Source organism: Xyrauchen texanus, chromosome 35, assembly GCF_025860055.1.
Source record: "Xyrauchen texanus isolate HMW12.3.18 chromosome 35, RBS_HiC_50CHRs, whole genome shotgun sequence".
Taxonomy (NCBI): Eukaryota; Metazoa; Chordata; class Actinopteri; order Cypriniformes; family Catostomidae; genus Xyrauchen; species Xyrauchen texanus.
Window position 1 is genome coordinate 4,565,033 of NC_068310.1, and position 144,179 is coordinate 4,709,211.

The 144,179-nt window shown below is 41.2% G+C and overlaps 1 protein-coding gene across 2 annotated transcripts; it reads right to left on the reverse strand.

The window, feature by feature from the left end:
• Positions 1-1,167: 1,167 nt before the first annotated feature.
• Positions 1,168-90,219, reverse strand: LOC127628649 (pleckstrin homology domain-containing family G member 1-like). Of its 2 annotated transcripts, none has more exons than XM_052105418.1 (18): positions 90,080-90,219; positions 44,427-44,887; positions 34,870-34,970; positions 30,268-30,337; positions 24,707-24,753; positions 20,398-20,548; positions 20,074-20,205; positions 18,927-19,109; positions 16,895-16,990; positions 14,185-14,271; positions 9,191-9,224; positions 8,993-9,082; positions 8,833-8,871; positions 8,709-8,731; positions 8,146-8,325; positions 7,821-7,940; positions 4,913-6,734; positions 1,168-4,766 (listed from the first exon to the last, which is right to left on the reverse strand). In XM_052105418.1, the coding sequence occupies exons 2-18, from the start codon at positions 44,760-44,762 to the stop codon at positions 3,775-3,777; spliced, it is 4,503 nt and encodes a 1,500-aa protein (XP_051961378.1). In that variant the 5' UTR covers positions 44,763-44,887; positions 90,080-90,219; the 3' UTR covers positions 1,168-3,774. The 2 variants fall into 2 exon arrangements, with proteins under 2 accessions (XP_051961378.1, XP_051961377.1); XM_052105417.1 differs by lacking the exon at positions 90,080-90,219 and adding an exon at positions 69,365-69,594.
• Positions 90,220-144,179: the final 53,960 nt, after the last annotated feature.

Here is a 144,179-nt window from a genome sequence, read left to right on the forward strand (position 1 = left end):
GCAGTGTGGCAAATGAAACAAGGATTCTCCTTCCGGCCCTCCACTGGGGGACGGAGTGGTCTTGGTACCAGCTCCGGAGCGAATGTCTGACTGCCTGGGTCGCCTGTCTCAGGAGCGCTTCAGAGCTTTCCTGGTCTTGGAAGGGGTCCTGAAGACGGGGGGCGTACGCTGCCTGCGAGGTGCTCAATGCTGGGGCTGAGAGCTGGGCCCGGGTTGAGGCGGAGCTACCTGTTGTTTAGCTGCAGGGGGACGCCCTCAGCGAGCACGCTGCCATCTGCTTCTTCACCGCTGAAAACTGCTGTGCGAAGTCGTTGACGGTGTCGCCGAAGAGTGCAAGTTGGGAGACGGGGGCGTTGAGAAAGCGCGTCTTGTCGATGTTGCGCATCTCGACCATGTTCAGCCAGAGGTGATGCACCTGGACCACGAGGGTGGCCATCGCCCGCCCGAGTGCCTTTGCTGTGACCTTCGTGGCTCTGAGAGCATTGCACAGCGCTGTGACACTCTCCGATGCAGCGGCGATATCCAATTCCGAGGGCTTAAGGGAGAATGCCGACTGGCCACGAGGCGAGCCACACTCATCCTGAGCTCAGACGGAAGCAAGCAAGCGTGCCGGGGGGCGGGTGGTTCGTGGTGATATATCCAGCAAAACCGAGCCCGTCGTCATCCCCAAATCGTCTTCAGCACCAGCCAGGTCGTCCTCAATCCCATGGGAAAAAGGAACAACGCGGGGGGCGGCTGAAGTGGCTTTCTCTCGTGAGAAAAGTAAGCCGTGACCGCAATGTTGCCATGGCTATGTTCTCACACTTAGAACATGAACCATTCATAAAACACTGCCTGCATGTTATCGCAGACCAGGCACGCGAGGCAGCTTTTATGACCGTCAGAAGTGGAGAGAAATCAACCGCATCCAGAAACAACACAGGAGCGGAAAGGCATCTTGAAAAAGACGTGTTAAATAAAAAAATTTTCAGGGTTGATATTACCCTTTGAAATGCATGTTTGTATATTGACATTTTATTGTCTCCACTTTGTATAAATAAACCTATAAGCTTAAAATAAGAATTTCTAGAATAAAATGGTGTTTGAAAAATGAATTACTAAGATTTCAGATAAAGACATTAAAAAAAACACACATTTTGTTTTAACTGAAGGTTTATTTGTTCCCTAAAGTATATCTTCAATGATTTACAACTAGGCAGATATAAAAATAAAAACAAAAAAAGCAAAAACTTAACTTAAGTCTCTTATCATGAGAATCAGAGAATGGCAATATTCATGAAAATGTACACCTTTACAGAATATTAAAATTAAAATGAACAATTCCAATATAGGATAACTGACCCACAAGTAAAAAAAACAATTTACAACTAGAGAAAAAAAAAACCTCAACAACATGCAAACATACTTCACTGATAGCTTTGATCCAAATTTAAATTCACCCTATTTACACTGGTATTTATTAGGTCATATAACATTATTTCTTCGAAGTGAAACAGACATCTCAAAATTAGAGCGAAAATAGAAATACCCAGAGGTAAATAAATAGAAGAAAAAAAAAACGAAAAAAAACAAAAAAAAAACAATGAAATGTGCTGAGAAAATCACTAATCGTAAAAAAACCTCTTAAATTTTGGGATGAAAGAAGACAGTATGTGAGCCAGCCAGTATATTGTTTCTATGTAGAGAGAAGGCAGGGACAGGTTTTATATATATATATATATATATATATATATATATATATATATATATATATATATATATATATAAACCCTATACACAATCAAATGACAAGAAAATACATTATATTGAGCCCAAATTTACAACAAATTACAAAACATTTTTGAAACCTCAAACTCCATACTCCATCATGGTCCCCATGAACACAATCAAATGAATCTCAATTTAAAGGGTTAGTTCACAGAGAAATTTAAATTCTCTCATAATTTCCTCACCCTCATGGCATCCCAGATGTGACTTTCTTCTGCAGAACACAAATGAAGATTTTCAGAAGAATATCTCAGTTCTGTAGGTCTATAAAATGCAATTGAATGGTGATCAGGCATAAAATTAATCCATAAGAATCCAGTGGTTAAATTCATAAATATACGATAGGTGTGAGAAACAGATTTTTAAGTCCTTTTTACTATAAATCGTCACATTTGACCAGCCCCAACCAGTAGGTGGCTGAATGTGAAAGTTCTGGTCACATTTCACTTGCATTGTATGGATCTACAGAGCTGAAATATTATTTTAAAAATCTTTGTTTGTGTTCAGCAGAAGAGAGCAAGTCATACACATCTGGGATGGCATGAGGGTGAGAGAATTTTCATTTTTAGGTGAACTATCAATTTAAGACACTACCTGATATTTGTTCAGTTTTTGCCAATTACATTCTCTAATGATTGTTTTGTTGTTATGCAAATCAAAACAAACAAAAATCTAATCTACATCCATATAGCAATTTTTTTCAGCATTATTGACACCGTTAATGTCTGAGCCATGGTTGTTTGTAAACAGCATTTTAGCATGAACAACTTGATCACCTTGTTTTAAATACACCTATGACTTCCCAGTCTGATAAATCTCTACATACCTAATGTACAGTATAATAAAATATATATGAATTATATGCATTCTGGTCTTGAGAAAACATGGCATGCAAATATACCAAATCACACAATGAATGGTCGCTGGTGATATTAGCATACATGTAGTTTTCTGTAGATACCTACTCAACCCTTACTTATGGCATATTTCTACACAATTAAAAGCAATACAAGGTGAGAGAAGTCTCGCACACAATGTCCATAGAAACAATCTGCAGGAATTTATTAAGAGGCCCAAAGTGCAAAGGTGCTCAGTGCAGAAACAAAAAGTTTGCGATTTATTGTACATCATCATCATCAGTGTCCCAGTGTTCTGCACTTTTGCACTTTGTGGCCTCTTAATAAATTCCTGCAGATTTTTTCTATGGAAACTGTTTGCAAGCCTCCTTGGATAATCTACAATTTTTTGATCTTACACACCAAAGCTACTTTGATATATACGTTTTTTCAGTATTTGACACAGACCTTTTTTCAGATTTTTTCAGCTGCTTGTTTACACAATTAAAAGTAAAATATTTGAGTTATTGTCCAATGACAATTCTATCTACGTGTGTACACAGAGATTATGCCAGATAATTTAACATCAGCAGTCATGTGCTTGTTTTATACAGCATATTAAATCTTGTAGGTGACATCTACAGTATATATGGTACATTTACTAGAATATTATAACCAGTAATTCATGAGAATATTGTAAATGTTTAAGGGAGAAATATGTTTGATATTAGAAATAAAGATTTGTGCCTATGATTCAAGTTTTACCGATGTGTCCAATGTCTTTTATTTTCTTTCATGAACTTCACTTCCCTTTAAACCTTGATCAGGTCAGATTGATCATGATCTGACATGTAAGCTGAAAGTTTTGTTTTACAACATAGGTGTTCATATGAAATAGAAATAAAATCATTTGAAAGTTACATCTGTATAGTTTCCTGCTTAGATATGCTACTTTGTGCAACTAAATTCAAGTAGATTTATGCAGAGTAATGCGTAATTCATAATTTACAAAATGTTTTGTTGATGTGTGTATTGAATTTAGTAAATTATTTTACAATGGAAATATTGTATAGTGTATCCTTTGTGTTGTGTCTAAGTAGTGTAACGTTCCATGTGGAAAGTTTTCTTGCATGTGCCAAGTATGTGGCATGTTGTCCAAAGTACATGATTCTTATGCAAAACTGCTAGAGCTGAGACACATTAACTTTTCTCTCATTGACTGGACAATTTTGGGCTGATTTACACCCTGCTGGCTGCAGTCTGGATCATTCCACAGGTATCCTTGTAGAGCCATCTCAGGTGTGGTCTGCTGTCCGTTTCCAAGGGTCTGAATGCTGCTTTGAGGTGGGCTGCAGTACTTAACTGCAGTTCCTGATAAATTGTGCAGCCTGGGCACCTCTTGTTTTTGCTCTTCGCCCTCATCTTCAGAACGTATCTCCACATAATCGTCATCATCATCTCCAGTGTCTTTAAAGTTGGCCAGATAATTTTCAGTGGCACTTTGTGCATTCAGTGGCACTTTTTTGCCCAGCACCACAACTTGCTGCGAGTCCCTTAGTGTGATATTACATGGAATTGAGAGGTCAGAAGTCACCTGGACAGGACATTCAGGGAGGCTTTGCTGCCGACACATGTGCGTCCTTGATTCTTTTCTGTGCACCTCCCACATCTGATTACATAGTCCCCTCCCATTCTCTTTTCCAGTTTGATCTATCAATGAAGATGAGGACTGACAGCGATTGTAAGCGGAAACTTTAGTGTTACGTGGTCCTATTGAAGAGTAAATGTGATCAGAGTCATCTTTGCTTGGTGTCACACAGGCACTCCAACGCTGATTTGGTTGAGTACTATGAGCAGGTGGGAAATTCTTCAAGGCAGGAGTTGAAATTGCAGAAGTCAGTGCTCTCTGTGGTGTTGAAGTGCACACTGACGATTCTGCTGGCCAGGACACAAAATCAGCTAGTTCCCCATTACTGTATGTGGAGTTCAACCAATCAGACACTTGGGTAGAGCTTTCGGATAGGGAAAGGGAGGGGGTTGTGTTCGGGAAAAGTGGATGGGGGCCTGCAAGACTGACAGAGGACTTCAGTATTGGAGGAGTTATAGGAGAACCCTTAAAAACCACCTGCTCATACAACTGGGAGTACTCGGCTATTCTTGCACCTAACCAAATGAAAGTAAAAAAGAAAGAGGTGTTCATATAAACTTCAAATATATAATTTTGTTTAACTTGTTTGTCTCACACTAAGTAACACTTTGTAGAAAATATATAGAATGAACTTAGCAAGGGTCATGCAAGTATGTCTTACCTATAGCAGTGCCACCTTGTTTCTTCTCCTCCAGTATGGATGCCAGGTCTTTCTGTTTACTCAGCCTTAGCTTGGCATAACTGGGTTCATGGTCCATGCTCTTCATCTTCAGTAACTGGTTGGCCTTTTTGATCTTCTGACTGTACTGCCTAGCCATGTGGAACACTCTGTTCTTTCCGCTGTCCCCAAGCTCATGAACCTGATCTCTTGCTTCTCCACCCAGCAGTAGACTAGAGGAGCCAGGCTCTAAACTACTAAACAAGGACTGAAGCTCTGAGTCCTTTGGTGAAGAGATGTCTTCATCATCCATCCGGAAGCTTCCGCTGCTTAATCTAGCTAGTTTGTTGCGGATGCTTTTCACTGTGCCACATTGAGGCTCAGGGGTGGGGGGAAAAGGAAGACAAGGTAAAGTAGGAGAAGAAGACATCTCAAGTTCTTTCTCATCTAACATTGTTTCTGGAATGTTGATGATGGGGAGATGGAGACCTGGAGGTGGTTTGGATGCCGTTGGACTCTGTGATCCAGGTAAAGCAGAAACTATAGGGTCCATTTGTAAGGGTAATTTGCATGGAGAGTCATTTGACTTTTGCCCAGAATTGTCTTTCTTACTTGGAGATTCTTGTGCTTTGCATTGGGAATCATTCACCCTTTGTTGCAACCTGTTGACTTTACATGGGGAGCTGTTTTTTTTACATAGCGAGTCTTGTGCTTTTTGTGGTGAGTCATGTGTTTTACATGAGGAGTCCGTTCCACTTACAGGAAATGCTGCTGGAAGTCTGTCCGGGTTCTTTTCATTGTTCCGGATATAGTTTTCCAGATCACAACAGATCTCATCCACTTGCTCTAACGTGTTATTGGCCGTGAAAATCTGAGAAGTTTCAGTGTCCAAAATGGAAGCAGATGGAATCTGGGGTAGGGGTCGATCAACTTCAGTGTTGTTTCTAGGACAGAGGCTTTTCTCAGAAACCAAGCCCCCTAAAATCTTGCTAGCCATGAGATCTATCTCCGATGTCTGCAGGCTGTCTATTTTTCCCAGATTAGTATGCATTGAATGGACTGGGCGATCCTGGAAAACAATGGTGTCATAGACATTCTCTTCATCCTCAACAATTTCCAGATCACAAGTCTCAAATTGCTCCGTCTCTCGACCACATGAACTTTCACTTTCAGTTGGAGTGATTATGACTTGTGGCGCTATACTAGGTTTGACTTCTGTGACCTCTGCAACTTGGTCCTTGCGAATCAGCCCCATGGCCTGAAGCTCCTCGTAACTAATGTTGTCATAAACATTCTCGATATCATCAATCGTTAACTGCTCGGCAGAAGATGACTCTGAGATTTCAGAGCTTGAAGACTCAGGCTGGGCTTTGGTCTCTTCCTCTTGTAGGGCTCGCTTGGTAGGGGTTTGTCTCACACTCTGTTTTTCTCTAACACTGCTGGTCCTACGAAGTACCCTGCCCCCACTTATGGGAAGTTCTAGCTGCGATCTATGAGTCTGTATATTATGCCAGCTACAGGGTCTCTCTGGATGGTCAGTGGTTTCATGGTCACTCTCTTGATTATGACTGCTTGCATCTCTATCAGTTGGCAGGAACATCTGATAGATGTCTTCATCATCATCAATTTGGACAGACTTTTGGCGAATGGGAAACATAGCCCTCCGGACTTGGTGGTCTGCCCATATGTTGCGGACAGAACGTTCCCTGCCTGTTCCCAGCATGTGAGAGAAGTGTTCTTCGGTCTCTGTTTCAGGAGGACCGGTCACTCGTAGGACAGGGGTATTCATTTTGACAGCCTCATTTTTTAGGGTCTTTTTGGTGGTCTGAAAAAATATAATAAATGATAATACAATTTAATTAAATACAATTTTTTAAAGGTTTTCTTTCACCCAGGTCATTTTAGAATGTCTACAATTTCAGGCAGACTTGAAAAATGTGTTAGTTGTAAGACATTTGGATACTCATCCAAGTGCACCATAATGAACACCATAATGTTGAGACTAGTTAATAGCAACTGATGGAGTCTTTTCAACAAGAAGCAACCAAATGAATTAAATAGAAAAAAAATACTTCTGCATCCATAAGATATTCAAAGAAAAGAAATGTTCCAGAAGCCGTTAAATGTCCAAATGTAATGTGTTGCTCAAAATAGAATCAGATTGATTTAATAAAAAAAATTCACAAGCTTTAGTGCACACAAACTGTGTTCTGTATTCTTTTTATTCTTTTCAAGTTATTGCTATAAATCATGGGCAAAAGTATAAGTTTCAAGGTGTCTCACAACCTGGGTATATCTACTACTAAAAAAAAAAAGTCTGCAACAGCAGTAATCGCCATGGCGAATGAAATCCTTAAAGGAATTTATGATAGAGAAATAGAGCCAAATTTATATTTCTAATGTTGAAGGAATTATATATTATTTTTCTGATTATGATTATAGTTTAATTTAGCAATTATGAAATATTAAAATGTAATATGTAAATTGATTAATTTTGTTTATGTAAAGCTTTTATTTAATTGGATATATGTTGATTTTGTTCTAAGAAGCAATATGGTAGTTATTTAGAACACAGCTTCCTTTGTTGTCAGGTGAGTAGTCACCTCCTACATTTGTCTGTAAACAAGCATGATATGGTAGCTTAGGCAGGCGTGCAGCCATATGGTTTTTCACTGCATTATATGGTTCTATGGATTATTTCATTTGGATTATTGTATCTCGTATCAACATGAATGATGGGATGATGAACAGAACATTTTTGACATTATGTTGCATTAGCAAAGAAACAAATAAATGAAATAGAAAGCGTTTGGATTGTTGGAGTGTTGGATTGTTTGTGAAAACAAGCTTGAGAACACCTCAAACCTTTGGTATGAAATATCATGTATCGCCTACAGTATGTCCTTAGTACCTGGAGATCTGTATGAGTGAGGTTGTGGTTTCTCCACTGGTCAATGCTGTCCACTGACACTTGCTGGTTTAGCCTTTTCCGGCTGCTCTTCCATGGCACCCTAAGCTTGGCCCCAGAACCCTGGTTGTACAAAAGTCATGTGATCAGTCAAAATGAAATCTAGACACAATGATGAAATTTAGACAGTTAAAAAAAAGATTCGGACATTTGAATGGATGGATAGAACCACCTTGTTTATTGCCACTGTATTCCTAAGTAATAAGGATAATACAAAAAGAAATAAATGGCAAGTGATGTCACACATTAAATGTCATCTCACACTCACCAAACCAGTGTCATCTTCATCATCTGCATCATGTGGATGCAGCACTTCATCTACATCACTGTGGTTGCCTTGGTCGCCAGGATCCAGCGACTCCTGTGATTCACTGACAAGGCTACGAGATCGGCCAATCAAACCCAAATGGGCCACAGGTGACAGCAGGGTGACCCCCAAACTAGAACGCTGTGAGAAGCAAATGCACGTTTTTGATATATCTTCTCGAACACTTAGGTCTAACACTTAAGCTATGCCCTCACTACATGATTTTTGGTCAGATTTCCCAATAATTGTTTCTGTCCAATTTTTTCATTTGTTTTTCAGAAAAATCAGAGCACAACTTGGACAGCGAGCTCATCTTGACCCTCCATTTCTGGAAAGATCTTGTGTTAACTCAAAAAACTATTTTGCTGTTGGCCTCGCCTGCGTTCTGTTGTGTAGTATGTGCACTGCTCCGACAAGAAGATGACAGATGGAATGAAACCTTGTTGAAGTCGTAAAGTGAGGGCATGGCTTTATTTAAGTACTTATTTAAGATCTTCTAGATATTCTTTAATGGAGGTTTTTACCTTCTGTGTATCTGGGCTGCATACTACAGCAAAAAAAAGGCAAGAAAGAAATCATTTAAATTACATTTGTAGAATTTGTAGAAAACTTTTTACATGAATCACTTTACAAACTAATGCTACTTACTTGTGTGTTTGGAGTTTTTCAGTAATTTAGCCAATGGCTCTGAGAATAGGAGAGACAGAGGGAGAAAGACATATTAAAAACAGAAACATGGATTCAAAAAAGATTCAGGTAAGAGAAGATTGGAGAAGATGAAATCCATTTGTTGCATCAATGTGTCTACCTGTCCTTCTCTGCACTCTCCTTGGTGAAGGACCCTCTTTAGTGTTGACTTTCTTGTCACCCTCAGAGTTAAAGTTAAAACCTGGATGGTCTAAAGAAAGTTTCAGAATAGAGTCTGAAATCCAGTTATTTTTATATTACACATGAACTTCACCCATGCATGCACTGTAGCTTTTGTGAAGTTAAGAATAATACTTACTTGCCGTATCCATCTCCAGAATGGCCTGCTTAGCCTGTGGAGAGACAGAGGGAACACTTCTTGTAACACCTACGCAACCACTGCATAAATGCATTTTGGGTCAGCTTCTATTTTCTATTTGCATGTAAAGGGGCCATGGCATTACCTTTTTTTATTACTTTCAAATATTTCTTGAGGTTCAGATATAATATTAGTAAAGTCATATTTGTAAACCATGATCATTTTCCACCCTTATTCTAACCCTCTGTCAGAAATACTCGGTTTCAGTGTGGCTACTCCTTTAAGACTTTACAGTAAATGCCCACATTTCTATTATTTCTTAATTTCTATAAAAATTAAGGCATTGATGTGTTGTAGTGTAGGCGGTCAGATGTAAATATCACAATATTTGCACAGTGTGACATCACAATGTGGAGGAAGTAGAAAATGAGTCGAGTCATTTTGGCAGCTTGGTTTCAACAAATGCTCTTTCTGCAGTGAGGAGTAAGTATTGAGTTCTGACACTTATAGTACAGTGACCTTTTCTATGTCAAAAGATCAAGGGAAAATTGTATTGACCCCTTTAAGGTTTAGTGATTTTTAATCTCTTTACTGTTAGGTGAAAGAAAAAAACATTTATATGTATATATTAGGGTAGTATCAAGTAAAAAATGTATTACAGTATGTATTTATTTACTGTAATACTGTTTAAAAAAACTGTACTGTAATAGAATATGTTATTGAATCACCATTGAGAATAATGGGAATAAAAAAATCAGGGTTTCCCAAACTTTTTAGTCTGCTGAACCCCCTTGACCTAAATGATTTACCTGAAGTAACCCCTGATATTTTAAGTAATTATTAACTTCGAAATATAATGTTTTATATCTTTGCACTTCATTTTCTTCTTATTATTATGACGAAACTCTATTGTATCTATTGTGATAAATCTATTATAATATTAACACATTCAGGTGTCCCCATTACTTCTAGGCATATTTCTATTAAATGAAACATTAAACTTATATTTTTACTCAATTATAATTTATATTTGGTTTCAGAAGCCATATAGACACAAGAATGAGAGTGCAGCTGTATAGTCAGAAGGATGGTTAAAAGGAATTTTGATTTATGTTCTTTCTTTCTCTGTTTTAATTGTCAAATGATGGACAATATTTGAAATTATCTATCAAACTCTTTAAAATTTGGAAAATAACAGAAATATTTTGGTACACAACCTCTTCACGACCTTCCAGGAGTTCCTTTACAAACTCCCATTTGGGAAACCCTGCATTATGTAATGAGCATTAAGGAGAAAATGTGCTTAATTGTGTAAAACGTCTCAGTTACTGACGTAACCTCCGTTCCCTGATGGTGGGAACAAGACGTTGTGTCGATGAGTTGACACTAGGGGGTCAACTCTCTGATCTTGAGAAAAGGCCAATGGAAATTGCCGTGTGGAATTTGCATGCCACTCCCCCGGACATACGGGTATAAAAGGAGTGACGCTGCAAACACACATCAGGTATTGCACTGAGGAGCTGAGTCAAAGACCCGGCCATTTCAGCGGTTGGTTCAGTGTTGTGGCAGGAGGGACACAAGGTCTCGTTCACTCCATCAGGAAATGGAGGTTACGTTAGTAACCAAGACTTTCCCTATCTGTCACTCACTCGACTTGTGGATCCAAGTAGATGCGAAGAGCGCGCATCAGACACAGCAACGCCAAGGCTGGGTCTGCCTCCTCCTAGGGCAGCGCTTGCAGATTCACCACCTGATCCCTGAAAGGGGTTGTGGGAACCTTGGGCATGTAGCCCGGTCGGGGTCTCAGAATGATGTGAGAGTAAGCTGGACCGAACTCTAGGCACAGTTCGCTGACAGAGAATGCCTGCAGGTCCCCTACACTCTTGATGGAGGTGAGCGCCGTCAGGAGGGCTGTCTTCAGAGAGAGCGCCTTTAGCTCTGCTGACTCAAGGGGCTCGAAGGGAGCTCCTCGAAGGCCCCGAAGGACCACGGAGAGGTCCCACGTGGGAACGAGGCAAGGCCTGGGGGGGTTTAACCACCTTGCGCCTCTCAGGAACCTGATGATCAAATCGAGCTTCCCTAATACTAACCGTCCACTGCATGATGCGCCGATAAAGCGGCTACATACACTTTCAAGGTGGAGGGGGACTTTTCCTGCAGAAAGGAAAGCACTGACCCTATTGCGCATCTCTGGGGGTCTTCACCTCGGGAAGCACACCACTGAGTGAACAGACGCCACTTCAGGCCATAAGGGTGCCTCGTTGAGGGGACCCTGGCCTGAGTGATCGTGTCTACCACCGCTGGTGGCAAGCCACTTAAGTCTTCCATATCCCATCCAAGGGCCAGACATGGAGATTCCAGAGGTCCGGTCGCGGGTGTCAGATGGTGCCCCGTCCCTGAGAAAGAAGGTCCTTCCTCAGGGGAATTGGTCCTTGTGCTCCTTGTGACCGCTCCCGGAACCGCCTGGGACAGGGAGGAAGATTTCCATCCTCGTAGCCCGTGGAGACCATCACATCAGGGGCGGATTTTTGCCACAGCTAGGCTCGCGGGGGCGGGAGGCCCACCTCCGAGGCGCCATGCCTGCCAGAGAGATAAACAGTGCCCGGTGGTCGTGATAACGATGGCCAGGGACACCGACTGTGAGGCCCAGGAAATGAGAAGACTACTTTTTTCTTAGAATGTGGGTACCGCGGCCTTGGTGCATGTGGTGAGGTAAGAAAAGGAAATAAAGAACCTCCATCTGGCCCTCCACCGGGGGAAGGAGTGGTGCTCTTACCAGCTCCTGTGCAGCAGGTCTCCTACTTCCTGGACTACCCATCTAGGGGAACGCTTTGAAGCCTTTCTTGGGTTCTTGGCGACCGGCCATGAGACAGGTGGCGTCTGGATTCTGCAGGTCGCTCGTCGCCGGGGCCTGCCTACTGGGGCAGGCTGTGGCAGAGCCAGTGTTTCTACCACAGGGGGACGCCCTTGGCGACAAACAGACAGGGGTGCGAGACATTGCGTCGCGCCGGGGCAGGATGTGTTGAATGGTCCCCATCTGCCTTTTAACCACTGAGGATTGCTAGGCGAAATCCTCTACGGTACTGATTCGACCAAGTTGGGCCAAAGGTGGCGCTCCTGGACCACTAAGGTGGACATTGCCTGCCCGAGAGACCACGCCATGACCATCATCGCTCGGAGGGCGAGACCCGTCACTGAGCGCAGCTCCTGCATATATCTCGGGTCAGAACTACCATCGTGCAGTTCTTTGAGCACCACGGCTTGGTGCACTTGCAGGAGAGCCGTGGCGTGCATGGCGGAGGCGGCCTGTCCAGTGGCACTGTAGGTTCAGTCTTGAGTGACGACGTAAACCCATGGGCCCTGGACGGGAGACTCGGATGGCTCCACAAGTGCACCGCGATAGCCTTACCAACCTGGGGAGTCGCCGAGCACCCCCTGGCAGCCCCACCATTGAGGGTAGTGAGAGAGGACGAGCCCGCGAACCGGGTCCGGCAGTAAATATGCCCGCCACGATCAAGTGAGCTCATCATGCACTTCCGGGAGAAAAGGTACGGGGAAGTGGCGCGGCCATAAGCGGTGCTCGGAGCCCCGGGACCGATCACCGGGCCGCAAGGTTTCAGGGGGAGAGGAGGATTCCACTTGGCCCTTGGGGCATGCGGTGAGGTACCGAGAGAAAGCCGCGCGGCAACGTTGACAGAATCATGCCCTCGCAATGAGAGCATGATCCATCAACAAGCGCTGTCCCTGCTTGGGCAGTGCCCAACACGAGAGGCAGCAATAGTGGCCATGGGAAGCAGAGAGGTAATGATCACAACAAGGAAGCATACACAAACGAAAAAGTCATCTTGAAAAAGATGTTTTTCATTTGCGCCACTCTTTTAGAGCCAATTAAACTCTTTTATGTGTTTTATATATATATATATATATATATATATATATGTGTATGTATATGTAGGTATAATATATATATATATATATATATATATATATATATATATATATATATATATATATATATATATATATCAGTTGTTCACTCCTTAGTTTTCTGCTGCTGAAAACTCAGGGGTATTTGCTCAGCAAAACAGTGGTGTGCGAGCTGAAATGTGCTGTAGACCTGGCCTTTTCTCAAGATCAGAGATGTTGGGGCTCCGCAGGAGCTACCCCCTAGTGTCAACTCATCGACACAACGTCGAGTGAGTGACAGATAGGGAAATAAGGTTACAATGCAATAAATACATAAATACATTTCAGTTGAAATTTCTTTCTTTATTTAAATGGGGTAAAACCATCTAATTGAGTACTGTGAACAACTGCAGCTTTTATTCAAAAACCTTTAGGTTGTGTTTCAACTAAATAAGCTCTGGGTGGCACTATGCCCTCATTTCAAGTTCAACAGAAACTTCTGCTCAGAGATTATTTAGCAGAGACGGGCCACTTCTATGAAAATAATTGGGAGAAATTGGATAGCCAACAGCAGCCAACGGTCAATGGATATCGAAAGGAAGTCCCACCTTACTGGTAAAAGAGCCAATAACCTTTTAGATTCAGACATCACCTGTCAATCACCTGGACAACGTGCATCAGCTGAGAAAATTTTATTTTTTAGTGTAATCTGAGGTAAAGAAGCACAAATTTTTTATACCAGTTTTGTCAGATTTTACTCCTGATTTGAACTATGTCCTTTGATAATAATATTGACCAACCATTTTGGAGATTTTGGTGTTCCCTCATTCAAGCAGATAGGAGCTGCACTGGCATGACTGGAAAAATGCCTCCCGAGAGCATTCCACAGATGGCTGACAGTGAAGTGACTTGCTAGAAAGACTTTGTTCTGCTTCACCTTCAGTGTTCTTTCATTCTCTTTGAGATCTGGACTACTTTATTGTGGCACAGTTCAGTGGGAACAACCAGATTTGGCCAAAGCCTCACAATCACTGAGAGTACATTCTATAGAATTATAGTTAAGACATTGTATATATGCATGTTCTAACCTTGGCCGGTATTTTGGCTGGATGGTTTTCAAGGATCAGCCTTTTCAGATGCAGGACCCACATTCTCTTGTCCTGTTGAGACTTCGCCTGAAGGTGGATTAGAGATATATCAGCACAATCTGAAGGTTTACGGCTACTTACTGACACACCTCTATAAAACCACTGTGACCGAGTCACCCAGCATTCAAATAACATCAGCACCAATCATAATAAACACAAACAAACAAACAAACAAACAAACAAGCAAGCAAACAGCAACATCAACTGTGTGGATGTCAGCAAAATTAAGTGACAAACAAACAGATGTGATGGACTGGAACCGTTGCTCAACAGTGACACAATTGTCCTTAGTTCATTTCATAAACAGTTATAATGAAAAGCCTGTGGGAAAATGTGTTATTCAAAATAACAGTGCTCTTACTGCTAACTAACTGTGATGAACCTAAGAACAACATGTAAAAGGATGTTATTCAACATATATACACCATGTCAAAGGATGAAATATAGTCCAGAAACACTTATGTCATCACAACAAAGAGAATCTACAAGTAGATTTTAAAACGATCTGTATTATCAGACAGAGGCAGACGGTTTTTACAAAAATGTGGGTAAATATTAAGAAATGTCTGGGTCAAATTTCACCCCAAAATCAAAGAAATAAAAAAATAAATGCATTTTACATAAAGAAAACTAAGCCTAGTGGAAAGATCATTAAGATATTTTTGCATTGTGTATTTGTATTGAAATTTGATTTTATGAACATTAAGCCTACATTTAGGACAATTGTCAGAACACTTAAGTGGAGATATGCCCAAACAGATACTGGTATTGGAATCCGTTCCGACACTGTGCTCATGTACCTGTACTTATAAATATGCTCAGACACCAAAAAACGATACCATCTGATAGACGAATGCCAATGCATATTGTGGCAGGCCGGGTCATGATTCCGCACACCTGGCCCCTAAACAGGCTAATTAGCCCTCGAGAGGGATAAAAGCCGACCGAAGATGGTAGTGCGACAGAGAGAGAGAGATTTTGTCCATAAATCTCTCTCTGTCACAATGCTGTCTTTGGTCGGCCTTTATCCCTCTCGAGGTGTGCGGAATCAAGACCCGGCCCCACTCTGCCACACATAAACATCCAGTGCACAAATTAAATTTGGGATATGTCCTAGTGTGATTATTAATCTCAAAGGCTGTGATTTATTGCAATTAAATAGACTGTATGCATGTGCATGTGTATCAAAGGGAATGTGCGAAGACGGCCGCTTATCCACAGAAAACACCTCATCATGAGCATCATGCATGCTTTTGCGTGTAGATGATGACAGAGAGTAGAGTGCTCATTGACGTTACAGTGTGCAGCACAAACAGACTAAATGTTTATTTAATTAAACTGCAGCCTTTTGCAGTTTAATATTCACACTGGGTCACGTAGCAACCTGCTTTTCCGGAGGCGATAAGATGTTGACGAAATCTATAGCCCTAAATTTCTGCCAAATCATCAGTCTCACAGTATTGTATTTGAAACTTGAAATATTACAAGAATAAAATAAAAATGCATTTTTATTTAATTAAAAACACTACAAATATAGCTAAACATATTCGTTTTCCAAAAAATGGTAATGGGACATCCCTACACTTAAGCATATTTTACCGCCCAATTCTCATTACTGTAACATATTAGGATGTTTTACTTTTACATCTGAGTACTACTATGATGTGTTGATATACTTTATAATTTAAATAATACCAAATTTTTTTCTTGTAGCGATAATGATAATATAATGGCCATCTTTTTTGCATTGTGGTAATGAGAATTGGGGTGTATAACTGTCATGAAATTATAATGTCACAGTATAAAATATATATATATATATATATATATATATATATATATATATACATACACACATGTATATATATACAGTCCTAGAAATAGGCTTATTTTTTTTCTCATTAAGAGTATGTTTTGTTAAATACACAATTACATTATTGCATATAACAGAAGATCAGTAGTTTAATTAAATTTAGTACAATAAATCTTTTATGATGTACTTTGTAGGAGGTGGGGGTTATGTGTGCTTAATTGTAATGAAAACAAAATGCAAAATATATTAAAGCTCTTAAAATAAGCTTTATTTTCTATATGCAAAATATAAACTCTTGTTTTTTTTTCTGTAGACTTCTGGGAGAGAAATATGACCTAGAAAGGTGCTTGACTGCCCTTGTCTGTTCGCGTTCGCTCGTGTTCTTGTTCTAACCCTAAGAGCTTATGAATTAAGCTAATAAAAATAAAAGGAGAATGAACATGTATTAGCTCCTTAGATAACAGTGTGCCATCCAATCACATTGGAGTGGTGGTGATTCACAGGCGTTCTGTAAATTGTGGCACATACTGCATCACATTTATGACTTCTCGTCTGACGTCCAACACACAGGTCAGATGTAACAGCACTGGCTTTAGGCGAGACTCATTTTTTCATACATACACACAAAGACATTTACAGGTACGTGCATTTAATTCATGCAAGCCAAAGCCTGTAGGTAGAGAGGTGTGGTTTTACTAGGGTAAAGTTCAAGGTGATTAGCCATTTGTCAGAAATCTGGCCTCAGGCTGGACATTCCGGAGTTTGTTTAACACAAACTGCTCATCTCAGGTTGCGTACAGTTTGCATGTGCATGTGTGTGTGAATGTTTGTAGTTACCTGCACAGTATGTTGAAGTTTAGGGTTCTTATAGTGAAACACAGTGAAGCTCAGGGGTTCTTTAGTGATGACCTCCACCAACATCAGGTTACAACACTACAAATAAATAAATACATTAATTAATATGAAATTAAATAAATAACAGTCTATAAACTTTTATACAACTATGACAGCAATTTATGTACATAAAATTACTTCTGAAAGTAGCTGGTTTTACACGGCAAAGTTCTTCTTAGCACTGTGCTAGAAATAGACTCAGTCGGGCAATGGAATTACTTCCTATAGAGTATTTAAATTTCAGATGTGTAACCGACCCTGATCGCCCCACTCCAAACAGGACTTGAACCAGCATCTCCAGCGTGGGAGGTGGGTGTGCTAACAAGGTGGCTACAGCCTTTAGAGTGAGGTTTACATGCTGCACAGCAATCTACCAGCTGGCTCCCATTACATTCACCCCATAAACCTCACTCCCATCCAGGTCACCGCACCATTGTAACAGTCCCTGAACGCCCCGCTCCAAACGGGACTTGAACAGGCATCGCCGGCATGGTAGGCGGGTGCGCTAACAAGGAGGCTAAAGGCTACAGTCTTTAGTGTCAGTCGCTAGTGCATCTCTCGAGGTCAGGAGAGTGAGGTTTACACACTGCACAGCTATCTACCAGCTGGCTCCCATTACAGATGCATGCTGTCCTGTCAAAGGACTACATGTAAAATATTAACCAATGTGACATTCAAATTAGATCTGTGGATTTTGTGTTAATTTTGTGTGATTAATAACATGAAAACATTTAAAAAACACAATTACCAAGGATGTACTGTACATACTATTACAGCAATTCAAGCTTGATGTACCACCTTGATGCAGTAGAGGGGAGTCAGCGCACCAGCTGTTCAGGCAAAGCGCCTATTCAAAACAATGAGCAGGCAACTTACCACATTAAATAGATGGGCTTTTGTGCTGAAAAACAGCTGGACCAAGCTGGGATCTTGAGACATCTTATTCAAAGGCACACTGCCTTAAAAAAACCAGCACTAAGGACTATAGGTGGTCTGGGGTTCCATTCATGTGAACTTTGGTACGGTTCAATTCTGATATGAACAATCCATCCTGAATAGCTGAAGTGAACAGCTATTGATGACGTATAATTAGCATTTTTGCATGCTGACAGTCGCAATTATAATGATATGATGCATTTCTCATACCTTCTTGTCTCCAAATAAGTCAGCTTCTGAGAGCAGATCACATTCTGCACATCTCTTGCAACACATTTTTGGTCCGTGGCAAACAAATGCTAATAATCCTCACATCTTTGCACACCCAATGCCATCGCAGGAGACAAACACAAAAGCCGTTCTGTCAATGGAAAGTTTTTGTGGTAAAAGCAATGAGAAAATACTTCCATAACAGTGAAACTGACATCTTCTTAGCCAAAACCTAGTTAGAGTGGTAACTAGGCTGCCTCTAGTACTCACATTGATGATGCATTAATAACACAGTTGGGACCCAAATAACAAGAATATGATGTGTACAGAGACTAGCAATGGCAGGTGGAGGGGGAGGAATCGAACCAAGCATTTGAACCAAGTGTAAAAGCACCCAACAGCATCAATAGCAGTTCACTTTAATGAGTTAGGCCAGATTGCTTTAATACCAAATGAGAACTGCACCAGAATTCACATGAACTATCCCCTAGACTGCCTTTTTCAAGTGGACTCGGTCCTCTGGTGTACACCTGAGTACAGAAAACCACTTACACAACTACCTAATGAACTGGTCCCATTAAATAGACTTGGGTTTGCACCAAAAGCTCTAGCGTAATGTGCCCTTATGGTCATTAGCTGGTCCAAGCAAGTCTGAGTGGTTCATCAGATGGACAACCAGCTGGAGGACCTGGTAGATCACATTGGCTAAGCTGGTAGTGACCCCAATCAGCTACAAACAATAAACTAGCTAACCTGTTCCAAACGCTAGCTTGATCACATGGTATGAAAAAACGGGTGGAAAAAACCTAGTGGGTTCATGGGCTCTCACCAGGATGTGAGCCTTGTAGGTGTAAGTCTCCTCTCGTTTCTTGGTGATCAGTAGCAGTCTATCAAACAGGAAGAGTGTTCTCTCATTTTTCGCTCTCTGGATTCGGAATGTTCCCTCGAGAACCAGCTCGCCATAGCTAATTAGATCAGTCCCATTCCAGTTAGTCAACAAACTCTGAACCTCCTGAGAGATAGAAAGAGAAAACAGAAGAAAACTGTTACTTCTCACATACATCAGTTCAATCAGCTGACTGACTTTTATGTCTGAAGAACCTCAACCAGAATGTTCTTCTATCTGTTACAAGATCCAGTGTGTTCTCTGCTGGAACAAAACTAGCTTAGGGTGGTAGTTGGTCCAAGTTGGACATATATGGTCATTTTCAGGTCCAAGCTGGAATTGGGGAAAGGTATGTGTGGATCAGCCAAACAGGCTCAATAAAGCGTAATTGTGCCCACTCACTTTTTGAGCCATCTTGGTTCCTAAACCATTTTTACCTTTATGCTTTGTGTGTATTGCTTCATTCACAGTGAGTCATGCGAGCAGGACACTGCAGAGCTCTTTTGGTGTGCTGTGTTAACCACGGTTTTCTGATTATTGATCTTTATCCAGTGGAGCTTGGATAGTGTAGATATTCACCAGTAATAGTGCTATAAAAGTGTGCTAAATTGTTAAACAATGAAGTTGAAATAACAAGGACTGATGGCTTCAAAAGGAGTATATACCATTGATTATCAACCTCGGAGCTCACGCTAGGTCGGTCTTTAAAGTTTCAAATGTATCATTAAAATTAAATCCCCCTGTTGGGAAAATTATGAGATTTTTACTTCTGGAATTAGACTAAGAGGGTATGTTTAGATTTATTGTCTCATTTGGCTGTCAGGCACAAAGTGAGGCATCCTTCTCCAGATGTTTAATTAACAGTACTAGTAACTGGTGACTTGGTTTTGACCTGGTAGCCCACCTTGGAGCTTGTTAGAGCTGGTTGACCACTTTGAACAACCAAAAACCAGTTCCAAAATCCAGCTTAACCAGCTTGACCACCTGTAGCAGCACACCCTCATTTATTCTGGAAAAGTAATTAATGCACTTGTCCATTCGGCACATACTATATGTTTGTATATACAGTATGTGTGTTGGTTACACAAACCTGTAGTCTCACTGCATGTTCATGTTTTCTCTTCATGTCATTGATGTGCCAGGCCACTCTCTGCATGGTGTCTATGGCCTCCTGGATCACGTCGTACATCTCTGATTCCTTCTCTAGATGTGTGGCGATCTCCTGCAAGACACCAGCACATCTTTGATCTCAGTGTGATGACAGTTTTTGTGTACAAGTGTACTATAGTAAACGTTTGTGTAGGTAACGCAACTGAGTGCAAAAGTCATGTGATTTGAACGAATCCATTAGTTAAATAGTCGGTATAGCCTCTACAGTACGTTTTTAAAAGGTTGTGTGTGTGTGAACACTTACATGCAGTAGTAGATGGTACTTGAGGATCCTCTGGACAGGTTTAAGCAAGTATGAGCCGAGAGGAAGGGAATGTTTCAGACTCTCCTGACGTTCGCGCAGAAACTTTGCCACTGTTTTATTCTGCATGCACTCTGTTAAGACAGCGACGGACCTGCAGATGCACACAAACACACTCGTTAATGATACAAACACTTTTATCCTCTCTGTAAAAACACAGATATCTGAAGAAACACAGAACTCATGCAGATATACAAAATCCTTCAAATGCAAATTCAACAACCAAAAATTACATCTATATCTGACAAAAAATGCTGCTAGAACTTAACTTTTCTGAGCCATTTTTTGCAATGACCTTTAATCAACTGGTGTCCTGGTGATTTTTAGTGGAAGTATGAAGGTGTTTGGGGCTCCAAAGAGTGAACCCTAGTGTCACTATAGTGACAGAAGGGGAAAGTCAGTTCCCCTAAAATTCACACAGGTGTCACAGCAGAGTGACCACTACAGTTGTAGTTCAGTACATTAACTATGGATTCAGTGCATTAACATTTTATAACCCAAAAATGTCCAAATTCCTTTAGTTTTGAAAATTTTTCTTTTATCATTTGAACCCTAACAAACTTCTTTTGAGAACTGTTTTGCTTGAAAAATATGCTTCTGCTGTCTTTCTTTAAAATAAATGCCACATGGTTGGATATTCTGTGTAATATCTAATACAATGATTTTCAGACATTTTTATATGAGACTTAAGCATCCAAATTGTTTTTGGGGCCAGTATATGCCTACAGTATATTAAAAAATGCAGGCACGGTTGAGAGAATAAGGTTGAGCCCTTCTGTTAAAACACAGATTTGACAGTTTATTGAGTATGCTGCCACACCTCACAAAGCACTAGGAAAGATAGACATGTGTGTGTGTCTGCACACGCGTGCATTCCAGTGTCCTGCACAAAGACTTCACATTGTCCCAATGGGAAATATGATCAGAGTATCACTGAAATACATCTATCGCTTTCAAGAGTATTACTGTGTGTGTATGATGTGGGTGCGTGCCATGTGACCTTGGTTAGGGTCAACAGCTGTGTGAGGGTGTGGAGGGAGAGTCTTATTGGCCCAAACAAGAATCCGTTCTCTCTCTCTCACACACTCACACACACACACACACACACACACACACAATGCAAAATTACAACTAGAAAAAAATATGCAAATAAATAACATGCTAATATTTATATTTTATTTTTGTTGTTGTCAGATATATCTAACACTAAACAGGTTAAACTGTTAAAAACTGTGTTTCTTTGCAAGATGCCAAAATATCTCTATGTCAAGTAATTCTGGTAGTGAATACTATTTTTCTCAAACACAGAATGTTAATTTAGGGGATTCACTCCCTCATGTAAATGTGGTTGTCATTCTCAAAAATTGCAGCATGTATGAGGCCTTCATTTCTCTCAACATCAAAAATAGGACTCATGTAAATACATGCTGCACCTGTATGTGTCTGTGTGTGTGTTAAATTCTGATAATGAAAAAGAATCAGTGGATTTGTGTAATATTTTGCCAGGGAGGTGTTGTATGTCAGTGCTTTTGATGAGCTTAGCTATGTTTCAGGCAGATGAATTAGCTTCAAATTTCTGTACACATACAATCACCCAAAGGCAAACACATATTTGACACATATATACACATACATCTAATAACCTTTATAAAAGCCATCAATACTGGTCTGCTACAAAAACACTGACATCCTCTTTTTTCATCTTCTCTGACTTTTTATTATGACCTATAAGCTCCATAAAGGACAGGGAGGGAATTAATTTTCTTAAATAGAATTGCAGTCCCTCAAATTAAGATTTGTGTTCCCACGCAATAATTTGAGGATTTCTTACAGTAGGTTGCTGTCCCTCGCAATGCGTTTTCCATTTCCTCGCAAAAGTTTGCATTCCTGCTTCGCAATAAGTTTTGTATTTCCTCCCAATATGTTTTGCTTCCCCTTGCAATATGTTTTTTGCGTCCCCTCGCAATGTGTTTTTTGTGTCCCCTTGCAATATGTTTTTGTGTCCCCTCGCAATATGTTTTTTGCGTGCCCTCGCAATATGTTTTTTGTGTGCCCTTGCAATATGTTTTTGTGTCCCCTCGCAATATGTTTTTTATGCGTGTCCCTCACTAATATGTTTTTTACGTCCCCTCGCAATATGTTTTTTGCGTGCCCTCGCAATATGTTTTTTGTGTGCCCTCGCAATGTTTTTTGTGTGCCCTCGCAATATGTTTTTTGTGTGCCCTCGCAATATGTTTTTTGCGTGCCCTCGCAATATGTTTTTGTGTCCCCTCGCAATATGTTTTTTGTGTGTCCTTGCAATATGTTTTTTGTGTCCCCTTGCAATGTTTTTTGTGTCCCCTTGCAATATGTTTTTGCGTCCCCTCGCAATATGTTTTTTGTGTGTCCTTGCAATATGTTTTTTGTGTCCCCTTGCAATGTTTTTTGTGTCCCCTTGCAATATGTTTTTGTGTCCCCTTGCAATATGTTTTTTGTGTGCCCTTGCAATATGTTTTTTGTGTCCCCTTGCAATATGTTTTTTGTGTCCCCTTGCAATATGTTTTTGTGTCCCCTCGCAATATGTTTTTTGTGTGCCCTTGCAATATGTTTTTTGTGTCCCCTTGCAATGTTTTTTGTGTCCCCTTGCAATATGTTTTTTGTGTGCCCTTGCAATATGTTTTTTGTGTGCCCTTGCAATGTTTTTGTGTCCCCTTGCAATATGTTTTTTGTGTGCCCTTGCAATATGTTTTTTGTGTGCCCTTGCAATATGTTTTTGTGTCCCCTTGCAATATGTTTTTTGTGTGCCCTTGCAATATGTTTTTTGTGTCCCCTTGCAATATGTTTTTGTGTCCCCTTGCAATATGTTTTTTGTGTGCCCTTGCAATATGTTTTTTGCGTCCCCTCGCAATGTGTTTTTTGTGTCCCCTTGCAATGTTTTTTGTGTCCCCTTGCAATATGTTTTTTGTGTCCCCTCGCAATATGCTTTTTGTATCCCCTCGCAAAGTTTTTTTGCGTCCCCTCGCAATGTTTTTTGCGTCCCCTCGCAATATGTTTTTTGTGTGCCCTCGCAATGTTTTTTGCGTCACCTCGCAATGTTTTTTGTATCCCCTCGCAATGTTTTTTGTGTGCCCTCGCAATGTTTTTTGTGTGCCCTCGCAATGTTTTTTGTGTGCCCTCGCAATGTTTTTTGTATCCCCTCGCAATGTTTTTTGCGTCCCCTCGCAATGTTTTTTGTGTGCCCTCGTAATATGTTTTTTGCGTCCCCTCGCAATATGTTTTTTGTGTGCCCTCGCAATGTATTTTTTGTATGCCCTCGCAATGTTTTTTGCATCACCTCGCAATGTTTTTTGTGTGCCCTCGCAATATGTTTTTTGTATCCTCTCGCAATATGTTTTTTGTGTGCCCTCGCAATATGTGTTTTGTGTCCCCTCGCAATATGTGTTTTGTGTCCCCTCGCAATATGTGATTTGTGTCCCCATCGCAATATGTTTTTTGCGTTCCCTCGCAATAGTTTGCCATCCCTTGTAATTCCTTGCAATATATTATTTGTTTGCCCTCACAATAGCTTGCATTCCTTTGCAATACCTTATATGTTCCCTCACAAAATGTTTTGCGTTCCCTCACAATAGTTTGCATTATAGCTTTGCCATAAGTTTTGCATTTCCTTACAATAGATTGTGTTCCCTAGCAATACATCTTGCGTTCCCTTGCAATGCGTTTTGTATTCCATCAAAATAGATTGTGTTCCCTTGCAATACGTCTTGCATTCCGTTGCAATAGTTTGCATTCCCTCTCAATACCAAGGAACATTAAATATGGCACATCATGTCAAAAACTTTTACAACACTTGCTCTAGTTAAACTGTATTAAACAAGTAGGCAGGCAGACAGACAGAGAGAGAGAGAGAGAGAGAGAGAGAGAGAGAGAGACAGTCAGGCAGGGGATTTCCCTTAGGGGGAAGACATATAGGAACAGACTCTTAGACTCCAATGGTTTTAGATACATGCACACACAATGTATAATATGACCATACACTCCTCACATTCCACACACACGCAAGCACACACACACACACACACACACACACACACACACACACACACACACACACACACACACACACACACACACACACACAAGCATGTGAGAAGGCATCTCTAAAAGTCTTTATAAAGCTCTACATTGAGAGACAGATGGTGATACGCTTATACACACAATCACACACACCACAGGAAGTGTACTGCAACCACAAACCACAGGATGTATTTCTTACCTTGGGTAATTTGTGCAGTACTGAGTGTATATGTGGAAGTCTTCACTCTGAAAAGCAATTAGGAAATTGATGTTAGTTACTAAAAAAGTAGATAGTGTGTGTGTGTGTGTGTGTGTGTGTGTGTGTGTGTGTGTGTGTGTGTGTGTGTGTGTGTGTGTGTGTGTGTGTGGGTGTGTGTGTAGGGGGGTTGCTTAAGCATCCTTTGGGCATACAGTGAGGAAAATAAGTATTTGAACACCCTGCTATTTTGCAAGTTCTCCCACTTAGAAATCATGGAGGGGTCTGAAATTGTCATCGTAGGTGCATGTCCACTGTGAGAGACATAATCTAAAAAAAAAAAATCCAGAAATCACAATGTATGATTTTTTAACTATTTATTTGCATGATACAGCTGCAAATAAGTATTTGAACACCTGTCTATCAGCTAGAATTCTGACCCTCAAAGACCTGTTAGTCTGCCTTTAAAATGTCCACCTCCACTCCATTTATTATCCTAAATTAGATGCACCTGTTTGAGGTCGTTAGCTGTATAAAGACACCTGTCCACCCCATACAATCAGTAAGAATCCAACTAGTGACATGGCCAAGACCAAAGAGCTGTCCAAAGACACTAGAGACAAAATTGTACACCTCCACAAGGCTGGAAAGGGCTACGGGAAATTGCCAAGCAGCTTGGTGAAAAAAGGTCCACTGTTGGAGCAATCATTAGAAAATGGAAGAAGCTAAACATGACTGTCAATCTCCCTCGGACTGGGGCTCCATGCAAGATCTCACCTCGTGGGGTCTCAATGATCCTAAGAAAGGTGAGAAATCAGCCCAGAACTACATGGGAGGAGCTGGTCAATGACCTGAAAAGAGCTGGGACCACCGCTTCCAAGGTTACTGTTGGTAATACACTAAGACGCCATGGTTTGAAATCATCCATGGCACGGAAGGTTCCCCTGCTTAAACCAGCACATGTCAAGGCCCGCCTTAAGTTTGCAAATGACCATTTGGATGATCCAGAGGAGTCATGGGAGAAAGTCATGTGGTCAGATGAGACCAAAATAGAACTTTTTGGTCATAATTCCACTAACTGTGTTTAGAGGAAGAAGAATACCATCCCAAGAACACCATCCCTACTGTGAAGCATGGGGGTGGTAGCATCATGCTTTGGGGGTGTTTTTCTGCACATGGGACAGGGCGACTGCACTGTATTAAGGAGAGGATGACCGGGCCATGTATTATGCAGATTTTGGGGAACAACCTCCTTCCCTCAGTTAGAGCATTGAAGATGGGTCGAGGCTGGGTCTTCCAACATGACAATGACCCAAAGCACACAGCCAGGATAACCAAGGAGTGGCTCTGTAAGAAGCATATCAAGGTTCTGGCGTGGCCTAGCCAGTCTCCAGACCTAAACCCAATAGAGAATCTTTGGAGGGAGCTCAAACTCCGTGTTTCTCAGCGACAGCCCAGAAACCTGACTGATCTAAAGAAGATCTGTGTGGAGGAGTGGGCCAAAATCCCTCCTGCAGTGTGTGCAAACCTGGTGAAAAACTACAGGAAACGTTTGACCTCTGTAATTGCAAACAAAGGCTACTGTACCAAATATTAACATTGCTTTTCTCAGGTGTTCAAATACTTATTTGCAGCTGTATCATACAAATAAATAGTTAAAAAATCATACATTGTGATTTCTGGATTTTTTTTAGATTATGTCTCTCACAGTGGACATGCACCTACGATGACAATTTCAGACCCCTCCATGATTTCTAAGTGGGAGAACTTGCAAAATAGCAGGGTGTTCAAATACTTATTTTCCTCACTGTATATATATATTTATACTGTAATAATAATTATCAGTGAATATATACACATATATATATATATATATATTCACTGTCAAATTACAGGTTATTTAAAACAACTCAGAACTCAATAGAACAACAGAAATCAGTATGTCCTGATTTTAGTCAAGTAAACATATGTGTGCATACATTTCCCAGCTTCCTCTGAAAGGTCATGTCAGGATGGTGCATTATTTAAAGTCTGATAGGGCCAACACACACACACACACACACACACACACACACACACACACACACACACACACACACACACACACACACACACACACACCTATAATAAAAGAGTCCTGATGTTGTGTTTACAGTAATGGTAGATCTGAACACGCTCTGATTAAATCTCTCTCCTCCCTCATCTAGAGTCTTTTGCTCTCTCATTCCGCCTATATGAACATCAAAGAGTTTGTAAAAGTACAGAGCACCAGAGTATCAAAGAGCCATTTATCCTCTTCCTCTCGCATCCCCTCTCTCATCTGCCCCCGCTTGCTTTCACATGTGCCCTCTTTCTCTCTCCATACACACACATAAACGCACACAGGTTGGTTTATTAATAAATGTGCCCTGACATAACTACCATGACCCACCACACACACACACACACAAACACACACACACAAACACACACACACACACTGATTGGTTCTCCATGGGAATCGTCAAAATTTAAGAGCTACATTCACTACTGTCTTCAAATGTCCAGAACATGGCTCTTTGTTTATGTGTGTGCGTGTGTGTGTGTGTGTGTGTGTGTGTGTGTGTGTGTGTGTTCATTACTGTTAATGACACTTTCCAGTATGCAATTATTTTATTTTTTTAAAGTACAAATCCCATGTTATTTGAAGTGAGAAATATTGGACATGTTAGATAAACAATTATCTAACATAAAATGAATATAGCATGAAAAGTAGTTCATATTTCTAAATGGGATTTTGGAGGTCATGACCTGTTTTACTGTGTCTCACAGGGACTAAAAACAAAATGTTTTTCATTACAATCAGTTCTGAGCAGAAACAGTATTTTTTCGTTCCAGTTACGGCTGTCCGCTGCCTTTAATAGCCTAAATCTCTCTATCCTGCATACATGCAAACACTGCATGGACACGTTTGTACTAAACTTCACATTCAGAATCATTGTGCATACTTTTCACTCAAAAAGTTCCTCACACAAAACTATCTTATGACATCTAAACAGTCTTTTTAAGAGCATGACTTGAAAGACAATCTATTTTAATGTTTGCATTACATAATCAACTACATTTACAAGAACAACTACATTGTCTGAAAAATTATATTATAGCTGTTACTATGTGTATTTTAGCACAATTGAATGTGGTATTGACCAATCAGCATCCAGCACCAGAACTATTTGTTTTATAAGTACTAATAAGGTTGTGTTATATTTGTCTGTCTGAAGTGAAGAGCTGTTAAAAGCTTATTATAAGAGAATACACTAAGTCAGCAGTAGAGAGAGATATAGTGTGTGTGTAAGAGAGAAGCAGTGTTCTCAGGAAAGCTTTGATATGAATCAGATGTAATAAAAACCCCACACTTTTACTGGAATCACAAGCTCTTTTGTGATGTCTATTTTTTAGTAATGCATTTTAAACACACACACACACACACACACACACACACACACACACACACACACACACACACACACACACACACACACACACACACACACACACACACACACACACACACACACACACACTTCTGGAACTGTGATTGGTTGCTGATGATGACTAACCTCTACCAAGTGGACTGACCAATACACACACACACTTTATACCTTCTAAGCTCTTTCCACTGTAAGATATAATGTCGTTGTTACAGCAAACTACAGTAAACTCAGACAGGGGACCTAGACAAAACGTGCATTTCTGCTTATTACCTGGCTTCTTACAAAAATAAATAAATAAACAAATAAATGGACATGAAGTTTTGATTTGAGATATTATATTACATTGATTTAAAATCATGTGAGAAGAACGAGAGTGTGGAGTGATTTGAGAGACTTGAAACTAGCACAGCTACTTAGGAAATTGGTCAACTATTCAGTTTAGCGCTCATTATACAACAGATTTGATCACAGAATTCTGCAACTGACCAATCAGAATCAAGTATTCCAGAGAGCCATGCAATTCAGTTAAAGTCCTACATAAATGCAGTTGGTTAAAGTTATAGTACATTATCATTTAACTCAGTACACTCAGGAGTGTAATAATCAATGACAAATACTGAACATAAATGAGATGTGTGTATGTGAGCATGTGAAAATTTCTATATACTGTAAACAATGCTTTATCAGGCAACCATAATACCAGTCATTTAACTGGTTGTAGTAAAAGTTATTGTGGTAGCACTATACATTAATGTTCCTTTTGTGGAGTGTTTATTAAGGGCTTCATTAATGAGTTTTAATTAGTTTACAAATACATTATAAATCATCGATATGCAGTTATAACAACATGCATAAAAAGGTTAATGCAATGCCTGCAAAATAGTGAGCTATTTTACCTCACATGTTATAAATGCCTAATAACACTTATTCAACATTATTCTAAATTATTAATATAGTTATTATCTAATAATAATTAATTCATATATTTTTTGTTTTTGATTAATATATGTATGAATAACTGTATTGATTAGGTATGTATAACATTTACCAGTGTTAAAACACATAAGCTATAACTGCATATAAATGATTTGTTAGTCATTATTGAATCCCTTTATAAATCCTTAACATAGGAAACATTGATGTAAAATGTTACCAGTATTGTTTAATATGACTACATCAACCTGACTAGATTGGTTTTAGGGTTTATAGTACTATAGTATAGTATAGTTTGTTATAAGCCACAGTCATTTGCACTTTTTAAATGAGCAGCCCCTGCTACTAGCACATCAGCACAACAATAACTCGAACAAAGCAGACAATTATCACACAAAACCACAGGACCCACTGAAACCAGCATTCCACCAGCTGCTAATTAGAGCTGTAAAACAGCTGGAACACTTACTCAAGTACTTGTTATTACACTGTCAAAAGAGACACGTGAGGTGAGAAACTAATTATAACACAAAATAATGTGCAAGATTGTTAATGTGTGTAACCAAGGACTTTCAAGCTCAGAAAATGACTAAAAAGCACCCTATAAAATAGTACATGTGCTCTTTATTCCAAGACATCAAAAGCCACACACTATCTTGTGAGAAAGACCAAAAGTTCTTATTCACTGAAAATCTTCCTCTCCACAGCAGTTCTCTATATCTAGTTTGCACATGTGCACATTCAAAACTGGTTCTGTTATGAGAAACATGTAATTGATGTCATTGCATATAAATGCACATTGACAACCTATTGCAAAGCATCTTTCAATATGCGCATGCACAAATGAGAATTGTTAGCTACAGTGGAAGGTAAGATCCTGCAAATATTGGGTTCAATTTCAGTCTTTTCCTCACACAAAGCTATCATACTGCTAACTTGGACTTGGAATGTAGCGCATGAGTTGTATGCACTATTTTAATGCCGTTTTTATGGATTTTGTCATTTTTGGAACTTTGCATCCCTATGTTTATCATTTTGCTATACATCTTTAGTGTTGTGCTTGTGACGACATGAGGATGAGTAAATGATGACAAAACCTTTTACAAAACCGTTTGTCTGTGTGACAAAGTTATCTCGAAAAAGAAAAAAGAGAGTTACCTTGGCTACGAAACACTTCGCTATGGCAACTGGGTCAGCGTTACACTTCTGCAGGTCATGAAGCAAATCACTGAAACACATACACACACATTGATTATTTCAGCACTCATTAGCATGCAATAAAACAGCTTATTGTGCTATATTGTGAATATAAGCACAGCTAAAAGGTGTTGTATGACTATATACACAATATAGTATGGCCTCAAGTGTCGTATTGGTTTAATAAAACATTTACTACCTAATATATCTAATAAATACATAAATAGGCAGATATTAATTAAGTTCCATCTTTCCACAAGAAGATACTGTGTAGTCCTTGACAGGAAAAGTAAGGTTAATAGCTGGTCTCTATGGGTGCTGCGCAGTGACTTACAAAGTAGCTGGGTGAACAAGAGTTTTGTGTCAAAACTGTTACTATATTGTGTATTAATCTAGCAGCATTCAGGACCAAAACTATCCATTGTATCATTTTATTATTTCTCACATTCGTGTAAGGGCTGAACCGGTTGTAAAACTATTCAGATTCTCTTTTAGTTATATGCTGTATTGTATGTATTGTAAGAACAGGTCCACTTCCATGAATTGAGCACCATTGTGGAAGTGTGTGTGTGGTCACTTCTGCATTGTAATAGTATGAGGTAACACGGTATGTGTGTGCGGGCTGAAAACACAAGAACGGTCAGGAGCTAGCCTTTGGTGTGAGTCTGGAAATGTGCAGGTGTGTGTGTGTGGTCTGAAGTGAGAGTAACCGATGAACTGGTTGATTTGGAAAAATAAAACAGTCTGTGAACACCCTTTTCAAATTCCAGAAGTGACGTTTGTCACCGAAACAAACAGGAACCAAAATATGTGTATACCTAGGGTTATTTCATTTGTATTTTTATTTATTTTTTTATGTTTAGATGTCAGAAGTTGACAGAACTTAACACTCATTAATCAGTAAATGGTGGAGAAACTTTACTTATACACAGGTTAAAAATACATTCTCTGAAAAGCCTAAATATCTTATACATTTACATTTATGCATTTGGCAGACGCTTTTATCCAAAGTGACTTACAGTGCACTTGTTACAGGGACAATGCCCCGGAGCAACCTGGAGTTAAGTGCCTTACTCAAGGACACAATGATGGTGGAATGCAATGGAGTGTTGTTTTAGAAACAACACTCAATACAGTGTTGTTTCTAAAACAAGATAAATCAAATTGATCTTGTTTTAAGGATTTTTAGGTATTTTTACAGAAAAACAATAAAAAAAATGATTGCACTAATATCAAAGGTTTTACTAGAAAAAAATTAAAATTCTTAATAAAAAAATATGACTGTGCCTGTTAACGTGTGCATGTAAAATGGCTAGAAATAGCATTTTAGTTTAGCGTAAAGCTGACAATTTACACAAGGTTTATTCTGCTCGTATGTATGTAACACATCATAAGAAAATGTTTCACAGCTGTTCAAATGCACTTTGGATAAATGATGCATCATTTATATGTATATATAAAATGAAGGACTAAATATTAAATGAAACAAATGACAATAAAATGCAAAGTAATCTCTTCAGTAATCAAAAATTAATGTAACTGTATTCTAATTACCAATTATTTAAATTGTAACTGAAGTGGAATACAGTTACTTGTATTTTGTATTTTTAAATACGTAATCCCATTACATGTATTCCGTTACTCCCCAACACTGCTTATAAATAACCCCCAGCTGGGACTAATAAAAGTAGTCATTTGCACTATTTGTCAATTGTTGAGCTTTATAATCAAAGCTCATCAATTATGAAATATATGTGAACATGCCAACAATGTAACATTAACTCATTTACTGACAGCGTATGAGTGCTTACACAATGGGTTTGATCTTTAAAAATCACACAGACCAAATTAAAACCATCAAATTAGGTAAAGGGTAACACTTTAAAATAAGGTTATATTTGTTAACATTAATTAACAATTTTAGTTCATGTGAACAAACACTTAACTATAATTTTACACCAATTATTAATCTTAAGTTATTGTTAATGGCAACATATACTAATACATACATTTTAAGTTATGTACTGACATTATTTATTACATTATGAACCAGTATTTACTAACAATGAACAATTATATATATATAATTTTAAAAACATGCATTAACTAATATGAATAAATACTTTAAAAAAAAAGCTTTTGTTAATTGTAAGTTCATAATACCTAATGCATTTGCTAATGTTAACAAATGTAACCTTACATATCGCTACCAGGTAAACTGTGTTAAATTTGATGGGATTAAACATTTCCTTGACATTTATTATAAATACAATAAAATGAGTTTATGAATTACAGAAATTCAACATGAACCTTGAAGGATTCCCCCAAAAAGTTTTTGTATATTGAAATTTTATATTTTTATGTTTTGGCATCAATACATTGAAATTACATATATCTATGGTCCTTTGATCCCAACATACAAGAAAAAAAAAAGTAATTCTGACTTCATATCTCACAATTGTGACATTATTTCTTGCAACTGCAACTTTATTTCTTGGAATTGCGACTCAGTATCTCGCAATTGTAAAATCGGAACGTATAAAAATGTATATGCTGTAGGGTACAATTTGAGCACATTTGATGTTATTTTCTCCCAAAAATCTAAAGAGCAACAAAAACTACCACAGTACTTTCCTAAACACTATGCAAAATTTTCCTGATGTATGAGATCAATGTGTGTGATCTCACTCTGTCCCACATGCAGCTTTAGGATCACTGTCTGGTTCATCTGCTGACCTACAAGTAGAAACTAAAATCAGCTAAGCCTGTAGTAAGGACTATAAAGAAGGAAAACAGGAAAACTCAGACAGCTTTGTCATGCCAAAGATGATGCTCACAAAAATGGGGATAAAATATTGTACAACCAGGCCAGAAACACACTGACTAAGGAAATCAGAGTGGCTAAAAGAAGCTACTCTGAAAAGCTGAAGAAACTGTTTTCAGCCAATGACCCTGCATCTGTGTGGAAAGTTCTGAAAATCATTACAAAGTCTAAGACACCTCCCCTTTGCTCTGTAGAGAATCAACTAATTCACTTCACACACACACACCAATTCCTCCTGGAACACCCCTCCACTCCCTCCTGCACTTATGGTCTGTGAGGAGGATGTGTGCCAGGTCTTCCAGAAACAAAAGACAAGGAAAGCTTCAGACCCAGTCTCACCTGCCTGTCTGAAAGTCAGCACTGACCAACTGACCCCCATCTTCACACAGATCTTCAATAGATCACTGAAGCAGTGTGAAGTTCCCTGCTTCTTCAAATGCTCTACCATCATTCCGGTCCCAAAAACAAAAACAGACCTGTCGCTCTTATGTCTGTGGTCATTAAGTAATTTAAGAGACTGGTTTTGGCCTTCATGAAGGACATCACTGGACCCATGCTAGACCCCCTTCAGTTTGCTAACTGAGAAAACAGGTCTGAGGATGATGCTGTCATCATGCGACTGCATGGTATCCTGCATCACCTCGAAAGACCTGGGACTTATGCAAGGATCCTATTTGTGGATTTCAGTTCAGCCTTCAATACCATCTTGCCTGTTTTTCTCTCAACAAAACTGACACAGCTCTACGTGCCAACTACAATCTATTGGTGGATCAACAGCTTTCTGACACTATTAGCACTGGTGCTCCTCAGGGATGTGTTCTCTCTCCACTGCTCTTCTCCCTGAACATGAATGACTGCACTGCAAAGGAACCCACTGTCAAGCTCCTGAAGTTTGCAGATGACACCACGGTCATTGGCCTCATCCACAATGGTGACGAGTCTGCATACAGATGGGAGGTTGAACAGCTGGCTGTCTGGTGCGGTCACAACAACCTTAAGCTGAACACGCTCAAAACAGTGGTGATGATAGATGACTTTAGGAGAAATCCCCCTGCACATTATAGTCCAATAATGTATAAATATGTTATGTACATATGTAAATTCACTCATATGTTAATTCAATGACTGGACATACCCCTACCTTGCACATATATTACCACTTGCATATGTATAGACGCTATTCTGTTATATGTCTTATTTGTTTATTTATTTATTTATTTTTTGTATATCTGTTTATGCTATGTCTCACTGTAATGTTCTGTGTGAACTTCCTTGTTTCTCCTATCACCAAAAACAATTCCTTGTGTATGTGAGAACACTTGGCAATAAAGCTTATTCAGATTCTGATTAATTTGTTACTAAACAAATTAATGTGCCTAAGTTGACAAATATTGTACTATAACTATTCTTTTATTATTATATATTATTATGTTTACACTATATCACTATAACCCCCCCCACCCCCCCAATGTGTGGGATAAAAGGCTCCCATGCCACTTTTTTATCATTTTAATCAAAACAACATTACATTATTATTTATTTTCACACAAACTATATTCCTCCATCAATATATAATAGAAATACATTTATTATATTATTTTGACACACTTTGTGATGTATTGTCCTAAAAGTGTGCATTTAGCCCTGTGGTATCATATCCTACTACAACACTTAACATACAAACACCTACGAATACTAATGAGAGCATGTTACTGTTTTCTCCGTTAGCAACAAGATACCTGTTAAAACTGTAGATGTCATGGATATTTCCAAATAAAGAATTCCTCTCTTCATCTCCCAGCAGCAGAAAAGATTGATTACTGATGCACTCCAAGTAATCCTGCAGAGATAGAGAGAGACAGAGAGTTACCGGTCATGTGAGACAGTGATCGTGCCTGCATCAAACAGGATGGAGGAAGTCCTACCCTCTGACTGGCTTTATATAGCTTGTAGTTGGGTTTGCTGTATTTGGTCAGAGACCTGCTTTAGTGCTTAAGGTCAGTTCAGTGGCTGCCTCAACACTCACATCTAGATTAAGATTCAACTTTATTGTCATTGTGCAGAGTACAGGTACAGAGCTAATGAAATGCTGTTGTTTTCACATATCCCAACTCAGGGTCTGTCATGAAACAGCGCCCCTGGAGCAGATAGGGTCAAGGGCCTTGCTCAAGGGCCCAACAGTGGTATCTTGGCGGTGCTGGGGCTTGAACCCAGAGCCTTTACCGCTGAGCCACCACTGGCCACTGGATCTGACATGATGAGCTACAGTCAGGTCCATAAATATTGGGACATCAACACAATTCGAATCTTTTTGGCTCTATACACCACCACAATGGATTTTAAATGAAAAACAAGATGTGCTTTAACTGCAGACTTTCAGCTTTAATTTGAGGGTATTTACATTCAAATCAGGTGAACGGTGTAGGAATTACAACAGTTTGTATATGTGCCTCCCACTTTTTAAGGGACCAAAAGTAATGGGACAATTGGCTGCTCAGCTGTTCCATGGCCAGGTGTGTGTTATTCCCTCATTATCCCATTTACATGGAGCAGATAAAAGGTCCAGAGTTCATTTCAAGTGTGCTATTTGCATTTGGAATCTGTTGCTGTCAACTCTCAATATGAGATCCAAAGAGCTGTCACTATCAGTGAAGCAAGCCATCATTAGGCTGAAAAATCAAAACAAACCCATCAGAGAGATAGCAAAAACATTAGGTGTGGCCAAATCAACTGTTTGGAACATTGGTTCTCTTGTATTTATTGATGATTTGACTGCTGACAAAAGCAGCAGGATGAATTCTGAAGTGTTTCGGGCAATATTATCTGCTCATATTCAGCCAAATGCTTCAGAACTCATTAGACGGCGCTTCACAGTACAGATGGACAATGACCCGAAGCATACTGTGAAAGCAACCAAAGAGTTTTTTAAGGGAAAGAAGTGGAATGTTATGCAATGGCCACGTCAATCACCTGACCTGAATCCGATTGAGCATGCATTTCACTTGCTGAAGACAAAACTGAAGGGAAAATCCCCCACGAACATGCAGGAACTGAAGACATTTGGAGTAGAGGCCTGGCAGAGCATCACCAGGGATGAAACCCAGCGTCTGGTGATGTCTATGCATTCCAGACTTCAGGCTGTGATTGACTGCAAAGGATTTGCAACCAAGTATTAAAAAGTTAAAGTTTGATTTATGATCGTTAATCTGTCCCATTACTTTTGGTCCCTTAAAAAGTGGGAGGCACATATACAAACTGTTGTAATTCTGTAACAAACCCCGCTCCTTCGGTACGCCCCGCTCCCTCGAGCTCACACGCTCGTTCTGCTCCCTCGAGCTCACACGCTCGTTCTGCTTCCTCGAGCTCACATGCTCATTCCCAATCTCCCCCTTCGGGCTCACATGCCCGCTCCCAATCGCCAGAGTATTGAATACACCTGCACTCATCTCAATCACCCCTTCATTGTATACACCTGCACTCGTCCCATCACCTAGTTATTCGTTTCACCTGCACCGCTCGTTTGTTCCCCTATATTTATCACGACCCTTTCGTCTCACTCGTGTTGGTTATTGTTTAGTTACCCCTTCGCTTTGCCAGCTCTAGTGTTCCCCTAGCTCCCCTGTTTATTCTACCTGTTAGTATTACTCTCTATTCTGATTCTGATTACCCGGCTTCGACCTTATGCTCCCCTTGACTACTCTTCTTCTGGATTTTCCCTATTGTACTTTTGCCTGCTCTTAATAAAAGCAGTTTTCATCTACATTGTGACTGTCTCTTCTTGTGCGGGTTACAAATTCCTACACCGTTCACCTGATTTGGATGTAAATACCCTCAAATTAAAGCTGAAAATCTGCAGTTAAAGCGCATCTTGTTCGTTTAATTTCAAATCCATTGTGGAGGTGTATAGAGCCAAAAAGATTAGAATTGTGTCGATGTCCCAATATTTATGGACCTGACTGTATGTACACAAGTTGTGTAACACAAATGTCGGTGTGTAAATAATACAATGACTCTCTATGGTGTCATAAAATGACTTTACGCCCAGAATGTCTCACGTACATCTCTGTTCAAGCTAATATTTCTGTGCTTTTCTGAGAAATTCTGGAACTTTGAATCCCGGCACTTCTCATGTTAATGTCTCTCAACGGCAATACATACAATCCCCATGAAGCAAATCTAGACAGGTGGTGCTGAGAAGGAGGGATTCACATAGAAAACTCTAGACAGTAAACAAGTTAATTGGCTAACAGATTACATGTTCAAAGGACCTATCAGATTGCACCATTTAGAGTATCATATCTATGAATCATAAATGTAAATGGGTGTCAACAATTAAAAGGGAAATTCTGTTTTTATTTCTATAAGTTTTTGAGGGTTATTGTTGAGGTTTGTGACACTTAATCCAATATTTTTTTTTTTGGCATCCCTATCAAATGATGCCAAAGGTTTTTGGTTCCACTTTATATTAGGTGTCTTTAACTACTATAAATGTATTGTGTAACTACATATTGTTCTGCAAAATTCTCACGAGATTCACATTCACTGCTACTGAGGTTAAGGTTCATCAAGGAGTAGGAGTAGTGTTAGGGGCAATGCTTAGGGGTAAAGTTAACAGTGTAACTACATATGTAATTAAATTCAGGTACTTTAAAAGTAAGTACAATGCAACATCTAATATGTTCATAATAAGTACATTGCATCAAATACTTAAGTACATAGTAGTTAAAGACACCTAATATAAAGTGGATCGTATTTTTTTATAGAAAAAAAAATAATATTTATGATATACTTGTGATACTATGTATAAATATCTAACAAGGTGATAAATAAGGACAGTACTTATGCTTTGTCAATGTACCGTGCTATACTATTATCAACAAAATGCACTTGAGCGGCCTGTTGTTCCTATGGTTGCGATGGCAAATGCAACTTCCATTCTTGAGTGCTACTTGATGTTTGAAGGTAAAAATGCATTCAAATTATCACACAATTAATAATCTAACTTTTGTGGTGACTGGAAGGTTATTTGAAAATCATGTAAGTTGGAGAAGTAAAACAATTTTGTAATTTTTAAGATCCCTTATATCCTTTTGTTTTGACATTCTTTGGAGGTTTCACAAAACGGGTTTTACAACAACTTAACATGGTTTTTTAGTTTCTCCAGAACCATACAGCCAACTCAAGAACTGTATATAGTAGTTTTATCAGAAAGATATATCGGTATCGGCCTATATGTTTTGCGTTATGTGCAGATAAGAACACTTTTATTTTCAGAACATATAACACAGAAAATGATGTTTGGGGTGATTTAGAATTGGTGTCATAACATAGTTTGTACAGCACAGCTCCATTGTTTACAGAGCTGAGCTGATGGTGGTTCTGCAGACAGTGGTCCTGCAGACAGTCTAGTGTTCATTTGTGCAGAGTTAAGCAGTGTCTTCACAGTAAGTAAGCATCAGACCATCTTTTTGCAGCACAGCAGACAACGTTGCAGTGATGGATTGTGTCTATTTAGTGTTGATTTCATGCTACGTTGCTATTTAGTTGGTGAGACGCAATGCTGGAAAATAAATAAACAACATCCATCTTTTACTCTCCATGATAACAAGCTTATAGCTAACTAGCTTACCATGTAGCTACTTTCATATCTTATCAGCTGTGTGGAAGCTAATGTGTAAACATGTATTCAACGAACTGTTTTGTTCAGGATTCACAGTTTGGTACCCCCTACAACCGAACAATTCCAGTCATGGCATTTTCAAAATGTAATATTTTAAAGGGTGGTTTTCCACCGATGAAAGTTTCCCTGAACTTGTGGAATACGTTTTAACACTGCTGCTGTGTTTATCTCTTGACTCGGCAGGTGTAAATGCTTCTTGTTTTACAACCTGCCCCTAATTGACTGGCAGTATTAAAATCAGTCAATTTCACTGATACTAAACAGCACTACTGATTTATATTTAGCTATTTATTTTATTTATCTTTATTTAAATGGTCAGCAATTGACTGATACTAAACAGTACTGATGTTTATTTAGCTATTTATTTTGAAATGTATTCTTTATTTAAATGGTCAGCCATTAACTGATACTAAACATACAGTATTAGTTTTTGTTTAGCTATAATTTTAATTTATTCTTTATTTAAATGGTCAGCAACTGACTGATACTGATCATACAATACTGATGTTTATTTAGCTATTTATTGTATTTTTATTTATTCTTTATTTGCTCTATGTTCATATCTAGAATTTGTTGACAATGTATAATAATAATGTCAAATATTCTTTAATGAAAATGCAAAAAGGTCTGCACTGTAAAAATGCTTTTAGTTCAAACAGGAGATAAAAATAGTACAAAAGTTTCAGCTGTCTGCCTTCATCAGTGGTTTTTATCTCCTGTTTGAACTTAATAAAAGTATTTTCACAGTGCAGACCTTTTTGCATTTTCATACTGATACATAGGTCTTAGCACCTAATTAGCTGGGAGAGCGCGGTGAGGGCTTTGATTAAATATTCTTTGATAAAATATATGTTTAAGAAAGCAGCCTTCTGAGTACCTTTGCATAGTCATATCGGTGCACAATCCACATAGAAAAGGTCTGTTTTCCACCATATCGGTCTCAAAAATCCAATATCGGTTGGGCTCTATATAGATAAGAAGAGGGTCCTTCGATAACCAAAAGTGCTTCAAATGAGCTTTGAAGAACTCGTAATTAAGAGTGTAAAAGCGGGAGGAACAAACTGTCAGAACTATAGAAGCCTCCACTCTGCATTTGAATGTCTCTCTTTCTGGTTGACAGCTGAGATAAGTGATTCTTTCACTCTTTACCTGAGCACCCTCAGGCAGTGTAAAATAACCATTCTGTGTCTACCCAAAAACACACCCCAAGTCAACACCTCACACATACAAACACACAGACATTGAGGTTGTGTTGTGTGCTAATATTTTTAACACTGAAAGATAAAGTGATGGTAAAAAGATACAGTACACTCTCAGCATTTTTTAATACACAGTCATTGTATTATTGAACACAATTTTTCAGTTATACCAATACATTTTTTTTTAAATAATCTGTCATCAAAATGTAATAACTTACCCCGCCTCTGTGATGACCTGTCATACAGGATCTGTTCCGAAGACTTTGATGGTAGCTTGTTAATAAGCTAATGTTGTGATACTCTAAAGCACAAAGTATACTTCAGTTAGATGTGAATGCTAGGTGTATGCATACAGGACGCATGACGCAGATGTCATCATCAGCAGAGTGCTCGAACACTGAAGATTTTCCTAACCGTGCATACTCTAAACGCACAGTATGTGCATGCGTGAGATAATTTGCAGTAATTAGTGGGTCCACAAGGTGGCAACACTCACAGTTGAGCCATTACTGTCATGAAGAAGTGCTAGAAGATGTAATTGTCGCTAAACAATAGGAGACGAAGGTGGAAACAACAACATTGGATGTGCACGTCAAGAGCGCGTGTTTTACGAGGTCAGTAGAAACCTGCATTTGTGTAACTCAAGTATGAAGGAATATAAATACACTTTTATGGGTCTCAACTCCGGAAAATAAATAGTCCAGTATCTCATAGCAGTGGTAATGTGCATGCATCAACAGCCTGTGTTTGTGTGGAGAGTCAAATGGAGTATCCATTCAAAGGCTGAGCATTTGCATCACAGCCAAAGTATACTTCGGGCTTTAAACGCATACAATTATGTAGCAATCTGACATATTATTGTGATGTGAAATAGTCACGTTTAATTTTTGTTGGATACATTTTCACTATAAATGTATAAAACATATAGTTTTAACCCTGAATTCTGATTGGACAAACCGTGTTTGAAGCCTTTGTAAAATTACTATAAACGCACACCTGGCATAGGGTTCCGCTTCACATTGTGCCTAAAAACGCCCCTTACATGTGGTAAAATCACTGTATAACACAGACTCAAGGGGCTTATTGCTTTATTTTACTCCACTGAGGGTCAGTTTTAAGGGGTAGAGTTACTAAAAAAAGCATTCCTGTTGACTGTGTTACATCATATACAACTAAAAATACAACTCACATATGGCACAACTCTTTGAACGATTCACCTCAACAACCCTTCACCCACAGGGGCAGTAGTTAGAATTTCTGTAAGCATATATTGATTTCAGCAGAAGAACTTTCTACCAACTCTGGCAGAGTGAGTAAGAGACAGACACAGTGGGTGTGGTGCTAGACATTTATTGAAATAATAAAAACATAAAATGTTCCAAAAAGGGGAAATATAGAGTCCATGTGAAAAGGGGGATCTGGCACCTTCACAGTGAATGGAGCTGTGTGAAGAAAGGGAGTGAAGAGAGAAAATGTCCAGGTATAATGGGTGAGGTCCGGCAGCCGTGATACGTTCCCTTCTGGATCAGGGCACGAGAGGTGAAGGCACGCTAGCCCATCAGCTGCGTTGCGTGCTCCAATCCCTTGTGTCGGATCTAATTCGCACTGTTCCTGGACCTGCGAGGATGTCATGGTGTGCACACAAGGCGATAGAAGCCGGCTTCATGAGGAGAGGCGCAATGTTTTTATGGCAGTGGTGATGAGGCTATATTCACATCAGGTGTGCCTCATCATCCGCTACCCAAATGAGGCTTATTAAATCGCACCTTTCCTCTCTCCTACAAACTCTCATTGTGAGCCTAGTTGAAGGACAGCCCTCAGAGGCAGGGCAACGATAAAGAGAGGAAGGTGTGGATCGTTCTGCCACACTACATTCACTCAATTCATAGTGTGATGACTCTGTTGCATTAGTAGCACACCTATGATGTCTTAAAATGCCACCTACACAGGCAGCTCACTAGAGACTACTTCTCACGATCAAATTCATTCCAGATAAATAAAATCAAGTCCCGCCCTACATCTTTTCTTTTTTAATATACTGTTTCACTCAGAAATATGTCACTTTATGGAAGTAATGTTTTTTTGTTTGTTGTCAAAACCAATAAAGAACACTAGTGTCCTTTATTGCAGTAAGCAAGCAAAGTATGGTGACCTATATGGAGCCTCAGTTATAGTGATGTGGCTGATTGATACAACATGACCTCAACAGAGTAAGTGTTAAAGCCCAGATTCTCCACCTTTAGAGTGGCAACAACACCAGTGGACTTTGTAAGGGTTCAAACTCAAGGCAAGTGAGTTAGTCCCTCTGTGTGTGTGTTTATGGCCAATTTAATGCTACTGAAAACCAGGGGAAACTCTAAATCATGGATATGTTAATTGAAGGCCATGACCTTTACTCCCTGCTTATGTCTTCTAATAGATAAGGTGTCTGGCCTGAGGTCAGATGATTGTAGGGTTGACTTCTGCTGTGGTTGTACATCAGACCGCAAGCAACAGTCAGTAACTTTTCATTTAAGAGATGTCTAGACTGGGTGCCATTCAAAATGAAAAAAATGTATATATTAAAATAATTAGGTGTAAACCTATTTTTCAATAAGTGACCCGGTGATCCTAAATCTAAAACCAGCGAGAGACATCACCTAACGGTGCTTAATAGCAGCTTGACAAATTTAACAGTCCTAAATGTGCATGTAACAGAGAGAGAGAGTTTATAAGAGTACACTGCCTCCAGAACTTGACTTTACATACACACATGTATTGTATACAGCAGTCTGTAAGTGTTAGCAGGAAGCCCTGTTGTTTTCCTAACCTACATTCTTCTCCTTTATCTGATCTCTCCATCCATCCTGCCTGTTTTCTTTTCTCCCTTTCAAACCATATATCATCCACTTAGTACCAGGGAACATTTAAATGTAGATGGGACCAAGGGAATTATGACCCCCTAAAAATCCTTGACCCCATATTGTGAGAAAAGTGTGTTTCACCAAATGAAGTTCCAAATGTGAGTTTGGAAGGATCTTGTTCAGCTAGGCATGCCAATCATATCCCAAGGATATAGAAGTGCCTGCTTCCCTCAATCTGGTGACGATTCTTTCAGCATCCCGCCACCACCACCTCCCCATCTGCATCGTTACAATTCATGATGCCTATACCACTTATGAGTGAGCGTTAATATGGAGTTATTTTGACAAATTTAAGGTTTTAATCTTTGATACAAGTATATGTATCCATTCTATAAAATCAGTCGACATTAATTAAAAGTTGGGCAAAATCTTCTGGAATTTTACTTTGGGCTTTTTTAAAACAATATGATCAAATGGGCAGAAACTTTACTGTGCATTGCCAATAGATAATTAGACAATCTACATATATAAAACATACTGAATGCCAAAGTTTAAAATCTTAAAACTATTATTTTCTCTGACTGCCATTCAGTCTCTACAAGTATACCTGACTAGCCTACAGCTTACTGAATGGCCAGGTCCTTCTCAGTCTCTATCGCGCACACGCTGGGTCACTCTTCGGTGGTTTCACTTTTGAAACTGATTCAGATGGCATTTACTGGCGATGTGAAAACATACAAGAGCTTGCTAGTATCTCTCGCATGCATGGTTCACCGTTTGCGGGTGAAGTTTGGATTCTCAGTACAGTAAATCCACTCCCGTATTTATAATGCTTGAGACATGCGGCACGCATAATGTATAAGCATGCATCGCTCCACACAATCAGTTTCTGTGCTGGAATGTGCAGTAGTAATCTTAACAAATATGAAGACTGGAAGGCAGAGTAGCCTGCCAGGAACAACTCAAGACACCTTTATCCCATCCTGGAAAGTTATAAGAAGTCAAATAAAATCAGATACTGCATTAATTGATTTTTTTTAATGCTTTAAATAAAAACTATTAATTAAAGAAATGAACACGCTAAATTTCACAGTCCTAATGGAAACGCTAAATATGTCACAACTATTTTGTTTTGTGACATAGATGCTGTGGAGGTGAATAACAACTTAAATTTTGGTCTGTTTCTCGCACAAAGCTATCGTACGACTTTAGAATAGCACATGAGACATATTGACTAATTTTGTGATACTTTTATTGTGCTTTTATCATTACTGGAGCTTGACATGCACAGTCCCCATTCACTTACTTTATGTGGAAAAGAACAGCCTGAGCTCAATCCACAAAATGTGTTGCATAGTGTTGATTACCACAAAACAATACAATTAAATAATAATAATATTAACTTGTTGCTAGTTAAAATAAAGAAGAACAAATAAAGAAAAAATCACAGTTACAATTCACGGTGCGTAAATGACCATTTAAATTTTTGTGTGGAAATTCCTTTAACCCTGGCTTTTTTGCAATTAGTGTCATTGAATTAGAAATCTGATCATAATAAAGTCTTACATTCTCACCTGAACTATACTGCGAAGGTCCTGGACGTAGGTTTTTTCGGTGTCGAGAATTTCCTGTACCACTCGGTCAACATACTGGAGTTTACGCCCTTCTGGTGACTGAACATCTCCCTCGCTTTGATTGGCCATTGTAGGTGTCTGTCTTACTAAATCTCCCTCCTCTAGCTGACCGGCAGGCATCAGCTCCAATCGGATGGCCCCAGAATCCTGATCCCGCTCAGGGGTGGAGCCTAATACCGGTCGGCCCCCCAGTGAGCAGTGGCTGTCCCGGGAAGAGGCGGAGGAAGAGGTGGAGCCGTAGCTGACCGGTCGGTCGTTGCAGTGCGTGGAGTCCATGCTGCGCGAGGAGCAGTATCTAAGGGCAGAGTTTCGGATCGGACCTCCCACCTGGCTTAGTACTGCCCCTCCAACAGGGACCTCCGGCAGCGGTGGTAAAACATCAGTGGAATATGGATAATCTTCTGAAAGAGAGAAAGAAAGATAAAGAGTGTAAAGTTTGATTTGTATTTTTTAAGTGATCTTCCGACTTTTATACTTAATCAGTAATTCGATTTTTAGTATTGGGTCTACCAATAAATGGCACCAATTTGCAGGTCTCTAGCAGGAAACAATACTGTTCATAGATAAATTTATGTTAATTATTAACAATTGCATTACTTGGGTTACACTTATTTCTAAGTAATATTTTCTATGTATAATACATTTAAAACAAGATTTATGTTCATAAGTATGTTTGCATTTACGTGACAGCTAAAAGGTGCCCATTGCACATTATTTTGAATTTGTTGAGAGAAATGTATAAAGTAATCATTTATTTGATTATGCTTTTTCAATGACGTAATCATTAAAGTCATATAAATAGATAGGTACAGTAATAAGTCATTTCTAATGGATTTTTTTTTTTAATTACCTAACACTAGCTTAAAAGCAATCTAAATGCTGGTTTGGAAAATTTACTTTTAGCCCATATACACATTAAAAACTTTTGGGAAAATGGGTCCATAATTATTGATGACTCATCTGGCCCTACATAATTTATTTTTGTCCAATCAAATGCTCTCTAGAATGAGAATGCCACTTCCCCTAACACCACTTGCAACCAACTAGCAACTACAAAATCATGATTCATGGCTGTGACGTAGAATAAAATCCTAAACTAAATGAACTCTTGTAAAAATAAGGACGAGCCCTTTCAAATATCTTGCCACAACTTCCTGTTTCAATAGGAAGCAATACATTAGCACTGAGAAAAAAAAACTGGACTTAACATTTTAAGCTTAGTTCTTACATTATTTAGGTATATTGTGTGGAAAAGCAGAAATAAAGCCAAAAAAGTCAGTTATGTATGTCGGCTATCTGACACGCAACACTAAGTCAATCTCTATAAAGAGCCCACAGGGATTAGACATTGTTAATTGTAAAAGAACTCTTGATATATTATAATCTAAAAAATCCCACTCTGCTATAATTACACACATAATATTTGACTTCCCCAGACCCACATCTCTTGAGGATACACAACAAAAACATCCTGAGAAACCCACAGCTCTAGCATTCTTCTAACATAAACGCACACACGCAGGCACACACACACACACACACACGCACGCGCACACACACACACACACACACACACACACACACACACACACACACACACACACACGCACACACAGAGAAACGATTTTGGGTTTGTCTTTCAGGCAACAATGCTGGTCACTCTCTCTGTGTTCCTGTCTTTCTCTCACACACAGCTTAGAGGAAAAGTTGAACTTTATCCCACTTTTAGCTTGTGGCAGACCTACATGTAAAAATAAAACGAGCAAAACAACAGTAACATCAACCACATAGAATATTATCAAACTAAATTTTAACATGAAATTTAGATAGATATACCCTGAGGGAGGGAACCTCTGTCATATCTAGAGACGAGAATCTCATATAGACTTGAGGGTGGACTATTTTGACTTTGGTCATTAAGCAACCATCCAGAATATCTAAGCGACTGCAGAGAAACATGCTAAAAACCCACCCAGAACACCTTAGCAACCGTATAGCAAGGCACTAAAAACCACCCAGAATAATTTAGCATCCATCTAACAGTGCAAAAAAACACCTAACACCTTAGGAAATGCATAGCAATATGGTAAGAACCACCCAGAACACCTTAGCAACCATATAGCATCACACTAAATCCACCCAGAACACCCTAAGGCAAGGGTATACACATTTTTCGAGTGCCATTCCATCTCGCACACGGTCGAGCGCTCAGCCGGTCAAAGTATACTCTGTTGACCCACAACACGCAAGCAGCTCGCGCAAGCACCACTCACATTTTGTTGTAAAAATGTACAAAAATAATATACTTTATTTTTTTACTTTTATGAGTAGTGTGTCTGAAGCTCATAATGCAGCAGCCCACCAGTTGACAGTCACTAACCAGATCCTCCAAGCGAATTACCATGAGAACACACAGACATGCTAACAGATACACACACACACACACACACACACACACACACACAAAAGAAAAGGCCAGCACTGAAAGAGAGATGCCTTAATGACCAGATTAACGTATAATGGAGATATTCTACTCTTTGGGTGAAATGGAAGAGAATACTAAATGACAGTGTGTGTGTGTGTGTGTGTGTGTGTGTGTGTGTGTGTGTGTGTGTGTGTGTGTGTGTGTGTCCTTCATAGTTCCCTTCCGAGGGAACTCGCACTGCGTCATTGAAAACGACTCTTTGGGGAACGCTCCTTAGCGTGCGCCTCTGAAGTATGAATGAAACTATTCCAATCTTGATTGGTGTTGCGTCATGACGTAACATGTGACGGCATAACCGGATGCATAAAAGTGATGCCGGCACACACACACATTAGCTTTCGCTCTTCAGCAAGCGCTCTATGTATATTGTTTGTCTTATTTGGTGTTGTTTGTCCTATTTAAAAGAATTATGGCCACCGAACAATTCAAGAAGTGCGTGCACCCCTGCCCTCGTTTTATTACGGGTAGGGACACGCACGATTTGTGTGTGAACTGTTTGGGAGCGCAGCACGCACAGGCAGCTCTCGAGGGATCTGCCTGTGAAAGCTGTGAAGCACTACCCCTGAGAGTGCTGCGCTCCTGGTTGGCGTGCTTTGATGAGCACGGTCAGGCTCGCGTTCCCCACGGTTCTGGTCCCGCGTCTGTTGAGGCAGCGCAGCGATTGAGATCGTGGGGTTCGCAGCAGGATCTTGCAGATGAGAATGAGACTGCTCCGGCACTTTCTCATTCTTCGTTTGAGGATCCTGAGCCTACTGTGAGTGGTGCAGAAGCCCGCGTCGTGGCTTCTTCTGCCCACGATCAGGTCCCAATGCTCGAGCTTTCTGCTTCCGAGGAAGTGGAAATGCTCAGCATTGATGTGGACGACCGTGAGCCAAGCACGCCGGGTTTCGGCCAGGCTTATGAGGAGCTGGTTCAGGTTGTGACGCGTGCTGTGGCCAGACTTAACATTAGCTGGCCACAAAATGAGCAGGGAACGCACGTCGGAAGCAAATTAGACGAGCGCTTCCTGCAGCACACGCCACAACCCCAGCGCGGGTTTGCTGCTTTTCCCGATCTCCACAAAGAGATCTCGAGATCGTGGGATAAACCACATTAGTCCCGTGTCTCCACCCCCAGTGTGGTCGATTACAGCTATGTTTTAGGGGCACGGGATATGGGCTATGGGAAGATGCCTGGTGTGGAGGAGGCTTTAGCCGGTTACCTCTCTCCTGAGTCGGCATCTTCCCTTAAAACCCCGGCGCTGCCTAGTAAGCCCTGCAGAGATACATCTGCATTAATAAGCAGGGCTTACATGGCGGCAGGTTGGGCTGGTTCATGCCTGCACTCAATGGCGATTTTGCAGGCGTACCAGGCCGATCTCCTGAAAGATTTAGACGAGGGGGAGGGGCCAACTCCCGAAGATATTGCGGAGTTGCGCAGAGCCGCAGATCTGTCTCTCCGGGCCACTAAAGAGACGGCCCGTGCTATTGGCCGCTCTATGGCAGCTATGGTGACCACGGAGAGGCATCTGTGGCTAAATTTGTCGGGAATAAAAGAAAAAGACAGAGCTTTTTTGCTTGATGCCCCGCTCTCGCCCTCTGGCCTCGACAGGTTTCAGGAGGCGAGGAAACAATCTGCGGTGTTCAAGCAGTTTCTCCCCGTAAATCCAAGTCTAAATCAAGTAGGGTGGGGCAAACAGATCAGCCCCAGCCTTCAGTCAGCTCCTCGCACCGCGCAGAGCAAAAGGAGAGCGTTTCCTCTAGAGCCCCTCCTCCAGGAGCTTGGCAACAGAGGAAACGCTCCCAGCGGAAGCCCTCCAGCCAGGGGGCCGACCTGAGGGACATCCTTAAGGCTAGGAGGGCTTCGGGGAAGAGGTCCTAACCGGGGTGGTAGAACCTCGCAGGTTCGCAGGGCTGCCCCCCCCTCCCGCTGCAGAGCAACCGAGGTTGTTCTCGCAGCGGAGCCCTCAGGAAATCGGTGTCGGTTTCCCGCCGTCTCTGACACTTCGGGCCACACCAATTTCCAGCGAACGCACACCGTGCCGTTCGCATCAAAAGATAAAAAACACACATCAATTGTGGTCACAAGAACTGTGTTGACCAAATTCTGCCGGTATCCCGCTTCAGGAGGTCGAGAACAGTGCGCGAAAAACACCCGACACCAGCCTCGAGAGGCTGGTTCCCTTAGTAGATTTTGTAGAGGCATGGAATCATCTTCCCAACATATCTGCATGGGTCCTGCATATAATAAAATCAGGGTACAGACTGCAGTTCGGGCACCGCCCCCCCAAATTCTCTGGGGTGGTGCAGACTACAGTGGTTCCGGGGCAGGCTCAGGTGATGGAACAAGAAGTGCAATCTCTGCTGCTGAAGGAGGCCATAGAACGTGTTCCTCATTCAGACAGGGAGTCCGGTTTTACAGCCGGTACATTATAGTTCCAAAAAGGATGGGGGTTGAGGCCGATTTTAGATCTCAGAGTTTTGAACCGGTCTCTGAGGAGGTTCAGGTTCAAAATGCTTACTATGCCTGTCATCGTGAGTCAGATCAGATCCGAGGACTGGTTTGTCACGATAGATCTAAAGGACGCTCTATTTTCATGTATCCATCCTTCCATGTCACAGGAGGTTCCTGAGGTTCGCTCGGGGCTAAGCTTACCAATATCGGGTTCTTCCATTCGGCCTAGCACTATCTCTCCAGCACATTCACCAAATGTATGGATGCAGCTCTTGCTCCACTGAGACTTCAGGGCATCCGTGATACTGAATTATATCGACGACTGGCTCATTCTGGCCCAGTCTCGAGAAATGGCGGTTCGGCATCGAGATGTCGTTCTTGGCCACATTCGAAGTTTGGGGTTGAGACTCAACACAAAAAGAGTGCGTTACAACCATCCCAGTGCACAACGTTTCTGGGCATTGTGTGGAACTTCGGTTACGATGCAGGCACGCATGTCTCCTGCACGTATCGAGTCCCTTATGGCGATGGTGCCCGGTTAAAGCTAGGCCAGGCCATCACTGTAAAGCAATTTCAAAGACTGCTGGGCCTCATGGCAGCGGCATCCAACATTGTACCTTTGGGCCTTCTACACATGAGGCCCCTCCAGTGGTGGCTGAAAACCAAGGGGTTTTCCCCAAGGGGAATCCATTTCAGTATAATCAGAGTAACGCCGCAGGTGCCTTCGTTCTCTGCTAATATGGAAGAAACCTTGGTTTCTGTCCCAAGGGCCAGTGTTGGGAGCGCCATGTCGCCGAAAACCGCTTCGACAGACGCCTCCCTCACTGGCTGGGGCACGGTCATGGATGGCCGCTTGCCAGGGGTCTGTGGCAGGACCATCATCATTCTTGGCACATAAACTGTCTAGAGATGTTGGCTGTGTTCAGGGCTCTGAGGAGCTTCCTTCCAGACATCAAAGGTTACCATGTCCTAGTACGCTCGGAAAATACATCAGTGGTAGCTTATCTGAACCGACAAGGAGGACTCAGATCGCGCCCTCTGTGCAGACTGGCGCATCAGATAATTCTTTGGTCCCAAGGGAAAATACTGTCTATAAGAGCAATATATATTCCGGGGTTCAGAATCAGGGAGCAGACATCCTGTCGAGGCAGGGGCTGAGGCCCGGGAATGGAGACTTCATCCAGAGGTGGTGAAGTTGATGTGGGACAAATTTGGACCATCGGAAGTGGATCTATTCGCGTCTCGAGAGACGCCCCACTGTCCACTTTGGTTCTCCCTCTCACATCCAGCCCCACTGGGGTTGGACGCCATGGTACAGGCTTGGCCGAGGCTTCAGCCTGTATGCATTTCCCCAATCGCTCTGCTCCCGGAGTCCTGGAAAGGGTCCGCCAAGAGGGCATCAGTCTTCTTCTGGTTGCCCCAATGTGGCCGGCCCAGTATGGTTCTCAGACATAATTTCACTCCTGATAGCTCAGCCATGGCAGATTCCTCTGAGGAGGGATCTGTTGTCTCAGGCAGGGGGCACAGTCTTCCACCCTCGTCCAGAGCTGTGGAAACTGTGGGTCTGGCCCCTGAGGGGGTTCAGTACCTAAATGCTGGTCTATCAGCGGGGGTGGTTGAAACCATACTTAGCTCTAGGGCTCCGTCTACTAGGAGATTATATGGCCTCAAGTGGAATGTGTTCTCCACTTGGTGTAGAGAACATGAATTAGATCCAGTTAACTGCCCGGTGGCTTCAGTTCTGGAGTTTCTTCAAGATCGCTTTCTCGTGGTCTCTCCCTTCCACACTTAAGGTGTACGTGGCTGCCATTTCGGCATTCCATGCACCACTGAGTGATGGGCCTCTGGGGAGGCACCAGCTGGTCATTCGTTTTCTCTGTGGTACATGGAGGATGAGACCGGCAACCAGGTCCAGGGTTCCTGCCTGGGACCTGGCGGTGGTTCTCGAAGGGTTATCCCTTCGCCCAAGGACCTAACGTTCAAGATGGCTTTTCTCTTAGCTATTACTTCTCTAAAGAGGGTGGGTGATCTTCAAGCCCTGGCAGTGACGCCAGCTTGCTTGGAGTTTGCCCCTGGCGGATTTAAAGCCATTTTGCACCCGAGACCTGGCTATGTGCCTAAGGTGCCATCTAACACGGCACGGTCTACGGTCCTGCAGGCATTTCATCCTCCACCTCATGTGTCGGCAGAAGAAGAGAGGCTCCATTTGCTCTGCCCTGTCAGAGCTTTGAGCGTTTACCTCGAGAGGTCCTCTTCCTGGAGGAGGTCGGACCAACTGTTAGTGTGTTTTGGGTCACCTAGGAAGGGGCTCCCTGCCTCGAAACAAACCATTAGTAATTGGATTGTTCAGGCTATTATCTCAGCCTACAAGATGCTAATTTGCCTTCACCTTTGGCCGTAAGGGCTCATTCAACTAGAGGCATGGCGTCCTCTAGGGCTCTCTTATCGGGAGTACCCCTCCAGGAGATCTGTGAGGCAGCCGGTTGGGCTACCCCGCACACTTTCATCAGGTTTTATAGTCTGCACCTCCCTAGTACGCCTGGCGACGTGTGCTCTCGCCCTAGCTGAGTGCCTGAGTTCAGTTTCACCCTAGGGCAGGCCTTTTTTCGGTGCGTGGCCTAGTGGGCATTCGTTCCCCAAAGAGTCGTTTTCAACGACGCAGTGCGAGTTCCCTCAGAAGGGAACGTCTCGGGTTATGACTATAACCCTTGTTCCCTGAGAAGGGAAAGAGACACTGCGTCGTCCTGCCATGCCCCTCAAGGCCTGAGAGCGGCTTGCTTCATCGCTAGGCTAATGTGTGTGTGTGCTGGCGTCACTTTTATGCATCCGGTTATGCCGTCACATGTTATGTCATGACGCAACACCAATCAAGATTGGAATAGTTTCATTCATACTTCAGAGGCGCACGCTAAGGAGCGTTCCCCAAAGAGTCGTTTTCAACGACGCAGTGTCTCGTTCCCTTCTCAGGGAACAAGGGTTATAGTCATAACCCGAGACGTTTTATTTTAGTCTCACTAACACAATATTGTAAAAATATCCATTTAGATGCACCCTCTCCACAAACACTCGCAAAGGTGTGCACATACAATCAACTCACTGTAACATGGAGATTGTTCCTCTCCATTGACACAATGGGTCGGTTACCTCTGTGGAGAAGTGATATTCACTTCCATTGAAAAATTTAGACACACCTACTTATTATTTATTATTAATATTTTTCACATTTTATAATAATAGTATACTTGTAAAACCTATGAAGTAACACAAATGTAAGCATGGGAATTATGAAGTGATTCTTTTTCAAACTTCTCAAAATAAAATAAAAGGCTTTTTTTGTAAATAAATATATTTAGGACTGAATTTAGATTGGTCCGCAAAACTACTTTAAGCATACGTCTTTATATCAGAGGGTTTTAAGATCATGAGAAACATGAAGTGTGTCTGAAGTTTTGACTGCTAAATGGGAAAGGAGGGACAGACAGATAAAGCAAAGTCTTGGATTACAATATATCGGCAATTTGCACCAAATGGAAGATACTCAATTTGCACTCTGAAAACAAAACCATATAAACAAATTCCAGGGAATTGTTGACTTTCATTTTGTCTTTCAGTCAACCGCATGTCCTGTTCTCAGTTGCCAGTTTTAATTATTCACCGTCATTATTCACTCTACACACAGATGTCTACATTATTCAGGGATCCAGAGGGAAGCCACATGATTGGCTTTTGCCTGTCTGAGCCAGACTGTGATTGGCTTTATCCTGTGCATGCCAAATTCACACACTGACCCACTTTCACTACACAAACAAACTCAACATGAGATGCTGCCTTCTACAACCACACAAGCAAAAACATATGCACATATTGAACTATTGAACATGTAAGCTATTCATGTGTATAGATATCACTTTATATTAATGTTCCCTTTGTTAAAGGCATAGTTCACCCCAAAATGAAAATTCAGTGATTGTTTACTCACCCCTGTGTTGTTATAACCCCACATGACTTTCTTTCTTTTTCTTAACATAAAGGGAGAATTTGTAAAAAACAAATGTGCTCTGTGATGTCACACAATAGCAGTTTATGGTGACCACATCTTCAAGCTCCAAAAGGATGCAAAAGTATTATTCAGAAGTCTAATAAATGATTTTATGAGACTCATGATTATTATGAAAGCATACAATGAGCTTTGGTGATAAACAAACCAAAATCTAATGTTTTATTTAGTAAATTTGTTGACCGACCGTTAAAGATAAGACTGAATGAGAGAAACAATTCACACAGCCCCCCCTGGGCATGGGGAGTTCAAGAGAAAACACGTTTTGTTAATCTAAAAACAGGTCCACCACAGCGATAGAAACAACAGAACACAACACAGCTGCACCCAAACCAGAGAACTAAATGTACTAAATATGTCTGAACAGTTTGTAGTCAAAGAATAGATGCTTCCTATGCCCAGCCTTATTTGTTTGAAACAGATTCAAACTGAGAGAAATAGACAGATGAGGCTGTAGACAGCTACTGTCACAACATGTCCAAACCTTAAAGAAAACGACACATGATAAAAGGTATATTATCTGTGTTAATCAGAGTTTGGCCCTAACCTGCGACAGTACATTCGGTGAATCGCTTGCTATCTGTTTTCTGCATCGTGCGATTCACGCCGTGCACCCCACCTGCTGTGAACTGGCACCGGTCCCAAATCGTTCTAATTACAGTTTACTGAATCCTGCATCTCACTAGCCGGTTAGTTCTGGAGTGGTGGTGGTGTAGTGGTCTAAGATTTTAATGGTAATCTGGTAATCAGAAGGTTGCTGGTTCGAGCCCCACAGCCACTTATCGCACCACCATTGTGTCCTTGAGCAAGGCACTTAACTCCAGGTTGCTCCAGGGGGATTGTCCCTGTAATAAGGGCTCTGTAAGTCACTTTGGATAAAAGCGTCTGCCAAATGCATAAATGTAAATGTAAATGGTTAAAAACTACTTGATTTTGGCTAAGAATGTTACACCTAACGAATGTTCTCACTGAAGTATCCATCTCTTCAGTCGGAGGTCTGTCACAAATACTCACCAACATTCCCACGTCCTCTATCTCTCTGTTTGATTGAGTACTCTGTTTCAAACAAATAAGGCTGGGCATAGAAATGCATCTATTCTCCTCTGACTACTCATCATCTTTCATATTTCCGATCTTTCATATTTAGAAAGTTTGTGTGCAGCTGTGTGTTCTGTTGTTTCTATAACTGTGGCAGTCCTGTTTTTAGATAAACAAAACACCTTTTCCCTTGAACGCTCCATGTCACGAGGGGGCTGCGATTTCCGTTTGTTTCTCACCAAAGCTCATTGTATGCTTTCATAACAATCATGAGTCTCATAGAATCATTTATTAGACTTCTGAATAATACTTTTGCATCCTTTTGGAGCTTGAAGATGTGGTCACCATAAACTGGAATAATTTATTAGACTTTTTTTAATATAATAATAATAATAATGATTAATTATATTGTAATTAATTTGCATGCTTTTGAAGCTTGAAGAGGTGGTCACCCTAAACTGCCATTGCATGACATCACTACAAACAAATATTTTTTCACAATTTCTCCCTTTGTGTTAAGAAAAAGAAAGAAAGTTGTATGAGGTTTTAACAACACAGGGATGAGTAAACAATTATTGAATTTCCTTTTTTGGGTGAACTATCCCTTAAGAGGAGTATAAAGAAGTGCATTAATTACATTAATAAGGTATTCACATTTATTATTCAACATTATTACATATTACAAATTATGCATACATATATTAATAACATAAAAACATAAAATACCCTAATTAATGATTTATGTCAACTATCAAAAATCAACTATTATAGTGAGATTAACATGTAGTGTTTATATTCATTACTGTAATGTCTTGATTCACTTGTGTTGTCACATTGATGTCAAAAGAATGATGCTACTCCAAGTGATGTCCCAACTTATCTAGTCCAAGTTACCTAAAGTCCTCTACTCTTTCACAATAAATATCACATAATAAAGCCTAATGACCATTAAAACATACTGAACTTTATGCACATATGTTTTTAATTCCTTATTAAATGCTTCACAGGGGTCCACTTTACATTTATAACATGTAAGGTAAAATAGCTCACTTTTTGACAATTATTGCATGTAATGTGCTATATATATAGATATATATATATATATATATATATGTAAAATTATCGGTATGTTACAGAAGTTTAATGCACCATGCTCAACCTTAATTTTGTGTTTCAGCAGCATGATAGTAGCTCAGCTGCTTGCAAAACAGTAGTTTTTCCAATAACAAGCTATGTTTCCAGTGACTACATTGCTGTTTTTATGTCACATTGTATTGTTTTTCAGCTTTACAGTAGAGTGGGCTGAAATAATAATAATCAAAAGTGCTTTAAAGCTCTCTCTCTCTCTCTCTCTCTCTCTCTCTCTCTCTCTCTCTCTCAAGTAGCATTGTGAAGTCCAATGCCAACAACATCCAAAGTGAGCATAACATTAAAGTTGACCCTATTTACATTCGTAATGCATATTCCTGGTTTTATTTTTAACCAATCATCAGTGTATATTTTTCCAACGTGATCTCATAAGTATTTAGAGGCATTCTTACGCAAAGTGTGTTTCTAGCACATGCACATTTGCTCACATTTGCATAAACATCGTATAAAAAACTTTAGAGACATATTTACAAATAATTTTTTTAATTCATGGATATTGAATTAATGGAATTTATTGGTTAAATTTCATTGCATTTATAATCAATGATATAAATTAAATGTGCAGGGCTATCACATTTTCTGTATTTAGCACAGCAGACACGTTTACCTAATTTGACATTATAATTTGACATTTATCAGCCTATTACATTTTTTATATCTTTGAAAAGTAGTTATGTTTAGGGTATGGTGGGGTTAAGGGGTTAATGACTTCTGCTCCACCAATGTCACAAGACCCTCTTTTCAACCCCTGCTCTCCAATCACTTTCCATTCCTGTATGTAATGCCCACTTTTCAAGATACAATCAATTGCAGATTGATGAAATCAAGTGTTGTGCTGCATTTTGTTTCCTTTGAATGTTCTGTTTAACTCTCAAATATGTCACAATATGTAAGTTAAATGGGTTATCTTGATCTTGTGGTGATTTTATAGTTTATAGTTCTCCTCTGGGTACGGTTACCAGAGTTTTGCCAACAACACCACAACATTTTGTTTATCTTTGTAGCATTTCACAAGAAGCAAAAATGGCCTAATGTGCCAGTAGTGCAGATAAAATATGTAAGGGATAATCCAAAGGTGTGCGTTAAATGATTTTAATGCACAACGTGGTGACAGATATCCACCCAAAGTGAAGTGCATTCAAATTGTTTAATGCACACCTAGCTGTGGATTATCCTGCTTATACCATGGTCACTTCATCATTGATAAGTTAAAGCTGTAAATTTGTAGAACAAATTTGAAAGAATAAAAGAAAGGTTAACTTTATCAATGGGTCATTAGATCTAGAGTTCTGCCGGTTCTATATAAAGTGTGAACACACCCTTTTTATAAACTGAAATTAAATGCACTATAAAGAAATAATAATAACCAAATAATGTAGAAGGGTTAGAACTCCTAAGAACATGTCCTAATTAATTTCTATTCTTTGTCATTTTGACATTAATCAGGAAAAACCAGCATTGGGGACGTGACGTATCTATAACAGCCGTGACAGTATAAAAGAGGCACATACATTATGAGGGAAAACCATCAAAAACACTTTAAAACCTGCAGTCTTTGACCTCTGAGATATTCATATGGTATCTATTAAGATTGCACAATTGATTAAATTAAGACTGAAATCATTATTTGGTCTTGCATGAACACTAAACAACAAAAGGAAGATTTTTATTAAACAAATTCAGCGCTTTAGTCAGCGATGCGTGATCAAACTGACTGGAACTACCTGTGCAGTAAACTGTTTTAATGCACGCATTCCAGCCAATCAGAATCAAGTATTCAAATAGACCATGGAATACATTATTTTATACTCCTTACACACTTACAAACACAGTTTTATCTCATATACTGATTACTGTAGCAGAGAGTATGTGTGTTTGTATAGAGAGTGTTTCCTGTTCCAAATAATCTCAAACTGTCACATGACTGGAACTATATTTTATTTGTTTATTAATGATACCTTACACCCACCCACACACACACACACACACACACACACACACACACACACTGGTGATAGAGACACACCCTGTGAAGACAGCTGAGTCTGACTCTGATATACAAACGTATGCACGTGTAGATGCGTACATGCCTGTATACACACACAGACATGCATCAAACACGAGACATTATCAAAAGTTAAAGAGAGCTCTTTCAGAAGCTACGAGGTAACTGTAAACCAAGCAATCCTGTAAAGAGAAAATAAAGAGGGTGTGTATGTGTGTGTGTAGTAAATGTAAAGACATTTGTATAAGATCATGTTCTCTTTGATCACAACAACAAAAGCCATTAGAGCACTAAGCCTTTGGTTTATTTAGTAGAGCTTTCCGTGTGTTTTTTACCATCTTAAATTACATCTAAATCTGATACCCAGTTTTCATGTGTTATATTTACTCTTTGATCTGTGGACGTAGTTATCTATAAAAAAAGCTGCAACCTGGTCTCATAGAATCATGTTACTATACCAACATTTTTGCTAAATTATTTTTATGGGGATTGTTGTAGGTATCGTGGCAGTTTCCTAGTGAAATGAACACAAGAGTAGGCCTGGGCGATATGGGCAAAAATATTATCACGATATTCTTTTTCAGATCGTGCAATATTGATATTTATCACAAAATAGATAAACATTTATCATTCCACATTTTTTAAAAAATTCCAAGTTTGCAGAAGAAAAAAAAAACAGCAAAAGCATTGTAGTCTGAGGGATCTTCTACCAAAACATTAATATACTTTGTTTCTCAATCAAGTGCAGTTGGATATGAATGTTAAAAGACAATCTGTTCATTTTGAAGCTTAATAATAAACTTTTGATAACTTTTTACATTTTGATACACAAATATAGAAGCCCTTGTGACTGAGGAATGATACTGTAGGGGGTTCAGAGTTATCCACTGAGAGAAAATTTAGAAGTCTGAAATGCCCATTGTGTTATTTTCATTAAAGTGAGAAAGACTAGGCTCCCAACTAATAATTTTATTGTCTTTCCTTGCCAGAGGTGATGAAATCTGTTTAATTTTCACAAAATTAGAACACAAATCAGTTTGTTTATAATTAAACGCTCGAAACATACTGATTAATTTATAAATAAAAAAAGTTATGTTCTAAAGGCATTTCGGAACCACGTTAATGTATGCAGCGCCTCATGGTTACTCGCATGCGGGGAAAAGAGGCAACGCGTGCAGAGCGGGACAGAGCATAAATGAGGTATTTGGTGCTGGAGAAAAATATTCAAGAATTCATCGCAGAAATATCAGATCTGGTGTTCACTGCACTGCTGTTTTGTCGTGCTGCTCACTAGTGAAGATGAGAGGGTGCAACTGTCGTCATGATGTCTTGCGGATCACTCCGGGTTCAGGACTGTGGTGACAGGCGTAGCCTAATCAATAGCAAGGCAGCTTTTGTATTTACAGTCTGAGAAAGCCAAACTGATTGCGTTTTTCTGTGACTCACACCTGATTGTAGAGCACAGGCTAAATATCGCAAATAACTCAAAACCTTATCATCGATATCGTGGATATTTTTATCACAATAAATATCGAGATATAATTTTATCACCCAGCCGTACACAAGAGGCACTGCGACAACAATGAAGTTTATTCACCTTCACTCAAATCATGAGCAAAACGTTAAACTATCAGTTCAGAAACACTTAATTTTCATTCCTTTGTTCTTGTTCCCCACACAATGCTATCTTTTGACATCTAAACACTTAGATGTCCCTTTCAAGATAAGTCAGTCTAATTTTGGTCGATGAAGTGTTCCACAGCGAAACTAAACAGCCTCTTTCCATTCTTCAACAACTAGTATTAGTTCCAAGTAGTCTATTAAAGATCTGAGTAAATCTGAGTAATCTTGGCAAGCACTAGATTAATTAAACTCACAGTCAAAGTTAGGATAGTGTTGTTGATGATTGCCAGGGCATTGCTATGTGGTTGCTAAAGTGTTTTGAGTGGTTGCTAGGGCATTGTTAGGTGGTTGCAAGGGTGTTTTGGGTGGTTCCGTGGTGGTTGCTTACTGGCCAAGTCTAAAGACCTTAAATCTCTATGATATTCTGGTCCTTAGATATGTCTCTCCTTCATTGGAAGTCTATTTTATTGTCTGCCATATGACAATTGTAAGTCTGATTGCTTAGAAAAAGTAACAGTACACCTCTCCTCAATAATTAGCATGATTTAGGTTTCATTCATGTCTGTAGGTCAAACAAATGAAATCCGTATTTCAAAACTTACGGTTGAGTCAAGTAAGTTTTGTTTATTTTCACAATTGTTGTGAAAAAGCAGCTTTGTAGAAAACTATGCTGTAATGTCTGTAACATTTTTAAAATCCCTAACCTTAACTATGAGCAATAGTACTTGTTATGCTTGCCTTATCAAACACCACTAATTACTGAAAAATGTTGACAGTTGAAATTTGACAGTGTACACTTGAATGTGCCTTATGAATCTTTATGTAGGTCTTACAAAGCTTCTATGAACCTGTTTACACTTGGTATTTTGATCATCTCGGGTGATCCAGTCATATGTGATCAGGCGTGACATATAGCTGTTTACACCTGGTCACTTAAATAGTCTCCTGTGGCCACTTGTGTTGGGATTTTCGAGGGGAGGGTCTCTGATTTATTAACAACAGAAATCAATCACTCTGTCAGTGTGTTACTGCATGATAACAAAGCACATCAAAGTCAGAAAAGACAAAGAAAGCGATACAATTTTTTATGATTTTCCCCCCCAGATGCATTTGTTGAGGGTGCTCATCTGTGTCCCTGAATGATGATTTCAGATACATTGGAGAAGATCTGTGAAGTTTTCGTGCTTGTATATTGTGGCAGGGCGGAGGGCGGGGCCGGGTCGTGATCCTACACACACTGTTCCCGTATTAGGCTAATTAAGCCTCTGTGAGGGTTAAAGGTCGACTCAGAGGATCGTGCGGGAGAGAGAGATCGTTTACGGACATGTCCGTCATGTGTGTGTTTGTGTCTTCTTTTAAGTTTATCATTAAAATATTATTTATTTTATCAAGCCGGTTCTCGCCTCCTCCTTTCCATTGATTATGTTACATATTCACTTTATCAAATTTTCCATTTGGATGGTTATTTCCTTTTAAAGCAGCTTTGCCAGCAAAGTTTAAAACTTTTGTTTTAGTGCAGGGGTTGATTGCCTCCAAATGTGATTTTTGTGATCGATCACCCTTTTAGACCTGTATTTTGCGCTGACCTCTAGTCATCAGACCACCCGAAACACATCTAAATACCAGGTGTAAATGGGGTCTCTGTGGGTCTTAAGGTCTCCATCCTGGCTTACACACACACACACACACAAACAAACACAAACACACACATGCATCCACCCTCACCATGCACACTAGATAGCGAATGAAGAAAGGGGGTAAGAGTTATGGGGCGGGCGGTGTAAAATGCAGATTATGTCCCCTGTCTCTCCTCCCACCCCACCCCCACCTAGAGCTCTACTGGTGAAAGACTCAAACATGACATAATTCAGTGTAGACTAAAGACAAAGGCCCCTCTCTCTCTCTCTCTCTCTCTCTCTCTCTCACACACACACACACACACACACACTCACACATATAGACAGTTGAAGCAGTTTGGGCCAGGTGCCCTCTGAGCGCCAGGCTTTTAGCGTTGAGTCTTAAACCTGAAGTCATCTGTGTACAGTATGTATTTATAGCTAGATGTCAATAAATGTTTAAAATAAACTTTGTGCGGAAGTTGATACAGCTGTGAGGTAAGCAATATATTTAACGGTGCCTGTGGCCAGTTTGGAATGGTTAAACTGAAATTTTCTCAATGCAACACACCACTGGCATGGGGTTTACATTGGATTGTGGACAATATACACTAATGTAAATTTATACTACTGTTTGTTCCGTTCCTCTAATCTGATTGGCCAATATGCTGATCATTAGATTAACAGCACTGGGACACATCAAAGTTTGTATCACTCTTCTAGTCTGTGATCATGGTGTTACAGACAGGTTGTCAGTCTGTGTTTTGCTTTGTAATGAATACAATTTAAATAATTAAATTTATACGAGATCTGTGCGGTTGCTAGGGCTTTGCTTAACACTTATACATATATATATATATATATATATATATATACATGAACAGTATTATATGGCTATTGAAATTTGGGTGTACTACTGAAATTCTGTAATTCTATTTAGACAAAAAAAAGAAAGGAAATTCATATGTGTAGCTGATGTGGTGTGTTTGACAGCCAGCTGTGTATCATGAAATTTCAGTGTGGATGTAATGAATACCATTCCCATTCTCATTCATATCTGTAGCATAAATGGTGTGTAATTAATTTATTTATTTAATGTTATGCAGTAAAGTTGAATTTACTTTAGTTTTTAAAGGGGTTTACTTAAAAAGTATGAGCAGTAATTTAAATACAAAAAGTAATATTACAAGTCATGATTGCCTTAGCAACACCACTTATTATAACAGCCATACAAACATGTAATCCCAAAGGTCATGCATAACTGCACCGAGATAAGTGAACACTGAAATAGTCTGCAGTGTGTGTGACCTGCAGTGTGCGGTCTGTCAGTCATATAACTGTACACTGTGTGTAAACTTCCGCCCATACATTATGCATAATAAGCAGTCCTTACCACAAGCACTGTACAGTGAGGATACATAATCATTCCCAAACATACACTCATAAATATGTCAAACACTTATACGTGGGTGTGAATGGCTCATGCTCTTGCATAACCTCTCAATAGTCACTTATTGGACATGAATGATCAAACGTGTTTGTAAAGTGTGCAAATGTTTTCATTTACGCAGTGACCTAGTGTGAAGTGTACAAAGGATCAAACGGTAACTAATGTTACAACACACATGTCTACCTGCAGAGAATGTGAACTCTTGAGGTGTGTGTTACTTCTTCAAGGCTGGGCAGTTAACTGCTGCTCTACTGCTAGAGGAATCTAAAATTGCAGGAACCAAAATTTGTACTTTGTGAGAATGCTAAAGTCAATATACAGTTTAATGCCGTTGGCTTTTTCTGTAACCTGACATTCAATGTAGTAGTAATTATTTTAGTGGGCGTAACATACCAAAATGGAGCCAGGTAATTAAAGGGGTTAAATCAATACCTTTTTTAAATGTTTTAGTGTACTTAGAATAAGGGACAATCCACAGCTAGTTTAGACAATTTTAATTAATGACTCAGAGGTAAAGAAAACACCCAATGCAAAGTGGAGTGTAACACCGATGCATAGCTAAATCCACACCTAGCCATGGATTATCCATGTGTATACCATGGTTACTTCTCAGCATTGATTAGTTACAGCTGTCATTTAATAGAATAATAGATATTATAACAGAATAATAATAACAGTTACATTTATCTACAGGTCGTTTGATCTAGAGTTATGCGCCTTCTAAATCACACACAAATATAAAGTAGAGAAATAATTGTAGATTTATTTGAATAAATAAAATAATAAAAAAAAAGGACGAATAACTGTAAAAATGGAAATGATGTTGCAAGCTCAGGTTTCTAGGAGGCAGGGAAGACCAGCCGGCGACGGAAAGGCTGAAGAGGCAACTCCTCCCCTCTAGGAAGGAGGGGAGGGGGTAGGTCAGGCCGGTTGATTCCCCAGCCTGAATCGGGTGTTGGGGGTATGTAACGAGGAGGAGAGCATAGTCGGGCAGTGAGGAAGCACACCCTCCTCCTAGTCACATCCAGGTTTTGGTAACAATAAATCATGTTCTTAACATGGAAATGAGGAAGCGGGGACCCGGTGAACAATCCACGTCAGACATTTAATGAACACTTTTCAGTGTGAAACAAAAGCTTGTTTTTCAACATACACGTTCAACATAAAGACACACACAGAGAGACAGCTTTGTGTGTCTCACTACTCTCTCTCTCTCTCTCTCTCTCTCTCTCTGGTGTCCCCGGTCCTCCTTTTTTCTATCTCCCACTGATTGGGGCAACTCAGTGCCAGGCGTGCATCCTCACAGACTAGCCACGCCCACCTCCTCGTCACAGTGTGATACTAATAATTAGGCCTACAATTAAGGTCAATATATTTTTAAATGATTATAGTGTGCTCTTCATTTTTAAGTTGTAAACAAAGTATATCCAACTTTAAACTTTAAATATATTTCCAGTGCATTATACCTTGTTTTACAAAATAACATCCTTAGCATTACTTAGGTGCAACTAAAGTGAGTCAAAAAAGCACTTAAAAGTTTAATTTGATGCATTTAACAAATGTAAACACTAACTAAATATCATTTAAATACATTGAAGATGCAATAAATTGTTCAAAAATCATTAAGTTCACACTGATGTTTGTACTTTGAAAGTATATTATTTTCATAATTAGTACTTTTCTTAAAAGCATGCTTAGGTGTGCTTCTTTTCACAAGGGCAGGAATTAAATAGTAAATAGTTAAATAAATTAAGAAAGTAAATAGTGGCAATTATTATTTCATGTTGATTTTAAAAGTTAATTAAATTATTATGAGTGTTTTGAGTTTTTTTTTTGCTGTCGACATATGTGATTTTTGGTACCAACATGAATTGTGGAATTTGGTACCAACATGAACAGCTGACAGTAACTCATATAATATTCATAAGATGCATCTGCTCTGTACAGATAACAAAAAAACTTTAACAAGGCTTTAAAAAGATTAGTGTGTCTGTGTGCAAATAATTGTCATGAATAAGTGAAAGATTTACTTACACATATTATATAAATTTCCTTTTATCTCCTCTGCAATGCTTTCCATTTCCAACTTTTCTGCAACAATTGCACATATTCATTATAAATGAAGTCTAAAACACATGCAAACTAACTGATGATATATCACATTTACTTTGAGGCTTCCAAGACTCAACAACAATGAAAAGAACATAAAAGAATACACAAAATCACACAAAGCTCTCATGGTCTTGATATCTCCATGACGATGTGTGTTTTGATGTGAAGAGCTCCGTGTCCATAACCAATGAGATTAATTCTCTCAAGCCTGTCTGCACGAGACTGACTGCACACACATTCGCACAAGGAACACAAGTTCTATTCTGGTCGCTGAAACATGTTGGAACGCCACCACGACTTCAACAGAGCTGGAATGCCTGTAATGGATTCATAACATGCCGAAAACATTCACAAAGCAACTGAAAATGTCTTCCTCACTCTGCTGCTGAAGATCCTGTGAAATAAAGTTCTTGCTTTCTTATCTCTCTATCAAACATCTCCTTAATGACTCATAGTAACCACATCTATATAAAAAGCTCCTCACTGCCCATTTCCTGTAATTAAACTGGCCCATTAACTCTTATTCTCAGTCATCAATCCAACCGAACGTACGGAGAGTCTGATTCTAGAATGTTCTAGATGTATGACTGATTGATTGTAGAATGCAAATATGGTGGAAAATAGAGCAAAAGACAATACAGCAAGCAGAAAACTAACTGCCACAATGAGAGTGGTCACCAGTTTAACACTATGGGGAGGAAAGGAAGCTTTGTGTTTTTTGAGCTTTGCTATGTAGTTGCTAGGGTGTTCTACACCCAAGTCTCTAAAATGCAGGTTTGTATACATGATTTGGGACCCTCTTTTAATGCAAGTTTATTGAATTGTTTCAGCCATTTATTGTCTGCCAGGCAAATAAAATCACTTAAAATAGCATTTACACACTTCTACTCAACAAGCTTCATGATTTAGGGTATTATTCATGCCCATAGTATAAACGTTGCAGGACAAATTAAGCACCAAAGTAAAATACTCCACGTATGAGTAAAAGTAATAGTGATGTCTGTATGAGTTATTACATACTTTTTCCAAACTGTTTTCTTATATGTGCTATAACAGATCAAACAAATAAAAAAGACTGGACCATTTGCTGACTCCGACTGCAGTCCAAGGAAAAACTTAAATAACAATTAATCAACCACAAGAACTCTTCCATACAGGACAAAGACAGGCCCACACACAAAAACCACACTCTTGATGGATGACTGATCATAGATCAGAGTTTCTCTAATGATTTATGCAGTCATCTGCAAAGCGGTGCTGTCCGGTAAGACATCTGAACTATGGTTGCCCTGTCTAGAGGTACAATTCTCTTATTTGCCTGTTTCTGTTCCCAGACAACAGTGGTGTGATGCTATTAACATGTTAGTTTTACTTTTCTCACTCCCTTGTATAATATAACATATTTTTAGTTTATTACACACCTATAACATAGTGCACATTGAAAGACAATGTGTGAATTACACATCTATAACAACCAATTTTAGACCGGCTGGTAGAAGAGCCATTAGAGAACTAAAGGCAATGACTGTGACATGACAAAGGGAGATATGATGCATGAATGCACACACTAATACACACAAGCATGCACACATACTAGGGTGAGGGTCCGCTTGTGACCCAGTGCTGCCCACCGATTAGATTTCACTAAGACAGAATTGGTTCAGAGAAACATAAATCTGACCTTTATACACCGCCCACATTTATCACCCAAGCACATGCACATGCACATGGGTAGCTGATGTCCATGCACTCCTTTTTTATCACCATCAACATTTTAGCTTAAAATTTATATTAATGTATTATGTTTCTAGTTGATTTCAAGGGTGTTTTGGGTTTATCTAGGGTGGTCTAGTGGGTCGCTAGGGTGTTCTGACTAGCTGCTATGTAATGCTATGGTGTTCTAGTTAGTTAGGTAGTTAGTTAGTTCAAAATCCTGCAGATCATTGATTAGTCAGGGAGAATCTTCACTACCAGCGTCACTGGATTTTTGACACCCAACTTCAACCCACTAGTTTTAAAGTTAGCAACAGCAATAACAGTATCATTTGTTCAAGTGACTTTCGAATTGTGAAAAAATAAATGGCTGTGCTCAAAACCACGCTGTAGTCAATAAACAAGGTGCAGATGGTCCACTCGTTAGCGATGAGTGAAAGGAAAAAGTCTCAGGAAGTGTATCAGCTGATGGCCGCACACGGCTACCACCGGACCTACAAACAGTGTAGGGGAAAGTAAAAAAAAAATAAGTAAAAGTGACTACAGAACCATCAAGGAAATGTGGAAGTGGTTCGACCAAATGGACGCTATCTAAACCAGCGAGCAATGGGAGGGAGAGTGCCCTGGACTGGTGTTGATCCGTGATGGAGGATGATGTGTTTTGTTATGTTAACTCTATACTGTGCTTGAAAGCTTCACTTTATTTAGTTGACCAGCTACTGGAAGATTGCTTCTAAAACAACCAGGCCAATTTAACTATTACACTTGTGTAAAATCACCATACAACAACTGCTTTATGCAGCACAATGAGCTAGTAGCTAACAGCTAGTGGTCATGTTATTGTTTTGGTCAGTTTGTGTCATGTTTAAGATGATGTCATGGCAGTAGAGGTGGCGCAACTATGACGATCAGCCTATAATACCACCCATGTTTAGGTGGCACTAAACTGAAGTGGAAATGCAAGCTCAGAAAAGTAAAGCGAGTCGAGTTGAGGCAATTCGAACTGTAATGTGCAGTGGAAAAGTGCCATAAGTTAGTTAGTTAATTAGTTAGTCAGTCAGATAGTCAGTCACATAGTTTGTAAATTAATTCTGACAGATGGAGTTCAAAAATAATCCATTACAGTGTATTGGTCTGTTTGAACATTCCCCCAATGCAAGTCTATGGGATTTTCAATTGTCCATTATGGAAAAACTGTAAGTCTAATTAGTTATAAAAGACAAAGAAACCAAAGTCAGAACAGTCTAGGAGTTTCAATTGCTAATTTGGTCTTGATTTAGGAATTTTTGAAAAATCCTAAATCAAGTTTGTAGAAAAACAGTATGTTGGCTTTGTCAAGCCAACATAATAAGAGTTCAGTAATGTAATACAAAAAAATAAACATCTCAAAACCCAATTTCTTAGTGGATTTTTTTTTTAAGCTGTGTGGCAGGTTGGTAAAATCTTGATGGATTTGCTCTTTTTGAACTCTTGAAACCAGTAATTGTTGTCTGCAAATCTGTTCTGACAGGTTCCTACTGAACTCATCTATCCATCTTTCAAACACACGCTTCAAACTGAGTCTTTCTCGCTCTCTCCAGCTGGGTTTTATCCCGGGGGGTGTATTGCTTTAGGGACAGATGTCCTGAGGGGGTGCTGGTATTGTCTAAAGCAGACTCTAAACTGTTATTATCCCCCCAAAACCCTCTAACCATGGGGGACTAATTTAGGTTATGGGTTGGGGAGAGACAGAGAGAGAGAAAGAGTGAGAGAGAGAGAGAGAGAGAGGTTTCCTCACCACAGCAATATAATCTAAACATACACTAACTTAATACAATACACTGATCTAGAACCACATTTCTATACATATATTTTTGCAAAAAAAGAAAATTCTAAGCACATCTTTGAATGTATTGCAGCAATTTCCTGGTGAAATTGTATTCCCTTTCAAAGAAATTGTGTATAATGGCAGACAAATAGTTCATAAACACTTACTTTTTCACCCTGTTCCTCACACAATGCTATGACATCTAAACACTTTTACTATAGTGCATCATGACTTGTAAGGCGATACATTTTAATGTTTGTCTAAAAAAACAACTCAATTTACAAGCTTGTTCAAGTGTGATCAAATTGTGTGATAGCTCAACTGATAGAGCATTGCACTTGTGATGTAAAGGACTGTAGTAATAGTCCTGAAGAGCATGTGAGTGGATACCTGAGCAAAAGTGTCATTTTTGGTGTGAAAAAAAAAATTGCATAGTTGCTTCAGCAAATGTGTTTCTCATCTCACAGTTGCTTTTTTGACACTGTTAGGTTTAAGGTTTAGGGTAGGGAGGTAGGTAGGTTTTGTTGATATAAAACTCGATCTGTTTGGTGGATCATTTAACTCACTTTTAGCGACACACATTGGACATTTCACATCGGAACTGCCGTGATAAATGTAATGAACCACGTAATATAATTTTGCTGAAACGTTGTGAGATGAATTTTGTGGATTTTTCTGAGATATGGCTGCACATTTACCTCGCTATTTAAATAAAAACAAAATTCAATAACCTCTATTATTTTTATATAAAGCAAATTATATTGATTTCAGACTAATCCAAGCACTACCATACAAATTAGGGTAGACTTAAGACTAACCCAAACCCTTTAACTCAAACGTTAAATAATTTTTCTATAAAATAATAAACACACACACACACACTGTCAAACATTGTAGTCAGTTGAGGTTGTAAATAGGACACAAACTTCTGATTGGCAAATACTTTGATTAAGCACTCACCAGCATTTCAGAAACCAGATAAACACTCTCTTTTTCCAACATCCCAAAACACACAAACACATACACACATATATACAGACATACCAATATGCCTAGTTAAACACAGAGTGCCCTAACGGCAGCGCTGAGGCAATTTAAACATCCCGGCTCTAACATCAATCAGAGATGTGCTTGAATGTAGGCACTCACGCACGCGCACACACACACACACACATGCACAGGAAGCTTTGAACTAGTTTTCAAGAGCTGCTATTACACTAGAAGCCATAAAGACACATATTCATACAAATTCTGCACATACAACACATAACCAACTAGTCTAAAGACATCAAATGCATGCATAACTATTGCAAAACACAGTGAAATAACAACAAAACCCTTCTAAAGGCTTCCGAATACTGTGATGTTTCATGCGAGACTCTTCTCTTACCCATAGGCATTGCAGCAAATTCCAGATTTGATCACATATCCACTTAGTATTCCAGACAAGTGCCACACACACAACACACTCCTCTAATCCTTCAATTCAATTTACATTCTAACAGAGACCAGCAGGATGATTCCGTCTGTGTCAGTGAGAATATCTGCACACACAAACACTCATTCAGTAAATCCACGGTTGGTGCACACATAAGCCACGCTACAATGTTCCTTTCTCTCTCCTTGTCAGTGACAGACTGAGTAGTCCTGGATTTCTCCCTCTCTGTACTTCCCAAATATCCCTCCCTGTTGCTCCTCCCTCTCCATCTGTAACAAATTAGAAGCTCAGACTTCCACAGAACTTCTTTCTCCCTGGAAAATTTCTTCATGTTGTTCATCAATTATACTCAGCACTGGTAGATTTTTTCACTTATTTTGACTATAAAAACTCTGCCAGTGCAGTAAGACAAAATACATTCTCTGAAAAACCTAAATATCTTATACAGTGTTGTTTCTAAAACATAATATATCAAATTGATCTTGTTTAAATGATTTTTAGATATTTTTACAGGAAAACAATACACAATTTATAATCAAGAATATGATTTTTGTCCTAATATCAAAGGTCTTACTAGAAAAAAAGAAATTATGATCCATCATGAATTATCTTGATAATAAAATATGACCATGCCTGGTAATGTGCATGTAAAATGGCATAAAGCTGACAATTTGCACAAGGTTTATTCTGCTCGTATGTATGTAACACATCATAAGAAAGTGTTTCACCGCTGTTCAAATGCACTCTGGATCGCATCATTTATATGTAGAAATGTTTTCCATCTGAAAGGACTAAATATTAAATGAAACAAATGACAATAAAATACAAAGTAATCTCTTCAGTAATCAAAATATTTTTTTAATGTAACTGTATTCTAAATACCAGTGTTATAAATTGTAACTGTAGTGGACTACAGTTACTTGTATTTTGTATTTTAAATATGTATTCCCATTACATGTATTTCGTTACTCCCCAACCCTGCTTATACAATATATATATATTTTAGGGCTGTCAATCGATTACATTTTTTAATCAAATTAATTACGTTTTCCCGATTAATTAATCGCGATTAATCGCATATACAAATATTTGCTGAGAAAGCCCCTCATATAACAATAATTCAATATATAATGATGAAATAATTATACATAGTTGTATACTTGTGGCAGAAGAGTTAATCATTGATAACTGGCTTTAGAATACAATGTATTGTTTACTACCATATTATTGATCATAAGTCAATCATTGGCATACAGTTCACAGCAATACATTTCACAAGTGAATTTGTCAATCAGTTGGAGAATTATTATGAGGGCTTGTTTAAGAGCCCGTCAATCTACACCTGAATCAGAATTTTTTTTTTTTTAGAAACAAGCCAGGGGTATACATAGTACACAATACTACAGATATATTTTACAATAATGCCAAGACATTATTATTATTATTATATTCATTACATAGTGCAGTGCTTTTCAATGCTTTGGCATTGTTGGAGGCACAAAGTGTATTTAAATAATATTTCAAAAAGTGCAAATAGGGGCTTTATAGACATAAATTTACACTTATGTATAAAAAACTTGGCAAGAAAAATAAACAGATTAATCAGAAAATATTAACTTAAGTTATCAAATTTGTGAAAACCAAATAAAATGTCTTTATAAAGCAAAGAAAAACTAGTTAAAATAATACAGCGTGGACACATTCCCAAAAAAGGTGAGGGGCAGATTCATCTACAGCATTACAGAAGGAGCAAAGTGGATCTATTTCAGGGAGCATGTTTCTTAAATAAAGATTGACTGGGTAAATATGGTGTAACAGTTTAAAGGACACCTCCTTAACCTTGTTGGTAATTCAATATTTGTGAGGTAAAGAACATACGACCTGCATCAGACATGCTTGTGTCACGTCTCTGGTGTGTTGTGTCATAAAAATAAAATGTTTAGGTCACTGTATCAAGTTAAATATAGTTTAATACTCAATCTTTAAACACATCTTGAGATCCCTTAGTTTGCATTTGCGCTCATTCAAGTGTTTTGAACGCAAGAACGTAACGCATGTGTATGTTGTGTGTCCGCTGAAGGGTTGTTAATGTTTTGTTCACTGTATAAACTGCGCGTTGCTCACACAGCTGAAGTTTCACTTACTGACCACTGGAGTAAACAGGTGGTACTACAAGCTTGCATTTCTCAGGAATTTCTCAGGAAAGTATTGCGATTAAATGCTTTAATTTTTTAACGCGTTATTTTTTGTAAAATGAATCGCAAGTTATTAACGCGTTAAATCGACAGCCCTAATTAATTTACTTGCTTTTTCATTTTCTTTATCTTTTCATGTGCCTTTCTAAACCAACAGCCAATCTAACAACTAATGGTAAACAAAGGAACGAATAAGTCTAAGGACCAACAAATAAATACACATAAGTTGGGTTCCCATCTAACTATTTTTATGCGCATTTTGAAATTGCACATAAGAAATCCTGAATGGAAACGCTTGATATGCAAATAAATGTTCTAAATTCAGAATTAAAATTGATTGCTCTAGAAGGGGGTGGATTTTCTAGAGTTTCACATTATATTTAAAATGCGATTTAAAGTGATGAAAATTTTTTATTTGCTAAACGCGTTTTGACCATTCGTGCATGTGTTACAAGAGTCTGCAATGAGTGTGCAATAGCTTGATGTGACTAGCCCACAGAAATGTCCAACCTTGGCACACAAATTTTGAACATAGTGCTTGTCTTTCGGAAGTGTTTAACCCACAGCTTGTCGATAAAGTGAGTCCTCACAATCCGCCTGAACAGTTTTGAGAGTGGGTGCTCCCAGGTATGCGGAGACTGATGGTGTGTGGGCATCGCAGCTATTCTGGCCCATATTATATCAGATATTAAACTAATTCTGTGGTGTCTCGTGGATGCATTTAATAAAATGAGATACTTGCTCCATTCTTGCAAATAAAACTGTCCCCAAAGAAAGTAGAGGTCATTCAGCTGCTCCATCATGAAGAGTTTTGCATTACTATGCTCATGATAATTCATGTTACGTAGTGGATGTGCGCAACAATTTGTGTTTTCTTAAGTCTAATTTTTAGAAATGCGCTTAAAAAATGCTAAACATTTTGGATGGGAAACACAGCAATTGGTATCCCATCATTGCCTGTACTCATCTCATATGCATCCTACAGTTGGTGTTGTCACCCACTGTGAACGATTAATCAAGGATTGAGTAACATTCAGCCTTTCATAGGTAATAAGTACATGTGAAGTAAGCAGCTTTGTTGTTGTTTCAGAGTTGAACAGAAAGACTGAGAGCAACTTCAGTAGGACATGAGAGAGGTTAATGCTATTACAAGTGTAGTATCTAAGTGAGACCATAAAGACAAACACATTCACACCCTGAAAACACACTTACAACACACTAAGATCAGCAACTTTGGAAGTTATAATACATTTTAACAAGCATTTGTTTAACACACACACATATAATCCTCAATGGGCGGGGCAATTCATACCCACATACCCAAATTAAACATAACCCACACTTCCAGCATGTAGCCTGTCTCACACGCGCGCGCACACACACACACACACACACACACACACACACACACACACACACACACACACACACACACACACACACACGTTGTGTGTTGTTGGTCTACCTATCATTATGAGGACTTTCCATAGACATAATTATTTTTATACTGTACAAACAATAGATTTTATTCCCTAAATCTAACTCTCATTCTAACCCAATTTAAAAAATTTAATTGTCAATAAAACATTGTTTAATATGTTTTTTAAGCTAAAAAATTTTCCTTGTAAACCACATAAACATGCACACACACACACACACAAACACACACACACACACACAAACTTGTTTTTATATAACTGTGGGGACTCTCCATAGACTTCCATGCATTTTATGGATTTTATACAGATCTAATGATAATTTCTATCCCCTAACCACACCCCTACCCCTAGCTTTACCCCTAAACCCAACCTGCAAAGAAAACTTTTAGCATTTTTACATTTTCAAAAAAACATTGTTTAGTATGTTTAAAAAGCCATTTCCCTATAGGGGACCACTTGCTGGGCCCCACAAGGTAGGTGATCTCAGGTTTTACTATCCTTGTGGGGACATTTGGTCCCCATAATGTAGTATAAACATGTACACACACACACACACACACACACACACACACACACACACACACACACACACTCCTGAAAGTGTCAATAAAATTTGATGGATTAAAGTCACACACGTATATACACACAAATCCAGCCCAAATCACAGTGTCAGAGTTTGAAAGTTTGGTCTAATCCAATTAGAGATTTCACAAAACACACATAAACACTTACACACACCCAATTACCCTGATATCCATACATGTCAAAATGAAAAATCAAATCTAAGTTTAGCTATGTAAATCAGGACATTCCATAGACTTGTATTGTTTTTATATAAAGCTAAATATAATGCCTACAGATTACTGTTGCAGTATCATGGAACACAAACCTCAAAACAGAAGCAGTGTCACATTATAATTCAAATGTATTGTAGATCTAGTATTGTGAATACAGTCATGAAGAAAGGTGTTTGTTAGGTATGACGCAGAGTGATGCAATGTAAATAGCATTGCTTTTATTGCCATAGGACATTTCTAAAATTGTTAATACATAAAATGTTACATTTGAATTAAAACATAATTTTATTACAGTAAGCAAATTCATTAAATGCCATCCTTTCACTAAAAGATATAGTCTCTGACATGTGATTTTAGGTCAATAGTTGCTCTCTATGGGTATTGCACCGTGATTTTCACTGTATCAGTGAAGTATTTCAAGTATTTCTGTAACTATTTTAGCACAGCTGCAATGCTGTATTAACTAATCACCCTCTAGGACTATCCATTTTATAATCCGTTATTTTACAAGAATGATAAATTGTTCTTCATGAACAATGAAACTTACTAACTAATTAGCATGTGAACCATCCATCCACCCACGAAACAAACAAATAAGCTACTTAATAAATGACAAACAAACAAATAAACCAACAAATGAACTAATTGATGAATCAATGTATGAACAAAGGAATTAATAATTCACCAAGCTAACTAACCAACCAACCAACTATCTAACAAAGGAACCAAGCTAATGACCAAACAATCAAATATACCAACCAACTAACTAAATAGATGTCTGGGTGATGTAGGGCCTACTTGTGTTATCAGGAATGCTAATCCATTTTTAGAATATTAAAAAAAACAAGTATTATACATATATAATATATATATTAGGGCTGTCGATTTAATGCGTTAATTCAGTGCGATTAATTTTATAAAAATGTTTACGTAATTAATCGCAATGCCCCCGGATTGTAATAAGGAAGATTCCTGAGAAATTCAAGCTTGTAGTGCCACCTGTTTAGTCCAGAGGGCAGTAATTGAAATTTCAGCTGTGTGGCAATGCGCAGTTTATACGGTGAAGACCACAACTAGATAGACATTGTTATGTTCTTGCATAATCCTTATATATCGAATTATTGTTATATGAGGGGCTTTCTCAGCAAATATTTGTATATGCGATTAAATGTGATTAACTGAGACATCATGTAATTAATTTGATAAAAAATGTAATCAATTGACATCCCTAATATATATATATACTGTGTGTATATATATATATATATATATATATATATATATATATATATATATATATATATATATATATATACACAGTATATATATATTCTGCAGGTTGCCAGGAAAACAGCTGTTGTTATGACAACATGTCAGTGGCAGCCCCTGCAGTGGCCCACACAAATGAACATCCTTGATAAACCAGTTCTGTACATTCACACTCTTTCTCAAACTTCTCAAAGAAAGAGAGAGAGAGAGTGTAAATACACTGATGATTCCTTTAAGACACACACAGACACATGGACGCACACACTTTTTTTCTCAATTGTGTATTTTAGCATACACATGTGTATGTGTATGTTTATGTGTGTATGTGTGTGTGTGTGTGTGTGTGTGTTTTGGGAAGTGGTGTGTTATTCCAGCTGTGCAGTTAACCCCAAGAGGTGGTTACCTGAAGGGTAGGGTCAGTGTGTGTGTGTATGTCAGTGTTAATGTTTGAGGTAGTTTTGTGATAAATAAAAGCCATCATGTACGTGACCCCGAAACCCTAAAACACAATCATACACCGATCAGCCACAACATTAAAACCACCTGCCTAATACTGTGTAGGTCCCCCTTATACCACCACATCTCAAAATAGCATTCTGAGATGCTATTCTTCTCACCACAATTGAACAGAGTGGTTATCTGAGTTACCGGAGACTTTGTCAGTTCGAACCAGTCTGGCCATTCTCTGTTGACCTCTCTCATCAATAAGGCATTTTTGTCCACAGAACTGCCACTCACTGGTTGTTTTTTGTGTTTGGCACCATTCTGAGTAAATTGTAGAGACTGTTGTGTGTGAAAATCCCAGGAGATCAGCAGTTACAGAAATACTCAAACAAGCCCATCTGGCACCAACAATCATCCATACGATTATCTAATCAGCTAATCGTGTGGCAGCAGTGCATAAAATCATGCAGATATGGATAAAGAGCTTCAGTTAATTGTTACATCATCCATCCGAATGGTTGATATAATGTGATCTCCGTTATTTGTACCGTGGCATGATTGCTGGTGCCAGATGGGCTGATTTGAGTGTTGTGGAAATGGCATGAGCGTAAAAACTGTAAGATCCTTGCACAAGTCCCAGGTCTGTCAAGGTGTTGCAGGATATAATGCAGTCTCATGTTGACAGCATCATATACAGACCTGTTTGCTAGGTATGCAAAATGAAGGGGGTCTAGCAGGGGTCCAGTTATGTCACTTCAGGTAGGCCAAAACCAGTTTCTCAAATGATTTCATGACCACAGACATGAGAGCAACAGGTCTGTAGTCATAAAGTCCTGTGATTTTGTTTTTTTGGGGGGACTGGAAAGATTGTGGAGCATTTGAAGCTGCAGGGAACTTCACACTGCTCCAGAGATCTATTAAAGTTCTGTGTGAAGATGCTGGCCAGTTGGTTGCAGATTTTCAGACAGGTAGGCGAAACACCATCTGGGTCTGAAGCTTTCCTAGTCTTTTGTTCAGGAAGACCCAGCACACATCACCTCACAGACCATAAGTGCAGATGAGTATTGGGGGAGGGGGGTTCCAGGAGTTGCTGGTGTGTGTGAAGTGAAGATTGGATTGGGGGATGGGTGTGAGACTGGGCTTTTCAAACCTGCAGTAGAACACATTTAGTTTATCAGCCATTTGTTGATTATTTGGAGGTTTAGGGGGAGGTGTCATATAGTTGGTAGTGCTTTCCAGGCCTTTCCACACAGATGCAGGATCGTTGGCTGGGTTTTCAGATTTTCAGAGTAGCTTCTTTTAGCCACTCTTATTCCTTAGTCAGTGTGTTTCTAGCCTGGTTGTAGAATATTTTATCCCCACTTCTGTAAGTATCCTCTTTGCCATGACAAAGCTTTCTGAGTTTTCCTGTAAACCATTGTAGAGCGGTCTCAGACCCAGCCTCCTCCACATTACAACCATGGTGAATGATAAAAATGTCCTGGTAGGAATGCACATATCCTCACATAAACTGATATATAATGTCACAGTACCTGAGAACTCATCCAGGTCTGTGGCTGCAGCTTCAAAAACACTCCAATCAGTGCAGTCAAAGCAAGCTTGTAGTTCCAGCTCTGGTTCATTAGTCCAACTCTTTACAGTCCTTACTAGCTGATTTTAGTTGGGAGAAGATGAACTAGACAGTGATCAGAGAGTACTAAAGCTGCATGTGGGACAGAGCAATATGCATCCTTTACAGTGGTGTAGCAGTGGTCCAGTATATTTCTTTCTTTGGTGGGGCATGTGATGTGTTGTTTGTATTTTGGTAGTTCATGGGTGTGGTTAGCTTTATTATAATCTCCCAGAATAATGATAAGAGTGTCTAGGTGTTGTCTGTGTCTGTGATGTAATCAGCCACTGTGTTCATGCATGCTTGTGGTGGGATTTAAACACTCACCTGAATAAATTAGGAAAACTCTTGAGGCAAGTGGAAAGGCTTAAAGTTGATAAAGAGTGCTTCTAAATTAGGACACCACATCTTCTTCAGCACTGTTACATCTGTGCACCAACTTTCAGTGATGTAAAAGCATGTTCCACCACCTCTCGTTTTCCCCAATGATTACGCAACGCGATCCATTCTGAACAGCCGGAAGCCCGGTAGATGTAGCGCGCTATCTGGTATGGCCTCATTCAGCCAGGTTTCCGTGAAACACAGAGCAGCTGAGTTAGATAAGTCCTTATTTGTTTGCATGAGCAGAAGAAGTTAGTCCGTTTGGTTGGTGAGGGAGCAGACTTTCGCCAGATGAATACTTGGCAGAAGAGTCCTTAAGCCACGTTGACGAAGCTTCAAAAGTGCACCAGAGTGCTTCCATCTTTTGGGTCTTTTGGGGCACTTGCAGAACACCGCTGTATCTCCAACTAAGATGTCTAATAAAACGTCCAAATAATCAAAAACCAGCAGAGTTTCCACTTTGTTCCATAAGTTTCCACTGTTATGCTGATGATTCCCAACTTTGTATTTCTTCAAAACCTGATGAGATTTCACAATTCTACAAATTAGCAGAGTGTATCAATGAAATAAAAGATTGGATGGCCAGAAATTTCCTTCTACTAAATTCCGATAAAACCAAAAACCTAAAAAAAAAAGGTACTAAAATATAATTTTACTCTCGATGGATGTACTGTTACATCTTCTTCAACAGTGAAGAACAGGTGTTATATTTGATACCAATCTGTCCTTTGAAAATGAAATTACCAATGTTTGTAGAACAGCATTCTTCCACCTAAGAAATATTGCTAAATTACGACACATACTCTCTGTTGCTTATGCCGAAAAACAAATTCATGCATTCATGACCTCAAGACTAGGTCATGCATTATTGGGAGGATGTCCAGCAAGAGATCTCCAGCATAGATTTCAATTGGTTCAAAATGCAGCAGCCAGAGTGCTGATGAGAACCAAGAAATATGACCATATTATCCCCATTTTATCATCGTTACATTGGCTACCTGTTAAATTTCATTTTAATTTTTAAATTCTGTTAACTACTGTGGCAGTTGGGGCATGGTCAAGCGCCCGTCCGGGAGAGAAAAGCGGTAAGGGCGCTTACACCTGAGCTTAATTATGTCTAACACCTGTCTCTAATTTCAGTGAGCACGGGGAGAGCGGCATAAAAGGGCAGCCAGAGGGCCTCCAGGGGGAGAGAGATGACAAGCTAACCCAGTGCGCTTGTATTATATTGTGTATTATTATAAAGTATTGTAAAGACAACGGGCATTAAAGGCTTACCTTGCGGTGAAGACTTGTTTCCTGTCCTCCTTCCAGTGAGGGGTGTTACACTGGTGCCGAAACCCGGGAATTTAAAGAAAACAACATTTTGATCATGGAAAGTGGTCGCCCCATAGAGTCCTCCCAGCTGGCAGAAGTCCTCCAATCCCTCGCGACGCTGCATCAAGGCCACCAGCAATCCCTGCTTGAGCTCCGGCAGGACCAAGATCGCTGGTTTTTCAAAATCATGCGGGCTCAGGCAGAGGACCGGCTCGCCATCCGGAGCCTCCTCAGCCAGGAGGCCGCGTCGGCCACAACCGCAACCCCGGACACCCGCGCTACGCTGCCCCCCCATGCTACAGAAGATGGGGGCAGCAGATGATCCTGAGGCCTTCCTCGATTTGTTTGAGCGCTCAGCAGAAATCTGGGGCTGGCCGAGGGAGTGGGAAGGACCCTTTCAGGTCACACGACGAGTTGGGGATCTCGATTATGAGGTTAAACGTACTGATAGAGGGGGCGCGCGGCAAATATATCACCTCAACCTCCTGAAATTGTGGAGGGAAGAGGCGGCCTCTGTGACGTTGGCCACGGTAGTTCCGGAGAGGGCGGAGCTCAGACCGAAGGTAAACAAAGCCCACAGTCGCAACACTCCGGTTACTTGTGGAGACCACCTCTCACCGCGTCAACTCACAGAGGTTTCCGATTTACAAAAGGAATTTGCAGATGTGTTTTCCCCTCTACCGGGCCGTACAAACACCATACAGCACCACATCGAGACCGAATCGGGCGTGGTGGTACGTTGCCGCCCCTATCGCTTACCTGAACATAAAAAGAAAATAGTTCGGGAGGAATTAGATGCGATGCTTGATATGGGGGTAATAGAGGAATCCCACAGTGATTGGTCCAGCCCGGTTGTTCTTGTTCCCAAGAGCGATGGGTCTGTTCGATTCTGTGTGAATTACAGAAAAGTCAACGCAGTATCTAAATTTGACGCATACCCAATGGTTGATGAACTGCTCGATCGGTTAGGTACTGCTCGTTTTTATTCGACCTTGGATTTAACGAAGGGTTATTGGTAGATCCCCTTGACACCAATGTCCCGTGAGAAAACTGCCTTCACTACGCCGTTTGGATTACACCAATTTGTGACACTTCCTTTCGGTTTGTTTGGGGCACCAGCCACGTTTCAGCGTCTTATGGATAGGATCCTCAGACCTCACACCGCTTACGCCGCTGCCTATTTAGATGATATCATCATTTATAGCAATGACTGGCAGCGGCACATGCAACATCTGAGGGCCGTCCTGAGATCGCTGCGGCGGGCGGGGCTCACAGCAAATCCTAAGAAGTGCTTGCGATTGGGCGTGTGGAGGTACGGTATCTGGGGTTCCACTTGGGTCATGGCCAGGTGCGTCCCCAAATTGACAAAACCGCGGCGATTGCGACTTGCCCTAGACCCAAGACCAAAAAGGGGGTGAGGAAGATCCTGGGGCTGGCTGGCTATTATAGGAGGTTTGTGCCTAATTATTCGGATGTCACCAGCCCGCTGACTGACCTCACTAAAAAGGGGGCTCCAGATCCGGTCCAGAGGTCGGAGCAGTGCCAACAGGAGTTTATTCAGATTAAAGCCGCACTTTGTGGGGGGCCGCTTCTTCATGCACCTGACTTCTCTCTCCCTTTTGTATTGCAGACGGACGCTTCAGACAGAGGGCTGGGGGCCGTACTCTCACAGGAGGTGGAGGGGGAGGAGCGCCCGGTGCTGTACATTAGCCGTAAGCTCTCCTCAAGGGAGACTAAGTACAGCACCGTGGAGAAGGAGTGTTTGGCCATCAAGTGGGCGGTCCTCACCCTCCGACACCCCTGCCTGAGTCGGGCAGTGGGGGTATGTGGCAGCGGGGGCGTGGTCAAGGCGACCGTCTGGGAGAAAAAAGCGGTAAGGGCGCTTACACCTGAGCTAAATTATGTCTATCACCTGTCTCTAATTTCAGTGAGCACGGGGAGAGCGGCATAAAAGGGCAGCCAGAGGGCCTCCAGGGGGAGAGAGATGACAAGCTAACCCAGTGCGCTTGTATTATATTGTGTATTATTATAAAGTATTGTAAAGACAACGGGCATTAAAGGCTTACCTTGCGGTGAAGACTTGTTTCCTGTCCTCCTTCCTGTGAGGGGTGTTACAACTACATACAAAGCTTTGAACGGTCTAGCTCTACAGTACTTAAGTTCTACCACGCTATATTCAATCACGTTCATTACGATCGCAATATTCTGGCCTAGAATAATATATAATAATATATATAATATAGAATAATAGTTCCTAGAATATCAAAATCCACTAAAGGAGGTAGATACTTTTCATATTTGGCTCCTAAACAATGGAATAGTCTCCCTAACACTGTTCGAGATGTAGACACACTGCCTCAGTTTAAGTCTAAACTAAAGACTCATCTATTTAGCCAGGCATACACCTAATTTATATTCAACTCACAATTATGCTGCTTTAGTTAGGTCTGCCGGAACCAGAAACAGTGATCATGATCTATAACTCTGCATTAAATTGATTGGCATCTGAGATGGCCCACGAGACAGCCATACATCAATGAGCGGTAATGTTACACACGCGCACATACATACCACACACGCACAAATACATACCACACACACGCGCACATACACATGTACATGCATATGCTTTCTTTAATTTGTCCGACACATTGTTTGAGTGTATTTTCATTCTCTTAATGGTCTCTGTATTCATATCGTAGGTATAAGGTTATAATATTTACGTATTTAAGTTCTGGTGCATCAGTGACTAGTTGGAGTGCACACATTCTAGTTTATGGTGTACGGCATATACTTTTATTAATATTGCATTTTCTGAGTTTAAATTACCGTTGTGGTGCTGAGGAGTGGATTGCTGGAGCTTTTGGCTGGAAATAGTGGTCGGCGAGTTTCCGGATTAGTGGTGTGAGTGTTTTAAGGACAGGCATGGCGCTTCGACCGCTGCTTTAGTTCCGCTTGCCGCTACCAACCAGCAGATTGACTGTGGGGAAATGGGATGTTTGTGTTGTGGATTTTCTTTTCTAATTTGTTGGTTTTCTTAATTGTTATTTGTTTATTTCTTCAAGATATGCATTTAATTTAATTCTAATTCTTTGACTGGCCTTGTTATGAATTTTGTAATTGTATTTGAAGTTTGTGTTTTCTGTTTTCCCCTTGTGTGTTAATGTGGACTAGTCCGTTTGTATAAATGTGTCCCATTGTTTAATTTAGGAGGTCAGTACAGTTCTCTCATATTCCATTATTGGAGTTTAGTTTTGTTCTGCTGACCTCTTTTATTGGCCTGAACATGGATTTGGGTTATTTGGACTTTATTTTGGTTTCTATTTGAATTATTTTGGTCTGATTAATTAAAAGACTATTTTGGGAAACTGTTTTTGTCACAGCCCTCATTCCTTGACTGTGATGTCCCTCACAGCATCTATGCTAATATAATTTTATTTATTTCCCTATCTCAACCTCGGGACTCCAGGGACCAGAACTGGCAGGTCCATTCCTGCTTCATGTTGGACTCCACTGCTACGTGTCGCTGTGTGATGATGATGAATAGAAGCCGGTGCCAGCCAAACATCACATCAGTCTATTACGATGGACTTCAGAGGATGAACCGATGCCAACTACAATCATAAGACATGGGATACTTCATATGCCATTGCCTGAACCTTGGACTTAGGATAGACCTCACCAAAATTACCGGCCAGGTTGAACTGCGATGCACCTCACTAATCTCTGCCTGCATCACCTCGGTCTAATGATGGACTAGACTCTTGAGATGGAATACATCGATTATCAATTAATAGCCAACAAAACCCATCATCAGCCAATTAACAAGGACAACTGCATCTAAGTGAACTTCTGCAGATAATACAGGATGGACATCAAAGACATTAGTCTTACAGTTCATACAAAGTCTTTGTCCCTTAACACTTACTTAGTTAAATAATTTTAAACCATGACTTGCACTATACATAAGTAATATTGGCATTATATTCATGATGTTAGTCAGAGGGGAACTGGCCCGCACAGTGAGTATGGTTTCTCCCAAGGATATTTTTCTCCATTAACCAACATTTTATGGAGTTTTGTGTTCCTTGCCACAGTCTCCTTCGGCTTGCCCAGGGAACAAGACATTTGCTCCGGAGCTGGTAAACAGACCACTCCGTCCCCTGGTGGAGAGCCAGAGAGAAGAATCCTTGTTTACAAACCTTATTTCCTTTGCTGCACCCCCTTCGGGCTGCAGAACCCACATTCTCAATAAAAGAGCGATTTCCACATTCCCTGGGTCATCTGGCCCGCAAATGCCATACTCACGGCAACCCAGTGTCACACTCCGGCAGTCCCGGCTCCCCAGCCAGCCAGTTCTGACGAGTCTAGAGGATGCCTACACGGGACATCCTCCTCAGTCACTAACCCGGCCCCTGGCAGGCCAGGACCATCTGACTCGGCTACACGATCCAGTTCGCCAGGCCCCCGCCCCCTTTTTCCGGCGTCCACTTTACCTGGAAGTAGACATAGGGTGTTGGCGTCTTCGCCATGCACGGCGAAGACGCCAACACCCTATGTCTACTTCCACGTCTCTATCTTCCCTCGACACCGACCCTTCCTACGGTTTGCGTTCAATGGCCAGGCATATCAGTACAAGGTCCTCCCCTTCGGCATGTCCTTGTCTCCTTGCATCTTCACAAAGGTCTCAAAGGCAGCCCTTGACCCGCTAAGGGAAGTGGGCATCCGCATACTCAATTACCTCGATGACTGGCTCAACCTAGCCCTCTCTCGAAAGTCACTGTGCACCCACATGGACCAGGTGCTCAGGGGACTGGACTGGGAAAATATTAAGCTCGCCCCGGTTCAGAGCATCTCTTTTCTCTGCATAAAGTAAGACTCAGTCTCAATGATCAAGCGTGCGCAGTCGCTGCTGAAATGCCTCACCTTATTGAAGCCAGGCACAGCGGTTTCTCTAAAACAGTTCCAGAGGCTCCTGGTGTATATGGCATGGGGTTGATGCATATGAGACCACTTCAGCACTGGCTTCAGACTCGAGTCCCGAGATGTGCATTGCGCCACGGCACATACTATGTGTTCATCACCCCTGCATGCACCCAGACTTTCAACCCCTGGACAGACCTCTGTTTTCTGCGGACACAAGTCTCCCTACAGCAGGTGTCCCGACGCACCACCACAATAGTGTACATAAATTGCCAAGGCAGCATGCACTCTCGTCACATGTCGCAACTTGCCCGCCATCTCCTCTTTTGGAGCCAGCAGCCACTCATATCCCGGGCAATCTCAACACGGCCGCGGATGCGCTGTCGCGACAGGTCACGCTCAGCGGAGAGTGGAGGCTCCACCCTCAGGCAGTCCAGCTGATTTGGGAGTGGTTCGGCAAAGCACAGGTAGACCTGTTTGCTTCTAAGTGACCTCCCACTGCCCACTCTGGTACTCCCTAGCGGAGGCTCCCCTCGGGATAGATGCACACATCTGGCCATGAGGGCTGTGCACGTATGCATTTCCCCCAGTGAGCCTACTTGCACGGGTGCTGTGCAAGGTCAGGGAGGATGAGGAATAAGTCACTCTAGTTGCCCCCTATTGGCCCACATGGACTTGGTTCTCGGATCTCACGCTCCTCGCAACAGCCTCTCCCTGGCGAATTCCCCTGAGGTAGGACCTTCTTTCTCAGGGATGGGATACCTTCTGGCATTCACGCCCAGACCACTGGAACCTCCACGTCTGGCCCCTGGACGGGATGCGGAAGATCGACGTGGCCTTCCACCTGCTGTCATAGACACAATCAACCAAGCCAGATCTCCCTCTACCAGGCAGCTTTAAGCCCTGAATTTGCGCTTGTTTGCGAATTGGTGTTCTTCTCGATCTGAAGACCTGCAGAGATGCGCAGTCGGGTCAGTGCTCTCATTTCTGCAGGAGAGGCTGGAGGGGAGGCTGTCCCCCTCCATCTTGAAGGTTTATGTAGCCCCAAATTGGCTCGCAGTATACTGTAAGTCCCTAGGGAATTTGCGATCTGATCATCAGGTTCCTTAGAGGTGCCCGGAGGCTGAACCCTCCCAGGCCATGCCTGTTCCCCTCATGAGACCCCCCTTTGAGCCACTAGAATCAGTCAAGCTCAGAGTCCTCTCCTTGAAGATGGCCCTCCTGATCGCACTCGCCTCCATCACTAGGGTTGGGGACTTGCAAGCGACACACATGTCGTCCTAATACCGTGACCGGGCTACATGCCCAAGGTTCCCACGACCTCACTGCAAAAAATGATTTTCTTGACAAGTATTTTTGTCTTGTATTCCTGTCAAATTATCTAAACTTTCTTAAAACACGATTTATTTACTTGTCAAGCAAAATGGGATAAGATATTAAGTCTTGTTTTAAGATAAATCTGACTAAATTTAGTGAACTTTAGACTCAAAACAAGAAAAAAAATCTGCCAATGTGGTAAGCAAAATAAACTTAATTTAAAAGGAAAACAAGTTTATTTTGCTTATCCCATTGGCAGATTTTTTTTCTTGTTTTGAGTCTAAAGTTCACTAAATTTAGTTAGATTTATCTTAAAACAAGACTTAATATCTTATCCCATTTTGCTTGACAAGTAAATAAATCGTGTTTTAAGAAAGTTTAGATAATTTGACAGGAATACAAGACAAAAATACTTGTCTAGAAAATCATTTTTTGCAGTGCTCCTTCAGGGACTAGGTACTGAACATGCTAGCGCTGCCCTGAGAGGAGGCAGACTCAGCCTTTTCATTGCTGTTTCCGGCTTTGCATACCTATTTGGACTGTACGTAGAACTTTAGATGCTCTGAGCAGCTCTTTTTCTGCTTTGGTGGACAGCGGAAAGGGACTGGGTCGTTGACACCATCGCTTTAGCCTATCACACCCAGGCCACTCAACGAGAAGTGTGGCATCCTCGTGGGCACTGGCCATCGGCACCTCCCTAGCAGACATCTGCAGAGCAGTGTGCTGGGCAACACCCAATACCTTTATGAGATTTTACAATCTCAGGGTTGAGTCGGTCTCGTCCCGTGTTCTCTCAGGTCCGAGCACGTAGAACTCGGGAATACGGAACGTCTCACCAGGTGTTCCGCTTGCACATAGTGCCTTTCCCCTCCTCTGAGGTGATCACGTTCACTCTTTCCCCCAGGAGAGTCCACTAAACTCGCGCTCCCTGGATGTCCTTCCTCCCTAGCCCTCTCGTCCGCGAACTCAGCAGAGGAAATCCCCGAACCAGACCCACAACGGGTACTAATTACTCTGTACTGGAATTGGTGCTCCACAGGATGGGCCTTCATGGATTAATCCCCCTGTGTGTATTTTCCGCGGTACGGACCCCCTACTGGCGGACCCGTGTCTCCCTTTGGCAATCCCCGCTGCCCCCGGTTGCCATGTTTGTAGCAACTCCTCCCACGCAGCATGTAGGATCTACCACCGCACCATTTCCAAATGTGGCCTGAAAACCCATGTGACGTATTTTGCCACACTTTACCTCCCCCCAACCGTGGCAGGTGGTGGTCTCAGTGGGGCCTTTTTCCCCTGAAAGAATCGGAGTTGGATAAGAACGCCTTCCCCATTGTGTGTTATAACGTTAAAATGGCCCCAGCCACTTTAAAGCTAGGTGAGAAACAGAGAGAGAAAAGGCGCCGCTGGCGCGGCCTGCTCCCATGCTTGGCACGTCGCTTTGTTCCCTTCCTTCGGGATGCTGGGAACCTAAAAAGTTTATGAATTTTTTTATGAGGGGTTGGGGAAGGGTACGTGCAGTCTTACACAGCCTGTTGCTTTGACACGCAATTGCATCAACAGCTCACATACAAGGTTCAGCGCATTCAGCGCGTGATTGAATAGGGAACCCTAGTGCCGCTTCATTCGACACAATGTTGAGTGAGCGACAGACAGAGAACGTCTAGGTTACTGTTGTAACCTCCGCTCCCTGATGGAGGGAACAAAACTTTGTGTCCCCCCCGGCCAGGACGCTGAACCGAGCAACTTTAACGGCCGAAACTTATTCTCGATTTCTCAATGCAAAACCTGAATGAACAGATGCACGATTCCCTCCTTTTATACCTTTATGTGCAGGGGAGGGACATGCAAATTCTGTCTGCAAAATTCTCATTGGCCTTTTCTCAAGTTCAGAGGTAACCAAGGCCTACAAGAAAGTCCCCTAGTGTCGCTTCATTTGACACAATGTCTCGTTCCCTTCATCAGGGTAACCTAGACATTTTATCTTCTGTTAATGTCTGAACTTCTGTAAAGCTGCTTTATGTGTGTTCTGAAAGTCACTATAAAAATAAAAATGACGACTTGACTTGACCAGCAAAAAATTATCATATATTCAGCAGTTCATCCCTGGTGAAACATATCAGGAAAGAGTGACAAAAAACATGACAAACATACAAAAGTAACAAAAATGCTAGAGAGCTCTACACCAAAGCAGCTATCTGTGGCACCATCTTGCGCTTATTTATATACACCCTAATATAGATATATATATATATATATATATATATATATATATATATATATATATATGACCAATGACCAGCTGACTGAACACTAACATTTACATCAATAGCAACATATTAAAATTTGTTGTCTGTATAGGTCTGTATAGGGGAGACTGGGGATAGTTGTAACAATGGCTAAATCTCAGTAACAATGAGATTTGGAGTCAAAAGTCCAATCACACAAATGAGTGGTTTTGGATGTTGGTTACAATACTGTTCAAAAATCCTCTTATATTAGAATATTTCTTGAAAATTCTGCACTTCCAAAGTAAACGTTCACACCATCGAATTTATATTATAGCTCTTGGGTAAACAAGAAAACACAATCAAATTAAACGGGCATACATTCATGTTGGGACATGCTGTCACATTTTATCATACAATTTATCAATTACAATATTTGTTGGCCAAGACATTGTTTTGATATGTTGTAATGTAACCTTTTTTTTTCTTTTTTTTTTATGAATCGGTTTGAAACCCTTATAATTATACTTTTGCTGAAAAGTTTATAATAGGCTGTTTAATGCAGTTGCAGTTTTAAGGAGAGGCACAGATTTTGTCTTTGGTGGTTGTGATGGTGTGGACATATTCCCTCAGCACCCCTGAACGTGCACACAAAACTGGAACATCATTGGAATAAAGGCAGGTACCATTGTGACAACCTGCCCCATACAGTGCGACAATATGCCCTGCTATTGAGTTCTGTGAACTGTATATTTTTCCCAGGCATTAGTGATGAAAATGTTTCAAACATTTCTGGGTTTTTTTTTTCAACTAAGACTTCAAGGTATGTCGCTATGCAGAAATTGTCTTTCAAAAGTAAACCCACACTGAGAAATATTCACAGTGGCACAAAGAGTGACAACTAGTCCAAATCACCCCTACATATGAATGTGTGATTTCAGCACATGAATGTGTGTGTGTGTGTGTGTGTGTGTGTGTGTGTGTGTGTGTGTGAGAGCGTGTATTTATCACTTTGTGGAGACCAAATGTCCCCATAAGGATAGTAAAACCCGAAATTTTTGACCTTGTGGGGACATTTTGTCGGTCCTCATGAGGAAAACAGCTTATAAATCATACTAAATTATGTTTTTTGAAAATGTAAAAATGCAGAAAGTTTTCTGTGAGGGTTAGGTTTAGGGGTAGGGTTAGGTTTAGGGGATAGAATATAAAGTTTGTACAGTATAAAACCATTATGTCTATGGAAAGTCCCCATAAAACATGGAAACACAACTGTGTGTGTGTGTGTGTGTATGTGTGTGCCCATGTCACCATATGTGTGTGCAAGTGTCGGCATCAATGTGTGTGTGTGGTAGGAAGTGCTGTTTGGACTCAGATTATCATGCTGGGTGAGCAGACAGCAGGAAATGGAAATGCTCTTCCTCTGACCAATACATAGCAACATGGATCTGAGTGTGGGGGAATATGAGTTTGAATTTGAAACTTTTTTTCTTATCCACAGCACGAGGAAGCTGATCGCCTTAAAACATTCACACTCATTAAATTACAGTTTGTTTAGTATCTTGGCACAGTAATATACAAATGTTCTCACACACACACACACACACACACACACACACACACACACACACACACACACACACACACACACACAATTGCATTTCAATGTTTTATGGGGACTTTCCATAGACATAATGGTTTTTATACTGTACAAACTTTATATTCTATCCCCTAAACCTAACCCTACCCCTAAACCTAACCCTCACTGAAAACATTCTGCATTTTTACATTTTCAAAAAACATAATTTAGTATGATTTATAAGCTGTTTTCCTCATGGGGACCGACAAAATGTCCCCACAAGGTCAAAAATTTCGGGTTTTACTATCCTTATGGGGACATTTGGTCCCCACAAAGTGATAAATACACGCTCACACACACACACACACACACACACACACACACACACACACACACACACACACACACACACAAAAACCAGTTCCACACTAAAAACATTATACCCATAAAAACCCATATACCCACAAAAACACACAGAACATAAGTTTGACAGTACAAATATCTAAGAATCCTTAAAACAACACACTTTGACAGATATTAAGACTCGTTTTGAATAAATAGATGTGCATTTTTGATGGCAGATGTCTTTACATGTTTAAAGCATAAACGTCACTAAATGTAGTGTATGCATACGTGTTGTATGCAGGTCCATGTTCATAAAAATTGTGTCGGTTTGAATTCAACAATCTTTGGTATGTAACAAAGTATTTCTCAATATGCTTTATTTGATCACATATTTTCAATAAAATTCTCAGTATAACCATTTGAAGTTGAATGCAAAAAAATATATGTGAAATTCAGAATTTCAGATGTATTTGTAATCATTTTTATATGTTATATTAGATAATTTGATTTGTGACCTATATAGAGTGCAGGAATTTCTTCTTTGTTTTATGTCATAATGTTTCTTTGTTTCCTTACACTTTCTGTTTTACTTTCATGTTTATATTACATTTTGAATCCCAGATTTGAATGGGTACTCAGACTTTTGGATCCCACTGCATCTCTCTAAATGCTCTAAGTACATTTACGTTAAAAACATTTTAAATTAATATTTGCTACTTATTATATGCTCATTAAGATCAGAATATCATAATTCAGAGTCTTCACTTTACCTTGTTTACTGATAAACTTCTTTCCCAATGTGAATAAATAAATAATGGAAATACACTCACCTTTCAAGCAGCTTTGCTGCTGTTTCCTGCCCTCTGAATTGATCCAAAGAGTATTCTTGAAAGTAAAATCCTTTGTATGTTTAATTCCATGTCCACAGGTTCAGGCGGTCTCACTCACCATCTGACACACACAAGCAAACACACAAACAGATCAAGTTTGACTCTCAGGCTGAGCGTCCACACCTATGAAATCAGAGAGAGAGAGAGAGAGAGAGAGAGAGAGAGAGAGTACATCTTGATGTTTCTAATGTTCCTTCACATCACATAGAGTCACACTCTCGTTTGTGGACGCAATAAGTGGATCATGGCCAGTGCTGCAGGCAACACATCCTTTAGATATTACAAAAGAACAAAAGAAAAAGCATGGGAGGAAGAACGTTAGAGTGAAATAAAGGGGTTAAGTAAGCGAGACAGAGACAAAAACTAACTGATGTCCCTACACACACACACAATTGGGTCACTTTAAAGAGGTTACGCACACAGAAATAGACCTGGAAACGATCTGAGAGAAGTAGAGATGGGATTTCTGCTAGAATGCAAAAGCTTTGAAAACACACGCACGCACGCATGCACGCACACACACACACTTGTGCTTGAGGAAAGTCCCCTCAGTAGAGAAATTCCTACAACCCCAATTCTGAAAAAGTTGTGACAGTATGGAAAATTGTAATAAAAACAAAAATGATTGATTTGTAAATTATTCACATTATAGTCACCACTTTCTAAATTGAAAGCACTACAGCTAAACATTATATAGATGTATTACCCTGTAAATTACATTTTTATTTTTATTTTTTATGTACAGTTATTTCAAATCAGATGATTGCAACACACTCCAAAAAAGTTTTCCACTGTGAAACATCACCATTACTTCTAACAACACTTATTAAGCATTTAGGCACTGAAGACACAAGTTAAGTTTAAAAAGTGGAATTTTCCCCCATTCATCCATTATGCAGGTCTTCAGCTGCACAATTGTACAGGGTCTTTGTTTCCATATTATGCACTTCATAATGCACCACACATTCTTATATGGAGATGGTCAGGACTGCAGGCAGGCCAGTCTAGCACCTGCACTCTGCTTATTTGGTCAGCATGTGGTTTGAAATTCCGGAATGTCCCTAGAAAAGACGGAGCTGGATGGCAGCATGGGCACCTGCAGGATTTAATCTAAATCTGCCGTAAGGTCTGTGAAACCCTTTCCTAATCAAGTCCAATCAGTATAATCAAACACAGCTGGACTCAATTGAAGGTGTAGAACCATCTCAAGGATGATCAGAAGAAATGGACAGCACCTGAGTTAAATATATGAGTGTCACAGCAAAGGGTCTGAATACTTAGGACCATGTGATATTTCAGTTTTTCTTTTTTAATAAATGTGCAAAAATGTCAACAATTCTGTGTTTTTCTGTCAATATGGGGTGCTGTGTGTACAATAATGAGGAAAAAAAATGAACAAATGATTTTAGCAAATGGCTGCAATTTAAGAGGGGTCTGAATACTTTCCGTACCCACTGTACATCTAGCAAATATTTACAAAGAAAACAATTAAAAAACAAAGCAAGCGGACACAAAAACATGTTCAGTTTAACCAGCCCCTTGTTCACATGACACAGCACTAGCTGAAGTTTCTCAAAGTTACCTCTCAGAAAGACAGCCTTTTGTTTCTAGTTCTTTTTAACAGCCAACAGAAATACGGGGCACATTTCATGATTGGTGAAATATCCAGAGAGTAAATATTTCTCACGTCAGTCAGAGCACTCATGGTTTGCACAGTTCACGCATGACCACGGCAATGGTGCACTTGCGGCTTTCTTTCCTCAGAGGGAAAGCCACTCCAGCCACTCCCCGCCCTGGTTCTTCTGTCCATGGGCACAAGACAACAACAGTTAGCGCTGGGGCAGATTTGGGGACTCAATGGAAGTAACTCCACCAGGTGAATCTCCACGGACCTCCCATTCTCCAACATGCTTTTGCGTCCCAGTTGAGGATCAGTGCACCAGTACAAGGTCCTTCACTTTGGTCGGTCCCTGATGCCTCGCATCTTCACGGAAGTCGTAGAGGCAGCTCTTGCACTACTATGGGAAGTGGGAGCCTTTTGTTCAGCCCTTGGACGGGCCTTGCATTCTTGTGGGCAGAAGTCCCCTTAGTGCAAGTGCCCCAAGCACATTGTGGTTACGACAGACACCTCTGAGCGTGGGTGGGGTGCCGTGTGCAACGGGCGCGCAGCCGCGGGCTCATGGACAGGGCTAGAACTGCGTTGGCATATCAACTGCATCAACTTGCTGGCAGTGTTGCTCGCCCTGTGGGCTCTTCGGCCGTTGATCCAGTGCAAGCATGTGTTGGTCCAGACAGGTGGTCCAGTTAGTCCACCAAGGCAGCTTGCACTCACGTTGCATGTCGCAACATTGATATATTAAACTTATTTTAAACTTCACAACTAAGAAAAACAGTTTATTAGTATATAGTAAATGTAACAAAAACACCTCTGTTGCCTTTCATTTATATATTTAATGATTAGTATCCTGCTGAACAAACTTCAAAATGGTTTCAGAATGAAATCATATGCTTTAGGTGTATGAAGAGAAAACTGTCCTTCAACACAATTTTCATTGTGTTCTGTTGACATTTAAATTATTTGTTTATTTTCCCCATCCACTCAAACATCCACTAAAGAAACTGAAAGCTACATTAGTCATTACAACTAGAGTTATTATTTTGAATTTTTGTTTTGTTTTTATTTCTGCTACATTTTCAATTTGTCAATTAAGTTTAAATTAGTTTTGAATTGATCCCTATCTAAAGAAATTCTAGTCTATACTGAGATTCTTTCTGAATCTTTTTTCACTATCTGCTGACTAATTTGGGAAAATACAGCATACACAAATGAGTCAACAGTAGTAATTAGCAATCACTGAGAAGTTACGTCTGTAGCAAATGCTACATCCAAAAGCACTGGAAGCCCACTGATAATATTAGAATATAAAGGTTATACAGGTATAAAGGGAAGTGGCGTGTGTCTGTCAGTCAGGTTTTTGCACTGAGGAGCCTTGGCATGGCCATTTACAGTGGTAGGTCTAGTGCCGTGGCAGGAGGGATACAACATCTCGTTCCCTCCCTCAAGGAATGATCCTTAGGTTCCCAGCACCCCTGAGGGGGGAACAGGTGCTACCTGACTAGCATGGGAGCAAGCCCAGCAGCCGCGGCCTTTTCTCTCTCTATGTCTCTTGCATAGAGTGTGAAGCGGCTGGGGCTATCTTAGCGCTATGAAATGCGTCGGGGAAGGTGGTGTTTCCCAGTCCTATTCTTTTAGGGGGAAAAGACCCAGCAGAGGCCACATCCTGCCCAGACTAGGGGGAGGTAACATGTGGCAAATACACCATGAGGCTTGTGAAGGGGGAGCTCTACAAGTACTGCAACCAGGGGTAGTGGGACTGCCCAAGGGAGACGCATGTCTGCCAACAGGGGGACCTTACTGCGGAAAATACATCACGGGGAGTTGCCTGAAGAGGGAACTAAGCCCATGGAACCCTACCCCAGTACAGAGCACCTGATGCTCGTAGTGGGTCTGGACATGAAATGCTCCACTGAATTTGCAGGCCAGAAGGCTAGGAAGGAGAACTTGGTGAAGGGCGCTGTGTGCAAGTAGAACACCCGGTCGGCTGTGCTACATTACCGAGTTCTACCGGCTCAGACCTGACAAAACACGGGACGAGACCGACTCAACCCTAAGATTGTAAAATCTCGCAAAGGTATTGGGTGTTGCCCAACCCGCTGCTCTGCAGATGTCTGCTAGGGAGGTGCCGTTGGCCAGTGCCCTCGAGGATGCCACACTTCTTGTCGAGTGTGATTGAACCCGCAAGGGGGCGGGCACGGCCTGGGTCTGGTAAGACAGTGAGATGGCGTCAATGACCCAGTGAGCTAACCTCTGTTTGGAGACGGTGTTCCCTTTCCGCTGTCCCCCAAAGCAGACAAAGAGCTGCTCAGAACATCTAAAGCTCTGTGTGCGGTCCAAATAGATAAGCAAAGCATGTAGCAGACACAGCAACGAAAGGGCTGGGTATACCTCCTCCTGGGACAGCGCTTGCAGGTTCATGATCTGGTCCCTGAAGGGGGTCATAGGATAATGTGAGTATGTGCTGGACCAAACTCCAGGCAGGTATCGCTGACAGACAATGTGTGCATGTCCCCAACCCTTTTTATTGGAGGCTAATGCTATGAGGAGGGCTATCTTCAGAGAAAGGGCCTTGAGCTCAACTGAATCAAACAGCTCGAAGGCCTGTGAGGACCACTGAGAGATCCCAGGAGGGGAACAGGCTTGGCCGGGGAGGGTTCAGTCTCCGGGAGCCACTAAGGTACCTGATAATCAACCGCTGTGCCGTGTTGTGCTCTAAGAGAGCGAGGCACCTGAGCACTGACTGCACGCGCTCGTTGGTGAGGCACGCTGTCATTGAGACTGAGTCTAACTCCATGCCGAGAAAAGAGATGCTCTGAACCGGGGCGAGCTTGCTCTTTTCCCAGTTGACCTGAAGCCCTAGATGGCTGAGGTGCCTGAGCACCTGGTCCCTGTGAGTACATAGTAACTCTCGAGAGTGAGCCAGAATGAGCCAGTTGTCGAGGTAATTGAGTATGCTGATGCCCACTTCCCATAGCGGGGCAAGGGTTGCCTCTGCAACCTTCATGAAGACGCAAGGGGACAGGGACATGACGTACGTCATGCTCGAACGCAAACCGTCGGTGTTGAGGCAAGATGGAGACGTGGAAGTACACGTCCTCCAGGTCTACCGCCGTGAACCAATCTAGCTGTTGAACAATGGTAAGAATCTCTTTCTGCATTAGCATTTTGAACAGGAGTTTGTGCAAGGCCCAGTTGAGAACTCACAGGTCCAAGATTGGTCGCAACAAACCACCTGTAGAAATCATTCTTCATCTCGGCTGGAGGGACAGGCTCTATTATGTCCTTGAAAAGCAGAGTTGTGATCTCTGCCTGTAAAGCGCTGGCTTTCTCGCCACATACAGAGGTGGAGCGAATACCACCAAAACAAGGCGGGAGCTGGGCGAACTGAATCACGTAGCCGAGTTGGATGGTCCTGGGCAGCGAAAGCCACATGTCCAAACTCTGCGCGATTGGCACTAACGGGACGATCGATTTTGACATACCGGAAGCTGGAAGCTGCATCCGGGGAGCCGGGACTGTACAGTTTTGGGCCGGGGTGCCGTGAGAACAGCACACACTGGCTGGATGACCCAGGGAGTGAGGAAATGACTCTTTTATTTTGAATGTGGAACCGCAGCCCGAAGGCGGTGCGGCAAATGAAAATAACGTAAACAAGGATTTTCCTCTCAACCCTCCGGGGGATGGAGTGGTCTTGGTACCAGCTCCAGAGTGGAAGTCTGACTGCCTGGGTCGCCTGTCTCAGGAGTGCTTCAGACCTTTCATTATTCTGGAAGGGGTCCTGGAGACGGGGGGCGTACGCCGCCTGCAAGGTGCTTGACGCTGGTGCTTAGAGCTGGGCCCGGGTTAAGGCAGAGCTACATGTTGTTTAGCAGCAGGGGGACGCCCTTGGCAAGCAGGCGGGGTGCGCTGGTTTGGTGATGGCGTGGCATGATGTGGGATATCGCCTCCGTCTGCTTCTTCACCACGGAAAACTGCTTGGAGAAGTCGTCGACGGTGTCACCGAAGAGGCCAAACTGGGAGACGGGGGCGTTGAGAAAGCGTGCCTTGTCAACGTCGTGCATCTCGACAATGTTCAGCCAGAGGTGATGCTCCTGGACCACGAGGGTGGCCATCACCCATCCAATTGCCTTCGCTGTGACCTTCGTGGCTCTGAGAGCAAGGTCGGTGGCAGAGCGCAGTTCCTGCAGCACGTTGGGGTCAAGACTACCCAGGTGCAGATCTTTGAGTGCCTTGGTTTGGTGGAACTGCAGGGCGGAGGCGGCCTGTCCGGTGGCAATGTAGGCTTTCAAGGTCAGTGATGACGTCATGCTACAGGCTCTGGAGGGGAGTACCGGGTGGTCCCGCCAGGTGGCGTCATTCTCGGGACACAGGTGGATCACAACCGCCCTGTCCACCTGGGGTCCTCCATCTACCTGTGGGCCGCCCCGCCATCCAGGGTAGTGAGAGCGGACGAGCAGAGGCTCTTACTGCGTAAGCTCGTGATCCACTTCCGAGAACAATGGTACCAGGGGGGGCGTGGCTGGGAGCGGCACTCGGAGCAGAGGTACCATTCGTCAAGCAGCAAAGCTGTGGGAAGGACAGAGGGTTCCAGTCCAAGCGCACGCTCATGGCAGCCCGGGAAGCATATCAGCCATTTGCGCGTCAGCCTCAGACGGGTCGGGCTGGTCCAAAGGCGGCAGCCCAGTCGAGTCCTCCATGTCAGACGCCTGGACGCTCTCTGATGCAGCGGTGATGTCATCATCCAATTCCGAGGGCTCAAGGGAGAATGCCGTCTGGCCGTGAGGAGAGCCGCAACCATCCCGAGCTCGGACGGAAGCGAGCAAGCGTGTCAGGGGGCGGGTGGTTCGTGGGGATTTACCACGCGAAACTGAGCCCGTCGTCATCCCCAAATTGCACAACCGCTCATACATTTTACAGAATTGTCCTTCAAAAGTGTCATAGATGTGCAACTGAGAATTACTGCAAACTCTTCATTGGCTACATTCACACCACAGCTGAATGTGACCCAAATCAGATTTTCTGATCAAATCAGATTTTTTTATAAGGTTGTTCACATGACATTTTAAATATATCCCATATCAGACACTGGTCGAAACAGCCGAAGCTTGTTAACTGACCCGTATGCGTACAACACTCCCTGAGCATGCGTATCAAACTCTGCCATGTTCAATATCATAATATGAATAATCTATTAAATTGCATTAAAAAAAATTATTAGCTGGGTTATTTTTAAGCATATTTTTAGATAGGACACAATGAATTGACAATGTAATCTAATAATACCTCAGCAAGAGATGGCAAAAGACCATTTTGATGGATAATATATTTGTAAATAAAATAATTTGTTTTCGTATGGTGAAACAAACCATAAAATCGAAGGACAGCAAGAAAAAAAGCATAACATATACAGGTATATAAGGTAAGAAGAGTTGTTTTCTATAATTATTTCAAATTTCCATTGACTTGCCTGCATTCACGTATTCAAGTATGCAGTTTGAGGAATAAAGAAACTGTGTTTCTTGTAAAATGTAAACATTTAACACTTCTATTGCCATAGCAGTTATTGAGGTAGCAGCCAGGTATAAGTCACAATGACTTAAAGTGCAAATCTGGGCATGTGCAAAAGTTGGATGGTGTACAGGTGTGTGTGTGTGTGTGTCAGTCCAGTCTCGGAGTATTGAGGAGTCTCATGGCTTGGGGGAAGAAGCTGTTACACAGTCTGGCCGTGAGGGCCCGAATGCTTTGGTTCCTCTTGCCAGATGGCAGGAGGGAGAAGAGTTTGTGTGAGGGGTGTGTGGGGTCATCCACAATGCTGTTTGCTTTGCAGATGCAGTGTTTTTTTGTAAATGTCTTTGATGGAGGGAACAGAGACCCTGATGATCTTCTCAGATGTCCTCACTATCCTCTGCAGGGCTTTGCGGTCCGAAACGGTGCAAGTCCCAAACCAGGCAGTGATGCAGCTGCTCAGGATGCTCTCAATAGTCCCTCTATAGAATGTAGTGAGGATGGGGGGTGGGAGATATGCTTTCCTCAGCCTTCGAAGAAATTAGAGACGCTGCTGGGCTTTCTTGGTAATAGAGCTGGTGTTGAGGGACCAGGTGAGGTTCTCCGCCAGGTGAACACCAAACAATTTGGTAATCTTGACGATCTCCACAACAGAGCAGTCGATTTTCAGAGGAGAGTGTTCACTCTGTGCTCTCCTAAAGTCAACAACCATCTCTTTTGTTTTGTCCACATTCAGAGACAGGTTGTTGGCTCTACACCAGTCTGTTAGCCGCTGCTCCTCCTCCCTGTAGGCTGACTCATCGTTCTTGCTAAATAAGACCCATTACAAAAATTAAGCAAACTTCGCCTCGGATAATTTTCACATGTGCTTCAATGAGCTTTGTTGCCAAAGGCTTGCTGCAGGTTCACCACTAGTTGAGTTCACACTAAGAGTTGCAAATTTCTAGCATACATTTTTGGTGAATCACAAGCTCATTTGCATGTGAAAATAATTATATTTTAGATTTGTTTTGTAAAGGAATTTATATATACAATTATATACACAATTATATATACAACTCTTGACAGTTAATATTTATAATAAATATATGCATTACAGTAAGGTTAAGTCGCCTAATTATTGTTCATGAGCAAAGCTGGTAAGGTTTATAATGTGTTCCCCCACTTTTCAGATCGTTCCTATGACTCTGGTCATTTGTAAACTGATTGTCATCCATGTTTAATTTCATTGCCGACTATTATAGCTAATTAAACAAATGGCACACATCACAGATACAATTATTTGCAGAAAATGCATCATACAGAGATATCAACTTTAATTTGTCATTCAAATAATTGGCAAAGGTGGGAGGGGCATTTAATTTATCTTGATTTCCTGACTGGTTTATGAGTCATTGAGTGACTCATTGATAACCCATCTGAAAGACTTCTGAGAGCCAATCAGAATTGATCACGAGTGCTCAGTTCACAGGTCAGGTGACCACCACAAAAGCACGTTCGCCAAAGCAACAGGAAACTCCTGACTTCCTGCTCCAGATGTTTGGAGATTGGGAGGCAAACAGGATGTGACATCATCAAGTGAAGACCTCAGCCAAATGTGATAAGACATCAAAACTATTTATAGTGACTTATCAACACCAGCCTCTGACAAATACACCGCTGCACGTTATGATTATGATGAAAGTGAACACACACAGAATGAGAGAAGCCCACAAAGTTGACCAAAGTACATTTCAGGCAAAAAGGCAGAAATACACACTGTTATGTGTATATGTGTGTGTGCACTGTAATGTACCACTCAAACTAGTGATAGGATTTGATTCACTCAAAAATGAAAATTCTCTAATCATTTATCCACCGTCATGCCATTCCAAATGTGGATGACTTTTATTCTTCTACATGCAATATTTCATGCCTGAAGGTCCATACAATGCAAGTGAGTGTGATAAGAAGGCCCTAAAAGGACAGAAAGGCAGCATAAAAGTAATCCATACAACTCCTTTTTTACAATAAATCTCCACTTTCACTTCCAAAGTCTTATTCTTTTGTTTTCTTTTTGCATTCTTTATGCATATCATCATCTACTTGTAGAGTCTTGTCATTTGTGTAGATTTATAGTAAAAAAGGACTTCACCAAAAAACAAGGTGCATGGATAGAGCAAATTACAAATGAATTGTAAAAATCCAGCAACTTTTGTTAAAGGAACAATGTTTATTTAAATAAAACACAGTTAACTGCCCTGTAAATGTTTTCTTTTAACCCAGATGAAGGCCTGTGTGCCAAAATGTGCCGGTTTTAAATAAACTTTATCCCTTTAAAAAGAGTTGCTGGATTTTTCTACTTCAGTTAACATATACTGTATATAAACCTATAGTTCATTTATTTGGGCATATATGTAGGCAACATAGCCTATTCATATTAGTTTATAATAAAATAAGAATTAGGATTATTTTTTTACATGAAAACAAAAGTATTTTGAAATATATGTTGTTGCATATATGTTTAAGGATGTGACTTTTAGGGGGCCTGGGTTGCTCAGTGAGTATTGATGCTGACTACCACCCTTGAGTCGCGAGTTCGAATACAGGGTGTGCTGAGTGACTACATCCAGGCCTCCTAAGCAACCAAATTGGCCCGGTTGCTAGGGAGGGTAGAGTCACATGGGTTAACCTCCTCGTGGTCACGATTAGTGCTTCTTGCCCTCAATGGGGCATATGGTAATTTGTGTGTAGATCGCGGAGAGTAGCATGAGCCTCCACATGATGTGAGTCTCCACGGTGTTATGTACAGTGAGCCACATGATAAGATGAGACTTGTCCTCCGCCACCCAGATAAAGGTGAGAAATCGCGCCACCACAAGGATCTACTAAGTAGTGGGAATTCGTCATTCCAAATTAGGGAGAAAAGGGGATTAAAAAAAAAGGATGTGACTTTTATATAAAATTTTATATCATCTGTTGTGATATCAGATTTCAGATTTGTAAGGGTTTAATCTGAAAGCTATGTAAATATCAAACTGAACCAAAACATGAATTTATATTAGACATAAAAAAAATAAAATAAAAAAAACAACAACCCTGAGATATCACTCTGCCTCCTCATTTCAAAAGTCACCACACACCACTGCCATCAGTGGAGTAAACTGTAATGTTAGATGGGAAAATGCAACCTCATGCTCGTCACTGATTTTGCGAACGTGATTACTTCCTGGTTTCAACACAGAATGCGAACACGGTTCTCTCACACTGCTGTGGCCACACGCTTCTGGTTGCGCCACAAGTAAAGGTAATCACATTGGAGCCAATGCAAAAATGTCTGATAGCGTTTCTGTGAGTTGGCATAATGTGGCCGATCCAAGGGTACCAGATCTCTCGGAAACAACATGCTGACTTCCCATGTGATCATGTTGTGTTTGACCAATTGATTATAAAGAACCAAAAGAGTCAAATGAGTGATTCATTGGCATTACTGGTTCTGATTGTAAAAAGCTGACAGAGTACAGGAAACAATTCAATATATCTATATAATAGCTTTACTACCGAACAGCTACAGTATATGAATTTAAAACTAGTGATGCTACAACTAGCTACTGAGGAATGCAGTTAATAGCTTTCTTAAAATGATGTGCACTGTTGATTCTAGAAAATAATACTGTTCTTTGTTTGGGGCTCAGATCATTCAGATAACATATTTTGTAAATGAAAATCTATGATATTTAACGACACACACAAGTCTCTCCCTGTCTCAACAAATTTGCAATAAGGAAACATGAAGAGAGAAAGATAGCTCTGTTATTCATTTGGGCTTGGTTTACTGCTTTCATTATTGGCTGGACAGCCAAAACCATTAAACAGGAAAGCACATGTCTAACTAATGAAGGGTTATCTGTGTTGAAACACATATACACAAACACACACACACACACACACACACACACACACACATACAAAAACACACAGGAAGCAGTAACAGGGCACAGATTATGTACGTATGAATATGTCAGAATGCTAGGAATGTCCTGAAAAAGCAAACTGTAACTTTACTACAAACTGACTGAAGATGAACCAGAGATTTCATTCTCAGCATCTACCAAGGCTTTCTAGATTTATTTCTAATTCACATCTTGACCTCAGGGGAAGGGGAAGGCACTATGCTCAAGCAATACCCCCGGCCAGCTGTACTATATTACCAAATTCTATGTGTTCGGAACTGTCAAAATGCAGGACGAGACCAGCTCATCCCAGAGATTGTAAAATCTCATGAAGGTATTGGGTGTTGCCAAGACAGTGTTCACTTTCCACTGTCCACCAAAGCAGACAAAGAGCTGCTCAGAGTGTCTAAAGCTCTGCGTGCGATCCAAATAGGTGCGCAACGTATACACCGGACACAGCAACGCTAAGGCTGGGTCTGCCTCCTCCAGCGGCTGCACTTGCGGGTTCACTACCTGGACCCTGAAAGGGGTCATAGGAACCTTGGGCACGTAGACCGGTCGGGGTCTCAGGATGATGCGAGAGTCTGCCGAACTAAACTCCAGGCAAGTGTCACTGAGTGAGAACACATGCAGGTCCCCAACCCTCTTGATGTAGGTGAGCGCGATCAGGAGGGCCGTCTTCAAAGAGAGGGGCTTTAGTTTGACTGATACTAGCGGCTCAAAAAGGGCTCCCTGAAGGCCCGAGAGGACAATAGAGAGATCCCATGAGGGGAACAGGCTGGCCCTAGAGGGTTCAGCCTCTGGGCGCCTCTAAGGAACCTGATGATCAGGTCGTGCATCCCAAATTACTTACATCCACTGCATCGTCGTGAGCCGCTATGGCGTCTACATAAACCTTCAAGGTGGAGGGGGATAGCCACCCCTCCAGCCTCTACTGCAGGAAAGAGAGGACAGGAGGATGTTCGTGAGATAGGGAGAGTCCAGCTCCTGCTGGGACCTCTACGCTGGGGCTGAGAGCTGGGCCCGGGCTGGGGCAGAGCTGCCTGTTGTTTCACCGCCACAGGGGGATGCCCTCGGCGAGCAGACGGGGAACGGAATCTTGAGCCGTGTCGGGGCAAGATATGTTGGATGGCCTCCGTCTGCTTCTTCACTGTTGAGAACTGTTGGGCAAAGTCTTCTACGGTGTCACCAAATAGGTCGATCTGGGAGATGGCGAGCCTTTTCGAGGTTCGACCAGATTCAGCCACAGATGGTGTTCCTGGACCACAAGGGCAGCCATCACCTGTCTGAGTGCACGTGGTGTGACCTTCGTGGCCTAGAGGGCGAGGTCAGTCGCAGAGTGCAGTTCCTGCAGCGCATCAAGATCAGGACTACCCAAACTGATCTGTGTGTACTTGCAGGAGGGCCATGGTGTGCGGGGCAGAGGCGGCCTGTCCAGCGGTGCTTTAGGCCTTGGTTGCCAGAGACGACATCAACCTACAGGCCTTGGAGGGGAGTGAGAGTCAATACCGCCAGGTGGAGGTGCTTTGCGGGCATAGGTGCACAGCAACAGCCTTATCCACCTGAGGCAGTTCTGTGTACCCATGGACAGAGGTGGGTAGTAAAATGTTACATTTACTTGAGTAACATTTTGGGGAAAAATGTATTTTTAGATTAGCTTTAAAAGTGGGTACTTTTTACTCAAGAACATCCATGAGGTGAGTGGGTACTGGACTCCCTGACCGCCTGGAGCGATGAAGCCGCTGCCAGTGGCGGAGGAGTGCCCTGCCATCCCCCAGAAATGCGGAGGGGGAGCGACTGCCGTCCGCCTGAGAGGATGGTGGAGGGATCGAGGACCACGCGAGGCATCTGAGAACTGGCTTGACGATATAAATAATAGTTTTAATAATAAAACGAACCAAAAAACACAAACATAAACACAGCTGACTGTAATTCTCACTTTCTCGAACCGTCGTCCCACACGCCTTTATCCCTTGCGTGCCCCCATCAGGCTGATTGGGGACCAGATGTGTGTTGTTACAGCCTGGCCCCACCCTCCTCCGCTCTACAATTATATATAATGGCCTTGTGGGACATTTTCATGTTTTCACTGTATTAATTACTAGAAATGTTTGCAAACAAAACTGCAAATCTCCTGGTTAAAAGGGGCCATAGAACGTGTTCCCCTTCCAGAGAGAGAGTCAGGTTATTACACCATATACTTTCTGGTTCCCGTGGAGGGTGAGGGGTTGCGTCTGGCATTAGATTTTAAATCCTGAACTACCCAGTCCGGGTGTTCAAGTCCAAGATGCTGCCTATCAAGACGAACGTGTCACAAGCGTAGGGGGTCCAGACAACCACAGTGCGGCGGCCTGGGTATTCTCGTTCCCAAAGCGCTCTTCAGCGCAGCATCCTAGTGTAACTTTTTGTAAAGGGATACGTATGTAACCCTTGTTCCCTGAAAAAAGCGGAACGAGATGCTGCGCTTTTCTGCCACACTGGGATGCCCCAGGACTGCTCTTGAGATGAAATATCTGATGATGCACCGGTGACGCATCTATTTATAGCCACTGCGCCAGGTGCGCCCAATGATTCCATCGGCAGAGGCTATAAATTCCAGTCAATGTTCATTGACGTGTTGCATACATATTCACAGCTGGTCACAACTGAGACGTGTTCCCAAAGCGCTCTTCAGCGCAGCATCTCGTTCCGCTTTTTTCAGGGAACAAGGGTTACATACATAACCCGAGACGTTTTCAGTATCAATATTTGCCAACATGTTCTTGTGAGATTCTGCTCATTTGTTCCTGCAGGTTGAGAGCAATAGATATCCTGAACTGTGTCCTGTAATACACAGATCAACACAGTGAACTGCTACAGGCGGATCTGCTGTAACACTGCATGCTGTGCAGACATGCAGCGACGAGTGTGTGTGTGTGTGTTGACAGATGGTGAACCTGTGAGTCATCCTGTTCTGCACGTAACAAAGTCTTATCATTTATATTCTGATCTCATTTTTGTGAATTTCGTTACATTTAGGGGATGTTGTTTCATAAAGTATGAAATCCACCATATGGGAAACAAAAATCAAATATTTAATATCTCAGTTGTTTTTTCTGTCAAGATTTATTACTGAAGTCTCAGATTCTCAGACACCACAAAATACATTTATTTATAAAGAAATACATTTGTACATTTAAAAAGATTGAATAAACAATCATCTTCCTATTTCATAAAATCTCAATGTATGCTTTAAGACTAACTTTGAATTTATGAAATAACAGCATCTTTCCACCCTAGAGTTTGATTATTCAAGAACCACTGTTTTAGATATTACTGAGGTAATAGCTTTACATACATAAGTTTTATTGGACCAAAATCAATTGAGCTGATGGCAATATGTTAAGTAATTAATGTTAATTAAGTGACATTAATTTACCTTGGAGCTCCTTGGATGTAGATGTTCACACAGCTAGTTCCTTTGCCTGTTTAATAAGCACCCTACTTTAATAGCAGACATGCTTTGAAAGTATCAATTTCTTATTGACATATAGTAGCAATATTAAGTAAACAAACAAATAACAATGTTACATTTTAATGATTTAAGTTCATTCTTGAAGGCAGTGGGAGAATGGTGATGGAGTGTGGCCTGTCAAGTGTTTCCACTGGGGGCCCTGCATTAAATCCGAGCTATAACACTGAATCTCAACAATGTTCAGATTTACAAAAGATACCATCATGTGCAAATACACTCAAACATTTCTTATCAGCTTCTTCCAAGATCAAATTATCAGAATTTTGCACTCCACCTACATTTTGTTGCTCCAAACTCCTCCATTAATTTCGTCTGGCTCAGGAATTCACTGTGGCATCACTGAAAACAAAAAAGTGAACGACTAATAACATTAGCATTGAATCACAAACATGATACTGTTAACTAACACCACTAAAACCAATGTACTGTAAACATACCACAGGAGAAAGTGTCTGACAACCATAACTAACCAAGTTCATGACCTAGGCTGTCCCGGCATCACCCTGAGACTTTACTTTTATGGGTGCAACCATCAAACCAGAAGGCATGCAGATTCGTTTCTGAATACATGTAGTGCTTGAAGTGAGCCGGTACTTGGTACCTGCAACGACAACAAAATTTTGTCACAATCCTTGCGTACCGCCAGCTTTTGTGTGATGGTGGTGCTGTTGCCCGGATGGAGAAACTGAGTTTAGTATAACATATATTCTATTGTGGCTGGGCGGTGGGCTGCTAATTATGCTGATGAAGCCCGAGAGGGATAAAGGCGACCGAAGACTGCAGTGTGACAGAGAGAGAGAGAGCGAGAGAGAGAGAGAGAGAGAGAGAGAGAGTTAAAGGCAGCTGTCTGACACCTGTATGTATTTGTCTTTTTGGTTAGGTTTATAATTAAACTATAATTAATTTTGTCAAGCCAGTTCTCAGCCCCTCCTTTCCATTGAACAATGTTACACCTATATACTGTATACTATGCATCTTTCTGTGAAATCTGTCAACTCTGTCTAGCCGTCGACTTGCACCAACTCAAATAAGAATTTTGTGGAACAGCTGAAGTGTGTAAATTTGATAGTGTAAAAATACTTTCTCCTTTCCAAGATTAAAATGCAGGGACAAGAATAAGTAAGCAATTCGTAGGTTAATATTCTGGAAAACTGTAAACACAGTGTCTCTATGGTGCTATAGATGTTCCTGTTTGTTTAAGTGACCCCTCCAGCCTGAAAGAAACTACATTGAAATAACAGTTGGGGGCTGGACTATCTATTGTTCGATCAAGAGAAGACAGAGGGTGTATTCAAAAAACTGGAGAAATTACAAACTTCAGCTTTAAAGTTATGTCATGCAACCCATCAAGTAGGCACACATGTGAGTGCATCAGAGTCAGAAATTACCTTTTTGTTTTATAATTTTCCCCCCTGAATTTTGCATTTTCCATTTTGGGGCATTTTTGTCACTTTCAGTGGCATCTTTTGTTCAGATTTACCCTGGTGTGTATACCAAAATAAATAAATTAATTAATTAAGCACATGAGGCATATTCAAAACTGTGTGGGAAAAACAACTATAAATATCTTAAATCGGGGCTAAACTCTAAATGACTGGACTGCGTTCCAACTGAAATCCCCCACATGTCCAATAACTTAATATTTTAGTATTTCTTAGTGTTTGACACGTCTCCCTTTTGTTTTAATGACAGCGTGCACTTGAGCTGGCCACAGGTTGTGCAAAGCTGATGATTTTACCATGTGAATTTCATTTTTTTTCTTTTTTTAAATGTACAATAATTTCAAATCAGATGATTGCAAAATTTAAGACTAATAACAATTTGAAGAGCAGAAATAGCAAGGTGATGTGAAAAAGGAGATGTTAAACAGGTGATGCAATTGCAAGGATCATTTGAGACTTGTCAGTTTGCCAACATATGCCTCAGCAAATAATCCAGCACTTTGAGAACAATGTTCCCCAAAAACAAATTGGAAGGATTTTGGGCATTTCACCCACTACAGTGTCAAATCTCAGAGCATGGGATTACTTTAGTAAGCCTTTGTTACTCAACACAACTCGCTGCTGCATCCACAGATGCCAGTTAAGACTTTACTATGCAAAGCAGAAGTCATGCATCAGCACTGTCCAGAAGTGCTGCCGACTTCTCTGGGCTCAGTCTAATCTTAGATGGAAAGTAGAACAGTGAAAATGTGCTTTTTGGTCCAATGAGTCCACATTTCAAACAGTTTTTGAGAAATACAGCCGCCGTGTTCTCCGGGCCAAAGAGGAAAATGGCTGTTATTATTAGCATCAGTTCAAAAAACCAGGGGTGTGTCAGTGCCCATGACATGGGTTACTCGCACATCTCTGAGGACACCATTAATGCAGACAGATATGTAAACATTTTGGAGCAGCATATACTGCCATTTAGCACCGTCTTTTCCGGGGATGTCCCAGCATTTTAAGCAGGACAACTTCAAACCACATACTGGCCGAATAAGCAGATGGTGCGGGTGCTAGATTTGCCTGCCTGCAGTCCTGACCATCTCCAACTGAGAATGCATTGTGCATATGAAGTGCACAATACGGCAATGAAGAACCCATATAATTGTGCAGCTGAAGACCTGCATAATGAATGAATGAATGAATGGATTATTGTGGGAATTTCCAGTCCCTACATGCTTAATAAGTGTAATCAGAAGAAATGTTGATGTTTCACAGTGGAAAACACTCGACTCTTACACCTTTTTTTGGAGCATGTTGCAGTCATCTGATTTGAAATTACAGTACATTTAAAAAATCAATAAAATAAATTATCAAGGTAAAACATCATATAATGTGTAGTTGTAATGCTTTCAATATAGCAAATGGTGAAAATAATTTACAAATCAACCCTTTTTGTTTTTATTAGCATTTTCATACTGTCCCAACATTTTTGGAATTGGAGTTGAGCATAATTACTTGACTTTTTTAAAACTTATTTGTTTATTTCCAAGTACAAATAAAAAAAACAATTTAATGTGTTCTCAGATATTTGGACCCCTTTAGTATTTTTATTTCTATGTTTTATTGACTGTATAAAAAGAAACATCCACTAAGAGAGGGTCTACTAAAATGTCATAAATGTCTATGTTCAAGCATGAAACTAGTTGGCGCAAGGTGATTCATTTTTTCTTTAACTTGTTACCTGTTAGCCATGCTCAGATATCATGTTGGCTTGCATGGTCCTCAGACTTGTAATCTGTTAGCCAATCAACTTGAGTTCTCTATCTTTGTCTAACATTTAAATTACATTAAGTTTAGTTGATAAGCCGATTTCACAAAAGTTTTTTTTTCCTAAAATATTTTTTACCATCCTCCTCCTCAGCCTCACAGGTCTAGATCTACATGGGGATTGTATTCATGCCTAATTGTGCACCAATTAGACATGAATTATGAAAAATATTACAATTGTAGGACATTTAGCATACACATTTTATGTCTGGTAAATTAATAATATATTTGCCAAGTAACTTTAAGCTTAATAGGTACAGTTCAGCTGGCTAGATATGTCAGAGTAATTCTTTACAGGCTCTAAAAGTGACCCTATACATTAGATCACTCCCATTATATGAATGAAGCTGTGCTAGTTATGCATTAGCAGTGTTAACAGCTTCATTGATATTCATGGCAGCGAATAACTATTTAAAAGCATCTGAACTACAATACGCTTCCATCACCACTCTTATGTAGAATGTCAGCAAGATAATAGCACACTTCCGGAAAAGTCACTTCAGATAAACATTTGATGTCCTTTGAGGAAAGTTGTTGCCTCAAAGTCTCATTTAAAAGATCCGGTAATGACACCTAATTTTTTAAATTTCAGTTTTATTTGTTCTTTTTTAACTACATTTAAAAAGTATGCACTGATCATATTGTTCTGACAGTTCTGGGTTATAAAAATGGCACTACAGAAAATGCTTCCGGATCAGATATGTGGAGTACCATTATAATTCCTTTCGTATTGTTTATGTCATAAAAAGATTGTCTGTTCAGCTTGAGATAGAATTGCTTTGTGAAGAATGGAAGCATGAACACTGCTCGGGTCAGCCAAAGGGTTACTGGCCAATAACAAGTTTTGCTCAGCAAGAATAAAATTTGTTGGGAACACTGTTGGTCAATCACAATTTAATAGTTTGAAATCATGAGAACTACCAGACAGAAAGGAAACCTTGCTGGAATCTTAAGATCCTACTAAGTGTTTGGATCTTGTCAGGATTTCTCCTTTCAGTTGCTAAAGGTCATGATTACATACCCTGAGGCTAAACTAAACATGGCCACGCCCAAGAGAGAATGGTACATATTTTAAATAGGGTCTCAGTAACACTCCTCCCTTTGAAACCAAATCTCAACCTGAAACAACTGTAATGTTCACACTTACACACAAAACGCACAAAACACACACACACACACACACACACACACACATGTTTGGTTTCCATGTTTTATGGGGACTTTCCATAGACATAATGGTTTTTATACTGTACAAACTTTATATTCTATTCCCTAAACCTAACCCAACCCCTAAACCTAACCCTCACTGAAAACTTTCTGCATTTTTACATTTTCAAAAAACATAATTTAGTATGATTTATAAGCTGTTTTCCTCATGGGGACCAACAAAATGTCCCCACAAGGTCAAACATTTCGGGTTTTACTATCCTTATGGGGACATTTGGTCCCCACAAAGTGATAAATACACGCTCACACATACACACACACACACACACACACACACACACACACACACACACACACACACACACACACCTGTTGAGACTGACACAGACTGGTCTGTTTGTTTCAACTCCCCATCACACACACAAACACACACACTAGTGCTGCAACTAACTATAACTAATATTTGATAATCGACTAATCTTATGAATATTAGAAAGATTATTCGACTATTCGGGTGATTATTGCAATGATTAATCATTAGCTCTTGACTGATTATTCAGTTTAAAAGGTTTTATGAAATGTGCTTACTAACAATAAATAGGACAAAGTCATCTTTTAAAAATACCTCTAAATTACATTCACTGAATTAAAGGAAAATAAATAGACTTTTATTAAGAAAAAAAAAACCTCTTGTTATCAAGTCTTTTTGTCTTGTTTTTCAATTTAAAAATATCTACACATCCTTAAAACAAGATGCATTTACTTGAGAAACAACATTTATGATATTTAGATATAATATAATTCTCTGAAAGCAAGTCTAAATATCTTATGTTGCTTCTGAGGTAAATGTGGTCTTGTTTTAAGGATTTTTTGATATTTTAAAATATTAAAATATGTAATATTATATTCAACATACACAGATGACAAAATTTGCTTCTGCAGTATAGCTCCTATAGTAAATGGACATTGTGTTACACTCTCTCTTCTTAATAGAGCTGTGTTTCACCAATTTTCTTCATGATAAAATACACACCGCAACATATATATATTTTGATTCAATATGTCATGAGCCACACGTGCGAGGGATGAGCGTCTCCACACCAGAGTGTGTATCAGCCAAGGGGAGTTTTAATCTCTCCCCCTTGGATTGGGTCACTTAATGCTACTCGCAGACGAGGCACTGACCGCACAGAGAAAGGCCAGTTTTGGAGTTTGTAATTAATTATACAACCTGCTTCCTTAATATTTGAACTTTAATAAACAATGCATTAAAGATATAACATCTGGGTTTTTCATTTAAAGATGCTCTGACATGCAAGTTTTGCCTAAGTGGAACGGCAGCTCCGGCTCTGCTTTATTTCACAATGAGAGTGCTTCTGTATGCACTTGTTTAGTATTTTTGTAAATTCCTCATTCTTTGCAATCAATATCACCTTAAGCTGTTTGGAAAGCGTCTGTGAGCTGTGTGTTCTTCCTATCCTTAATCAGGTGCAATCTGCGGTGCTCCTCTCATGCACCATCATTAGAGTTTCATTGTTACGTTAAATAAGACAAATGACTAATCGACAACGAACATTTTTGTCATACATTTTTTTTGTTGATGTTATACTGTAAATAACATTGACTAATTGTTTCAGCCCTAACACACACACACACACACACACACACACACACACACACACACACACACACACACACACACACACACACACACACACACACACACACACGTTGTGTTTCCATGTTTTATGGGGACTTTCCATAGACATAATGGTTTTTATACTGTACAAACTTTATATTCTATCCCCTAAACCTAACCCTACCCCTAAACCTAACCCTCACAGAAAACTTTCTGCATTTTTACATTTTCAAAAAACATAATTTAGTATGATTTATAAGCTGTTTTCCTCATGGGGACCGACAAAATGTCCCCACAAGGTCAAACATTTCGGGTTTTACTATCCTTATGGGGACATTTGGTCCCCACACAGTGATAAATACACGCTCACACACACACACACACACACACACACACACACACACACACACACACACACACACACACACACACACACACACACACACACACACTTCTCTGATCATCAGATTTACTTTTGGTCTCTTCTTTCAACCCAAGTGTGTCACTGATATAGGACAGCTTAACCTTTAGCGACTATACAACCTCTATCTACACCCTCCTTCTCAGAATAACTCCCCAAGGTGCTGTCACAGAATACAGGAAACTAGGACGAAAGTCAGTGAAAAAGAGAGAGAGTAAATTCTAGAGCCAGACTGAGAGTGCTCTCCTTCCAAATAACGCAAACTAAACCATACATTCAAAACACACAATCAGTCAATATACCTCTCCAAATGACTTCAACCTGTGCTGCTTATGCTACTCTTAGCTTCAGACGGCACACCCACAGACTGCCCACAGTTCATTCAGTGACTGTCAGATGCAGCCAGAAAATTACAATGAAATGATCTTCCAAACAGATGTGGTTTTAAAATATAATTTTCTTTTGTCACTTAAATCAACAAAACATTCCACCCTACCCTAAATCTTTAACCGAAACATAACTGATAATGTCATAAAAGCAAATGTGAGATAAATAATGCAACAGCTGAACCAACCACATCATTTTGTGGTGCTTTCTTCTTTGGCAATACTATCAATGTGTGTACAGCATGAGGAAGTCTTATCAAGCTTTAATCATGATCATGCCAAGACTGCAGATATCAAGATTTGTGAAAAAGGAGTTATAATTGTGTCTCTTTCTTACCCAAAGCCTATCAAATCGCTTTAGAAAACATGGATTAATCCTTTGGAGCTTGAAAGTGTTGGACCCCATTTACTTGCACTGTACTGATATATTCATATCATATTTCCAACAAAATATCTTAATTTGTATTCCACAAAAGACAGGAAGTCATACAAGTTTGAGGTGGCAGAAGGGTAAGCAAAAGATAAGAGAATTATAATTTTTGGGTGAAATATTCCTTTAAGGCACTTACTAGCCAATACACTGACACAACTGTTTATTCTGCATTGTTTTCTGAGTTACATCAGGTAAATGATCAGTACTTATTACACAACTCTTTGGAATACTCGATTCTGATTGGTCAATGGTGCCACGTAGCAGTCAGATTTTTCTCTTTAACAACCAAACATCCACACATCAGACCGCTTGTCTGGGTATTGCAAGTCATCTGTCCTGCTTCTCAGATCACTGTGCGATCTCCACAAGTTAAAATAATTTAAACTCAAATCAATGTTTCATTTGCATTTATTAGTTTATTTGACAAGTAGTCTTGAAATAAGATGGATAATGAGGAGTCAGACATTCATTAATTACAAAATAAACACCAATAGGCCTCCGACACAAACCAGAGATGGATTTAAGCTGTTCAGCAATTACTTTCTTCTCACATAATTACATAATTTCAACACAAATTTATGTGGCAAGTAATCTTTTAATAAGCTGAATAATACAGCCATCTACACATAATAAAAACTAACCGAACACTAATTTTGCAATAACAACTGGCTGATTGTACATAATCCCTTACTAATTATTTTGATCACAAAAATGTATCACAAAGTCTATACACATCTTCTGCTAATTTGTCTAGTGTCAAACATCTGTTTACTGAGACTTCTCTGCCTTGATTTGAAATAATTATTGCATAGTTGCACATTGGTCTATGTGACGAGGAGGAGGGCGGGCCGGGCCATGACTATGCACTCCCGGCCTCCAATCGGGCTAATCAGCCGAGGAGGGGGATAAGTGCAGTGGAATGCAGCAGTTTCGGGAGAGAGAGACAAGAAGATGCTAAAAATTGGGATAAGTGGTTTGAACCCCTGTTTGCCTCCACAGGGTTTTCCCCATCTGAGTTACTCTATGGGCATCGAAGCACGCCGTGCTTCGTCAAGTGGGAAGCTTGGGAGAAAGGACCTTCGAATAACAAAAAGACACATAACACAAATGTACACACTGCAGCTGCATGTGGCTCTCTCTCTCTCCCGAACTGCCGCATTCTGCTGCACTTAGCCCTCTCCTTGGCTGATTAGCCCGATTGGGGGCCAGGCGTGCATAGTCATGGCCCCGCCCGCCCTCCACCTCATCACTGGTATTGCTGATTCCAGGTTTACCCACCTCATGTAAAAACACAGCTGTGTTAGCTGGCGGTCAAATGGTCAATTTACGTCAGCCAGACAGTCTCTTCCTATCTGTATAGGCAGTTCTTTACCAGAATCAGCTTTAAAGTAGAATAGACTTCATGCCAATAGTCAAAAGTCAGACAGCAACTTTCTCTCTTTATTTTCCTTTTGGCTCTTATCTTTAATTTCCTGAATGGTGTAAGAGGTCATCTTTTCAGAAGCAGTTAAGCATTGTGTTTTATCAGTGCTGACGTTATCAGCGGCTGATAGCATTATTATCTCTCTCTCTCTCTCTGTGTGTGTGTGTGTGTGTGTGTGTGTGTGTGTGTGTGTGTGTGTGTGTGTGTGTGTGTGTGTGTGTGTGTGTGTGTGTGTGTGTGTGTGTGTGTGTGTGTGTGTGTGTGTGTGTGTGTGGTGAGTGTGGGTGTGGTTTAAGGAGAGATGTCAGAACACTGTAATTGAGAGACATTTATTTCTGGGTCTCTTATCTGAGCTGTATTTAAATCTGGATTCAATCCTGTCTCCCAACACAGATCTTAACATGTACCCTTACACACCCTCACACACACAAACTTGTTTTTATATCATTGTGGGGACTCTCCGTAGAATTTCATGCATTTTATGGATTTTATACAGATTAGATGATCATTTCTATCCCCTAACCCTACTCTAACCCTCACAGAAAACCTTTAGCATTTTTACATAAAAAAAAAAAAAAAAATATTGTGTAGTATGTTGTGTAGTATGTTGTGTAGTAGCCATTTCCCTCATATGGACCGCTGTCTGGGCCCAACAATGTAGGTGATCTCAGGTTTTATTATCCTTGTGGGGACATTTGGTCAGCACATTGTAGGATAAACATGTACACTCACACACACACACACAAGCACACACACCAGAGTATGTGAGTGGAGTGGAGCAGCAACAATTTCCTCTGCGCTCAAAGCATTCTTTAATCACTCCGCTCCAGCTCCACTCCGGATTGTCCATTTCCGGCTCCTTGCTCACTCGACGCTCCTGGATAAGAGAAACCCCGTTCTGTGTTCACTCCATGGCAAAATTAGCACCTATCTACCTCTTCACTGTAAAGATATTTCAGAACGCTTTTTAATATCACAACCTTCCATGCAGAACTAGTATTAAATGAAAAATATATGCACAATACTATAAGAAAAGCTACAATGTGCTTTATTAGAACACTAACATTAGCACAAGGCTAAATTAAATACTTTTTATAGCTTACTTTTGAAACATTCTCGGGGTTTGATCAATTAAATAAATTGCTAGATGCAATGACCAGAACAACAACAAAACTCTCATGGTTAATGTTGCAACCTCCGTTCCCCGATTGAAGGAACGAGACGTTGTGTCGATTGTAGTGACACAAGGGGTCTCATCTGAGAGCCTCGCATACCTCTGAACTTGAGAAAAGGCCAATGTCAAGTTGGAAGACAGAATTTGCATGCCCCGCCCCCAGACATACGGGTATAAAGGGATGTGGGGGAGCGAATGTCAGACAGATTTTCACTGTCGCATTACAGTGGTAGGGATAGTGACGTGGCAAGGGGAACACAATGTCTCGTTCCTTCCATCGGGGAAAGGAGTTTACGACTGTAACCATGACGTTCCCCTTCTGTCACTCACTCGACATTGTGTCGATTGTAGTGACACAAGGGGCCCCACTTCAAAACGCCATGCACTACCCGTGTTACGTGACTGCCGAGCCAGATGCGAGCAGGCTGCTGCGTGCTAGAAGCAGCTGGTTCGGCTGCACGTAACCCTCCTCAATGCCCCCACTAAAAGGTGTCATATACCGCTCTTAGGTTCCCAGTACCCGTACGGGAACAGGTGATACGACTTGTATGGGAGCCAGCTGGCCAGCCGCGGCCTTTTCTCTCTCTATGTTTCTTGTCATAGTGTTAAAAAGCGGCTGGTGCTATCTTAACGCTATAGATGTGCCAGGGAAGGCGTCCTTTCCCATTCCTATTCTTTCAGGGGGAAAAGGCTTGTGGCCAATACACATGGGTGTTCTCAAGCCACCCGTGGACATGGTGCGGTGGTAGATCCTGCCTGACAAGGGAGGAGTTGTTACAGACACGGCGACTGGGGCGCAGCGGAGACTGCTCAAAGGAGGAGCAGGTCCTGCCAGCAGGGGTAACGTACCACTGAAAATACATCACAGGGAGTTGCCTGAGCCGGGAACTATGCCTGTGGAGCCCAAGCCCAACACGGAGCCCTCAAATTGTGGTGGGTCTGGTGGCGAATTCCTCCGCTGAATCCACAGCCGGAGGGCTAGGGAGGAAGAGCATCCAGGAAGCAGAAGAGAGAAGGTGCACTGGATCAGCTTGGTGAAGGGCGCAAGGTGCAAGCGGAACACCTGGTCAGCTGTTCCATATTACCGCGTTCTACCGTATTACCAATCATTTGGCACTTGTTAATTATTTCAAATCACCAGCCTAAAAGGAGCTTCAGTCTCCCAAAAGGAGACTCCCCAAGGAGAGTGTGATCTTTCTAACAGTTATTTTGTTTAGGGATGGGATGCAGGATGTAACTGGGGCTACCCAGACTTTCACCACCAAATGTATACATTAATAGTTGTATGGCCTAGAAAGGCCCTAAGGTAATTCTTCCAGAAGGTTCTGCTTATCGCTTTGTGCATCCTTTGGAATCTTTTGTGATTGATGGATTGAATAAATCATTGAGTGCTGTAGAAACAGGCAGGAGGGACAATATCTCAATGATTGTCCAAACTACTGGTGTAGGGTATTGAGTTAATCAGGTTTGACCTATTTATTTCCATGTTTGTGGCTTTGTTTCCTTTTCTTTATTGTTTATTTTAATTGCCCTTAATTATCATCTCTGGGTCGACGCATCAGTACAGGGGTGATTCCAATAAGGTTGGGTGAGTTGTTGGTCTCTGCATCATTCCTCTCCTGACCCCGTCTGAACACCTGTTAGAAAGTTGCCTTGCATTTTCTTTATGATTCATGATTCTTGCTCCTGTTAACCCTCTTGCAGAGGAGGAAATCAATAGTGTGTGTGAGGAACATAGCCCACAGCAGTTGAGACACAGAGCATGGACAAAGACAATGGAGCTGTATATATTAGGGAATCGAGATATTGCCGACAAGACCACATTGATTGGGGTTATGTCGATTAATTGAGTTCTAGGGTGAAGGAATGTTGTTTAAAGAAAAGGGATGTGGAGGTGATGCAAAGCCAAATCATCAATGTGGAGGACTGCGTCCTTATGGACATTGATCCACATTGTTTGGTTGGGAAACGTGATGCGGATAGCTGTATCATTTTGGACATAGTTTAGCATTGCCACTCATGCTGGAGTGTTTACTAGCCATTGGTTTCTGATGATCTTGGCTTGGGTGGTTAAAATTTGGGTACAAGGTTTGCCTCGGTAGGACAGCGGGCATTGGTCCTCATGGGCTGTACGCCACAGAGCCTGTCTGTATTGTTATGGATGAAGGGCTTGCTGGAGCACATGTAGTGTATATCTTTGGTAAGTAAGGGTACACATTTGCAAATTTGGTACGAGGTACAGTTGTTTGTTGCCATCATGATAGACTACTATAGGCAGTGTTTGTGTATTTTAACATGGGTGTATCCCTTCAAAATCCAACATTAACAACATCATTAAGCCGTTAAATTTTGTTGGTTCCTATGATGGGTAAGTTAAGAAGAAACAGCAGCTCACACCTTTCAGGGTCTACAAATAATGGGATCGAGCTACCCAGAAAGTACATGAGATTGGCCTGAATGTGGAAGCTATTATGTTTTGGGTTAGGCTAAGGGGTACAAGGTATAGCGGAATCCTCACAACCAGCAGTCTGGGAGAGAGCCTGGGTCCAGAGAGTTTATTATTATGAAGCTGAAAAGTTTATTATTTTGAAGCTGAAAAAATTATTATGTGACGCTGTGAGTGCTGAAGTGTGGACAGTTAAACCTGTGAGTGGAGCAACAATTCTCTCACTGGTGCTGAAACCCGGGAACCAAAGCTGGAAGTACGCCCCATGGAGCCCTCCACCCAGTTGGCCTCCAGTACTTTGCTGGCCTAGATCAAACTCACCAACAAACCCTGCTTGAGCTGCACCAAGAACAAAACTGCCAATTCTTTGAGATTCTGCGAGCTCAAGCAGATGACCGGCACGCATTCTGGAGCCTCCTCAGCCAGGAGAGAGCCCCAGCCACGACCCCGGAGAGCTACAGCCCCCTGCCCCAACCCACAAGCTTAAAGATGGGGCGGAAGATGACCCAGAGGCCTTCCTCAATCTTTTTGAGTGAACCGCTGCTGGAGGCGACTCGCAACATCAAGGGAGTGGTCGACCGAGTGATTCTGGAACAGCTGATCCATCGAAGTGGGCGGAGTGGGCCAGTGCCACCGCGCGGCATCGCTGGAGGAAGCAGTCTGATTTTAGATAGCATTACCATATGGTGGCATATTCAAGGGCGGAAGAGCCCTCTTCTCTCTCTCTCTCTCTCTCTCTCTCTCTCTCACTCTCTCTCTCTCTCCCTCGTGCCACTTTTGTGTTCCACCCTCCCTCTCACATTGCTCTCTCCCCAGAGCCTGTTACTCACTCGTGGAGGCGAGGAGCTCCGCCACCAAGTGTCCACTGATGCAGGAGCAGGCCTGGCATCTGGGCCGGCATGCTGGAGTTGCAGGCTCTGGTACACCTCCGGGATCAATGCCCCGTGATGGAACTGGGGACGGTGGTCCAGATCCCCGACACCCCACAGGCTGCCCCCGACTGAGCCGGAACATACAGGATACCGGTTAGAATCAAGGGGGGTACTCACTAAGCTTTGGTGGACACAGGTTGTAATCAAACCACTATCCACCAATGCATGGTTCAACACGGGGCATTGGGCACAGCTAAAACTGTGAGGGTGAAATGTGTTCATGGTGATATTCACAAATTCCCTGTAGTGACCCTTGCAATTAAATTTCGGGGAACAAAATATAGAGTTGAGGCCAAGGTTAGTTCCCGCCTCACCTATCTGCTGATTCTGGGGACTAATTGGCCTGAATTTCGGGATGTATTAAAGGGAATACGTGCGGATGGGTCCTGCATAAACGCAGTGAGATTTGATTTGTGTGATTCTCTGGCAGGGGCCATCTTTGTCGGCTCCACGTCAAGATGACTTGAGGGTGGGTGAGGCTACAGCCCCTCCTATCCTCAGAGGATTTCCCGAAGGGGATTTCCCTCTTGAGCAGTCGTGAGATGAAACCCTCAAGCACACCTTCTACCAAGTGAGAGTGATTGATGGTCAACAACTCCAACCGAGCATCGCATTTCATATCCCTATTTTTCGATTATAAATGAGCGGTTGTATAGAGTGACGCAGTGATGCTCAAACAAAAGAATATACAACCCAGCTCTTAATACTGCCCGGGAAATGGTGTTCCAGGTGGCTCACTATACGATGGCAGGTCACCTAGGGGAAAGAAAGTCTCTGAATCGCTTACTAGCCCATTTTTGGCCGGGCATTAGAGGTGATGTCCGCAGGCGGTGTACGGCATGCCGTGCATGTCACCTGGTGAATCCAGCAGCCACTCAAAAGCGCTGATGTGCCCCCTTCCACTGATGTAGGTCCCCTTCGAGAGAATTGGCAAGGACTTCGTCGGGCCATTAGAGCGGACAGCACACGGACATCGCTTTGTAGTAGTCCTAATGGATTATACAACGCGATATCCAGAAGTGGTGCCTTTGCGCAACATCGCAACATGCAGTGCTGTGGAGGCACTCTTCAAAATAATCTCCCAGGTGAGGATTCCGAAAGAAATCCTTACCGATCAGGGCACAACTTTTATGGCTATGGTAGTTCTGGAGAGGGCGGTGCTCGGGACGGAGGTGAATAAAAAACCTTATCATAACACTCTGGTCACTTGCGAAGATCACCTCTCACCATACCAGCTTGCAGGGGTTGCCAAGTTGCAATAAGAATTTTCATATGTGTTCTACCCTCTACCGGGTTTTACAAACCTCATCCAGCATCACATCGAGACTGAACCATGAGTGGTGGTATGTAGTCATCCCTATCGCTTGCCCAAACACAAAAAGAAAATAGTTCAGGAGGAACTGGATGTGATGTTCGATATGGGGGTAATAGAGGAATCCCACAGCGATTTGTCCAGCTCAGTTGTTCTAGTTCCTAAGAGCGATGGGTCTGTACATTTCTGTGTGGATTATAGAAAAGTCAATGCGTTGTCTACATTTTATGCGTACCCGATGCACCGTGTTGACAAGTTGCTTGATCCGTTAGGTACTGCTAAATTTTTTTGGGGATTTGACAAATTGTTATTGGCAGATCCCCTTGCCACCAATTTAAAACAGTCTTATCCACGCCGTTTGGATTGCACCAATTTGTGACGCTACGTTTCAGCGTCTTATGGACTACATCCTCTGGCTGCATTCCGCTTATGCCGCTGCCTATCTAGATAACATCATCATCTATAGCAATGATTGGCAGCAGCATCTGAGGGCGGTTCTGACATTGGGCGGGGCTCCCGGCATTTTGCATGCACCTAATTTCTCTCTCCCTTTTGTATTGCAGACTGACGCTTCAGACAGAGGACTGGGGGTCGTACTCTCACGGGTGGTGGGGGAGGTGTGCCTGGTGCTGTACATCAGCCGTATGCTCTCCTTAAGGCAGACAAAGTACAGCACAGTGGAGAAGGAGTGTCTGGTAATCAAGTTTGCGGTCCTCACTCTCCGGTACTACCTGCTGGGGCAGGCCTTCACCCTATGCTCAAATTACGCCCCACTCCAATGGCTTCACCGCATGAAAGATACCAACACGCGGATCACCCAGTGGTATCTGGCTCTCCAGCCTTTTAAGTTCAATATGATTCACAGACCGGGTGCGCAGATGGCTTTCGCTGACTTCCTTTCCAGAAATGGGGGGTCAGGCCGGATGGTCCCCGGCCTGAGTCATGCGGTGGGGGTATGTGGCAGTGGCGGCGTGGTCAAGCGCCCGTCTGGAGAGAGAGAAAGAAACACCTGTTTCTAACTCCAGTGAGCATGGGGGGAGCGGCATAAAAGCAGCCACACAACCAGCAGTCCGGGGAGATAGCCTGGGTCCAGAGAGTTTATTATTGTGAAGAGGAAAATTTTATTATTGTGAAGCTGAAGAGTTCATTATTGTGAAGCTGAAAAGATTATTGTGTGACGCTGTGAGCGCTGAAGCGTGGACATAAAAATCCTTACCTGTGAGTGGAGCAACCGGCCTCCTGTGTCCTCCTTATCGATAACTCTCACAGGATTTCATTGTTTGGTTCAAAACAATGCCGTGAGTATTGAGGATAACCACGGTGCCCCTTACTGACTTGCCAATTGTTTTTAATGCTTGGCTCTAGCCTGCGAGTTATTCTCTTAGCTGGGGAATTTTGGCCTGAATTTCAACAATGTGTTGCCTTATGGTAGCCAAACTTTGACTGTGGTTACCCCAATGTTGAAGAGGGTTCCCACTGCTGCGGCGGCCTCCAATAGGGCACTTAAGAATCTTTCTGATTACCGATGGTACCACTTAAATCAGCTTGGGTGACCGTCATCTTTTGCTGTTGACTCAACGTCTTTTACGTCTACAAGGTTGTGGATGAGAGAGCCAGAAAACAATGTGATTTTTCTACAATTTAAATATTCTTTCCTTTTGAAAGAAAATACTTTCCAATCAAAGAGCAATACATTTATTTACTCTTTTTTTTTTTTTACCAAATTACCAGGATTGACACCATACACCAATCATGTGGCACAGGTGGACCTTTACCACAGGCGATTTTAGGCAGAGCACTGAAAAAACGATACTTGACAAATCACCTATGATTTTATTTGACCCATGAATGGGTAGGATGCTGTGATCCTGCGTTGGTGGAAGCAAGGAGAGGGACTATTGGACTGGGAATAGATGAGGTAAAACACATGTAATGGTTTAATCAATTACTTAATTTTCAACGCAGTTCTTATTGGTGTAATGTTATTCAGGATTGATTGATGGTTTGACACCAGGTTCAGCCTCTGACTTTACAAGGAATAAGGAGGGAGAAGACAGAGGGAGAGGAGAGAAAGACAGGGCAAGGTAGAATAGGTGAAGTAATTAAGGTAGTGAAATTCCACTATTTGTGTGCTGCTCAATAGTGCTATTTGGGTTATAATGTAGATGTATTGTGGGTAATTGCTGGGAGCGAATGCATCTTATCCCTCAAAAGATTCAAAAGTAAAATTGGAAAAATTGTTTGAAACCAATTACAATGAGCGGGAGGTGATTTCCATTTCACTTTGGAAAACCAGCAATGGCAAAGAGAGCCTCAAGGAGAAATTGCTTTCACTCAAATGGAATCCAACAAGCAAGGCTATCTCACCTGGCTGCTCCCGAACACACAGCTAAGAGGGCTTGGACCAATATTCACTGTTCCTCAGCAATGACACCATAGAATCTTTTAACACAAAAGGACAACACTCAAAATGGAGCAGTCAGCCCCATCCTTATGGCATGTTGATTTGGCATATTGGAGTGTCCAGTTGCTGATGTCTGTCTATGAAGTGGGAATGCTGTGTGCCAGTAGGGGCACCACAGGGACTTTTAGCACAAAGGGACAATACTCAAAATAGAGCAGTCAGGGGCCACCCGGGTGGTATAAAGACTCAGAAAATTGGAGTGTCCAGTAGCTGATGTCTACCTATGGGTTTAGACTGCCGGACCTGTGCCAGTGGTATGCAAGGCACCTACGAGCAGGCGTCTGGGGAGAGTAAGAGTCAGATGAGCCAGGTTGCCAGAAATTCACAAGGGTGAAAACAATCATCTCAATGCAACGGCAACACAGACAAAACAGAAAAAGTGCATAAACAAAAGAAAAATAATGGAAAGCGGGGAAAAAACGCAGTCAATCAGGATTAAATCCTACAAAAATGGTAAATAACTGAGATAACAAACCGAAACTGAGGGATAATAACGGATCATAGAATAATAATAATCGGATAGTAACAGTAATAACAAGCAGTAATAAGTCTTTCTGCTTAAAATGCTTCACATCTTATTATTGTCTGATATAATTAAACTTCAAAGAAGAAATAAAGTAGTCATTAATCTACAAAATTAGAAATAGAATGATTTTTATTTTTATTTTAAATGATTTTATTTATTAACTCATGTATTTATTCAATTTAATAAATAAATTATTTGTAGATTGTATCTAATAGAATGAAAGCAAAGCAATGGAAAGAACAATGGTTGAAATACAGTATAGAGAATAGACCAAGAAGAGCTTATTGAAATGCATAGAAAAGCTTTAATGTTCACACATTGCCACACACAAGCTGTATTCAAATGCTACAGACATAGGATGCTAACTGCTAACCTTCAAGGCTAATGGCTTTAGGTTAGAAATCAAACAACACTGCTACTTCGAGTTAACTTAGCTACACAGATGTTTGTTTACAATATGGCATTGACGGGTTGTGCATGTGCAGTTGGGAAGTTGTCCCGGAAGAAATGAGGAGCAGCTCTCAAATCTGTCCTAAACTCCTTAAATTTACTTATATGGTCAAAGTATAGTACATGCATAGCATACTCACGGGGCAGAGTATGTACAGTCTCTATGCCTTGTCCGATTCAAACAGAGGAGGAGAGAAAGCTTACAAGTTACCACCTGAGCTCTAAAGGGAGTGGCCAAAACTTTGGGCACATAACCCTCCCTAGGCTTGACTATAGCTTTTGACAAGCCAGGTCTGAAATCTAAGCAAGAATTATGAACCGACTGGGCCTAAAGATCCAGAACACATTTGATTGAAGCCAAAGCAAATAAAAGTGCGGTCTTCAAAGTGAGTACACACGAGCTTACGCCAATAAAGTGAATCCGAAAGCGCATTCAGTACAAACGGTAAGTCCTAGACTGGGACAATGATGGGGCAAGAGGGTTGCAGCTATCTCGCTCTCTGGAAGAATATACAGTATGATCAATGGGTGTTTGCCCACAGACAAACACAACAGTCTTTAGAATTTACTCATAATGGTGCCAAAAACAAAAAACATCCAGCGAGCAGCAGTTCTTTGGATGGAAATGCCTTGTTGATGAGAGAGATCAACAGATTGATCAGACTGGTTTGAACTGACAAAGTCTATGGTAACACAATTGTGGTGAGAAGAATTGCATCTCTGAATGCTTTTCTGAGATGCGGGTTGGCGCTGTTTTGGCAGCACTAAACAATATTAGGCAGGTAGTTTTAATGTTTTGGTTGATCAGTGTATATATAGTTGTATGTGTATTATGACATATTTGCTTTCTTTTAAACTGTTTTGACAGACATAATGTTTAGAGGAGCACAGTGGAATTAAATAGCTCTGGGCATGTGACATTTTGTACCACTCGTGCAAAAAAAAAAAAAGTCTGCACTGTCATTTACAATTGACAACTCTGTGTAAAATACATCAACAACACCTTTTAGACCCCTTTCACCCTGTTCGGTAGGATTAAATATGCTAATGACGGTGTAGATTACGGTGTAGATTATCTTCTACTGTTCTACAGTGGCTAGTCCACTACCAAATGCACTATTATGCAGAGACACTGTGACCGAACCTTGGCGACTGTGTGCAGCAGGGTAAGCTGGAAATGTCCTACTTATTAAAAATGTGTTTGTACTGCACAGCCACGGAGGACTTTCTTGACAGTTTGTTGAGTTCAAAAGCAGCCTGCATTATTCCCATCTCGCGTGCCATTTTAACACGCTTGCATCAGTTGATTAACAGGTTAGTAAATCCCAAAATTCATGCACAAACTCAACGGGAGAGTTAACTCATAATAACATGAAAACAAACAACATAAAAGAACAGCTCGCACCCGTTTGTGGTGATTCAATCATAAGTGGACAAGCGAGACACATCATCATTATAACGAGTTTAGATTTCGCATGAGAGACTCTGGTATTATGACGCATTAATCATTAGGCCTATGGCCAAAAAATAAAAGAAGAAAAAGAAAGCTCACCGTTTCTCTTAATTATACTTGCATTTAATCTTAGCACAAACATGATATTATGAGCAGGATTAGAAGTAATTTAGTGTAAAACCTGAATTAACAGAGCTTCAAATGTGATGCTTAGAGATGAGATGAGCGTTTTTTTCCCATTTATCCTGCTAACTTTATCATTCCTGGACCCGTTGGCCAGCACTAATACTCTGGTGCGCAGTGCAAGGCAGGAGTTCAAACAGCCGATGCAATCATGTTACGAGCACTATCTAACTGTGTTTTTTGTGTGCTAACTTCATTCTAAATGTTCCCGTGCTTTGCTATATTGATAAAATGTTTGGCACGGGTATCAGCATAATGTCTCCCACCATCTGCTTTCACGATGGTCAATGCATGGTTTATTAAATGGGTCACATAAGGACGTGCATTACCGGCGTTAAAAGAATATTCCGTTAACAGCTCTAGTATGTGTGTGTATGTATAAATATATATATTCATAAAATATTTCAGTATTAAACAGGGACGTAACTCTGTAACAGTAGCTTAACCACACACACACACACTCACGCACACACACACACACACACACACACACACACACACACACACACACACACACACACACACACACACACACACAGACATGCAGACATACAAATTTTTTGAGGTCAAAATCAGACATTAAGTAGGGCTCTTGGACATTCCTAAACACTAGGGGTAGAGCAGTTCAAATTTCTCACGGTTCATTTTGTATCATGGTTTTAGGGTCACGGTTTTGGTATTTGCTATGTTCCAGGAAAAAAATATTACTTCCAAATCCAAAGTAAGAATACTGTATGTGGTAACAATCACTTCAACAGGTTTGCCCTTAATAAAAATCATGGTTTTACGATAGTAGCCATATTTAGTGGTGCTTGCAAAGCATCACTATTGTAATCTCACATACTTATTATTTTTATTTTTATTTTTATTTTTATATCTCTTAACAAAACTTCGGCTCCAAACTCGTCCCAAGACCGCTTAGCGTAGACCCACGAATGAGGTGTCAAATCAAACGGCCTATTGAGGACACGTGTGCTATGACTTTTATAAGCTGATCGGGTACGGTATTTGCCCCAGGGGCAAAAAAGCGGCCGAAAAATCACATAGACTTAACATTGAGACAAACTTTGACGCGTCACAGCTCCAAGCGAGGATTTCGTGAGAAACGTGTGATTTGCCACATTTGAAGAGGCTGGCAGGCTCTGTAAGAGCATACCTCAATATGGGGTAAAAGTTGCACCCCTGGGGGCAGGAGCTGCCCAAAAATGCCCCAATTGACTTATAATGGTGTAGGACTGCCCATGAAATGAAAAGGCATAGGGATTTGTATTGAACATAGCTCTGGATCACAGTGTCATAGAGACGAGGGGTGGGCTCATTTTACTCAGACGACCAATCAGTCTCTCAGGATCATTGTGAAGCTATCAAGCCACGCCCTAGCAACCATTAAGAGCACCTTAGCAACAAGTCCCATAGACTTCTATTGAAACATATCAAAGGGATATCTCCGGATAGAAGTGTCATAGAAACACAAGGGTGGTCTCGTTTGACTCGGGACAGCAAACAGCCAATCATGCATCAAATCAACACTTCCTAGCCCCTCCCTAGCAACCATTGTCGAAGCACCTTAACAACCAAAATCCATAGAGGGATATCTTCCATTCTGAATGTCACAGAGGCATGGGAGTTGGTTTATATCATTCATACTGACAAGCAGCCTTTGGAGATTCATGATTGGCAGCTGCCAAGCCACTCCCTAGCAACTAAACAGAGTACCCTAGCAACCGCTTAGCAGTAACTATATCTCTGCACCAGAAAATCAGAGAGACTTCTGGGTTGATTTATTTCAATCAGGATGGCAAGGAGACTTGATTAGTATCACTATGGTAACTGCCTAGCAACCAGATGGGGTTACCCTAGCAACCGAGTAACAAATCACATATCTCTGCATCAGAAAACGTAGAGACTTCGGGTTGACTTATTTCAATCAGGATGGAAAGGACACTTCATTAGTATCACTATGGTAACTGCCTAGCAACCAGATGGGCTTACCCTAGCAACCGAGTAACAAATCACATATCTCTGCATCACAAAAACATAGACACTTCCGGGTTGACTTATTTCAATCAGGCTGGCAAGGACACTTGATTAGTATCACTATGGTAACTGCCTAGCAACCAGATGGGGTTACCCTAGCAACCGAGTAACAAATCACATATCTCTGCACCACAAAATAGTACAGACCTCTGGGTTGATTTATTTCATTCAGGATGGCAAGGACACTTTATTACTATCACTATGGTAACTGCCTAGCAACCAGATGGGGTTACCCTAGCAACCAAGTAACAAATCACATATCTCTGCACCAGAAAATATCACAGACCTCTGGGTTGATTTATTTCACTCAGGATGGCAAGGACACTTGATTACTATCACTATGGTAACTGCCTAGCAACCAGATGGGGTTACCCTAGCAACCGAGTAACAAATCACATATCTCTGCACTAGAAAACAGTAGAGACTTCCGGGTTGACTTATTTTACTCAGGATGGCAAGGAGACTTCATTAGTATCACTATGGTAACTGCCTAGCAACCATATGGGGTTACCCTAGCAACCAAGTAACAAATCACATATCTCTGCATCAGAAAAACGTAGATACTTCTGGGTTGGTTTATTTCAATCAGGATGGCAAAGACACTTGATTATGATCACTATGGTAACTGCCTAGCAACAAGGAGGGGTTACCCTAGCAACCGAGTAACAAATCACATATCTCTGCACCAGAAAATTGAAGAGAATTCTGGGTTGATTTATTTTAATCAGGATGGCCAGGAGACTTGATTAGTATCACTATGGTAACTGCCTAGAAACCAGATGGGGTTAACCTAGCAACCGAGTAACAAATCACATATCTTTCCACCAGAAATTTGTAGAGATTTCGGGTTGACTTATTTCACTCAGGATGGCAAGGAGACTTCATTACTATCACTATGGTAACTGCCTAGCAACCATATGGGGTTACCCTAGCAACCAAGTAACAAATCACATATCTCTGCATCAGAAAAACGTACAGACTTCTGGGTTGGTTTATTTCACTCAGGATGGCAAGGAGACCTGATTACTATCACTATGGTAACTGCCTAGCAACCAGATGGGGTTACCCTAGCAACCGAGTAACAAATCACATATCTCTGCACTACAAAACAGTAGACACTTCCGGGTTGACTTATTTTACTCAGGATGGCAAGGACACTTCATTAGTATCACTATGGTAACTGCCTAGCAACCATATGGGGTTACCCTAGCAACCAAGTAACAAATCACATATCTCTGCATCAGAAAAACGTAGATACTTCTGGGTTGGTTTATTTCAATCAGGATGGCAAAGACACTTGATTATGATCACTATGGTAACTGCCTAGCAACAAGGAGGGGTTACCCTAGCAACCGAGTAACAAATCACATATCTCTGCACCAGAAAATTGAAGAGAATTCTGGGTTGATTTATTTTAATCAGGATGGCCAGGAGACTTGATTAGTATCACTATGGTAACTGCCTAGCAACCAGATGGGCTTACCCTAGCAACCGAGTAACAAATCACATATCTCTGCATCACAAAAACATACAGACTTCGGGTTGACTTATTTCAATCAGGATGGCAAGGACACTTGATTAGTATCACTATGGTAACTGCCTAGCAACCAGATGGGGTTACCCTAGCAACCGAGTAACAAATCACATATCTCTGCATCACAAAAACATAGAGACTTCCGGGTTGACTTATTTCAATCAGGATGACAAGGAGACTTCATTAGTATCACTATGGTAACTTCCTAGCAACCACATGGGCATACCCTAGCAACCGAAGTAACAAATCACATATCTCTGCATCAGAAAAACGTAGAGACTTCCGGGTTGACTTATTTCACTCAGGATGGCAAGCACACTTGATTAGTATCACTATGGTAACTGCCTAGAAACCAGATGGGGTTACCTTAGCAACCGAGTAACAAATCACATATCTCTGCACCAGAAAATAGTACAGACCTCTGGGTTGATTTATTTCACTCAGGATGGCAAGGACACTTGATTACTATCACTATGGTAACTGCCTAGCAAACAGATGGTGTTACCCTAGCAACCGAGTAACAAATCACATATCTCTGCACCACAAAATAGTACAGACCTCTGGGTTGATTTATTTCATTCAGGATGGCAAGGACACTTTATTACTATCACTATGGTAACTGCCTAGCAACCAGATGGGGTTACCCTAGCAACCAAGTAACAAATCACATATCTCTGCACCAGAAAATATCACAGACCTCTGGGTTGATTTATTTCACTCAGGATGGCAAGGACACTTGATTACTATCACTATGGTAACTGCCTAGCAACCAGATGGGGTTACCCTAGCAACCGAGTAACAAATCACATATCTCTGCACTAGAAAACAGTAGAGACTTCCGGGTTGACTTATTTTACTCAGGATGGCAAGGAGACTTCATTAGTATCACTATGGTAACTGCCTAGCAACCATATGGGGTTACCCTAGCAACCAAGTAACAAATCACATATCTCTGCATCAGAAAAACGTAGATACTTCTGGGTTGGTTTATTTCAATCAGGATGGCAAAGACACTTGATTATGATCACTATGGTAACTGCCTAGCAACAAGGAGGGGTTACCCTAGCAACCGAGTAACAAATCACATATCTCTGCACCAGAAAATTGAAGAGAATTCTGGGTTGATTTATTTTAATCAGGATGGCCAGGAGACTTGATTAGTATCACTATGGTAACTGCCTAGAAACCAGATGGGGTTAACCTAGCAACCGAGTAACAAATCACATATCTTTCCACCAGAAATTTGTAGAGATTTCGGGTTGACTTATTTCACTCAGGATGGCAAGGAGACTTCATTACTATCACTATGGTAACTGCCTAGCAACCATATGGGGTTACCCTAGCAACCAAGTAACAAATCACATATCTCTGCATCAGAACATTATACAGACTTCTGGGTTGATTTATTTATGACCACAATTTCTGTTCTTTTCAAGCAGGCTATTTGACGAGTTTTGCCACGGCAAGCACCACTCACATTTTCTTCAGGAAATGTACCTATCTAGTTTAATCATGTTATTTGTAGTCAAATCAAATTAACTACAATTAGTTATGGTTATAATATTGTAAAATTATGGTTACTATATGGAAACTACAGTATTTCTGTTGTGAATTGTATTAAAACCATGATTTCTGCTAAGAAAACCCTGGTGACAGCAGTCATGGTTACTTCAGTCATGATTACTACAATATTACTATAGTAAAACCATGGTTAATTTACTTTAGGGACCAGCACTATGAAATTATTTTTTAATCTAATTACTAAATCAATATTTTAACTTAATACCTGCATTATTACACTACATGCATCAACATACAGTGCACTTCAAACTCAACTCAACATATATTCAATATACGGAAGCTGTGCATCACTATAAAAGGGACCTTGCTATTAATATGGATACGAGAAGGGTCCAGGATGCCACACCTGCCATTTTCAACTACACACAATGTGTACAGAACAGTGATGAAAAGAAAAGTTGACCCATGTGATGACCCATGTGAAACACAGGCAGAGCGTATCCATCGACAGATTCATTCAGGTGCATTAGCTGAGGTTGTAACTGTGTGTGTCTATTTGATGTTTTTTTTTCTATGGCAAACATTGTGCTCCAAATGCGTAATTAAACTTGAGGTGCCCAAGGCTTACCGAACTGTTGGTGGCGAACAGTACATTTCGTTGTTTTTAAAGAGAACTGTTAGAACCCTACTAAACACACAGCTCTGAAAAACATAAACAAACACACACTCAGATTACAGAAAGCTGGTGCTGTTGCTGGGCTCTTCTGAGGGAGGTCTTACCATTTAAGTTTTTTTGGGACATTTTTACTACCCAGACAGGAAATGTTCATTTGTCATTGCCTCAAATAAGAGTGTTTACTTCCTGTTACCATCAGAGAAGTTGTGTTTTCTTTAAGGAGGACAATTTGAGATAAATGAGCTCAAGAGGTGTAAAGCAGTTCAATGGAAAGGAGGAGGCGAGAACCGGCTTGGCAAGGTTAATAATATTTTAATGAGTAACTTAAACAAAACACAAAAACACACACAGGACGGACATGCCCGTAAATTATCTCTCTCTCCCGCACCATCCTCCGCAGTCAGCCTTTATCCCTCTCGGAGGCTTAATTAGCCTGATAAGGGACCAGGTGTGTAGAATCATGACCCGGCCCCGCCCTCCACCCTGCCACAAGAGAAAAGAAAAACTGGAAATCACATGTTCTGTAAGGAAAAAAAAAAACTTTTAATATATGTATAGTAACCATTACAAGGGTTTCACTGCAAGAGTTCCATTTTTCATGTCTGCCGTGCAAAAAATTTTTTTTGTCAGAAAGTATCTGAGAGTTATTTTGCACTACTTTCCAATAGACAATCTTTGATTTTTAATGTGAATGAAAACGAGGCTGTGAGGGATAGACTTACCATCTCGTCAATCGCACACACGGTATAAAACAGTATAAAGCTCCTAGAACCCATCTGATTTTCTACAAATCCAAATGTTCCCTACAAATGTTGTCTGGAGTTTTTTGTCTGCTGGATGTTCTTGGAAAGATATTTGTTCAATGTTTGGTCCACGGAACACTTAAAACTGCAGTACAGCCCATTGAAGAGACTGTACGTCTATCTTTCACAGCCTTGTTGTCATTCCCGTCAAAAATCAAAGATGGAGCTGATGTGAATAAGGTCTATATGGTCGTTTCCAAGTGTAGTAGATTTTGGTAATGGAGGAATTTTGTGTGTGCAACACAACATCCCAGGACGATGGCTGATCTGGACCTGCACATGGCTGCTAAATCTTGACTGGTTGTCAGCTACACATATAGCTAGTTGGGAATCTAAAACATGTCTATGTCCTCCCATTAAGAGTATTTCCCATAACTTTGTGGGCTTAAATGTTTATAATTTTTATGCTTATAGTTTTCATGTACCCTTCAATATCTAAAATAAGACTTTTATGTTTTCTTGACTAGAAAGAAATGCAGAAATGATAGTTGCCATTAAAATGGCTGGGTTGCCATGGGAACATGCTTGTCAGGAATAGTAATACTTCAACATTTTGACTTTATTTAATAACTAGATTAACACACCCATTCAGATGCCACAAACTGAATATGACCCTCAAATTTAAAAAGCTCAAAACTCCTTTTGCAGCAAAAAAGGCAAAATATCTGGTTATGAATGCTGAAATAAATGTGTTAGGTTCTCAAAAATGTGTTACATTTTACAATTCATACGCCGGCTTCAGCTGAATTTGTGTACTATCAAAGTATGTACTGCATTTGATGAAGAACATGTTTCTCTGCCATTAATTAAATATGTTTTTTAGGTATGCAGTTGAGCAATATGAATATTTTCCCTGAAATACTTCATCTGGGAACGTGGGAATTGTCCCATGACCCGATAGTATGACATTGTAACAACAACCATGAAAATTACTTATTCAGGTTTAAGCAAGTCAATTTGTCCACAAGTAACATCTTCCTTAATATGTATATAGCACTTGCAGTTGAAAGAGATTTTTTTTTAAAATTCTGCATTTTGAATGTGACTTGAGCCCTCATCTCCTCAGCCCGTGGCATTATGGGACAGTACAATGTCCAGTGTTTGCACGCTTCAGAATCTCAGGTATTGTTTGTTGACTCTTTTTGCTGCAGTTTCTCAGTGAAATGTCCAATAGGGGGCGCCAAAAGCAAGTGAAATGATGGTGAATAGTAGATGGAAGTTTTAAGTAGGAAAACCTTACTAAAAACCTTAACATCAAACTAACCAATAGTGTTCTAATTTCTTTTTGTTGTTCAAATTATGCATTAGAGTAAATGTTTTTCGATATCATAACATAGTAGTGTGTGATTAATAGTGCGAAAAATAAGTGTTTATAAACTCATAATTAGCCATTGAAGTTGTGATTTGTGTGAAAGTTAAGAATCATACAGCTGTTGTAGCGCCTCTAGTGTTGATTTCACCAGGAAACTGCGGCTAAATGTAGAACGCTGCACGTAAAAGCCAGTTTGAACAAATTTTGTTATTGTAACTTTCATTCTATAAGACTAGGTTGCTTTTATGAATACTAAGAAGGCAGACATATACTACTCAGTTGTCAAACAGCTTTTGGCGAACTATATAGTAGAGAAGTATGCATATGCAGATGCTGGGGTTGTCAATCACATACATCACCATTTCCAGGTGAGACAAATCTACAGTGACTAAAAACCCCATTGTCTATTAGGCAATCAGCTGCATATTCAATGCAAATAGTGCTCACAACACCCCTGTAGACTTCCAGAGAAGCACAGTGTCCGGTTGGATCCAACATGACATGTTTAGAGCCTCTTTTCCGATAAACATTTATAGTTTGCACCTTTGATTGAATGGTACAGGTATCAGCCATAGACTCCCATTGCAACATTACTTAAAAGAATAGTTCACCCAAAAATGAACATTTGTTGATAATTTACTCACCCTCAGGCCATCCTGTATGTGAGTTTCTTTCTTCATCAAAACAGAATTTAAGATTTTTAGTATTATATTTCAGGCCTCCTCCTTTAAACAATGTGAATGCAATCTATTTTTTTTGACGGTCCATAATGCATATTTAGGGTGCATCAAAATAATCCCACTATGGGCAGCAGGGTAAGCACTAAACATATATCTATGAAGATCAAAAGCATATACAGACAGGTAAATAAAAACTGCATGAGAGTGGTCAAACTAGAGTCCTTTGTTTGAAATTTGACAGTTAAGTGGTGTGAAGGTGAGTTATTTATGCAGGCAGTGATGAGCGAGTGAAATGAGTGCAGGTGCGGTGGGAGGTGCAGAGCCCGAGGGAGGTGTGACAATGACAACGTTTTCACACATACCTGAGTTCGCTGTAAAAACAGCATGGGCACAGCATATGAATTCAGATATCGACCATTTGTTTCTTTTGATGGTCTAAGATCCTCAGGGGTAAAATGTTCACCCTCATATTAGAGAGAATGTAGGGTTGTACTGATATACAGGTTCAGTGCGATAAGCCAGGGCTTCAATCGCTCATGATCATGTATAGGCAATCAATGAAAAGTTCATATTTTTCCCGCCGTGCATTTTCTTTGGGGATTCTGAAGGTTGAAGCATCCAGCATACACACACCAAACGACCATTTTGAACAATTCACTAATACAAATCTACAGCAAAGGCCATTCAACATTGGTACAGTGCTCCTTCTCTTGTAAACAATGACGCGCTTCCTGCCTCCTCCTCTACGTGACACATGACCTTACCAATGAGCTTACATCATTCCTCTCATGAGCTCGCGTCACAGAGATGTACAGAAGTGAACATTTGTAGTTAAAAAGTATATAAGCATTGTTTTGTTTCTAAAAATAATCAATCGTTTGGGTTCAGAAGAACTTTATTTGTCGACTGGTGCCATGTGGATTATTTTGATGCACCCTAAATATGCATTTTGGACCGTCAAAAAATGGAGTACATTCACTTGCATTGTTAAAGGAGGAGGCCTGAAATAAAATTCTTAAATTCTGTTTTGATGAAGAAAGAAAGTCAGATACATCTTGGATAGCCTAGAGAGTAAATTGTCAGCAAATATTTGGGTGAACTATTCCAAATTAATTTAGAAAAAAATGGAAAAAGATGGCAGATTGGATTACTTGAATGTTCAATGTGAAAGTGATGTAAAATAATTGACACTTTTTCGCTGAAATGTTAAAATACATATATTAAACATGACATTTCCGCATTTCATATGATATTTTGGCAGAAGCAATCCCATGTAGTCTTTAAGCAATCATCACTGAAGGAGTGTCATGACAGAATTTTCAGTTTAAAGTGCATTATTCCTTCAGTGAGCCTACCAGCTGAAACCAGGACGTATGTGCATATTTTAGTGGATTATCAGGACAATTGGACACCCCTTCCCATTAAAACTGGGACTGTCATGAGTAACCCAGGATGTCTGCTCACCCTACTGTGAAATCAAATGGTAGAAATGTCTGAAGCTGACAGCATGTGTACACGGGCACTTCAGCGCCCTCTACCATTATCCCTGAACTTTGACCTTTGATGTTGTGACATCATATCCCTACCTCTTCCCTGGGCAGACCCCTTACATGACTGACCCACATAGACATGACCTCTGACCTCTCCGAATTAGTAAGTACTTCACTTATGTGAGCTCTGACCTCTCAACCCTGACCTCACAGATAACAGACAGGTACATTTCTGAACAACGCACTGACACACATCATTAAATGTCACTGATGTCGCTAATGACTTTGCAGGAAAAAATGCAGTGACTGACTGTAAACATCTACTTTAAGAGGACTGTGTATATACTTATAATTTACATTAGCTTATTTATTTATTTGTTTGTGTTTAATTTTTTTCCACAGTGCTGTACCTTAGTTGAAAGATATTTTTTTTTAAATTCTGCATTTTGAATGTGACTTGAGCCCTCATCTCCTCAGCCCGTGGCATTATGGGACAGTACAGTGTCCAGTGTTCATCAGTTGTCACTGATGGCACACGTTTGTTCAACTTATATTCACTTTTGCACATTGTTCTGTGTTATTAGTAGTGTGTTATTATTAAACTTTTTATACACATACTTACGAACAGTGTGAATATTTTTTAATCTTTAAGTATTTTTTTAATGTTATGTACAATTTTTACACAAGTGGGGCCCATTTTAATCTGGCCAGGGCTTGACAAACCCTGCACAACAACAACAACCGCCATTCGCCACTAAGTGGCGGTGACGTCACCATGGCGCTTGTGTCAGGCTATGTGCACGTTAAGGCCACGTGAAGTGTCGAACGCCCGCTGGCAGGAGGTCACGGGACAGATCCAACAGGTGACACGGATCGACTGACTGAGATGACTGGCTGATGCACCACCTGTGCCCCCTACTGTGCCAACTTGCTGTGCTTTAGCCACCCAGCGCTCTGCTCATTGTTGTGAGTGTCGCTCCTCTGCGCTCCGTTGTTGTTGGAGGACGACTGCCTCCAACTGGCCAGTAGCATCCTTCACAAGCCTCCTCCAAAGAGGCCGATCTTGACACAGTAGAGATGGAGTGATGTGGTACAGGAGGATGTGGAGCTGAGTGGACTTGCCGATGACCAGTCATCGGCAAGTCCACTCAGCTCCACATCCTCCTGTACCACATCACTCCATCTCTTCTCCAGCCCGCTTAGCCCCCTCTATCCGGCCGAACAATAGCTGTTTAGGCATGTGGTGGCCGGGCATGCGGGCTACATGACCCAGCCAACGCAACCTTGCCTGCCGGAGGAGCTCACCGATGGGACTTTGTCCACATCTTTCAAAGATTTGTGAGCTCCTCACACAATCCAGCCTGGTTAAACCCAGGATGAATCTTAGGCAGGCCAGCCTAAATGTTTCTAACCGGCGAAGATGTTCCATTAGGGGGTCCACGTTTCGCAAGCATAGAGAAGAAAAGGGAATGACCATGGCCGAGAATACCTGAAGCTTTGTGCGGAGCGACAAACCAGAGCTTGTCATAAGCACACTTCCCAGGTATGGAAAACACTACACTCTCTCCAAAACTGCCCCATAACCAATTGGGAGCTGTGGGGATGGAGTGTCCAATGGTACATAATATCCAGGCAGGTGCTTAGTTTTGGTTGGACTGATGGTAAGGCCCCATCTCTTAGTGGCAAGCTCCAGGTTCATCAGCAGCGCCTCCAACTCCTCCTCTGAGTGAGCAGCAATCACCAGATCATCAGCATACATAATGTGGTTGACCAATAGGGAGCCATCCCTTGACCGCACCCGGGCATCGATCAACCTCCCATTATATCTGTATCAGATGGAAATTCCTCAGGTACAGCCATCGAAGGCTTCACGAACCACGTGGTCAAAATAGATATTAAATAATGTGGGAGCCAGAGGACAACCCTGTCGCACTCCAAGGTGAACAGGGAATGGCTCTGACTCCAGACCACGTAGTTTTACTCGGGCCCACTCGCCATCATGAAGGTCCTTATTGATCGCGAGCAGCGGGTCTGGGACTCCGAAAGCACAAAAAATAACCCAGAGCCCAGGCCTACTGATGGTATCATAGGCCTTGACCAGGTCAATAAACCAGAGATGTAGGTCTTGCTGGAATTCCCTACACCTCTGCTGTAGCAGACGGACAGAGAATATGGCATCTGTGCAAGACCGCCACTTCCTGAAACCACACTGGGGCTCTGCAAGTCTCTCCTCAGCGTGCCTGGCAAGGTGATGTTGAATAATCCTTGCCAGGACCTTTCCCGGCACACTGAGGAGTGAGATGCCCCTATAGTTGTTACAATCTAAAAAATTCTTTTTTAAAGAAAGGGACCACCAGGGCATCCTTCCAATCCTGCGGAACCCGCCCAGTGGTCCAGACAGTTGTTATGATGTCATGTAGGGCAGTCTGTCCACAAACACCACCCTCCCTCAGTATTTCGCTGGGGAGATCATCTCTGCCTGGTGCCTTTCCTGGTCTCAGGCTCTGGATCGCCTTCAGTACTTCCTCCAAAGATGGCACCTCAGCCAGCCACCAACAGGGAGTGACTTCTTCCTCCAATATTTGTGGCACCACAGCCCCAGCATGGTCATCCCCACTTTGTCCCACACCCTGCACACACACATACACACACACACGCACGCACGCACACACGGTGCTGCTATCCTTATAAGGAATCTCTGTAGACATAATGATTTTTATACTGTATGAACTATAGATTCTATCTCCTAACCCTAAACATGTCCCTCACAAGAAACATTCTACATTTTTACAGTTTCAAAAATAACATAGTTTAGTATGTTTTTTTAAGCTATTTGAATTATGGGGATGCTAGAAATGTCCTCATAAACCACATTTATAGCATAATATCCTTGTAATTACTAGTTTGTAACCTAAATAATTGTCTTCGTAAACCACCCAAAAATAATAAATTATAAATGCTACTGAAAACATTACTAAACATAAATCAACCACTAGACCCAAACATTGTTGACCATATTTAGCTCTGGGCACACCATTGTTATTATATATACAATGTATAATGTATAATGTATATATTATATAAATAGTGAACCTCAACTACACACTTTCACTGTGAAAACACACAACTGGGGGCAGTGGTGGCTCAGTGGTAGAGGCTCAGGGTTACTGACCAGAAGGTCGGGGGTTCAAGCCCCAGCACCACCAAGATGCCACTGTTGGGCCCTTGAGCAAGGCACTTAACTCCAGGTTTCTCTGGGGGGATTGTCCCTGTAATAAGTGCACTGTAAGTCGCTTTGGATAAAAGCGTCTGCCAAATGCATAAATGTAAATGTAAATGTAACAGGATGAAAATGTAGAAGAGTGGATGAAAGCTTATCTTACACAAGGACACACACACACACACACACACACACACACACAAAGGAATCCAGATGGCAAAATATAACATGTGAGCAGATTCTGGACCATGGCACTGGCATACAGCCATGAGACACAAAGTGTTTAGCTCATTAAACAAATACACATACAGACTTTCACAGATGAATCAGGTGTGTTTCCCCCCTAAATTAAAGTTAATATGAATAACTTTTGTGGGCTTAAACATTAGTTGGGTATCATCAACAAACAATAAACAATATTCCCCTTCTGTCACTCACTCGATGTTGTGTCGAAATAAGTGACACAAGGAGTCTTCCTTGGATGGGGAATCGTACCTCTGAACCAGAGAAAAGGCCAATGTCAAGTTGGCAGACAGAATTTGCATGCCCCGCCCCGTACATACAGGTATAAAGGGAAGTGGGGCAGCGATGCCAGTAAGAATTTTTCTTCGGAGCCAAATGGTTGTGTAGCAAGCAGCTGAGTTTCACTCCTGTTCCACTCACCTCTACCAGCGAGAAACATTGCTGTTGGATCCGCACAGCGCATTTCCAGCTGGCGACTCTCTCTCTGCATGCTGTCCAGTTCTTACCCCTAGGCACTTCGACAGCGCTTTCTTTCTGTTTCTCACTGCGAGAACATGACCATGGCAACATTGCGGTCGCGGCTCTCCTTCCTGAAGGTGAATGCCATTTCAGCCGCCCCCCGCTTCGCTTCTTCTCACGGGATTGTGGATGACCCGGCTGGCGATGAAGGCGATATGGTGATGATGACGGGCTCGGTTTCGCCGGGTAAATCCCCACGAACCACCCGACACTGACACACTCATGTGCTTCCATCTGGGCTCGGGATGAGTGCGACACGCCTTGCGGCCAGCCGGTATTTGGATGATGACATCACCGCTGCATCGGAGAGCATCCAGGCATCTGATGGGGAAGACTCGACTGGGCTGCCGCCTTCGAGTCCCGAGATGGGCATGGCGTCACGGCACACACCATGTGACAATCACCCCTTCCTGCCATCAGATTTTCAACCCTCGGACAGACCTCTGCTTTCTGCAGACCGGAGTCCCCCTGCAGAAGGTGACCAGACGTGCCGTGGTAACCACAGACGCCTCTCGACAGGGTTGGGCACCCTCTGGCATCTGCACCCAGACCTCTGGAACCTCCTCGTCTGGCCCCTGGACGGGATGTGGAAGATCAAGTGTATCTACCTCCTGTTGTCGTAGACAAGATCAACCAAGCCAGAGCTCCCTCCACCAGGCAACTCTATGCCCTAAAGTGGCACTTGTTCATGAATTGGTGTTCTTCCCGTGCCGAAGACCCACAGAGATGCGCAGTTCAGTCAGTGCTTCTATTCCTGCAGGAGAGGCTGGAGGGGAGGCTGTCCCCCTCCACCTTGAATGTGTATGTAACTACTATCGCAGCCCACCACTAAGCAGTAGATGGCAAGACCCTTGGTAAGCACAACTTTTTATCAGGTTCCTAAAAGGCACCCGGAGCCTGAATCCTCCCAGGCCTAGCCTGTTCCCCTCTTGGGATCTCTCAGTGGTCCTCTCGGGTCTTCAGAGACCCCCCTTCGAGCCGCTTGATTCAGTCGAGCTCAAGGCACTCTCCCTGAAGACAGCCCTCCTGATCACGTTAGCCTCCATCAAGAGGGTTGGAGACCTGCAAGCTTTCTCTGTCAGCGACACCTGTCTGGATTTCGGTCCTGCACTTTCTCAAGTTATCCTGAGACCCCAACCGGGTTACTTGCCCAAGGTTTCTACGACTCCTTTCAGGGACCAGGTCGTGAACCTGCAAGTGCTGCCTTGGGAGGAGGCAAACCCAGCCCTTTCGTTGCTGTGTCCAGTGCGTGCTTTGCGTACCTATTTGTACTGCATGCAGAGCTTTAGATGTTCTGAGCAGCTCTTTGTCTTTGTTGGGAACTCTGTCTCCAAACAGAGGTTAGCCCACTGGGTCGTTGATGCTAACACCCAGGCCATACCAACCTCCTTGCGGGTTCGAGCACACTCTGCTAGAAGTGTGACATCCTCGTGGGCACTGAGCCATGGCACCTCCCTAGCAGACATCTGCAGAGCAGCGGGCTGGGCAACACCCAATACCTTTGCCAGGTTTTACAATCTGAGGGTTGAGTCAGTCTCGTCCCGTGTTTTGTCAGGTCCGAGCCTGTAGAACTCGTAACATGGCACAACCGACCAGGTGTTCCGCTTGCAGCTTGCGCCCTTCACCAAGTTGATCCAGTGCTTTTCTGTCCCAGGTCAGGCTAACTCCCCGTGATGCATTTTCCACAGTACGGTCCCCCTTATCAGCGGACCCGCGTTTCCCCCAGGCAGCCCCGCTGCTCCGGCCAGCATGCTTGTAGAGTCCCCCCTCATTAGGCTGGACCTACCACCACGTCATATCCCACGTCTGGCTTCACAACCCTCACGGTGTATTTGCCATGCAGCACCTCCCCCTAAAACTGGGCAGGGCATGGCCTCCGCAGGGTCTTTCTCTCCTGAAAGAATAGGAAATTTGCAGACCGGATAGCTACCTTGCCTCCGGCCTCGCCTACAGCCCTGGTGTGCCAACGCTAACGAGTTCTGAAGACGCCCTTAGGTCTCTTCCTCAGTCTCTATTCTGCCCCCTGCCGGGTGCTCAGAGCAGTGTAAGGGCTTTGAGTCTTCTCTCAGAACCCTAGCCTCGGGACATCCTCCTGCTCCTGACATGCTATCTCCTGCTCCCCCCCTGGGGAAAGACCGCCTTCCCCAACTTAAGATAGGCCCCAGCCACTTTACGTCCTATGTGAGAGACATAGTGAGAGAGAAGGCTGTGGCTGCTGGGCTTGCTCCCATGCTAGGCATGTAACACCTTTTTACCCCCTCTGGGGTTTGTATGCAAAAAAAAAGAGTTGGGGGCGTTGGGGAGGGCTACATGCAGCCGGCACATGCGCCTCTAGCACGCAATAGCCTGCTGTGCACCTGTTTCGACAGTCACATAACACAGTCAGTGCGTGGCACTTTTTTATGGACCCATTGTGTCACTTCATTCAAAACACTGTCGAGTGAGTGACAGAAAAGGAAACGTCATGATTACTGTTGTAACCTCCTTTCCCCGAGGGAGGGAACAAGACATTGTGTCCCTCCTGTCACAGCACTAGACCTAGCACTGTAAATGGCCGTACTTCATTTTCGGCTCCTCAGTGCAAAATCCTGACTGGCATTCGCTGTCCCGCTTCCCTTTATTCCCGTATGTCCGGGGCGAGGCATGCAAATTCTGTCTGCCAACTTGACATTGGCCTTTTCTCAGATTCAGAGGTACGATACCCCTTGTGTCACTTCATTTGACACAATGTCTCGTTCCCTCCCTCGGGGAATGGAGGTTACGACAGTAACCATGACGTTTTTTTAAACATTTTAATGCATGTAGTAAAGGCGAAGAACCACCCGATACGAGGCCTCGGCACAGTGCATTCAAAAATGCACATCTAGGCATGGATTATCCTGCTTTTACCATGGCCACTTGCCAGTATTGATTTTACAGTGCACATTTTGACTGGAAGAATAACAATACTGTAACTTTGATTTACTCTAGATCTAGAGTTCTGTCCATTCTAAATCAGACACAGTGATAAAATACTGCGATAATATTGATACTGCAAGAGATTTTTGGAGACCAAACACTATTTAAAAAAATTTAATTTAAATAATCAGTCCAGAAATAATACTAGCCACTTAATGTAGAATGGTTTGCACTCCTCAGAACATGTAATATTTAATTCCTATTCAAGTCAAGTCAATTTTATTTGTATAGCACCTTTCACAACACATATCGTTTCAAAGCAGCTTTACAGAAGATCAGCATTAACAGACGATACAACTGTAATGTCTATAAAGTGTAATTAGATCAAATACGACTCTTAGTTGTGTTTAAAAATAATTAAATAATAATTGTATTAATAACCCCATCATCATTCAGCGACATGTAGCAGTGGAGTCCAACAAGAAGCAGGAATGGAGCTGGATCCAGCCAGTTCTGGTGACCTCAGGATAGGAGTCCCGAGGTTGAGACATGAAAACAGATAAACTAATATTAGCATAGATGCCATTAAATTCATTGCAGAGTTAGAGATCATGCTCAATGTTTCTGGTTTCTGGTTCTGGCAGACCCAACTAAAGCAGCCTAATAAAACTCATCAGGTTTTGAAGAATTATAAAGTTGTGTATCGTCGGCATAGCAGTGGAAACTTATTCCACGATTCCCGATAATATCTCCCAGGGGAAGCATATACATGGAGAAAAGCAGAGGCCGTAAAACTGATCCTTGTGGCACTCCATATTTTACTTTTGTTTGGTTTGACAATTCCTCATTTACATAGACAAAGTGGTAGCGGTCTGCTAAATATGACCTAAACCATGCTAATACAACTCCACAAATTCCAACATAATTCTCCAGCCTATACAAGAGAATGTCGTGATCTATCGTGTCGAATGCAGCAGTAAGATCTAAAAGCACTAGAAGAGAAATGCAGCCGCGATCAGATGATAAGAGCAAGTCATTTGTAACTCTGATAAGTGCAGTCTCTGCACTGTGATGAGGCCTAAATCCTGATTGAAATTCTTCAAATATACTATTTCTCTATAGAAATGAACATATTTGGGAGGATACTACCTTTTCTAGTATTTTTGACATAAACTGGAGATTTGAAATCGGTCTATAATTAGCAAGTTCTCCAGGATCAAGTTGTGGCTTCTTAATAAGTGGTTTGATAATTGCCATTTTAAAGTTTCTTGGGACATGTCCTAAGCATAGCGAGGAGTTAATGATATTAAGAAGAGGTTCTGAGATTACAGGAGATAACCACTTTTAAGAGCTTATTTGGTATAGGATCTTACAAACAAGTTGTGGCTTTTGATGTTTCGATAAGTTTTGTTAGCTCTTCATGACCTATGACAGAGAAAGATTGAAGTTGCACGTGAGGAAAATTATTAGGCACTGTTTTCTGAGGTGCGATGACAGATGATTGCATAATTCCAATTTTATTTCTGATTATTTCAATTTTATCTGTAAAGAAATTCATGAAGTCATTACTCTTGAGCTGTGACGTAATATCTGGTTCTGTTGAGGCTTTATTCCTAACCAATTTAGCCACAGTACTGAATAAACATCTAGGATTGTTGTGGTTATTTTCTATGAGTTTACTAAAATATGCTGACCTGGCAGCTTTTAGTGCCTGTCTGTATCTACAAACACTATCCTTCCATGCACCTCGAAATACTTCTAATTTTGTATTTTCCACATGCGCTCCATTTTCCAAGCTGCTCTCTTGAGAGCATGAGTGTGATGATTGTACCAATGTGCAGGGCTTATTTCTTTAATTTTCTTTAAACGAAGTGGGGCGACAATATCAAGAGTGCTAGAGAAGACTGCATTTATATTTTTTGTTATTTCATCAAGTTCTTCTGGGCTTTGGGGTTTATTGAGTGTATGAGATAGATCAGGAAGATTATTAGTGAAGCTATCTTTAGTGGTCGAAAGAATAGTTCTACCTGAACGATAGCATGGTGTAGATTGAGTAACATTAGCTGATCGCAGCATACAAGAGACGAGGTAATGATCCGAGATGTCATCGCTCTGCTGCAGAATTTCTATATTAAGCCAGGTTTCAGTCAAACAGAGCGCATCCAATCTATGATCTGTAATAATTTCATTAACAATTAGTGCTTTGGTAGAAAGAGATATAATGTTTAGTAGGTCTATTTTTATATGATGTGTATTTTTTTATTTGTTGGTAGTTCGGGGAACAGACACAGTCTCTATGAGATATCTAGGTGATACAGTCTCTATGTGTTGTAGTTTATGTGACCTGTGTGATGTCTCAAGGCAGCTAGCAGATGTTCGGATTAACCAGTTTGTCTGCTTCCTGACCTGGGCCCCAGTTAGTCAATTACTATCATTATTAAGACCATGAGCCAAATTACTAGAGAGGAGAGTGGCACCTTCCCTGGAGGGTCTCTCTTTAGCAGGTCAGGTCTACCCCAAAAACTCTTCCAATTGTCTATAAATCCTGTTTTATTCTTCAGACACCACTCAGACATCCAGCCATTCAGTGACACTAATCTACTATAAACTTCGTCACCACGACGAGCAGGGAGGGAACCAGAGCATATTACAGTGTCTGACATCGTTTTTGCAAATTTGCACACCTCTTTAACATTATCTTTAGTGATCTCCGACTGGCGAAGTCGGACATCATTAGTGCCGACATGGATAACAATTTTAGAAAATCTACGTTTAGCATTATCCAGCACTTGTAAATTTGATTTGATATCAGATGCTCTGGCCCCCGAAATCCAATTAACAATAGTGGCTGGAGTCTCTATTTCCATGTTCCTTA

What these genes read in the sequence shown, in the direction of transcription:
- LOC127628649 (XM_052105417.1), bottom strand. An exon ending in AACTTCAACATACTGTGCAG is followed by an intron (nt 14,272 to 16,894) that starts GTAACTACAAAC and finishes ATCCACCTTCAG; the next exon opens with GCGAAGTCTCAACAGGACAA. An exon ending in TCTGGAGATGGATACGGCAA is followed by an intron (nt 9,083 to 9,190) that starts GTAAGTATTATT and finishes AACTTTCTTTAG; the next exon opens with ACCATCCAGGTTTTAACTTT.